General features: G+C 44.0%; 6 protein-coding genes and 5 long non-coding RNA genes across 17 annotated transcripts in view; 6 read left to right on the top strand and 5 right to left on the bottom strand.

Annotated features, from left to right (window-relative positions):
• LOC146759626 (obscurin-like) overlaps positions 1 to 987 on the top strand; it is a 2,580-nt gene extending 1,593 nt beyond the window's left edge. The window contains exons 2-3 of the mRNA XM_085510317.1: positions 1 to 11; positions 656 to 987. The exon at positions 1 to 11 is cut by the window's left edge and continues 256 nt beyond it. Of these exons, the coding sequence (XP_085366443.1) occupies positions 1 to 11; positions 656 to 918 (274 nt within the window). The 3' untranslated portion in view covers positions 919 to 987. The remainder of the gene's footprint in view (positions 12 to 655) is intronic.
• A 7,577-nt stretch (positions 988 to 8,564) lies between these two features.
• On the top strand, positions 8,565 to 15,934 carry LOC146759625 (kinesin-like protein KIF20B). 2 transcript variants are annotated; one of them, XM_085510316.1, is made up of 6 exons: positions 8,565 to 10,156; positions 10,597 to 10,735; positions 11,454 to 11,576; positions 11,975 to 12,136; positions 13,883 to 14,002; positions 15,507 to 15,934. In XM_085510316.1, the coding sequence occupies exons 1-5, from the start codon at positions 9,009 to 9,011 to the stop codon at positions 13,895 to 13,897; spliced, it is 1,587 nt and encodes a 528-aa protein (XP_085366442.1). In that variant the 5' UTR covers positions 8,565 to 9,008; the 3' UTR covers positions 13,898 to 14,002; positions 15,507 to 15,934. The 2 variants fall into 2 exon arrangements, 1 of the variants encoding a protein (XP_085366442.1); XR_014932326.1 differs by lacking the exons at positions 8,565 to 10,156; positions 10,597 to 10,735; positions 11,454 to 11,576; positions 11,975 to 12,136 and adding an exon at positions 13,143 to 13,248.
• Positions 15,935 to 22,937: 7,003 nt separating this feature from the next.
• LOC146759624 (pre-mRNA cleavage complex 2 protein Pcf11-like) lies at positions 22,938 to 40,288 on the top strand. Of its 6 annotated transcripts, none has more exons than XR_014932475.1 (16): positions 22,938 to 23,150; positions 26,336 to 26,461; positions 28,549 to 28,737; positions 29,154 to 29,339; positions 30,242 to 31,350; positions 31,622 to 31,811; positions 31,900 to 32,539; positions 33,033 to 34,408; positions 35,350 to 35,437; positions 36,113 to 36,235; positions 36,767 to 36,872; positions 37,170 to 37,353; positions 37,752 to 37,874; positions 38,373 to 38,465; positions 38,719 to 39,173; positions 39,872 to 39,975. XR_014932475.1 is itself a non-coding variant. In XM_085510756.1 (16 exons), exons 1-16 carry the CDS (start codon positions 22,962 to 22,964, stop codon positions 39,995 to 39,997), a joined length of 4,965 nt encoding a protein of 1,654 aa, XP_085366882.1. In that variant the 5' UTR covers positions 22,938 to 22,961; the 3' UTR covers positions 39,998 to 40,288. The 6 variants fall into 6 exon arrangements, 4 of the variants coding, with proteins under 4 accessions (XP_085366882.1, XP_085366883.1, XP_085366881.1 ...); XR_014932474.1 differs by having other exon boundaries at positions 39,788 to 39,900; XM_085510756.1 differs by having other exon boundaries at positions 36,770 to 36,872; positions 39,138 to 39,173; positions 39,788 to 40,288.
• Positions 40,289 to 42,477: 2,189 nt separating this feature from the next.
• Positions 42,478 to 45,180, bottom strand: LOC146759623 (uncharacterized). The gene is made up of 2 exons (XR_014932477.1): positions 44,033 to 45,180; positions 42,478 to 43,019 (listed from the first exon to the last, which is right to left on the bottom strand). It is a non-coding gene; the product is annotated as an uncharacterized LOC146759623 (long non-coding RNA).
• A 14,647-nt stretch (positions 45,181 to 59,827) lies between these two features.
• On the bottom strand, positions 59,828 to 66,110 carry LOC146759622 (uncharacterized). Its single transcript, XR_014932476.1, has 3 exons — positions 66,019 to 66,110; positions 65,307 to 65,416; positions 59,828 to 65,000 (listed from the first exon to the last, which is right to left on the bottom strand). It is a non-coding gene; the product is annotated as an uncharacterized LOC146759622 (long non-coding RNA).
• A 6,473-nt stretch (positions 66,111 to 72,583) lies between these two features.
• On the bottom strand, positions 72,584 to 75,777 carry LOC146759621 (uncharacterized). The gene is made up of 8 exons (XM_085510441.1): positions 75,741 to 75,777; positions 75,174 to 75,185; positions 74,817 to 75,011; positions 74,338 to 74,565; positions 74,186 to 74,257; positions 74,003 to 74,074; positions 73,830 to 73,898; positions 72,584 to 73,721 (listed from the first exon to the last, which is right to left on the bottom strand). Exons 1-8 carry the CDS (start codon positions 75,775 to 75,777, stop codon positions 73,150 to 73,152), a joined length of 1,257 nt encoding a protein of 418 aa, XP_085366567.1. The 3' UTR covers positions 72,584 to 73,149.
• Positions 75,778 to 82,983: 7,206 nt separating this feature from the next.
• Positions 82,984 to 87,778, bottom strand: LOC146759620 (uncharacterized). The gene is made up of 5 exons (XM_085510754.1): positions 85,879 to 87,778; positions 85,727 to 85,798; positions 85,544 to 85,615; positions 85,371 to 85,439; positions 82,984 to 85,262 (listed from the first exon to the last, which is right to left on the bottom strand). The coding sequence occupies exons 1-5, from the start codon at positions 86,462 to 86,464 to the stop codon at positions 84,691 to 84,693; spliced, it is 1,371 nt and encodes a 456-aa protein (XP_085366880.1). The 5' UTR covers positions 86,465 to 87,778; the 3' UTR covers positions 82,984 to 84,690.
• Positions 87,779 to 108,989: 21,211 nt separating this feature from the next.
• LOC146759619 (uncharacterized) lies at positions 108,990 to 111,509 on the top strand. The gene is made up of 3 exons (XR_014932499.1): positions 108,990 to 109,469; positions 110,365 to 110,634; positions 111,327 to 111,509. It is a non-coding gene; the product is annotated as an uncharacterized LOC146759619 (long non-coding RNA).
• Positions 111,510 to 118,190: 6,681 nt separating this feature from the next.
• LOC146759618 (uncharacterized) lies at positions 118,191 to 120,506 on the top strand. Its single transcript, XM_085510440.1, has 3 exons — positions 118,191 to 118,214; positions 119,641 to 119,908; positions 120,406 to 120,506. The coding sequence occupies exons 1-3, from the start codon at positions 118,191 to 118,193 to the stop codon at positions 120,504 to 120,506; spliced, it is 393 nt and encodes a 130-aa protein (XP_085366566.1).
• Positions 120,507 to 120,584: 78 nt separating this feature from the next.
• Positions 120,585 to 125,928, top strand: LOC146759617 (uncharacterized). Its single transcript, XR_014932497.1, has 5 exons — positions 120,585 to 120,790; positions 122,007 to 122,201; positions 123,026 to 123,175; positions 123,617 to 123,755; positions 124,485 to 125,928. It is a non-coding gene; the product is annotated as an uncharacterized LOC146759617 (long non-coding RNA).
• On the bottom strand, positions 124,959 to 126,704 carry LOC146759616 (uncharacterized). The gene is made up of 3 exons (XR_014932498.1): positions 126,570 to 126,704; positions 126,327 to 126,362; positions 124,959 to 125,045 (listed from the first exon to the last, which is right to left on the bottom strand). It is a non-coding gene; the product is annotated as an uncharacterized LOC146759616 (long non-coding RNA).
• Positions 126,705 to 138,529: the final 11,825 nt, after the last annotated feature.

Below are 138,529 nucleotides of genomic sequence, written 5' to 3'. Positions count from 1 at the left end.
CGGCATTCAGGGTAAGTACTGTGGAAAGTAAAGGAGTGCTGAAAGCACATTCAGTGTGGTCACTATGTCTTACACATATTCCCCCACGAGCCTTACTAGTTTCTACAATAGAAGTGTATTACTGCAATTTAGCGCAGTGATGTCTGGAAAATTCCCATTGCTTTTGATGTAAATGTATCTCATTTTGCCATGAAAATCACCAAACACGTCAAGAATGTCCTGGAAATGTTTCCTTTCTAAATTTCCCTAAAATGGAGAAATGGTTTGAACACCAGTAGGGGTAGGATGGTAACAAATTAGCTAATAGAAACATTTAATTTCTTGTCATAGGCAAAACCCTTTTTCTCACGCAGCATCCTAGAGTTGTCCTCTCTGTTAGGTTGTTCCCTCTGTAGCTCATTGAATCTTCATTCTGCTCCATGGACTGAGCTGCTCTAATTGTAGTTCTTCCAGAGCAAAGCCAAGAGATTCACGTCTCTTTTTTTAAATAGCTTTCTGGTAATTCTGAGTGGAGAATGTCTTAGAGAATACATCAGTAAGGAACACAGCCATGTTCTGCAAATCCTGAGTTAAAACACCAGTGCTGCTACTCATGTCAGTCACAAATGCCTTTTCTACATATAAACCTCATACTAACGTATCTCTTACCTTCCAGAGCTGAATAGTGGCATTACCAAACGGCTGAAAACCACTGAAATCCAGGAGGGAGAAGATTGTACTTTTGAATGCATTCTGTCCCATGAAAGCATTGATGAGTTCAACTGGACACTGAATGGAAGCAGAGTGGAAAATGGTGGGCGATTTAAAGCTTCTAACGTGAGTCGGAAATATACTCTCATTATCAAAAGTGTGACTCCTACTGACGCTGGGGAAGTCGTTTTTACTGCCCGTGGTCTAACCTCCAAAGCCTCTCTGTGAAAAGCAATGAGATGGGAGAGATTCTGGGGTCTGATTCCTTCAACTGTCTTCTGATAAGATTGTCGTGAGAGCTAACTCATAATATGGTTAAAGTGAATAGCAACCTTCTACTTGAACCTTGAAGCACTGAGAATTTCTCTTAAAAATAAGTAAAAGGAGGAACCATTTGACACAAATGTGAGAACTACCCAAAGCACTGGGGTAGTGTTGGAAATGGGCATCTCACTACAGCTTGTTCCATTAACAGTAAATCAGGAATGCTCTGTTGAGGGAACTGTGGGAGCAAATATCCTCTAAGTATAAGCTGAAGGGATGGCCTTCACATCATCTAGCTGTACAACAAATTCCTATCTAGAGCATGTGCATCTGAGAGCATCATCCGAGGCTCCCAGTGTGATGAGTGGAGAGAAGAAAGAGGCAGTTTTCAGACATGGTTCATCATCCTCAATTGGGTAGATTTAAGAGAGAATAAATGCTGCCTGGAATTCTATTGTCTGTACTTTGCAGATTACTGCTGGCTGTAGGATGGCGTCTGTTGCAAGTGCCTCTCTAACTTATCTCCAGCATGTAGATGCATGTATTTTGAGAGAGGCATCCTACCCTAAGTGTATGTTACTCAAAAAGCAATGTTTTCTTCCATGAAAACCTACTGAGGTTTCAAAACAGCTGGAGGATAAGACAGCAGCAGCAGGACAGGACATCAGCCTGAGCTGTGAGCTGTCGAAGCCTGATGTGAACATCAGGTGGTACAAGGATGGCAAAGCAATCAGAAAAAGCCAGAAGTACGACTTGCAGCAGGAGGGAAGTGGGGCCATTCTGATCATCCATGACTCTACTGCCAAGGACAGTGGGGAGTACCCCTGTGAGACAGAGGACTCCATAACAAAAGCCAGGGTCACTGTGCAAGGTGAGTTGAAAAGCACACTGGGGATGGCATGTAGAGAAGTCGAGGTAAATATCTGCAGCCTGTGGGTGATGTTTTTCTCTTCTGTTTCCTTGAGCAGGATCAATTCTTAGTTTTCAGAAAATATGATGGATTAAAATCTTTTCCTTAAAATAATCTGGAAACTGAATGATTCTCCAGTGTGATGTGGATCTGGGCAGCCTGGTCTGGTGGTTGGTGACCCCTTGGCAGGGGGTTTGAAACTAGATGATCTTTGAGGTCCTTTTCTACTCAGGCCACTCTATGATTCTGTGATCATTCTATGATTCTATGATCTTGGGTGTTAGTGAGCCACGAAAAGATGGCAATCTGAATTAGTCTATATTGAATATGTGTAATAAAAACTATATGCAGTTTATCAGATGAGATCCTACCAGCGCATGTATAATGGTATTGAACTTTCCAGATATCTACTGGAATTATCAAACCTATGTAAATGGGTGGACTCTGTGGTCTTCTTAGACTCTTTGCATCTCTATGTGATATTCTGAAATGAGGGCAAAGGAGATTCAGGACACCTCTGTATGCTTGGGACTTGTTGTGGTAACAAATCCCTTTGTCCTACACCCTCATCCTTTTTTTTTTCCTTCCAGAAAAACCTAATTACTTTATCAAGGAACTTTCAGATGTGAAAATTGAAGAAAGTGGAAGTGCACTTTTTACATGTCAGAGCGAGAAAGCCGCATCCTTCGTCATATGGAGGAAAGGCATTGCTGAGCTCAGGCCTGGCAGGAAATACAAGAGGGCACAGAAAGGACGAGACCTGCAGCTGTGCATAAAAAATCTGGAGAAAAGTGACAGTGACGTGTACACCTGTGACATTGGTGATGCCCAGTCCAGAGCCAAGCTGGTTGTACAAGGTATGTGTGAGAGCCATATGACTGCGCATCCTGTTTCTCCACTACCAAGCCATTATCCTGGTAGAATTTGTACATTTATGGCAGGTCTTTGGGGCTGCAGCTGTCTGACCTGAATAGCGGTTCACAAGCCATGCACAGAGCAAGCTGCACGGAAAGGGAAAGAACTACCGACTAGAGCAGTGCCATTGAGAACTTTATGTATCATTTAAAAACCAAAAATGCTGTGAGGCTGGTGACCCAGAAATCAGTGTGAACTTTCTATCTCTGACCTTTCTGAGTTACAAATAGTCCTCCGGAGTTCTAGGCAAAAATTCCCTTATGCTGCATTCTGGGTAGTTGTCATGGTTTAAACAAAAATCTACCTGTGTCCGTGACAGGGGGGCCACAGGCAAGCGAGGTGCTAGAAGGAGCTGAACCTCTGTCCCAACTACTTCAGAAGCAGCCCAAACCCCCTCGTACATGGCTAAGATCACCTTCTCAGTTGGAGTGTAGCGCTCCTCAGACCATTTATATGCTCGACTCAAAAGTCCCAGGGGTTGGCCTTGGGTTTCTCCTAAAGCTCTTTGCCACAAACTCCAAGTGGGACCTTTCTCTCCAGCAGCAGTGTAGAGGATGTTCTTTACATCCTGTCCCGTCCGTACTGACCCCAAGGCCACGGCACGGGCTATCTCTTGTTTTCTCTGCTCAAAAGCCTGCTGCTGCTCAGGACCCCATGAGAAATTATTCTTCTTCCGTGTTACCTGATAGAGGGGGCTCACTATGTGGCTGTAGTTTGGGACATGCATTCTCCAAAAGCCCACTACTCCCAGAAAAGATTGGGTCTCTGTCTTGTTGGTGGGAGGAGACATAGCAGTGATTTTTTCAATCACATCTGCTGGGATGTGTCGATGCCCATCTGGCCATTTTACACCTAAGAACTGGATTTCCTGGGCAGACCCCTTCACCTTGCTGCGCTTAATGGCAAAACCATCTTGCAAAAGAATTTGGATTATCTGTTTTCTTTTCTTGAAAATCTCTGCTGCTGTATGGCCCCACACGACAACATCATCAATATACTGCAAGTGTTCGGGAGCAGTAAAATTATTCATGCTTTATATGATGTTATGATGTGGAATACTGATAGCAAAATTACAAAATTATTAAACCATGACACCCTGGTATTTTTCTTTTTTTTTTCTTAAATATTTTCCTTTTTTTTTCCTTAAATATTTTCCTTTTTACTATTTAAATGTTATGGGCACATCTTATAGAAACACAAGGCTGTTTACAAAGAAGTGCATGCTGTGTTGCTGTATGATGAGCAAGATACATCTATTCTTCATCTAGCAGGAATAGTTGCTGAGCCTTAAGAACAGTTTCAGAAAGCTTTGGGAATTTGGGCATTTTCCTTGTTTCTGCAACACAAAATGAAAATTTACGCTGTATACAAAGAAAAGGGGAGTCCGAACTTGTACGTTAAATTTGAAGGAGATCAATCTGGGGTAATATTAAGAAAAAAAAAAAAAAAAAAAAAGGGGGGAGTGTGGTCATCAAATACTATAAAATAAATTAGCTGTTACTAGAATGCCACTTATCTTCCCCCCATACGAATCACTGTCGTGTTGTATGTGAATTTGTGAGGTGGGTTTTGAAGCTGAAATTAAAAACTTCTTGTATGGCTGTCTTCATAGTGGCTATCCAGACTATGTGTAGAAATAACAGCTATTATGTAGTCAGCTATTCACCAGTTTTAACTGATTATAAATTACGTTTCAGGGTGGAGAACATAGCATAGTGCCTGACACCTGTGTTGATCCTGAGGGCATTCTTGATTCTGTGCATTATGATGTCATGGATATTAAAGAGCAAGCTGAGGCAGCACATAGTTCCATTGTATCCCTGGAGGACCCGAAGGAAGATATTGGCTGGTTTGAAAAGCAGCTGGAGAAAACTAACTTTGAACTGATGGAGACCAAAGAAGAGCTGACAGAGAAAAACAGCAAACTACTTAAAACTGAAGAAGAGCTGATGCAGAAGAACAAAGGTGAGTTATGTGATGTGAAAGGTAGAAGACAGAAATAGTTCATTAATCTAAAAGAGAAATAACCAGTTTGAGTAGGAATTAGAGGAGATGTTCTACCTTTGGAACCATAGCCTGTAGATAAGTGATAGTTTGTTCCTTGTGTATATTCAGGTTCAGCAATTCCACGGTTTTTGGTTATTTCTTTTCTTTTTTCCCCCTCTCCTTTAAACTGCAACTAGCAGCTTTACGCTTTCGTAAGTATGGGGTTAAATGTCTATATCTTGATTTTTACTTTTATATTGTAATCTCTTCTTTATGTCTTGTTGATGCAATGTTTTCGTTCCAAGAAATATAGAAAACTTTTGAATCACTCCCAATAAGTGAAGATCACATGCAAATTAATGAATCTGTTCAAAAGCTACCTAAACATTAGAATATCTGGAAAAATTGATTACTTAATAAACTATCTATTGGCTACTTATGTAATACAACCTTTTCTGTGTGTTACAGACTTTGAAATGCAGATGATTAAATTGGATGAGTCTGTTGAGCAACTTAAAGAAGCAACTGAGGTAACTTTATCAAGAAGATGTTGTGTAAAATTGTTTTAATACCAACTTGTGGTAGCTTAAAATGCTATGAATGCTCAGGATATCTCCACGTTCTATGCAGTCCATAAAACTTTATCCTGACTAATGTACTGCGAGCTACTGAATATGTGAAGACTAGCTTGATTAAGTATGTGTGCATACCACTTCTGGTGGTTTTTGTTCATTTTTTGATGTTTGGTAGCCTGAAGTAGCTCTGAAAACATTTATAGTTAATTCTGTCACTCAGATCTCTAACCTTGTAAGCTTAGCAACTTGACCCTTCTTAGTCTTTGACTGTCTGCATCACTGCAACTTAGTATTTCCATGGTATTAAAGCTGACTGTGATGAGTAGTCATGTCCTCACCTATTACTTCTTCCAAGAACAAGGCTCCAACTCTATCTGTGAGATTGTGTGGCCTGAACACTTCTGAGGCTTTTCTTTTCATAAGCTACTAAAGATGAATAATCAGTCCTTGGCAGTGCCAGCATGGCTTAACAATCGTCATCTTGTAAGTAAGGAAGCTTCACTTGTGGTCAAGGACACAATCTAAAATATGCGTGACAGAGCTGACTAAGCTTTAAGGTTGGATTATATCTGTCACGATGAAAGTGATTTTAGCAGCTTAGCAGAAGCGTGATGTGATGAACTTGTATGAGAGCTGACCGTTTGCTCTTTGACCATGTTTGTAATTTTGTTGACTTCTTGGAAACAGGAAATTCTTTGATAAACTGGTAAACTCTTGATTGTGTGCAAGTCTTTTACTTTGTAACCTGCTAGGCTCTTGCTTTCCCTTGTATACTCTACCGAGTATTGCACTTGTCATTATCTGAAGGTGTACTTGTTCTGTCTGCTATTGAGATTTGTAACTGATGTCTATAGAGTCACCGGGTAAATATTTTAGCTGTATGGTTTTGTGTAAATATTTGCCTACAGAAGATTACTGAGACTTAAGTGCTCCTTTTGTTAAGCTTCAATGTAACTGATCTTATATCAATACAGGAAAAGACTACCTACCATTTAACTACCATTAAAGCAGAACCGGCAGAAGAGAACACTAATAAAGGAACTGAAAGCAGCCAATTTTCAGTGCTTTCAGTTAAAGCACTGAAACAAGAGAAAACTGAGTTGGAAGTGGGAAGAAAGCACAGTACTGACGAGGATAAGCCTACTGTGGAAGAGCCACCTCCAAAGAAAGGTACAGTTTCTTCCATCGTTGAACAGGGTGTCTTCCAAAACAATAAATTGCTTCCTATTCCGAATAGGAAGCAAAAGGCTGTGAAGCGCGTACCTTATGGTATAAGGAGAAAAGCCACTGTGTTAAACTGTAAATAGAAGTAACTGTTATGTAAATATCCCTTTTTCAGAAGGTCCTATGCTGTTCATTTTTGAATGCTTAAGAATAAAAGTTTTTTGCACTATTTTTTTCCTTTTTGCTGCTTTTTCCTCATCTGTTGATGCACTTGCAGATTTGGTAATAGTTTTAAAGCAGTTTCTTTAGGATTATTTCAACTGCTGTTGCTGATCTTCTGAGTAGCATCAGCTGTTCAAGTGCTTTTTTTTGTTTGTTTATTTTGTTTTTCCTAAAGCAACTATCAAAATTGTTGACGACCTGCTAATTGCTCGCTCATGGGCAATATTTGAGCAAAATGGTTTGGATAAGCTCTGATGCATTTAACTTCACTTCTGGGCACAGCTGAGCATCAGTGTTCCTAGAATTACGGAAGGCATATAAAATGTAGAAGGGAAAATCTAAAACTTAGCTGTATTCCCTTCCTTTCTTGTATTCCTCTTGCAAAATATGTGCAAGGGAGAAAGTCAAGGCCTTCTTTGGATGAGATGCTGTTCTTGGATGATTTGTCCCTGCTGCCTTTATTTGGCATAAATATTGAATCCTAATGTGACCACTGAATGGCATCACATATAAGCATCTTACCAGAGACTGAGGGAGGGATGTGGACTCCTCCATACTCCAAATAGTAGTGGGTTTGTTCTAATCATATGACCAAAGCTCTCATTTAAAAATTAATGACAGCAATGCTCCACATAGGAATTAAAATGGGTAGCTGATAGTCACAATGTCAGCATGAAGTTTTCTGTTTAGAAGTACTGAGTATTCAATCATGTTAAAATTTTCTTCTATTTGTGAGTATTAATAGCGTCCAATTTCAAAAACTGCTTAATATATATTCTTTAGCTATGTTAAATATACACAGTAGAACAATGAGCACAGGTATGTTGTGCTGGTTCTTTTGTAGAATTAGTTATATAAGTAGCACGAGCAAAAGTGTTTTAGGAGATGCTAGGTTATCTCAGCTTCAAGTTCAGGGTATTTACACCATTCTCTGAGCTTTTAGGTCTTGTTTCCTATGCTCTGTAATAATGCTTTTTCCCTACTTCCTGTGTAAGGAGCTTCTAGACTGAACATTACACATCTTCTCCCTAGTCTTATTTATGTTGCTTTAGTGCTTGCTTGTTGTTTTCAGCATAAAGTGTTTAGATTACTTATAAATCATATTCCCCTCACTAGTGTTGCTGGGAGCAGCAATCAAAACCAAAACCTGGTTTGGGGTGGAATATGCCACTGCTGTTTCTTCAGTATGACTTTTAAATCAGTTGAGGGCTGTATATAAAACTCGTTAGATGAGTTAAGAGGCTGTTTCCATGCAGTACATGTGAATCTGTATGTAATGCAGGCTGCACGTGGGCGCTATAAAATTCTGCATTTCTGTAGTTGTAGTAATAAAAGCACTGTACAAGAATCACCATGGAATATATTGTTGTGGTGACCCAATCCCTAGTAAGTCTTGACTTATATTTATTTTTTTTTAATACTTAAAGTATGCATATTATGGAATGGACGTAACTGGATTCTAAAGCAATGATGAAATACAGCAGAAGTCGCTTTTGATAGAAAGAAAATGCATGTGATTTTAGCTAATTGCTCACCAGTTAAAGAAAAAAACAGCCCCAAGCTAATGGAATATTTATGGAAACTTGAATCTGCAAATTTGTACAACTTTATGAGTGAACTTTATATGCAAAAGAGTAAGTGTGGACAGAAGTAGGAATCCTCATATTTTGTTTAGAGATCAACTGAATAAGAGAGACAGATATCAACACTTAAGTGATCAACTTGTCCAGGGTTTTATCTTTCTTTTGAAAGTAAGAGGACTGTGAGTTGGAATGAAATTTCTTAGAGAACTGTTTATCTACCATTTAGATGTAGATGGAGTGATTCCTGGCTGCCTTATAGGGATTGCTGAAGCACGGAAGATAGAAAGAATATAGCTGTGAATTATCTATCTCGTTTCCATGTTTCTTAAATCTAATTAGATTTTCTACTGGTGTGGAGTGGAAGGTTTGAGTAGTGCCATGGTAAAAGTGTTCTTCCAGAGTGAAAAACTTTTGCTGTTAATTCTGTATAGAAATCTGAGGCACCTGAATACGTGTTCAGAGGACTTTAATTCCTTCACTAGTATCAAATACTATGTGATGTGAGGGTATGGCTTGCATATTACGACAGTTTTTCACTTAGAAGTTGCTACTTGGTGTTGTGAACTGCTATGTAATAATGATTTTAATCAATCTGAGCTACATTCCTTTTCCCTTTTTGTTTGTTTGTTTGTTTGTTTTACCGTTGTTGTAAATGAGAGAAAGAAAAAGAACACTGTAGAGCAAAAGAAAATTGAACACATGAAACAAAAGTGCTCCACGTACCGAAAGGAAGTACTAGCACTGAGGGAAAGAACTGAAATCTTGGAACATCATTTAACTGTGCTTGAAGAACAATGCAGAAGAGAAAAAAATAGAAAAGAAGATTTCAGTAAGCAGGTAACAAGCCTGCGTATTCAGCTTTCTTTTTCTGAAGAAACAGCTGATGCCCTCCGTGAACAAATTCTGCAGGGTCAAGCTGACTATCGGGAAATTGCTTCTGAACTGGATGAACAGAAATCTATAAATATGACACTAGAAGACAAAAATGCCCAACTAACTAACAACATAGAAGTTGCCAAAGAATGTATAATTGATAAAGTGTCACAAGTAAAAAAAATGCGGACCAAATTAGATGAATTATACAAATGTCACTTAGAGTTTCGTGCCATCGGTACTGACTTTGTCAGTGTAAAGGATTCCTCAGACTGTGAAAAAGATGAGCCAGGGACATCTCAAATTAGTTCTGCATGCATTCAGTCACAGACTTCTTCCATCTCAGATCTTGTGCAGGACCTCTCCTTTAACTATAGTCTTGAAAGGATTTGGGAAGTATGCAGAAGTATTGTTGATGTTTCCTCACAAAAAAGTCAGCACATCAAAGCACTGCTTCAAGACAATGAAAACCTAAAGGCGGGACTGAATAATGCTGAATATCATAATCGTCAACTTGTAATGAAGCTATGTGAGATTACAACTCACACTAGTCAGGAAGATGATCTTGTGAATCAGTTACATGAGCAAATAGAAAAGAAAACTCAGGAGTTTGAAGAAAAGACTGCAGAAGATCAGAGAGTGATTGCACAATTTCAGGAGGAAGTTGCCAACTGTGAGGTAAAAATAAGAGAGCTTGAATATCTCCTGGAGGCTTCCAAGACAATGGAAGACAAAGTGTCAAAACTCAATGCATTACTTAAAGAAAAAGAATCTATTATTGTTAATCTAGAGACAGTTACAGCAACTCTGCAGGAGAAGTCTGCTAATGCAGATAAAAAGTTTGAAGAGTTAAGTAGCAATGAAGCAAATCTGATTCAAGAAGTTATGCAGCTGAAAAACAGCTTGGAGCAGATGAAACATTCTCTTCGGGAAAAGGAAAAGAGTGAAATGGAGAAAGTGCAACGTATAGAATCGTAAGTAACCACTGAGTTAACTTAGAGCCCTTTGAGAATGAACTAGAGTTAAAAATAGTTAATGGGAACATCCCTTCGACTTAATGCATCTGCATGCTTATCAATGGCCAAACTACTACTTTAGGATGCTTTGGTATGCTACTTGAGTTCCAAGGGAAAACAGGAGTGTGCAAGGAAATAAAGAATAATATGGGGATTGCTGGTGGGTTTGTTGTACATCCCTCAGAATAGCATCTGAATAATTTATTGCTTCAGCATCTGATTATGAGAAGCAAGCTGAAATTCAAAAGTAATTGTTTAAATCTTGTCACTGGTCTAGATAGATTTAAGAGTCTATTTACAAATAGAAACCAACAGGCAGGGCATGGATGAAGCTGTAATTGCTGTTTCCATGAGAAGTGTAACAGTAATGTTCTTTGTGTCTTTATTTTTAACATAAGGCTAGAAAATATTCTTTCTGAGAGTTCTGCCCTTGTACTGAATTTGAAAAAAGATTTGCAGGGGAAAGAAGAAGAGTATGCAGATCTAAAAGACAAACATTCTGATGCCGAGAAACAAATTCAGCAAGTACAAAGCGAGGTTTGTAGTCAACTGAGATATTTTTTTCTGTAAGATTATGCTTGGCTTTCTGCTGTTAAAACTTCTCAAACTTTAACTATGAAGCTGGAAATTTCACACTAGTGTGGCTAGCAGCAAATCTTAGGTAAAGTTGCCATTGAAGCTCTAGAGGGGACCAGAAGTTAAAACATGGTTTCACATAGATAATGAACAGAGGAAAGTAAAGTTGGTTGGTAGTCTGGAATAAGGTTTGTGAAGAGAATAGCTAATCTGCCTCTGGAGGGGACTTGTTATTATCTCTAAGTTACTGGTGACTTGCCATTGGTATCCGTGGTAACTCCAAAGCCTAAAACCTAAGTCTTGTGAAAAAACGCTGATAACTGGGAAGAAGAATGCTATTTACTTGAAGAGAAATAGACTAATTTCCAGAGGCTCTTTAATATAAGCATGTATTTTTTTTTCTTCAGTTTCAGCGTCAGTGATGCTCATAGTTAAAATTTCACTATTAAACAAGAAGATATCTTAAAACCCGTTTTGCAGGATCTTAGTCTGAAAGTTTATTGGGGTGGAAAATTGAAGCTTAAAAATGAATTCATGTCTTCCTTGGTAACCTTGCACTTGCTGTCGTTTTCCTACTCAGCACTTGTTTGTGAATTCCTCTTTATTTAACAAAGAAGTATTTGGCCAGGTTGTATTACAGAAGTCTTTTAATGAACCGTGAGCTGTGCTTACATTACAGGTGTCCACGATGCGTTCTGTGGAGGAATCCCTCAGGAACAGGATGGATGAACTTGAAAGGATTAATAACCAGCTTAAGGATGAGCTGGATTTTAAAGACTATACTATCCAACAACTTAAACAGGTATTTTTCTTGCTCTTAATTTTTATTAAATGAATGATGCAGGTTTTCCAAGCAACAGGAAAAAGGTCAAAAAAAAAAAAAAAATTGGAGCAAAATGAAAGTGGCCAACTGAAATTAACGGTAGACCATGAAAGATATTCAAATAATTAGTCACTACAGAGCACTGGCAGATTGCTTTAAATACAATAATCTGCATAGTAAATACATATGTAATACATGCATATAACCTGATCTTGTTGAGTGACATCACGATACGTTAATTGAAATGTCTTACCATAAACTCTTTTTATCAGCTTGAGTCCTTATTTATGCTATATGAAAAACTTATTAATTCTAGGCTGTCTTAAAAAATCTGCTTGCTTCTACTGTGTATGCTTTTCTTTCAACATGAAATATAGGAGCTGTTGGAAAAGGAACATAATCTTCAAAAGTGGCGTGAGGAGAGAGATCAGTTAGTAGAAGCTTTGGAAGAACAGCTCAAAACTTTGGCTTCTAATGCCATACAAAAAGAGACAGAAATAGCAGAACTGAGACAATCTGCCTTAAAGGATTCAAGCAAGGTCAGCTCTCCTTTCCTCCTACCTGATTAGCTACCCATAAATTCTGTATAACTCCTGTACCTGCTCTTTGTATTCTGGGTGTGCTTCTGTTCTTGAACACTGTCGTATTGACATCATGTGCAACTAACCAAAAAAAGCACCAGCTTTTATTTTTGTTCTTCAGAAACAGAATTTCTGTTAATTACTAAAATTTCATTTTTTTCAGTAGTTCAGATAAGCAGATGTCAGTTTGATGCTTATGATCCTACAATCATACTGGACATCTGTAGCTTTTTCTGATAATTCACAGCACTTCCGGATCCCAAGCTAGGCTCAATACTCAGACAGTAGTTCTGTCTCAGGTTTCTTACTTTCTTTGCTTTCTCTGAGGTAGTATCTACAATGGCATGAAAAGACAGAAGGGGACGTGGAGAGAGATTAAGGGAAGCATCAAAAAGCAGAGGGGGGATGATCTGTGGAAGTTGCATTTCTTATTCCAACATCCAGCTTTTAATCAGGATAGCCAATCTAAGCCGTAGCATAGAATTTCAGAAGCTAAACAGAAGACTAAATGAGTTGTGCTCTTTTGAGAATGTTTGGATTCACTTTCTCTGAGAAGAAAGATGTTCTCATAGCAAAACTTCCCCTACAACTGCCGACTTTCTCACAGTACCGAGGATTTGGGAACAAATGAAAGCTCGGGTTATTATATCTTAAGAGAGATGAAGGCTGAAGCACATAAGTAAAATAGAAGAATCAAAATATATTGTATTACAACTTCCCAGGCAATTCTGTGACTACTGCACTTGTAACAGTGACTGTACAAATCCGTGAAATGTTACTGTTCTTGAATAGTTAAGTGTTCTAGCCTGCAATTCTAAAACTGATGCTACTAAGTAATTGCAATCTGCTTGTGTGTTAATTCCTTTTGCCAATCCCACAACTCAGCAGTTTTTACTGTTTATTAGGATAATGCAACTGTGATAGAAGAGTTAAGAAAAGAACTGGCTGACAAAGATGACTTTATAAAGGAATTAAAACAACGCATTAACCACAGTAGCCCTCAGTGTTTGCCAGAAATACCTTTACTTGAAGAAAGACAAAGTAGAAGGAATGACTCTGTAAATGAAAAGGTATGATTATATTTAGAGAAAGTCAGTACTTAACATCTTGTTAACCCCTTTTTGTTCTTCTGTTTTCCTAGGAGATACTGGAGCTGGAATCATTTTTCTTAGCATATAGTCCTTTAACTACATATTCAGTGATGAGTACTTGTTGGTTCTTTTTGTCTTCCACTCAAACATGAGCTATCATCTTCTCAAAAATATTTTATTTACTAGAACACCATCTCTCTGTGTACATTATGGAACTTTTCCATGCAGTTTTCCATGTATTCGTATGTGGATGCTGAAGATTAGGCAGAGGTTTAGCCTTTGGTGTTCTAACATAGCAGCTGTGAGCGTGCAGAGTATGGGGGGAATGGATGACAAAACGACCAGCGTTACAGATTTTGTCCCTAAATAATGTCTCGCTTTCTCTCTTTTGGAGGCAGAATACTGCCTGAGACTGTTAGTGAGACCCAGTAGGGTGTATCTGAAGATCACACAATGAATAGATGTTACTACCTTCCCACACTTGTGCTGTGTTTCAGCTTACGTGTTCATGTGGCGCCTGAGCTTGAGGTTTTACACTGTAACTTTAGAAAACTTGAGATATTTTGGAGGTCTAATGCATGGCCTAATCTTTACTCCTTTTAAATATTTACAGCCTAGGAAACAATAAAGCAAAACTAAAACTGGAGAAAGTATTCCATTAAGATGCAAAGCTGAAGACAATTATTTGTCATGTCGATGTACTAGGAGCCTCACTTCATTAAATGAATCTGAGGTTAGTATGAAACTCAGATCTGAAAATGTTGTGATTGTATTGCTTTTGATAAGGAATGAGTAGGAAAAGATCTCATGTTCTCTAAACAATTCCCAAGTTTTAATTTATTTATCCCTTTCAAGGTGATCAGATCACCTGTTTTTATAGCCTTTGATAGGAATAAAAGCTGTTGAAACAATTGTGTGATGAATTTTTGTCAGGTGCTGTTGAAAACTCTCCTCATGTTAATGCTTATGAAGTGGCTCATGATTAGATAAGTTACTTGGAAAAAATTCATGGAGCCACTGAAACGGGCACAGCAAATTGAACTTATTTTCTTCCTCTGCAGGATTTCTGGACATTGTTTTGTTAGCAGATGATGTTAATCATTCCTATATAAGTTTTTAATTGCTAACTTTCATAAAATAGCAGTTACATATATTTTAAAAACAAAGTATTTATTAACCAACTTAATTCTTGGAAATACAGTGGGTGGTGATACTCCATTCAGATTCTTAGCAGAGCCTGATAAAGTGGCTCTGACTACTTTTTGTCTTTCTACAATCTTTGGTAACTTTTTGAGAGGAAGAAGACTCCCCTCAGGGGGTCGGAACAGTGTAAGTAGTAAAAGCTGCTAGTCTGTGTTTGGGACACTGGAGTTTGCTAGTTACTAGCAGCAGTAGAAGCAGCCATCTACCATTTTCTGATGTCCCCAGCAGCCTGTCTTCCATGTGTTCAACCAGCATCTGAACTCATTTTTGATATGCTAGCTGAATTCCTGCCATAGAGAAGGAGTCCAGGTGATCTCAGTTCTGACTTTGTTGTTCCTGTTGAGAAAAACAGGATTGGGTGGATTGTGGACAGTAAGTGCTGCTGGGGAAATGCATACTGACATTTTCCTGTCACTTAGCTGTGCATTTGCTGCCATTTGACCATGAGCAGGTACATGATAGCCTTCAGCTTAAGTACGGTGTCATTGCTTGAATGTCTGTATTCTCTCCAGGGAAAAGATAGCAATGGAGTTCTTTAATGACTTGTACTGGGCTTGCACCTTGCCAGCTGGACCTTACTTATGTAAATAACATCTCTAGTGTAGAAGAGGAAGGGCAAATTCCCTAAGATTAAGCTGGAAGTTAATCGAACACTTGAATCAAATGCTCCTGTTCCTGCCCAGTTCTGACGCAGCAGAGTTGAGATGAAGAAAATCGTGTCAGTTCTACCACCATTCTCTATTTAAAAAAAGTGTAGTTGTCTGTGCCCTTGAGAAAAAATGACTTGTAAAGTATCAGGCTCAGTTTAACATGGAGAACTTTTTTTGTGATCATAGATTGGAAATAACTTTAAATGTAACAAGTTCTAGGAAAGAGGGGTAAAACTCTGCTGTAACTGAAATAGACTCCTTCTGTTACAAGTGTTCTTACAGCAGGAAAATCGAATGCTTACATATCCTTTTCCAGATGCTTTATAGCTTTTTAATCTCATGGCTACCTTAACACTTGCACTTAAAATTCTTCTGTGCTATCAGGAGCATTTGGAAACTGTCCTCGACTCTTCTGGAGTGTCCGCAGAAAATGGCAAAACTAGTCGGTTCCCAAAACCGGAGCTGGAAATCCCACTGACACCTCTGCAACCTCATAAGACGGAGATAAAGCAGCACGGCAGCATGATACCTTTAGGAGTGAAAATGCCTAAGGCAAAAAAGAAAAGAAGTGATGACATGGATGAGGTATGACCTAGACCCAAAAACAAAATATCTGATGCCTTTTTACCATTCTCATTTAAGCATTAAAAAAATGCTATTTCTACCTCAGTAAAGCAGTTGAAGAATTTAATCAATGAACTGCTTTAATGAACAAAACTAACAGCCAAGCTCAGTGATAATGGTTTAAGAGAAGGGAATTTCTCTTAACTCCATTGTGTATTTTCTTTGAAACCTGTAGACATAAATCAGCTTTTTAGACATCATGAGATGTCTAATACTGATATCTTAATGTCCTGTTTTTATAATTGAATGCTTATTTATTATTTGATTTACAGTGGAATAGTTACCACTAGCAGATACTTCCCTACTATTAGCAAAAGTGTTTAAAGTGTTCACTTTTGTGACATCAATTGTTCTTTCCAAAAGAATCATGGCTGAAACTTGTCTTATTTTCCCAGGATTTTGTGAAAAGTGAGAACACGAAAAATACAAAATCTGTCATGGCTTTTAATTCACCCTCTGCAAGTGACGAGAAAATGGTTGTTTTTTGTTCTAGTTTTGACGCTAGCTTGGGACTTCCTGTAATTGTGTGGTCACACGAAAGAAGCAGTGTCTTATCCTTATGTGTATACCTGAATGGGAATCTTACATGCTTATGAGCTCTTCCTATTAAATTCCATAAGCTAACCAAAGGGCAAGTCAGTCTGTCCCCAGAGCGTGTAATGGCTGTACTGTGTAATGATTTGGAGGGAAGGATATTGCACACTGAATAGTTGGGAAGAGAAGCTTTAGTGTATTATCGTGTGCTTTTGTAAGTGAAGCCCTTGTATTAAACTAAGGTTCATATCATTAATATGCATGGCAGTTATTAAAAACAGATGTTCACATGTGATAGCAGTATCCTTGGCATGGTCAGAGTATGAGTAGTAGATTTTTCCCATCTGTTGTCTTCTGTTTTGTATGTTTGTTTATTTTATGTAATTAGAACAGCTTATGTAAGAAACAGCTCCACAGCTTGGGAGCTACTTTTAAAGAAACTACTGCCTTATTAAGAAACTTTAAGAAACGTATGCCTTGAAATAGCTGAGATTTTGACAACTCCCTGAAAGGTATAAAATTGTCTACATTACTTGCCGTTGTGGTATCATCAGCAGAATGAACAGAGGTGTCAGTAGTAAAGCTCAAAATGTCAACTTAAAATAACGTTGAACTAAAATGAAGTTTAAACAATGCTCTTGTTTCACATGTTCACATCTCTGTTGAACAGAAATCCGGAAAAGACTACTTCCTGAGAAAGCGAGTACATGCTTCAAGACTGACTAAAAAGAAGGATGAAACACTGCAAAAAGTTGGAGATTTTATTCAAAGCTCTCCTTCTATTATACACTCTAAAGGTTGGTGTAGAATAAGTTTTATTCCATGTTTTCTAGACATTGTAGAATGGCTTGTTTCTGCTGTAGGCTATTAATGTATGTGTTCTTAGAGAACTTGTCTGCCATGTTAAGTTGTCCTTTGATTTATGAAGTAAATGCATTTATTTGTCTCTTCAGAGATTCATTATTACATTTGTGAAAACCTACAAGTATACAGAGAAAGTTGGTTCTGTCTTGTGCTTCTGTCAGCACGAAAGTTAGGCCTGTTGTTTTACTCCTGCTGAAGTTTCTGACTTCCAGCGACTTCTGAGCCATGATTGTCTTTCATACTCCATTTTAATGCATGCTTTAAGCTGCCATACCTGAAGCTATAAACAGTTTCAGCTATAGAAGCAATAAAGAACCTCGATGAACAAATACAATTTCTGAGTATTTTCATTTAAATTTTATGTGTCATTTATAAACCAAGTTTGTTACGAAGCTTTTTTGCATTCATTGATTTAAAGACTCACAAAACCAGTAAGTTGATTGGTTTATGTATCAAAACAAATTTCTTCTAGCCAAGAAGCTGATGTCAGCAGTAAGTTCTCCTAAATCAAACGAACCTGAAAGTCTCGAAGAAGGAGAGACCAAGCCAAAACGATGCAAAAGGAAGCTGTATTCAACTGTCGTTTCTGGCCCTCTAGATATACCTGCTTCTTCGGTAAGCGATTATACTGTAGTCTTGGCTTAAAATAAACTACTAAGGAGTCCAAACAGACTGGAGGTTTCATCTATTTGCAGGGGGAGGTTGAAAGTACTGAGGTATTTCTTTATTCTACCAAGTCATTCTTGTTGGTCTTCCTGCTGTTCTGTTTTATTTTGTCCTCAAAGATCTCTGTGTTTGGCTGGCTTACAGTTTACTAAGTAGGTGATGTAGCAATCATGGAGATGTCTTCTAATTTGGAATCATAGATAATTTCAGTGTGTCGGAGTGGAATTATTCTACTACACGCTTTTCTAGAGCACAACTTAGACAGCTTTTTAGGTATGCTTAAACTATGATCTCCTGTCTAAGCCAACTTGCAAAGGATCTGATGTGCCAGTTTCATGACTCTGTCGGCAGCTATTGTGCTAAGAACATTCTTGCTCTGTTGGAACTGCATCTTTTAATTATATTACAGTCCTTTTTCTGTTCAGCATAGTGCTCATTTGCCCATACTGTAATATCCCTCTGAATTTTTTGATGATTTGACGAATGATAGGGGCAGAAACCAAAATGTTATTTTTTTTGTTAGAGGATGAAGAAGATGAGACAATTTCTTCTCTCACTGTAGTTCTGAGAACATGGAACTGAACCGAGAACTGAAATTCTGGGCAAGTCATAGCTACAGGGATTGAGGCTAAAAATGTTTTCTGAACGCTTCATGTTTCACAAAACAAGTATTATAATACTCTTTTGAAAACAAGTATTTCAAAATGAAAGCTGCCTTCAGGCTTTCCTCAGACGTGTGTGCTTTTTTAAGATAAACAGGATTTTGTACATTCTCCATATTTGTTCCTTGTGATTAAGCTGCATTAAAATGATCTCGGTATCCCATAGTTTTCTGAATAAAATATAATAAGCAAATTCCATTCTGAAATCCATTTAGGGGAAGAAATATGTTTGCGTGGGTCAAGAAGAGCTTGTCGGTCTTGTGCGAAAAGATGAGTAACTTTTGAAATGTTTTCTTCAGGAATCTGAGGAACAAAAGAAGGAAAGTGATCATCTGATCATCAAGCGACGGCTGAGATCCAGAACAGCTAAAAAACCTTGAAGAAGCGTGTTTGTTCCCCTTTCTCAGGACATACTTTTATCGTATTATTAAAACTGGTTGTTAATAAACAGTAACAGTTACTCCGTTGTGTTCTTAAATTTGTATATAGGTGTTTGTTGCAGAACGGCGGGAGAAAAGCAGACGACCACACCTGTCATTGACATATGATCAGCAAATCTCATTTATTCCTTGGCTGCGTGTACCTTTATAATACGGATAATTAGCTCATACATATTGCAAAAGTGGAGCTCATCATTGGTTCCCAATTACATACTATCCCCGAGTATCTTAACAGCTTGTTGTTATCAACTGAAAGCTACTCCCTTGCTGAGTTCCCAGAACCATGGCTAGTTTCTCACCATCCCAGGGCATCCTGTTGTTCTTGCTGTCCTTGCAGGTGTTATGGCTGCTTGCTTATCTGCACCGTGTTTACGGCCCTTCTCAGCTAACTAGCTGTAAAAAACACTCTCTACATTTCCCCCGTTTTCTTTTAGGCTGAAAAAGGGTTTGATTTAACCACCGATTAATCATATTTAACAAGCAGTTCAGTTCATTTGTTCAATCAGTTCTCATGTAGTTTTATCCTGCTTCGTAGCTGCTGTTCTGTGAACTTCTCATCTGGATCCATGACGGACGCTCCGTAGAACTTTTCTTACAATACTGCCTATAGAATAGCAACACTACTTAAATTAATAACATAACTATTATAACTCAATCAAGGCCTCGATTGACAATACTCTAAAAGTGAAAAAAGAGACAAGTCAAATACAACATAACAACATTACTGTTAAACCCACTAAAATTAACAAACATGTTTCTACTGCAACCTAAGTTTCTGTAACCTGAAAATAAATCCATGAGGGTCCCATTGTGTTAATCTGTAACTGATCAGGAAAAGTCTTCAATTTTCATATACTCTGATATATTGATTTTAATGACCACTAAAATTTGTGCAATAAATGCTTTTAAGATGCTCATAACCATGCTCTACCAACTGAGTTATCCGGGCTAATAATTGATTAATGATCGTGCAATTTTATGAAGTAGCATGTCAAATAGAACCAATTTTAGAGGACAAACGTACTAGAGTATCACTAGGGGCATTATTACTTATTGACCCTTGAGAAACAGCAAGCCATGTTGGTGGTGGATGTGACAGGTAGTGCCAGCAGGGCGTCCCCTGCTTCAAGGTGCACATTTCCTCTCTCACCCATCACAGATTCTCTCCTGCATTCAGGGTCTGAAGTATTTCTTCCAGTTGTACACCATATCCGCATGGCCAGTGCGTGATATAGAGCCCAAGTGGAACACCTGCTTGGAAAACAGAATAAACTATCAAATTTAGTTCTATTAGCGTGCACTTTTGTCTAAAACCATGCATGGTTATATTTCAAAAATCCCAATTAGTTGGATGTAAGAGAGGTATCTATTCTATGATACAGGGTCATCTCTTTGTCTGGGATTCCTTTCCAGGTTTTGTCTTTGCAAATTAAGAAAAGCTAATTAATAGGCTAATAACATCATAACCAAACAGTACTAAAACATTAAAAGAGCTATTCCTGTAGATTCTAGCATTGATTAGATCCTGTTTAATATACATCTGATCTATTACTAAAATAGAAGAAGCACACAACATCCTAGCTAATGCCTTAAACTCTAAATCTTGAGACTGCATTGGTAAAACAGAAAATCACACACTATGTCAAACTATTACTAATATTATCTATAACACAGCAAGTTACAAAGCAATATCACTAAGTAGGAAACACACAATTACAATTACTATGAAGGCTGGATGCTATTTTCTGCCTTCAGATGAGACCGAAGATATCATGCTGGAACCCACATAGGGCCAGTCCCTGTGGAAATACGAGCATATTCACGACCCCAAGTTGTCAGTGGTAGGGAACAGTCCCAAAGTCCTGTGGCCATATTCCAAACATTAACCATAGGCTGTTCCTTGAGCACTGGGGAAGCCTCAAAATGACGATCCACATAAGGCGGGAGAAAAGCAGACGACCACACCTGTCATTGACATATGATCAGCTATTCTCGTTTATTCCTTGGCTGCGTGTACCTTTATAATATGGATAATTAGCTCATACATATTGCAAATGTGGAGCTCTTCATTGGTTCCCAATTACATACCATCCCCGAGTATCTTTGCAGCTTGTTGTTATCATCCTGAAAGTTACTCCCTTGCCGAGTTCACAAAACCATGGTTAGTTTCTCACCATCCCAGGGCATCCTGTTGATCTCACTGTCCTTGCAGGTGGCATGGCTGCTTGATTAACTGCACCGTGTTTACGACACTTCTCAGCTAGCTGTAAAAAACACTTTCTACACAGGGCTCCTTTTCCAATTCTGTAATGCTTTTCTCTTTCAGGGCTGCTTTTCCTTGCTCTTTTCCCCTTGCAGGGCTCCTTTTCCCCTTGCAGGGCTCCTTTTCCCCTTGCAGGGCTCCTTTTCCAATTCTGTAATGCTTTTCTCTTTCAGGGCTGCTTTTCCTTGCTCTTTTCCCCTTGCAGGGCTCCTTTTCCCCTTTGGGGAAAACAGTATTTCCTCCTTTGGGAGGAAATTTTACTACTCGGAAAGGGTAGTCAGGCATTGGAATGCACTGCCCAGGGAGGTGGTGGAGTCACCGACCATGGGAGTGTTCAAGAAACACTTGGATGTGGTGTTGAGGAATATGATTTAGCCAGGAAGTATCGGTGATGGTTGGACTGGATGATCTTCCAGGTCTTTTCCAGCCTTGATAATTCTGTGATTCTGTGAACCACAGAGAAACACCGTCTGCTTCCTTAAGTGAATCTGGGCTGGAGAACAAAGGACTTGAGCTCATGTACAGTGAGGTGATCTACATGTAATTAAACTGATGTTCGAAAACCTACAGTACAGTGAGGTAATCTACATGTAATTAAACTGATGTTTGAAAACCTACGGTGTTTGACTCTGGTAGTATCTGCAACCTTAGATGTTTGGGAAAGTACTTAATTCTTGAATGGCTTCTTACCACGGTTTAGTGGGCAAATACTGGTGGTAGGTGGATGGACTGGATGATGCTTTAGGTCTTTTCCAACCTTGGTGATTCTATGATAGTATTTCTATCTACCTATCAGGCCTGGCTGCCCTGCCTGTCTCATAGAGGCATCAAGTTCAGTTTTGTTTCCTCATAAAGGAGCAGCATTTTGGAAGGGCTGTGGAGAAAACACTTCGCCACTGAGTTTATTTCCACAAGCTTTATTATTATCTTTGGGAGAATATCATGAGCAGGCTTTGTTACTACAAACTATGGAAAGCCGCGTTACCACAACAACGGCTGGCCAATAGCGAACCTGTTCTAGTAAAGATCTAGGTTTGATCTAGTAAATGTGTATGTTTGATCTAGTAAAGGTTTATGTTTGGTGGCCCTGCTAGGCAGGGGGTTGGAAATACATGATCCTTGAGGTCCCTTCCAACCCGGGTCATTCTGTGACTGATTCTGTGTGACTCTGTGGAGGGTGAGGAGGAAAGGCGGGATCGCAGCGGAGCACCAATCAGAACTGAGGGCTGAAGGGGAAGGCGAGAGGGATTGGCCCGGGGAGTTAGAGGAGGGGAGTGGGGAAAAACAACCAATCGTAAGTCTGAACGCAGAGGTGAGGGCGGGTTTTTGGCCATAGCAACCAATCATCTGTAGATTGAGACGGTCCAGCGAATCACATTCACGTTCTTCAGGTCGAGCCAATCGCATGCGGAGCGGTTGAGCGTCACCCAATGGGGACGCGCTGAGCGAACAAAAGGGGCATTCCAAGGTGCCGGCCCCTTTTTTCCCTCAGCCCAATTTCACATGACGCAATGGTTGGAGGAAGCGGTTCACGAGCCGTAGCTGCCGCCGCCATTTTGTGAGCATTGAGACTTGAGCTGGTGGTGGTCGGAAGCGCATTGGCGATCCAGACAGCATTAGCAGCGTCATTAAGCAGCGGAGCCGCAGCTCGGAGGATGCGGTAGAGGAGCCCAGCGGCAGCGGAGGGGGGGAAGCGTCGCTCGGCGGCGGAGGCGGCAGGGGAATCGCGGAGAGGGGGCCGTCGGTCGGTGGGTCGGGTCCTGGTGCGGGCCCCGGTTGGAGGAACATGTCGGCCCCGGAGAGCAGCGCTGGTAGCAGCGAGGCCCGGGAGGACACGTGCCGCGATTACCAGTCATTGTTGGAGGACCTGACGTTCAACAGCAAACCTCACATCAACATGCTGACCATCCTGGCCAAGGAGAACGTGCCCTTCGCCAAGGACATCGTCTCCCTGATCGAGGCGCAAATCGCCAAGGTTTTTATATTCAACCGCCTACTACTCCTACCTATACTGCTGGGGGGACTGGCCGGTGTCAGGAGAAAGGGCTGAGAGATGGAGGAGGCAGGGAGAGAAGGAGGGCCCGAGAGAGGGAGGCAGCAGGGCCGAGGCTGGGAGGGGGAGGGAAGGGGAGCAGGGCTCGGGGCCTCGAGTGAGGTGCTCCCAGGGTCAGAGATGGCAATGGGGGGAGCAGGGAGAGCTGAGGGAGGGGGGGTGGGGGCAGCAGGCTCGGGGGTCGTCGTTGGGAGCAAGCGGAGGACAGCGTGGCTCGGCAGGGAGCATGGCCCTTCCCTAAGCGGCCTTTTACCCCTCCCTTCCTGGCCAGGCTGAGGGCTGCCCCTTATTCCCACACCCCGTAGGGAACAGAGGACCCGAGGGCACCCGGACGGGTTGGGGTCCCTTGGGTTCGGTAACAGATGCAACACGGTGGCCCGGCCGTGACTGGGCAGAGCCTCGCCCTTGGAACTGAGTTTTCCCCTTTAAACTGGTGTCGAAACCGTTGAATTTAGCAATTTCTAACGTAGATAATGATTTTATAAGTCTCGTTAGCGAGAGCCTGACCTTGTGCAGGTTTGTTGTTTCCCCCCCCTCAATTTATATCCAGGTAGCGTGAAGGAATATAAATAAGGTTGAGTTTATAGCACAGAAATCGTCTGCTTTAGAAAGGCTAATTATAATGATTTATTTTAAAGTATTGTTTGTAGTTTGAAAGATAAGGTTATTTTCCCAGTGAGATATTAACTGGAGGAGTAAGGGTGGGGGACTGATCTTGCAGGGAAGTTTTGAGGTGAAAGGCGATCATCTGCTCTTAGCAGGGAAGTGTGTGTGTTGCTGGTCGGGTGATTCTTGTGTTTTCTGCTTAGAGAAAGCGATGTGGGCTTGGGGTAACCCATTTGGCTTGCAGGTGGCTGTTTGCCCTAAGTAAAGCGAGTGCTGTGTTATCTTCACGTGTCTTGGTTAGCGAGGTTGATTTGGTGAGGATGGGAAGAAGAAATTCTCCCCGACTGTGTAGAAAAGCCTGTAGGATCCTAACATGGTGTCTGAAAGGCACGTGATAGAAAAGGGAAAGAAGAGGCTCCCTCTGAGCCCAACCCAGGCAGTTGCTGACATCAGTCAGCCTCAGAACACAGATGGGGGTGGGGTGGGGGGTTACTGTACCTTTCTATTGCAGCTTTCTGTAAGAAAAGGGTTATTTCTTCAATCCACCGTGTGTTCTTGCCAGTCACCCCTTCCCCATTGTCTCCCTTGCTCCCTCTAATACCAGGCTCCCTCTAATATAGGCCTTTTTTTCCCCCCTTTGGCTTTAAATCGCTGTTTATAATGGTGAGAATTGTATTGTCTTAATGCTGGGGAGGGAAAGATCTCTTACATTATTTAATCTGTCTTTCTACCAATGCAGGATGGCTCTTTAGCGTTCCACAGACCTCTTCCAGTCTAGTTTTAAATGCTACCAGTGGCCAAGCTTTGCCATTCCTTGGGGAGGTGACATCATAATCGAATAGATCTCACCATTATATCTCCTAAAGGGCAGTGGTGGATGTATATAACATGTGATAAATATCAATGCTGTCAAATTTCTTCATTTCTGGGTGTTTTAGAGCCTGCCCTGAAGTGTGTTTTTAATTTTTTTTTCCTCCTTCTTTTGAAAGCTGTCTTTAATCTTGTATCAATGGTTAGTTTTGCCTTAGTTACTATTTGTGACTGTGGTTTATTCAAGGCAAGTTTTCTTAGTTGTTTTTTTGGGGGGAAAGTGCTCTCCTTTGCTTAAGCCACTTTTAAAAAGTGTTGCCTGGAGGCAGTTTTGTTTAGTGTAAAACTGGAGTGCTCTGCTTTACGACTGAATTAATGGCTCTGAGATGTGTGACTGCTATGATAAAAAAATATGTAAATAAAAAGTGTGAAATATGTATTTGTCTTTTTATTTACCATTGTATAGTGCAGAGTTTGTTTCTGAGACCCATTTTGTGTACAAAGTTGGTTTTTAAAGTCTTTTTTTTCTTTGCAAGTTTGTGACTTGGGGTTTGATTATGGTTTGATTTTCAGTTGTTTTTTTTTTTTTAAGTTTTTTTTAGGAAACTAATAAAAAAAAAAACAAAGCCATACATTTCCAACAATAGCTTTCATACGTTATTTGAAAGAAGAGTGGGAATTCTGTTGTGATGAGCTCAGCGTTAGCATTCTGTGTGTTCTGGTGGTATGCGGAGCCTCCCTGCTGTTGGTTTAGCTCTGTGTGGGTCTCTTTCTTTGCTTAGGGGGTACTGTCTAGATCACCTGAAAACAAGAGGTTCAAATCTGGGATTCCATTTGTGTGGTTATTGGAACGTGGGCTAGAGAACATAATAAACATTACCAAAAAATGAAGACTTAAATAACCCAACTCTTTTGAAGTCACGGTTCTTAGACTGTGCCACCTGAGTTGCTGATGTTGGAAGGAGGGCACTGCTAAACTAATGCTGTCACATTTTGAAGTAGGCTTCCTTAATTTCTGTGTGATTACTTCTAACTACTCCCAAACACATGAAGTGCCAACAGAGACTGGGACTGCTTGCTCCGTTCCCTTGGATTACAGTGATATAGTTGTGACCTTTTCTGCGTGTGGCTTGTGAAAGGACTGTGATGTTCAACGTATAATCTGCTACTACCGAAGTTCTCTAACTCGGGCTGTTCGCAGGAAGTCTGATTTGTGTTCCGTGAGATGGAGAAAAGCAGCATTCAGGAGGTCCAAGTGATAAACTATTTTTTAGAAGTTCCTTGAAGTGCTAGCGATGGCTTCCTGCTCATTTCAAGTTACTTTCTCCAGTGGGTTTTGAAAGGCTGCACTCAGTACACTAGCAGTAATACTGTCTTGTGGGCTTCTTTTTTCATTTTTTTTTTCCCCTTTTTTCACCCCAAAGCTTTGAGACAAACAGGATTAACCCAAGTTGTTCCTTTTCTCTGTGGTAGACCCACCGCATTATACTTTGAACTGAGTATTGATTTTCCAGATTTAAGTTTTTAAGTTTTTGTATAAACCAAAACCAAAATCCCAAGCAAATCCCTTGGTGTGGATAGTGGCAACCCAAAAGAGAGGTCTGTATTTCTGGGATTGGTAATCCCTTTATATATAGTTTAACGTATGTCTTTGTTGTAATAAACTTCTCAGTTTCTTCTTCTTACTCCAGGCTCCTGCGTCAGAGAAGCTTCCTGTTATGTACCTTATGGATTCCATTGTCAAGAAAGTTGGAAGAGAGTATCTTACTGCATTTACTAAAAACCTAGTTGCAACATTTATTTGTGTATTTGAAAAGGTATATATACACTTTCAGAAAAGTTCTGTATTTAAGCAAAGTTGTTCCTGGTAAAATAAATACATGCTCTCAGCTTTCGGTTTTCTTGGGTACCGAACCAGAAGAACTAATTGCTTTTTATGAATGGCAAATACTGTATCTATAATGTGGAAGGGCATTCTTGCTGTTGTCAAGCCTGTAAGTTAAGTTAGTAGAACAGTTAATTATGAATTGCTGATTTATTTTTTAAGGAAGTAGTTAGTCTTTGTGTCAGGAATATATTGAGAATCAGTTTCTTAGAGGTTTTCTGAGCTCTCTGAGTTAGATTTGTCTGATTCACTTAATTTTTGGTGTGAAAAATGGGTGCTTAAATTGCAACAAATACCACTAGCAGCTGATATTCTTCAAGTGGTCTGTGATTAAAAAACATGATGGGCGAGGGGGGGAGGTTGTGAGAGTATATTATTGCTTTGTTACGTTAAAGATACCCATTTTAATTTCATTCAGTGTTGAAAATTGCTGCCAAATGTATTCACTTTTTTTTTTTCCTAAGTCTTTAAACCCAGTGAAGTAATTGTGCTTATTCCTCAATGAGAATGGCAAATCCAAGTCCGGCTTTTGAAAGACTGGACTTGAATGGGTTTAAGTTGAATTAATGGTTAATTTCTGTGGTTTCCTGTATGCCCTAACATAACAAAGTGGCACTGCATCTGAATGAGATAAGTGGAGCTTTGGTGTATTTGTTATTGCATAGCAGCGAGGATCTGTGATCCCAGAATGTTTTATATCTGTTTTTCAGGTGTACAATGAGTGACTAAATAAGGGGTAGATTGTAATAGTGAGCTCAGAGATATTGAACTCCTTTGTATAGAGTAGATAGGCAGGCATTTACTTATTTTTCCAATATTGGTTTGTGTTCTTTCACATAGTTGCATTTAAACTTGCAGCTGAAGCTCTGGGTAATTCATTTGCTGAGTTTTGTAGTTAACTGTCCAATAAGCTAACTAGAACTATTAAATTGATATTAAATATGTAAAGTGTCAGTCACTTTAGATAACTCATGATATCGCAAGATGAAATTCTCACCCTGACATTGCTAGAGATTCTGTTTTATCAGTAAATGATCACTGAAGGTATCTTTAAACACTTAGCGATGTCAGAAACTGGCTCAGTCATGGCAGCAGTGAACTTGATACCCTCACACTGAAAGTTGTGTAGAGGCACCTCCCACCCATATTAGCTAAGTATGAGTTACTTTTATTGAAGTTCCTGCCCTCTTTTTCAAAGAACTTCTGAACTTTCTGGACAACGTGTCTTAATGTGACACCTAAAATAAAACTGTAGCCCGAAAAAGGTTGAAAAGCCAAAAAAAAAGGGTCAGTGTGTAATGGTTGAGCTAGCAGCAGCATGTGTTTTGTCAGCAGATGTTTTCCATTTGTTTAAATTAACTACTTGAGTTATGAGATTAATTGAATTTTTTCTTTAATGTGAGTTTTGAGCTTAATTGCTACATCTGATTGCAAAGAGAAAATGGGTTGTAGCACTATTAGTGCTTGATTTATGGGTCTGATTTTGCAGTTGAACTGAAATGTACTTGAGTTCGTTTTGACTCATACACCTTTTGTTGGATTTATTAGGGGGAAAAAAACCTTCAGTGATTAAACAGCTCAACAAAACACTTTCTCTGTTCAGAAAGTTTGTTGTTCTCTGATTTGGTTGTTGTTGCTGTGTGCCGCTCAGCACGAACATTTGAGTTACTGTATTGTTTCAGAGGCATTTTCTTTGGATATTTTTGTCGCTGTATTTTTTTTGACAGAAATTGGCCAAGTAAAATGAGAATTTTGGTAATGGAAAAGCTGAAAGAAAATTCTCAGAGAACGGTAATACACAATTAAACCTTCACATGTCCGCATTTGAACTTCTGTTACCGATTCTGTTGGTGTAGATGTATCAATCTACACCACTTACAAGTTCTTTGTAGCCAGTTCGTTGTGTTAAAATGATAACTTTGGTAAGAATATAAAGCATATGAGATCTTAAGTTCTACAGAAAAGTATAGGTTGTTTTATATTAACTTAACAAGCCATAGAATTGTTTTATTGTTTTAGGTGGATGCAAATACTAGGAAAAGTTTATTTAAATTACGCTCCACATGGGACGATATTTTTCCTTTGAAGAAACTGTATGCACTTGACGTCAGAGTCAACTCATTAGATCCTGCTTGGCCAATTAAACTTCTGCCCCTAAATGTGAATACTTCTAGCATCCATGTGAATCCTAAGTTTTTAAATAAATCGGTAAGTCTCTATACCTACTGTATGAACAGATGGCAGTACGTGTTGTTTTTGTTGTTTGTATGCTGCTTTTGACAAACGTAGTGTGATAAGAATAAAGCATCTGATCTCTGGAGACAGGCAAGAGGAATTTATGGACTCAGTATTTAAGGGGCTTATTGTAAGTATTTATAACTTGAATTCTAGATTTCCAAACATTTATGTTAAATGCCATATTCTGTCATGGTGGCACAGTTAATCCTATGACAGTAGGCAATTCCTAGAGGAGCAGAAATTGTTTTGTTTGTATTTTGCATAAAAAATGCAGTCATTAACTTGTGCAAGCTAAGTCCCAGTTTTGTATCACACTAGCAGTTAAGAGAGATGGAGCTAGCTGGATCCATTAAGATGTTGAATGTAACCTTATGTTCTATTTTTAGCCAGAGGAATCTACTGCATCTACCTCTGCTGTCACTTCTGGTGCCTCTACTCCTCCAGCTGTTCCAGAAATACAAAAGAATTTGACACAGGAGCAACTGATAAGGCAGCAATTGCTTGCGAAGCAAAAACAGTTGTTAGAACTTCAGCAAAAAATGCTGGAGTTGGAACAGACTAAAGCACAGTTGGTGAGTAGGATAGTTGGTGAATGGTCCATAGTTCGGTCTCACTTTGTTTGGTCGTACCTTAGCGTCTATACTGGTAACTGCAGTTAAGTTTAGACAAGAGGAGCTGTTTTAGGACTAGAGTAGTGCAAGTTGATCTGGTCCTCTAGACCAGTAATTGTTACATAAAAATCTTAAGGATTACATTCAGAACAGGTTAAAAAAGGTTTGTGGTCTTTTGTTCTCATCTTGAAAATTATGTCTGCCTGTGATGTGTCTTCCACCTCTTTTTGTGGCTCACCATAAACAAGGCTTTTTTTGAATACATTTGCGCTTAGAAAATTGAGTATTTCCATAAGGAACGGGGAATCCTGATTGTTGGAAATGTCAAGGCAGTTTCTGTCTTCATTACGTCAGGTTGGTTTGATGTCACAATCTGAGGGTGACATTGAGGGTGGTGGCTGTCACAATCTGAAGGTGGTGGCAGTTAAACCTGTTTTGTTTTTACATTCATAATTGAAAGTCATCTTGTGTTGAAAGTTGATGATACTAAAGTGAAATATCGTAGAAGTGTAGAAATGAAAATATATAAACATGCTTGGCCGTTTAGTTGTCTTGGAAATGAGGAATGTATAGAAAAACTAAAGCTGTATTGAGGTGTGCTTTTGTTGATTTTTTTGCTGCGTTGACCTTGTAGTATTGACTTTGTACTTGATCTTCGCCTTTTGTGTTGGTACTATGTTATTTTAATTGCTGCGATGAGGAATGAATGGGTCATTTTCAGTTAAATGGATTAGTCTGATAACTACTTCAAAACATTTCTATTTTCATCTTTCTTTTCAAAACAGAACACGATCATCTCTGTGCAGGTGTTGTATCACACAGATTAATGCTAGGTTTGTTTTTTTCTTGTCACCTTATTTCAGGCTGTTTCTCTTAGTGTTCAGCAAGGATCATCTTCTATACCTTCAGTTCCAGCGCCTTCCAAGCCACATGTGTCCCAGACACCTCACGTGGCCGTTAAGACGCCTACTCAGGCTTCGTTACAGTCTGAGAAGATCAAACCATCCTCAAGTCCTCCACTTCACGATGTCAAAATAGTAACTAGAGATCCTCGACTTAATAGAATGTCACAACATTCTTCTCATGCTAAAGATCAGTCCCATAGGAAAGAATTTCCACCAAGCGCATCTGGTCAGTCTGATACCAAGGCGAGCAAAACATCCCAGTCTGAAAAACAAAGCTCAACAAAGCCAGAGAAAATGAAAGCAGGTGAAAAACCACAAAAGAAAGAACCTGATCAGTTGGAAACAAAGTCTAAATCTCCATCTCCTTTGAAAAACAAGCTTCCCAATACTAAAGATACTAAAACCCAAGAATCTGAAAGCACAAAAGTATCTGAAATGAGTAAACGGGATCCAAGACTGAAAAAACATCTTCAAGAAAAGCCAGAGAGCAAAGGGGATGAGGTGAAAGAAAAGAGGAGAAATACAGAGAAAAAAGAAAAAGATGAGCATAAGACATCTGAGCATAGACCAGTAGGCAGCAGGAATAAAACAATTAATGGTGTTGTCCAGAAACAAGACGTGACTACAGAAGAATCAGAAAAACAGGGTGGAAAACAAGGGAGATCCAGTAATAGAAAACGGTCACGATCCCGTTCTCCTAAGTCACGGTCACCATCTACACATTCTCCAAAACGAAGAGAGAGGAGATCACCCAAAAGAATACTCAGGAGTTTATCTCCCACTTCCTCAACTCCTAAAATTGGAAAGATATGCCAGATTGGCGCTAAACAGTCTCATGCTGAAGAAGCCTCACAAGGGGCAAGAGATGAAAGAAATTCTAATAAGCGAAATGTTAAACAAGAGGTGCGAGATCCAAGGAGGGTGAAAAAAAGCCAAGAAGACAGGCCCCAAGAAACAGCAAGCCAGCATTCTACAAAAGGTTCTCCTGATCCAAAGGAGAATGCAGAGAATTGGCAGGGATCCAAAGCAGGCAAGAGGTGGAAACCCGGTTGGGAGGAAAATAAAAAGTAAGTTACCATATTTCGAACAAATTCTCTCTGAAGTAAGTGGAAATTCTGCTCTTGGCTGAAGTACAGTTAGGTTTGGGAGGAAACATTCAGACAGCCCATGCTGACAGAAGTTCTTGATTGAGATTCATAATTTGCTTGTAGTGAAAAATGGCAATTATGCATACTTTCTGAATCGATAGTGATGTTTTACCATGATCGGTTCTGATAGAGATGTAATACATCCTGAATAAATAACTAACTTGTGTTTTAAACGTGTTCCTATTCACAGCTCTCAGCAGACTGAAGAACACCAAGCAGTTGGTAAATCCCCTCACCAACAACACCGAGAAAACTGGCCTGCTGCTAAAGGAATTCTGTCACCCCGAGCACCGAAACAGCAACACCGGTTAAGTGTGGATGCCAATTTGCAAATTCCCAAAGAACTGACGTCTGCAAGCAAGAGAGAATTACTTAAAAAGGTAATACTGATTGATTGTCTTTGTAGAGGTGTCTTGGATATAGTTGTGCTTTGCTTTTCTTCTTAGAAATCCAAACTTTATGTTACAGGCCAATGACTGCTTAGCATCTGGTGAAATAACACAAGACGAGTTCCTTGTGGTAGCTCATCAGATTCAACAGCTGTTCCAGTACCAGGAAGGAAAGCACAGATGTAATGTGTGGGATAGCCCTACAGATGAAAAAAGCTCTTTGAAAAGGAAGCCTCTTCTGTCGGATGCGGAGTTAACATACTATGAGCATAAAACTAAACTGAAGAGGACACAAGTTCAGCATTCATTGTCAAGACTTGATCTCTTGGATCCTGATGATATTTTGGATTATCATGTACCTGATGCATTGCTCTCTGTGGACTGTGAGCAAGCGAAAGCAAAGTGTGGAGTGCAGTTTGAAAGAAAAGAACTCTTTGGAGAAAGATCAAGACGGCACTCTCCTGTAAGTGGCACCAGCAGACCCTTTGCTGATAACCTTTCACCTCTGGAGGGTCGACAAAGGCTTGAGGAACAAAATGCTACTAAAGGAGGAAGGGGTTCGAAAAACTTCGACCCTTATGACAACTGGGGAGAATCAGATGAATTCAGAGATGCTCTCAGACAGCAGGGAAAAGGTACAACAGAGTTCCAGAAGATCGATGGTGATGCAGTCTGTAGGTTTGATAACCGTGAAGAAAGACAGCTGCTTGGGAAATCTGGTATGTATTTTTGCCTTATTTTACAGATGTCAAATAATTTGCAATCTTTTTGCAAGTAGTTATTGTTGAGTTGTAGGAGATACATAGTCCAACGCCCCAGTGCTAAAGCAAGTACCTTAGAGTAGGAAAGTGTCTGGGCAGATTATGATTATCTCTGGAGAAGGAAAACCTTTCTGGGCAGTTCGTTCCAGTGCTCTTTAACCCTCAGAGTAAAGTGTTTTGTCTTTTTTCTTTATGTTTTTATGGAACTTTCTATGTTACAGTTTGGTTCCCATTGCACCTTATCTTGTCGCTGAGCACTGCTGAAAAGAGCCTGACCTCATCTATTATTCCCTTAACCTGCTGGCCGTGCTCTTTTTAACGCACTCTAGGTTTATCATTGGTCTCGTTGGCCACAAGGGCCTACTGTTGATACATGGTCAACCTTTTGTCCACCAGGACACCTTGGTCCTTCTCTGTACAGTGCCTTATCTTTTATTTTCTCCTCTTTCAGGTGTTCGAGATGAACCAAGATCACCATTCAATGAACGTTTCAAAAGAGCTAGATACGAAGATCCAGATAAAGAACCATTTCCTGACAGTCCAGGGTCAAGATTTGGAGGCATAGAAGCAAAGCCGAGAATAAGTGCACTAATGGAAGACAGACCTTTATTTGATGGCTCATCTAGACCATCTGCTGCAAGAGTTGGGGCAGATGGACAAGGAAGTCCTTTTATCGATAGCCCTACTGCTGGTTCAAGTTCTAGAATTGATGGACCGACTGGACAAGCTGCTCTGAGATTTGAGGGCCCTTTGGTGGGGGCAGGTGCTTCTCAGTTTGATGGGCCCCTGGCAGGAGCAGGGGGAGCTGGATCCCTAAGATTTGATGGGCCACCAGGGCAGCTGGCAGGGGCTCTCAGGTTTGAAGGACCTCACGGACAGGTTGGTGGGGGAGGTCCTTTGAGGCTTGAGGGACCTCTTGGACCATTGCGGTTTGAGGGGCCTGCAGGCCAGCCTGTTGGTGGTCCTAGATTCAAAGGACCTGGAGTTGGTCTCAGGTTTGAGGGACCCCGTGGTCAGCCTTCAGGTGGTCTCAGGTTTGAGGGACCTCATGGTCAACCTCTGGGGCCTCGAGGTCAGCCAGGAGGTGGTCTCAGGTTTGAGGGAGGACCACATGGTCAGCCCTTGGGGCCTCATGGTCAAGGTGGTCTCAGGTTTGAGGGTCCGCATTTACAGCCATTGGGGCCCCATGGTCAACCTGGAAGCGGCCTCAGATTTGAGGGGCCACATGGGCAGCCAGGTGTAGGGCCCAGGTTGATTGATGGACCAGTGCACCAGGGCGTTGGTGGACTTAGATTTGATGGTCCTATGGGACGGACCGGTCCAAGATTTGATGGCTGTCATGCTGGCTTTGATGGTCAACCTGGACAACTGTCTCTTTTGCAAAGATTTTATGGAATTCATGGACAGCCCGGCCCAAGATTTGAAAGGGCTCCTGGCCAGCCCGCACAGCCACGATTTGATGCAGCCATACCTCAAAGATTTGATGGCCCTCACCAGCCTGCCTCAAGATTTGACCTGCCCCTTGGCCTTCATGGTTCACGTTTTGAAAATATAGCTAGCCATCCTGCCTCACGATTAGAGATGTCGCCATATGGACAAAGTGGTCCGTTTGTTGACCATCCCGGACAGGGCTACAGCGGACCAGCTCATGGAATGCAGTTCCAAAGGCCTGAAATGTTTGACAGTTCACTAGGACCAAATTTCAGTGGGCCAGCTGGCCCAGGAGCACAGAATTTTGCATTGAGAGCATCCGGACATTACTTTGACGACAAACTTCAAGGTTCACAATACGGAAACTTCAATAATATGTCAATGGGAGGTCATCAGGTAAGAACTGATTCTAGTAAATAATTTACTTAGAGAAGAATTCTTGTGTAGAAAATTAGCAGTTTTTCCTCTAAAAGCATTTTTTTGCAGACTAAAAATACCCTTAAGTAGTATCTGGATGATACAAGGAAAAAGGGGCAGGCATTGCTATTTGTTAAGTCTTTGTTTTTAGAAATTAAAAGCCAGTTCTTTGCAACCATTTTATAGCTGAGGATATTGCACTGACATCAGTATCTTTTATTTGAAAATGAATTAAATAATAGGAAGAATGCGATGTTTTCTCTTACACAAAGCATGTTACCTACAAATCATGACAGATTATTGAAGCGAATATACGTAATTACTTTTTCTGAGAGGTTTAGAATTAAAATGAACCAAAATAATTGCAGTCTTTTTGGAGACAACCATAACTTGGGAGCAGTTGAGAAAGATGCAGGCTTTTAAGCTATGGCTTCTGAAGAATGATCATGGCACTGGCAGGCTTTATGGTGTCAGTTGTCCTTGCTGTTGCTTCTTGGAAGCACTCTCTTCTAAAGGAGAAAGTAATTGTAAATCAGTGAAAACAATGTCTGTTCTCCCAGTAGATTGGAGGTTGTAGGGGACATACTTCAAGCGTGCTGTAAAAATTTATTTTCTTTCTGAAGTTTCTTGCAGCTGGCTTGCTGAAAATCCATCTTTCAGGATGCATTTCATGTCATGGGTACTATCTCAGTTATTAGATAAAACCTCATTGTGATCTTGGTGAACGTTTACCAGTTTCTTTTGTTATTAACCCTTTTTTTTGGTGAAAAGGATTGCTTTGAAATACTTTAAGTGGAAAATGTGCTTGAAGGATGCGCAAGTAGAAGAAAAGTTTGTACTGAGAAGTGTGTAGAGGTTAATGATGGAATAATTAAAAACAAATTGCCTTGCCAAGATTGCTTAAATGCTTAATTTTACAGGTTTCGCACATGTCTGCTCAGACAGGACCTTATGGCCAAGGTCAACAGTATCTACCAAATCCTGGAAGCTTTGTTCAGAACCCTGCAGGTACTGTAATAGTTAACTTCCTTCTGTGTCCTTTGGACTGTTCTCTGTTCATGACCACAAAAATTAGTGCTGTACGGTGATGGTGCCGTGGGTCCTTGTACACTAAAGGGCATCCTTCTCTGTGAGATGGCAGTAGGTGGCGTTTCAGGAGTACTGTCATCTCTCCAGGGGTTTCTCTCAAGCAGTGAGTGCTTTAACTGCGTGGTTTTGGTATGTAGTTACACTTTAAAACAAAACAGAACCACTGAAACCAATTTTTGGATTGCTTTTCACATAGCAGAAGGGCACCTCAATTGGCCAGGCTGAATACACATTCCCACTATATTAATTGTTAGTAATAAAAGTCTTGTATCAAGTTGTAAATGATACAAGTAGATGGATTCTCATGAGATCTTTAAGCACAGAACAAGAAAATACTATGTTTTCCATGGGAATTTCAGTAGAAAACAGGTAGATGGCATTTCAAAACACATTAGGAAGGAAGTTGTAGGGGCAGAAATGAGGCAAAGGCTGCGTATGAGGCAAACTGAAGTGGATGAGTAGATTGAAGTTAAAAATGGAAGTAAAAAGGGGTAGAAGGAAAAGAGTGTTGTGAAATGCTGATGGAGGTGATTTTTTTTTTTATGCTAACCTTTGGTTTCCTTGAGTGTTGTGATCTTATTTCCCCTCTCCTAGGAGGAGCAGTTCCACATTCATATCCTGATAACCACGTTGGTCAGCTCGATGTCAACGAACTGTTTGCTAAACTGTTGTCGACAGGAATCCTCAAACTGTCAAAAACGGATTCCACTTCAGCACGTATGTAGCTTTCATTACATTCTGACTCACCAGTTTACGCGTAGCTAAAGTGTAAAGTGAAATGTAAGAACTATGTGAACTATTGCATTCTTTTTTCTTAAATGGATCTTTGAGGGAAACCATTTGGTGCGTGTGATAAAGTGAATTATTAACTTTCTAAATGTATCTTTTAAGCTATTTAGAGCCTCCGTTTCTTCTTTTTTTTTTTTTTTTTTTGGTGCCCCACCTCAATAACTTGTCAGTGATTCTAATCAGATTCCTGTCAGTCTCTGAAATATTTGTCTCTCTCTAAATACTGAATTTTAGTGCCAGAAGCTTAGATGAAGTAGAGTCATGTTAAATTGCCATTTGGAGTTGCATACTGTTTTTTGTACGCTTTTTAAAGCTATGAGACTGACTCAGCTCTTATGCACATTCAGGTTAATGTAGTCAGGTTATATTTATTAGTATTTGAATAAAAATAATATCCAGGTGCACCTTATTTTGTTCTGAAAATGAGCTGAAATTTTGATGAAATTCTTTCTTTTAAAGAAGCGAATGAAACATCGGTGCAGCCAGCTGCTGAAGAGGAGGATGATGACCAGGGTGATCACGATGTCCCAGACCTCACGAACTTTAAAGTTGAAGAACTCAGTCAGTGCGTATTGCAGCATGAGCTTACTCTGCACTAGGAATAATGGCATGGTGGTATCTAGGCGGTTAATCCAAGGCAATTGAGTAGGTGTGATATAACAATGCTAGTGTGTTCACTGTGAGTAGTTCATGCTTATTTGAATGCTTTTTAATGTACTTACATGAATGCTTTGACTGTCAAATGCTTTAACCTTATAGGACAATCATGCTTTTCTTCTACTCCTGAGGTCACTTGAAACAACGTACTGAGAAACTTCCAATTTCTTTCCAAAGAAATGTTAATTTCTTTTTGTTTTTCTAGGCGTTATGATAGTGTTATAAATCGACTATACACTGGAATTCAGTGCTGCTCGTGTGGAATGAGATTTCCTACTTCAAAGACAGACGTTTATGCAGACCATTTAGATTGGCACTATCGCCAGAACCGTTCGAAAAAAGACGTTCGCCGAAAAATTACACACAGAAGGTGGTACTACAGCGTAACGGTGAGCAATGCAGGACGTGGGCCTTGTTAATTAGGGCTGGGTTTTGTGTTTCACATACATTGAGTGGGATTGAGATTGAAGTTGTATTACCATTGGAGTTTGGTGATCAGTGATGTATGAAAACTACTTGATATATCAGACATACTTGCCAAAAGAAAAGGCTGTTATGTGGTGAACAATAAGCAGCTTGGAGTTATCCGTACTGCTTTGGTTGGACTAAGAATGAAATGGAAGTTGAAGTATAATGGCCTTTCACAGACTGTTTCAGTTTAACGAACTAAGGCTGATTATATCTGTTACTTCAGGGATTCCATTTTTCTTCTTCTTTTTTTTTTTTCCAAACGTATTTTTTAATGATTTCTGGCTGTTTATGATTGTGATTGAATTCTTGTCCTTAGGATTGGATTGAGTTTGAAGAAATAGCCGACCTAGAGGAGCGTGCAAAAAGCCAGTTCTTTGAAAAAGCTGCAAAAGAAAAGCAGTTTCAGAGTGTGCCTGCTGGACCAGCTGGAGCAGTTGAGGTGAGTTCCAGTTTTCCTGCTGTAACCCATATGGTCTGTAAGTAGATTCAAGTCTTGTGCCTTGTTCTCAGAGGTCGCTGTTTATTTTGCAGAGGATTGTGAAGGGTGTTAATGCTTTGTGCAGTTCTCACTCTAACTCAGAGTTGAGTTTTGGAAGATGCCATGAAATAAACTAAATCCCTGCACCAGATTGTCTTAATTGACAGTAAAACAGCATTAGATTGTTACAGAGTGTCTTGCTGAGACTTCCTTGTTAAAGGGACAAGACTTAACTTTTTCAATTGACAAATGTTGTTGCTCATTCTACCAACTGTACTCAAATAATTTCTATTAACATTTTCTTAAAGATATTTTGGAAGCGTGGAGGTAAAATGTAGTTTTCGTGTTATCTTAATGTATATATATATGTGACTGTTACAAGCCAAGTTCTTGATGTTGGTGTTCAGTAATGGCTTTAATAACACCATGTATCTATCATGTTACTTCAATAACTTTCAGAGGTGTGAAATCTGCCGGGAGCAGTTTGAGCAGTACTGGGATGAGGAAGAGGAAGAGTGGCATCTAAAGAATGCTATCAGAATGCATGAGAAGGTAATCCAATCTTGTTACGTGGCACTCATTTATATTAAAAAGCAAAACAAAAGCGTAAGAGAAGAATTACAGAAATAGACCACAGTGACCCATCTTTTCTGAAGGACTCCCCTGTTAGTTTTCCTGCTTCTAGTTGTATAAATATCTCAACCTTTGGACATGCTTGAAGTCCTGGGATCATTAGTACAGGCTCAATAGGCTTCCATTGTAATATGTTGCTAAAAGATAAATGAAGGTGATCTTCTCTACTTAGCATTGTTGAGTCTGCCTGGATTACTGGGTCCACTTCTGGGCCCCTCATTACAAGAGAGACCGTGCTGGAAAGAGCCCAGTGGTGGAGCCTGTTTCTCTTTGGAGGCCTTCAAAAGCCAAAGGATGTGGTGCTGGGCAGCTCGGCTCCAGATGTCCCTTCCACCCATTCTGTTCTGTGAATGTTCTGTGAGTGTAGGTGTTGGTTTTGGTCCAGTTATTTCCCTGTGCTAAACAAGGTTTTTATATGATGGCTTTTCCTAACTAAGCATACACCAGATATCTTCCCAGTCACATTTGACACCATACTTGTTCTACACATTGTTGTCCTGGAGGAATAGTGTGATTTGGATTTGTTCTGTTTATGACTGGTGCTTTTACTGTATCCCTAATGTATTTAAATGGTTAACAATTATTTTCCAGATTTACCATCCATCCTGCTATGAAGATTACCAAAACGTAAGAAAACCTTTACTTTCATATATATATATTTTTAAACTATTTTGCTTTCAGTTTGTTTGCTTGATCACTGTCTTTATATAGAGCAGGTCTGCAGAATCAGTTCCTCTTGCATGTGCCTAGGCAAAGAATCAGAGGGAATGCCTTGGGAATGGCAAGTTTGTAATGTATAGTTAGAGTTAGCTATGATGTATCCATGACAGCTTTCGTGTTATATAGGTGAGACTAAAGTGAAGCCATTATGATTTTATTGTTAACATGTGTAATCTTAAGAATTTTAAGAAACTGAAAAAATGAGTGTTAGTATATGTTAAATTTGTTATGACTTGGGAGCTAACAGTGGGGGGAATAGTTGGGAATATTTTACAGTAACATATTAAGCATTTCATCGCTGTGAGGATAATACCGTTTGATAGTAATTATGGAAAAGTAATGCTATGATATAGTAACTTTGTATTATTAGATAAAGTAGAAAGTAATAAGTGGAAGTTTGGATTTTGAGTGCTCTGCTTGCCCACATGTTTGCGCTTTGAAAGAGACAGAAAGGAAAAGAAGGTAAAAAAAAATGGTTGTTTGAACAATGTGTTAATGCTGTGTGAATGTTTGTTTTATAGACATCATCATCTGATTGCACACCCTCTCCCAGCAAGACCCCTGTAGAAAATCCCCTACATATTATGTTGAACATTGTTAAACAGGAAACGGATGAGTCCTGTGACTCACCTCAAGTGAAAGAAGAACCTGATGGCACCCCTGCTGCCTGTGCAGAAGAGAGCACACCTGCCTCTATAGATGTTAAAACAGAACCAGATGAGTCTGTTTAGAATGAGGTTTGATTTTTTTTTTTTACAGAAGAGCTCCTGTGTTAATTCTGGAAAGCAGATACTTTTTATAGGAAATAAAAGCATTCAAATTGAGGCAGGGCCTCAGTGACTGTTTGGTTAATAAATACATTTTTGTATTTAAATTTCTTATTGCCTGCACTGTTTCAGGTGTCATTGTGTGAAAATTCTGTAGATGCGTGAAAATTTAATGGAATGAAATTGTATATGTAAAAAATGTACAATTTTCACTTGTGGAAATGTAAATTATAAATAAAACCTATTTTTGCTATATACGGGGAGTGTAATGTTTATGCACACCATCAAACAAAGACAGCGTTTCTGTACTTTTTTCAGTTTAAATGGAAATAAAAAGACCTCAGTTTTAAACCTGTTGCTGAATCAGATTCAGAAAAGTGAAAGCAAGCAACTTCCTTCAGTTATTTCATAAGCGGGTGATCAAGGGAAGCAATGCTGGGACTTCTCAAGATAAAATCCTAGATTTCTTCTTAACCTTAACTTGAACAATCTTTTACATATCCAGATGTTAAAACAAGTAACCATAAGACCGTTTTGGGTAGAAATGCCAGAATTTAACAAAGCAACCAGAGTTGCTCAGTTGTGAACACAAGTGCCAACAGACCATTAACAAACCAGGATGCCTGGTAGCTGAGACATCTTCAATGATATATTTTCCCATTAGTCACACATAAGAGTTTAATACAGCTGGACAAGCTTTTCTTTACAGGGGAGGTATGAATCTAAGAATGCTCATTTGAAGTTTTTTTTAATTTTTTTTTTTTTTTTAATTTTTTCGTTGCTTATGACTGAATTTAGGTGATAAACCAGATATCCTGAGATGTTAATATTTCTTAAATGTAATAAATAAAATTGAAGCATATGTTTGTGTCAGTCTCTTTCCTTTCTGTAGTGGGTTTGTGTGGTTGGGTGTGTTTGTGGGATGGGCAGTAAGCTGCATAGGTATGTATGCATGGAAGTGTAAGTGTGCATAAGTCATAGGGTGTTTGTCTTGGGATAAAAATGCATTTTGCCAGGTGTGGATTTCAGGGGCAGGGGTGGATTTCATCTAAAAGTCAGAGGAAATGTCACTGTCTTAGGATAGATGGCTCTTGCAAGGTCGGGTACTCAGAAAATCCAAATTCATCCCAGTGCATGTTGTAAGTATCAGCTGTGAACTTTGACAACCAGACCTCAAGCAATAACCCACACCTTTATGTAAGGCTGCAGTGAGAGGTTTGATACAGGGAAAATCCGGTCTAAAAGCAGTGATGCATTGGCACAGGCTGCTGGGGAAGTGCTGTGGCACTGAGGGAAGTGGCCTTCATGATTCTGAGAGGAGCCACAGCAACCTCCCGCATCACTGTGGGGCAGGGCCCGTCCTCCTGAGCCGCCATGGCCGCCCGCCATTTTCCTCCCGCGAGGACTGCGCCCATAGCAACCCTGCTGCAGTGTGGGGGAAGGACTGGAAGAAGAGGAGAACGCGGCTCCAGCCCTATTCCGGCCAGTGAGACCGCTCCGCCCGCGGCCTTATCCCCACGTCCTCCCCTGACGGCCGGGCCGGGCTGTGCTGCTCCTTGTCCCGCTTCCCCCCATCGGCCGTGAGGGGGACGCCCGCGGGGTGGCTGTGCCCGCGCTTTCCGGCTCTCCTCAGTTGTTTTGCCCGTTAGTTAACTTCATATTTCGTATTGGGCCCACCTAAAATACCCCAGACTAATCGATATTTGCCAAACACGTGGAGAAAGGTGGCATAACCCCCACGGGCACTGCCGGGATGGGGTTATAACCCCACACAGGGCTCAGGACCTCGGTCTTTGCCCACTGTGTGGTTTTGTGCCTCATCCCCTTCAACTGCTGCCAAAAAGCACCACAATGGCTTATTTTTGTGTGTTATGGAGATGTAGGGAAAACCTAACACTGTCTCCTTCCCTCAGGCTGAGTAATTTCTTGGGTGAATTCTGGCTAAGTACCATTGTAACACTTACTCTCTTATCTACTTCTTTCTACAGGGCAACTAGGGAACAAGCATTTGATAACAAAGTGCACTGAAGTTATGGAAAATATCACTTGCTCTCAAAACCGGTTGTGTTTTGTAGGGAGTTTGTGTTAACAGCTGTTCATTAAACTCCAGTCCCAGCTGTGCTCGTGGTGCCTGAGCCATGGGGCTGCAGCTTGGCACCCACCTGCACACAGCTGTAGTTCATTGCCCCTTCTGGAAGAAAAAAGAGGGCAAAATTGTTCTGGATTAAAAAACAGTAAATATTACCTTGAACCCATTGCACTGGTACGTGGTGTTAAGCACATTTGTGCTCTGGCAAGCAGTCTGCTTGGCTAGATATGCTTCTGATGTCAGCCTGCATCACCGTGCTGAAGTCTGTAACCCTCACCTGGCATCGTGAGAAGTCTCTCCCTTGGGGGAAAATCAGGTCCTAGTGATGCTTTGTTTAAAAAACACAACACCAGAATGCTGCATGTACTTAAGTTCTATTTAAAAACATGGACCCCAGGAGGTCCCTTCCAACATGAGCTGTTCTGAGTTGCAGCTGGTGTTGGTTCATGCACTGTTTTGCTGCCTCTGGGCAGGGCAGTGGTACAGCCTGGCGCTGGGGGGAGTGGGAGTGAAGTGATGGTACACCAGGGTGTGATACAACACTCAGCTTTGCTTAATGAAACAGTTTAACCCCCTCTTTTCCTCTCTGTGGCAGTGCTGAATCTGGCCAAGCATTACTTTCATGCTACAGACTACATGGGAACAGGTATAAGTACTGGTAAACAACGTCAGCTGTTTTCATCATAATTTCTGCTTTTATGTACGCCAGGCACCTTTGAGCAGCAACTCATTGATATGCTTTAACATTTTTGATCTCACATTTATAACTATTTGAACTGTTGCCTCAATTTCTTCTCCACGGGCAGGAAAACTGAGGCTCTAATAACTTAAGACCAATATTTCTGTGTATGCTTGACTTGCAGAACAACAACCTGCCTCTTCAAGACTTCTTAGAGCCTGAAATTTAATCAAAGAGTGTTGGTGCGTTTTGGTTCCAGAATGATGACTACTCCAGAAGGTGATTATCAATTGTTTTGGCTTACTCATATGCTTAGCTATCTCAAGTTAGCCATCCCAGCCATTAAAACTACTTACATCACTTATTTTTATTGGCAAATATAGGCAAAAATGCCAAAATGTTGCAAGAGGATTTAGATATCCAGCTCCCATTGTTTACAGTTACAGTGTCAAACAGTAACTAGGCCTGAAGGAAAATACAGACTATTTGATCCCATGGCCTGGTGATGGTTTTGTTTTTTTTTTTGGACCACGCTGTGTCTACATTCAGAGTTTGATTCTGAGCCACTGAAGTCCACGAAAACACTATTGACTTTGGTGGGAGAAAAATACTAGGTTTCTAACAAAGTAACCTGTGCCAGAGCAGTGCTATGGGTATAGCAGCAGAACAGAGCAGGATGACTAACACATTGTATAAAGCATTGCTTTTATGTAGCAGCTTTAACTGATAGGTTCAGCTCAGTCAAGAGCATCTGCGTGACCTTATGTCCTATTAGCAAGGTTTGCCTACTTAGCGAAGGGCCCTTGGTGTGCCGTGTCCTTGGGTGGCAGTAAGGAGTGTGGCCATGCAGAGCCCCTGAGGAGCAATGGCTGAACACCTGAAGGCGTGATTGATGAAACAGTTTAGGAAGAGAGCCAGCATTGGGTTGGACTTGATCCAGCATCTGTATACATAGATGGAGTTTCTCTGCTGTCCTGTTCTTTATCTGTGGCTGGAGGGGACGTGGCTCTTTCAGGTTCTTGAATATGGGTTTGCTTCTGGGAAACACAAAGGGCTAAAGACTTGTGCTGATACAAGTTACACTCTCATAGGTTACACTATTGTCTGGTTCTTATAAACTGTCACCCTGATGCTTATTTGATTCATCACTTCTTTCATCTCTCTGAAATGTGACTGAGCTGGCTAATGCTTTTATTATCCCTCACTAGATGTCAGGAAGAAGCAAACTTACACCAGTGTACATGAGGCAGTGAAAGCTGGTGATGTAGAACAGCTTGCATTAATGATAAAACGTGGAGCCTCTATCGACGAGGTGGATTTAGTCCACAAGTTCACACCATTGCACTGTGCTGCACACTCTGGAAGCCTGGAGGTAAAATCATAAAATCATGGAATAACCTGGGTTGAAAAGGACCACAATGATCATCCAGTTTCAACCACCTGCAGGGTTGGCAACAACCATACCAGGCTGCCCAGAGTCACATCCAGCCTGGCCCTGAATGCCTGCAGGGATGGGGCATCCACAGCCTCCTTGGGCAACCTGTCACCACCCTCTGTGTGAAAAACTTCCCTCTAATCTCTAACCTAAACCTCCCCTGTCTCAGTTTAAATTCATCCCCCCTTGTCCTAAAAATATCTACCCTTGAAAACAGCCATTCCTCCCCTGTTTATGTTAGTGTTTGGACACAGCAAGGTTTTATGGGTTAACGTTTTCCTCTGGGGAGAGGCTGAACACAACATTGCTAGCTTTGATCAAGCCAGATCTATAATCTCTGCCTGCTCTTTTTTTCTGATTTAAGGTATTCACTAAGGAAAGATGTGCAGTTTGTTAGGACTACATTTTACCTTTCTGAAGCCCCAGACAGTTTATGTAATCAGTGTCCTCAGATTTTACAAAATCAGAGCTTTTCTAACACCAAACAAGGTGTGCCTTCTGGTCTCCCCTTCTAGCCTCATTACCTTCTTTTGTCCTTGTGTTTTCCCCTTCACTCAGAACACTTGGAAAATCCATAAGGATATGTTTAATATTCTGAAAGTGACTGAGCCAAGCGAGAAGTGACACAAAAATGTTTGTTCATTTCCCAGTGTTCTGTCCCATGCCTCATTCTCTACAGAAACAGTTCAAATACAGTTCATTTTCATAAGCAAGAACACTGACTGTTGATGCAGAAATGATTTGATTTCCAGAAGGACTGAGCTGCTGCATTCAGCACATTCACCTTCCTGTTACAGCCTCCTTGTGCAATGTTTATAGCGATCTTACTTTGAAACAGCAAGGCTGTAAATAACCGTATAAAAAATGAAGTCCCAAAGGAAAGAGAGCTGGAGACTAGCCTAAAAGAAGACAGTAAATAGTAATGATGTGTAACAAAAAGCTTTAACTAGTTTTGTAGTTTATTATTTTCTTAATTGTTCTTTAAGCTTTCCATGGAAAGCAATAACACCTGCTGAAAAAAAGTTGAATAAAGTTAAAATAATCTGTGATGGGTGAGAGGAGAGATGGGATTACATATACTCAAGAAAGCCTAATGAATGAACTGAGGCTTTACTTTTGATTCATGGCATCTTTCCTGCTGTTCATTTTAGCTGGACTTCAAATGAGCATCTTTGCACCATTTTTCCCCAGTGTTTTTACCTCATGCCACATGAACGCTCTCACAGTCTGCATTTTAAGTATGGAATTGTAAGATAAAGAAGGCACACTGCAAGTCATTGCAATTAGTAGGTTGGTTGTGCTTTTTGTGCCCTTGGATGAAGCCTTGAGACCTTGTCATTTCCTAACACTGTTTGAAATGTAACATCTACTGTTGATTTATAGTTAGCATTTGCCTCAGATGAGTTATAAGAATTGTTATGGAATAAGAGTTTATTAAATGAATAAGAGCTTGTTTTTGGTTGCGCAGTGCCTTCACTGGTTGCTCTGGCATGGAGCTGATGTGACACGTGTGACAGTCAGAGGCTGGACAGCAGCTCACCTTGCGGCAATCCGTGGGCAGGATGCTTGCGTGCAGGTATGTAGAGACATTCACTCTCCAGCAAAAGGAAGGCAGGCCTTTGGTTTGGACACTTCCTCATGAAGATCAGCTGAAAGTGCTCCTACTGGAGCTGGCTCTTTGTCTTTACAGCTGAAACCAAGTCACTGGTAAAATGACTGCACTCGTTTGTTCCCTCTGTGCTATCAGATTTATCAGAGGAACCCAGCTGACCATCTCAAGTCACCCTGTGAGACAGTGTTGCTCTTTCAGCCTGTGAGCTTTGCATTTCTTGTAGGCTTTGTTAATAAATGGAGCAAACCTAGAAGCTCGAGATGACCGCGGGTGCACTCCATCACACCTGGCTGCAGCCCATGGGCAGTCGTACACATTGCAAACCATACTGCGAAGTGGAGCGGTGAGAGCCTTCTACCTGCAATTCCCTAATGCAGAGCCAGAGTCTGGTATCCTTTTCCATACCAAACCCCTCACTAACTGAGGTTTGGGACTATAGATTAACCTCTGTTGGTACATTCTCATTGGTGACGCTGTGAATTTATTTGTAGTGTAAATTTGCATTTTTTTAATCGTAAGATGTTAAAAAAATCCAGTTGTGTATTATATAACGACTAACATGGAGGTAGATGTCTGAAAACACAACTTTTATGTGTGTTTTACTTCAATGAAGCCACGAACCTGTGAGAAATACGTCTTATGCCGCTTTCGTGGCTTGAATTTGGAGAAATATTTGATTTTGTTTAAATAAAGTAGCACAATGAACTGTTGATACTTATTTATGGAATGTCTCGTGTCTAAGCTTCATAAACAAACGAACCTGCAGCTTTTGTTTTAGAATGTAAACGCAGCAGAAAGGAATGACTGGAAGCCTGTTCATTATGCTGCTTTTCATGGTGGCTTGGGCTGTTTGCAGCTTCTTGTTAGATGGGGAGCATGCATAGGTGATGTGGATACTGATGGAAACCTTCCAGGTATGTCAGGAATAATCATTTGGTTTTTCAGCCCTTGTTGTGGATGTGATAACTCTAGCACATCATATATAAAACACACAAGCAGCATTGATAGGATGATAATGGTTTGGTAAGACAGAAGGGAACAACTTAAAAATAAAAAAGGAGATTAAATGGTAGGAATAAATTCTTTCTAAATTCAAGACTAAAAGGTAAAAGCAGAAGTGAAAGGGAAAAGCAAGAATGAAAGGGAAAAGCAAGACTGAAAGGGAAAAGCAGCAGTGAAAGAGAAGAGCAGCAGTGAAAGGGAAGAGCAGCAGCGAAAGGCAAAAGCAGCAGTGAAATGGAAAAGCAGCAGTGAAAGGGAAAAGCAAGACTGAAAGGGAAAAGCAGCAGTGAAAGAGAAGAGCAGCAGTGAAAGAGAAGAGCAGCAGTGAAAGGGAAAATCAGAGGTGAAAGGGAAAATCAGAGGTGAAAGAGAAAAGTAAGACTAAAAGGGAAAAGCAGCAGTAAAAGGGAAAAGTAAGACTAAAAGGGAAAAGCAGCAGTGAAAGGGAAAAGCAGCAGTGAAAGGGAAAATCATCAGTGAAAGGGAAAATCAGAGGTGAAAGGGAAGAGCAGCAGTGAAAGTAAAAAACAGCAGTGAAAGGGAAAATCAGAAATGAAAGGGAAAAGCAAAACCAAAAGGTAAAATCAGCAGTGAATGGGAAAAGCAGCAGTGAAAGGGAAAAGCAGCAGTGAAAGGGAAAAGCAGCAGGGAAAGGGAAAAGCAGCAGGGAAAGGGAAAAGCAGCAGGGAAAGGGAAAAGCAGCAGGGAAAGGGAAAAGCAAGACTGAAAGGGAAAAGCAAGACTGAAAGGGAAAAGCAAGACTGAAAGGGAAAAGCAAGACTGAAAGGGAAAACAAGACTAAAAGGGAAAAGCAAGACTAAAAGGTAAAAGCAAGACTAAAAGGGAAAAGCAGCAGTGAAAGGGAAAAGCAAGAGTAAAAGGGAAAAGCAGCAGTAAAAGGGAAAAGCAAGACTAAAAGGGAAAAGCAAGACTAAATGGGAAAAGCAAGACTAAATGGGAAAAGCAAGACTAAATGGGAAAAGCAAGACTAAAAGGGAAAAGCAGCAGTGAAAGGGAAAGGAAGACTAAAAGGGAAAAGCAGCAGTGAAAGGGAAAAGCAAGACTAAAAGGGAAAAGCAGCAGTAAAAGGGAAAAGCAAGACTAAAAGGGAAAAGCAAGACTAAAAGGGTAAAGCAAGACTAAATGGGAAAAGCAAGACTAAATGGGAAAAGCAAGACTAAATGGGAAAAGCAAGACTAAAAGGGAAAAGCAGCAGTGAAAGGGAAAGGAAGACTAAAAGGGAAAAGCAGCAGTGAAAGGGAAAAGCAAGATTAAAAGGGAAAAGCAGCAGTAAAAGGGAAAAGCAAGACTAAATGGGAAAATCAGCAGTGAAAGGGAAAATCAGCAGTGAAAGGGAAAATCAGCAGTGAAAGGGAAAATCAGCAGTGAAAGGGAAAAGCAAGATTAAAAGGGAAAAGCAAGAATAAAAGGGAAAAGCAAGACTAAATGGGAAAAGCAAGACTAAATGGGAAAAGCAAGATTACATGGGAAAAGCAAGACTGAAAGGGAAAAGCAAGACTGAAAGGGAAAAGCAAGACTAAATGGGAAAAACAAGACTAAATGGGAAAAGCAGCAGTGAAAGGGAAAATCAGCAGTGAAAGGGAAAATCAGCAGTGAAAGGGAAAATCAGCAGTGAAAGGGAAAATCAGCAGTTAAAGGGAAAAGCAAAACTGAAAAGGAAAAGCAAGACTGAAAGGGAAAAGCAGCAGTGAAAGGGAAAAGCAGCAGTGAAAGGGAAAAGCAAGACTGAAAAGGGAAAAGCAAGACTGAAAGGGAAAAGCAAGACTGAAAGGGAAAAGCAAGACTGAAAGGGAAAAGCAAGACTGAAAGGGAAAAGCAAGACTGAAAGGGAAAAGCAAGACTGAAAGGGAAAAGCCAGACTGAAAGGGAAAAGCAGCAGTGAAAGGGAAAAGCAGCAGTGAAAGGGAAAAGCCAGACTGAAAAGGGAAAAGCAAGACTGAAAGGGAAAAGCAAGACTGAAAGGGAAAAGCAAGACTGAAAGGGAAAAGCAAGACTGAAAGGGAAAAGCCAGACTGAAAGGGAAAAGCCAGACTGAAAGGGAAAAGCCAGACTGAAAGAAAAAAGCCAGACTGAAAGGGAAAAGCAGCAGTGAAAGGGAAAAGCAGCAGTGAAAGGGAAAAGCAAGACTGAAAAGGGAAAAGCAAGACTGAAAGGGAAAAGCAAGACTGAAAGGGAAAAGCAAGACTGAAAGGGAAAAGCAAGACTGAAAGGGAAAAGCCAGACTGAAAGAAAAAAGCCAGACTGAAAAGGAAAAGCAAGACTGAAAGGGAAAAGCAAGACTGAAAGGGAAAAGCAGCAGTGAAAGGGAAAAGCAAGACTGAAAAGGGAAAAGCAAGACTGAAAGGGAAAAGCAAGACTGAAAGGGTAAAGCAAGACTGAAAGGGTAAAGCAAGACTGAAAGGGAAAAGCAAGACTAAATGGGAAAAGCAAGACTAAATGGGAAAAGCAGCAGTGAAAGGGAAAAGCAAGACTGAAAAGGGAAAAGCAAGACTGAAAGGGAAAAGCAAGACTGAAAGGGTAAAGCAAGACTGAAAGGGAAAAGCAAGACTAAATGGGAAAAGCAAGACTAAAAGGGAAAAGCAGCAGTGAAAAGGGAAAATCAGCAGTGAAAGGGAAAAGCAGCAGTGGAAACCAAAAACAGCAGTGAAAGGCAAAAACAGCAGTGAAAGGGAAAAGCAAGACTGAAAGAAAAAAGCAAGACTGAAAGGGAAAAGCCAGACTGAAAGGGAAAAGCCACACTGAAAAGGAAAAGCAAGACTGAAAGGGAAAAGCAAGACTGAAAGGAAAAAGCAAGACTAAATGGGAAAAACAAGACTAAATGGGAAAAGCAGCAGTGAAAGGGAAAAGCAGCAGTGAAAGGGAAAATCAGTGAAAGGGAAAATCAGCAGTGAAAGGGAAAATCAGCAGTGAAAGGGAAAATCAGCAGTTAAAGGGAAAAGCAAAACTGAAAAGGAAAAGCAAGACTGAAAGGGAAAAGCAGCAGTGAAAGGGAAAAGCAGCAGTGAAAGGGAAAAGCAAGACTGAAAAGGGAAAAGCAAGACTGAAAGGGAAAAGCAAGACTGAAAGGGAAAAGCAAGACTGAAAGGGAAAAGCAAGACTGAAAGGGAAAAGCCAGACTGAAAGGGAAAAGCAGCAGTGAAAGGGAAAAGCAGCAGTGAAAGGGAAAAGCAGCAGTGAAAGGGAAAAGCAAGACTGAAAAGGGAAAAGCAAGACTGAAAGGGAAAAGCAAGACTGAAAGGGAAAAGCAAGACTGAAAGGGAAAAGCAAGACTGAAAGGGAAAAGCCAGACTGAAAGGGAAAAGCCAGACTGAAAGGGAAAAGCAGCAGTGAAAGGGAAAAGCAGCAGTGAAAGGGAAAAGCAAGACTGAAAAGGGAAAAGCAAGACTGAAATGGAAAAGCAAGACTGAAAGGGAAAAGCAAGACTGAAAGGGAAAAGCAAGACTGAAAGGGAAAAGCAAGACTGAAAGGGAAAAGCCAGACTGAAAGAAAAAAGCCAGACTGAAAGGGAAAAGCCAGACTGAAAGGGAAAAGCCAGACTGAAAGGGAAAAGCCAGACTGAAAGGGAAAAGCAGCAGTGAAAGGGAAAAGCAGCAGTGAAAGGGAAAAGCAAGACTGAAAAGGGAAAAGCAAGACTGAAAGGGAAAAGCAAGACTGAAAGGGAAAAGCAAGACTGAAAGGGAAAAGCCAGACTGAAAGAAAAAAGCCAGACTGAAAAGGGAAAAGCAAGACTGAAAGGAAAAAGCAAGACTGAAAAGGGAAAAGCAAGACAGAAAGGGAAAAGCAAGACTGAAAGGGTAAAGCAAGACTGAAAGGGTAAAGCAAGACTGAAAGGGAAAAGCAAGACTAAATGGGAAAAGCAAGACTAAATGGGAAAAGCAGCAGTGAAAGGGAAAAGCAAGACTGAAAAGGGAAAAGCAAGACTGAAAGGGAAAAGCAAGACTGAAAGGGTAAAGCAAGACTGAAAGGGAAAAGCAAGACTAAATGGGAAAAGCAAGACTAAAAGGGAAAAGCAGCAGTGAAAAGGGAAAATCAGCAGTGAAAGGGAAAAGCAGCAGTGGAAACCAAAAACAGCAGTGAAAGGCAAAAACAGCAGTGAAAGGGAAAAGCAAGACTGAAAGAAAAAAGCAAGACTGAAAGAAAAAAGCAAGACTGAAAGGGAAAAGCCAGACTGAAAGGGAAAAGCCAGACTGAAAAGGAAAAGCAAGACTGAAAGGGAAAAGCAAGACTGAAAGGAAAAAGCAAGACTAAATGGGAAAAACAAGACTAAATGGGAAAAACAAGACTAAATGGGAAAAGCAGCAGTGAAAGGGAAAAGCAGCAGTGAAAGGGAAAATCAGTGAAAGGGAAAATCAGCAGTGAAAGGGAAAATCAGCAGTGAAAGGGAAAATCAGCAGTGAAAGGGAAAATCAGCAGTTAAAGGGAAAAGCAAAACTGAAAGGGAAAAGCAAAACTGAAAGGGAAAAGCAAGACTGAAAGGGAAAAGCAGCAGTGAAAGGGAAAAGCAGCAGTGAAAGGGAAAAGCAAGACTGAAAAGGGAAAAGCAAGACTGAAAGGGAAAAGCAAGACTGAAAGGGAAAAGCAAGACTAAAAGGTAAAAGCAAGACTAAAAGGGAAAAGCAGCAGTGAAAGGGAAAAGCAAGAGTAAAAGGGAAAAGCAGCAGTAAAAGGGAAAAGCAAGACTAAAAGGGAAAAGCAAGACTAAATGGGAAAAGCAAGACTAAATGGGAAAAGCAAGACTAAAAGGGAAAAGCAGCAGTGAAAGGGAAAGGAAGACTAAAAGGGAAAAGCAGCAGTGAAAGGGAAAAGCAAGATTAAAAGGGAAAAGCAGCAGTAAAAGGGAAAAGCAAGACTAAATGGGAAAATCAGCAGTGAAAGGGAAAATCAGCAGTGAAAGGGAAAATCAGCAGTGAAAGGGAAAATCAGCAGTGAAAGGGAAAAGCAAGATTAAAAGGGAAAAGCAAGAATAAAAGGGAAAAGCCAGACTGAAAAGGGAAAAGCAAGACTGAAAGGGAAAAGCAAGACTGAAAGGGAAAAGCAAGACTGAAAGGGAAAAGCAAGACTAAATGGGAAAAACAAGACTAAATGGGAAAAGCAGCAGTGAAAGGGAAAATCAGCAGTGAAAGGGAAAATCAGCAGTGAAAGGGAAAATCAGCAGTTAAAGGGAAAAGCAAAACTGAAAAGGAAAAGCAAGACTGAAAGGGAAAAGCAGCAGTGAAAGGGAAAAGCAGCAGTGAAAGGGAAAAGCAAGACTGAAAAGGGAAAAGCAAGACTGAAAGGGAAAAGCAAGACTGAAAGGGAAAAGCAAGACTGAAAGGGAAAAGCAGCAGTGAAAGGGAAAAGCAGCAGTGAAAGGGAAAAGCCAGACTGAAAAGGGAAAAGCAAGACTGAAAGGGAAAAGCAAGACTGAAAGGGAAAAGCAAGACTGAAAGGGAAAAGCAAGACTGAAAGGGAAAAGCAAGACTGAAAGGGAAAAGCAAGACTGAAAGGGAAAAGCCAGACTGAAAGAAAAAAGCCAGACTGAAAGGGAAAAGCAGCAGTGAAAGGGAAAAGCAGCAGTGAAAGGGAAAAGCAAGACTGAAAAGGGAAAAGCAAGACTGAAAGGGAAAAGCAAGACTGAAAGGGAAAAGCAAGACTGAAAGGGAAAAGCCAGACTGAAAGAAAAAAGCCAGACTGAAAAGGAAAAGCAAGACTGAAAGTGAAAAGCAAGACTGAAAGGGAAAAGCAAGACTGAAAGGGAAAAGCAGCAGTGAAAGGGAAAAGCAAGACTGAAAAGGGAAAAGCAAGACTGAAAGGGAAAAGCAAGACTGAAAGGGTAAAGCAAGACTGAAAGGGTAAAGCAAGACTGAAAGGGAAAAGCAAGACTAAATGGGAAAAGCAGCAGTGAAAGGGAAAAGCAAGACTGAAAAGGGAAAAGCAAGACTGAAAGGGAAAAGCAAGACTGAAAGGGTAAAGCAAGACTGAAAGGGAAAAGCAAGACTAAATGGGAAAAGCAAGACTAAAAGGGAAAAGCAGCAGTGAAAAGGGAAAATCAGCAGTGAAAGGGAAAAGCAGCAGTGGAAACCAAAAACAGCAGTGAAAGGCAAAAACAGCAGTGAAAGGGAAAAGCAAGACTGAAAGAAAAAAGCAAGACTGAAAGGGAAAAGCCAGACTGAAAGGGAAAAGCCAGACTGAAAGGGAAAAGCAAGACTGAAAGGGAAAAGCAAGACTGAAAGGAAAAAGCAAGACTAAATGGGAAAAACAAGACTAAATGGGAAAAGCAGCAGTGAAAGGGAAAAGCAGCAGTGAAAGGGAAAATCAGTGAAAGGGAAAATCAGCAGTGAAAGGGAAAATCAGCAGTGAAAGGGAAAATCAGCAGTTAAAGGGAAAAGCAAAACTGAAAAGGAAAAGCAAGACTGAAAGGGAAAAGCAGCAGTGAAAGGGAAAAGCAGCAGTGAAAGGGAAAAGCAAGACTGAAAAGGGAAAAGCAAGACTGAAAGGGAAAAGCAAGACTGAAAGGGAAAAGCAAGACTGAAAGGGAAAAGCAAGACTGAAAGGGAAAAGCCAGACTGAAAGGGAAAAGCAGCAGTGAAAGGGAAAAGCAGCAGTGAAAGGGAAAAGCAGCAGTGAAAGGGAAAAGCAAGACTGAAAAGGGAAAAGCAAGACTGAAAGGGAAAAGCAAGACTGAAAGGGAAAAGCAAGACTGAAAGGGAAAAGCCAGACTGAAAGGGAAAAGCCAGACTGAAAGGGAAAAGCCAGACTGAAAGGGAAAAGCAGCAGTGAAAGGGAAAAGCAGCAGTGAAAGGGAAAAGCAAGACTGAAAAGGGAAAAGCAAGACTGAAATGGAAAAGCAAGACTGAAAGGGAAAAGCAAGACTGAAAGGGAAAAGCAAGACTGAAAGGGAAAAGCCAGACTGAAAGGGAAAAGCCAGACTGAAAGAAAAAAGCCAGACTGAAAGAAAAAAGCCAGACTGAAAGGGAAAAGCCAGACTGAAAGGGAAAAGCCAGACTGAAAGGGAAAAGCAGCAGTGAAAGGGAAAATCAGCAGTGAAAGGGAAAAGCAAGACTGAAAAGGGAAAAGCAAGACTGAAAGGGAAAAGCAAGACTGAAAGGGAAAAGCAAGACTGAAAGGGAAAAGCCAGACTGAAAGAAAAAAGCCAGACTGAAAAGGGAAAAGCAAGACTGAAAGGAAAAAGCAAGACTGAAAAGGGAAAAGCAAGACTGAAAAGGGAAAAGCAAGACTGAAAGGGTAAAGCAAGACTGAAAGGGTAAAGCAAGACTGAAAGGGTAAAGCAAGACTGAAAGGGTAAAGCAAGACTGAAAGGGAAAAGCAAGACTAAATGGGAAAAGCAAGACTAAATGGGAAAAGCAGCAGTGAAAGGGAAAAGCAAGACTGAAAAGGGAAAAGCAAGACTGAAAGGGAAAAGCAAGACTGAAAGGGTAAAGCAAGACTGAAAGGGAAAAGCAAGACTAAATGGGAAAAGCAAGACTAAAAGGGAAAAGCAGCAGTGAAAAGGGAAAATCAGCAGTGAAAGGGAAAAGCAGCAGTGGAAACCAAAAACAGCAGTGAAAGGCAAAAACAGCAGTGAAAGGGAAAAGCAAGACTGAAAGAAAAAAGCAAGACTGAAAGAAAAAAGCAAGACTGAAAGGGAAAAGCCAGACTGAAAGGGAAAAGCCAGACTGAAAAGGAAAAGCAAGACTGAAAGGGAAAAGCAAGACTGAAAGGAAAAAGCAAGACTAAATGGGAAAAACAAGACTAAATGGGAAAAGCAGCAGTGAAAGGGAAAAGCAGCAGTGAAAGGGAAAATCAGTGAAAGGGAAAATCAGCAGTGAAAGGGAAAATCAGCAGTGAAAGGGAAAATCAGCAGTGAAAGGGAAAATCAGCAGTTAAAGGGAAAAGCAAAACTGAAAGGGAAAAGCAAAACTGAAAGGGAAAAGCAAGACTGAAAGGGAAAAGCAGCAGTGAAAGGGAAAAGCAGCAGTGAAAGGGAAAAGCAAGACTGAAAAGGGAAAAGCAAGACTGAAAGGGAAAAGCAAGACTGAAAGGGAAAAGCAAGACTGAAAGGGAAAAGCAAGACTGAAAGGGAAAAGCCAGACTGAAAGGGAAAAGCCAGACTGAAAAGGAAAAGCAAGACTGAAAGGGAAAAGCAAGACTAAATGGGAAAAGCAAGAATAAATGAGAAAAGCAGCAGTGAAAGGGAAAAGCAGCAGTGAAAGGGAAAAGCAGCAGTGAAAGGGAAAATCAGCAGTGAAAGGGAAAATCAGCAGTGAAAGGGAAAATCAGCAGTGAAAGGGAAAATCAGCAGTGAAAGGGAAAAGCAAAACTGAAAGGGAAAAGCAAAACTGAAAGGGAAAAGCAAGACTGAAAGGGAAAAGCAAGACTGAAAGGGAAAAGCAAGACTGAAAGGGAAAAGCAAGACTGAAAGGGAAAAGCCAGACTGAAAGAAAAAAGCCAGACTGAAGGGGAAAAGCCAGACTGAAAGGGAAAAGCCAGACTGAAAGGGAAACGCAGCAGTGAAAGGGAAAAGCAGCAGTGAAAGGGAAAAGCAAGACTGAAAAGGGAAAAGCAAGACTGAAAGGGAAAAGCAAGACTGATAGGGTAAAGCAAGACTGAAAGGGAAAAGCAAGACTAAATGGGAAAAGCAAGACTAAAAGGGAAAAGCAGCAGTGAAAGGGAAAAGCAAGACTAAATGGGAAAAGCAAGACTAAATGGGAAAAGCATGACTAAATGGGAAAAGCAAGACTAAATGGGAAAAGCAAGACTAAATGGGAGAAGCAAGACTAAAAGGGAAAAGCAGCAGTGAAAGGGAAAAGCAAGACTAAAAGGGAAAAGCAGCAGTGAAAGGGAAAAGCAAGAATAAAAGGGAAAAGCATCAGTGAAAGGGAAAAGCAAGACTAAAAGGGAAAAACAGCAGTGAAAGGGAAAATCAAGACTAAAAGGGAAAATCAAGTCTAAAAGGGAAAAGCAAGACTAAAAGGGAAAAGCAGCAGTCAAAGGGAAAAGCAAGACTAAAAGGGAAAAGCAAGAATAAAAGGGAAAAGCAGCAGGGAAAGGGAAAAGCAAGACTATAAGGGGAAAGCAAGACTAAAAGGGGAAAAGCAAGACTAAATGGGAAAAGCAAGACTAAAAAGGAATAGCAGCAGTGAAAAGGAAAAGCAGCAGTGAAAAGGAAAAGCAGCAGTGAAAGGGAAGAGAAGCAGTGAAAGGGATGAGCAGCAGTGAAAGGGAAAAGCAAGACTAAAAGGGAAAAGCAAGACTAAATGGGAAAAGCAGTAGTGAAAGGGAAAATCAGCAGTGAAAGGGAAAATCAGCAGTGAAAGGGAAAAGCAAGACTGAAAGGGAAAAGCAAGACTGAAAGGGAAAAGCCTAACTGAAAGGGAAAAGCCAGACTGAAAGGGAAAAGCAGCAATGAAAGGGAAAAGCAAGATTAAAAGGGAAAAGCAGCAGGGAAAGGGAAAAGCAAGACTAAAAGGGAAAAGCAAGACTAAATTGGAAAAGCAAGAATAAGAGGGAAAAGCAAGACTAAATGGGAAAAACAAGATTACATGGGAAAAGCAAGATTACATGGGAAAAGCAAGATTACATGGGAAAAGCAAGACGTAAAGGGAAAAGCAAGACGTAAAGGGAAAAGCAAGACTGAAAGGGAAAAGCAAGACTGAAAGGGAAAAGCAGCAGTGAAAAAGAAAAGCAGCAGTGAAAAAGAAAAGCAGCAGTGAAAGGGAAAAGCCAGACTGAAAAGGTAAAAGCAAGACTGAAAGGGAAAAGCAAGACTGAAAGGGAAAAGCAGCAGTGAATGGGAAAATCAGCAGTGAAAGGGAAAATCAGCAGTGAAAGGGAAAATCAGCAGTGAAAGGGAAAATCAGCAGTGAAAGGGAAAAGCAAAACTGAAAGGGAAAAGCAAAACTGAAAGGGAAAAGCAAGACTGAAAGGGAAAAGCAAGACTGAAAGGGAAAAGCAAGACTGAAAGGGAAAAGCCAGACTGAAAGGGAAAAGCCAGACTGAAAGAAAAAAGCCAGACTGAAAGGGAAAAGCCAGACTGAAAGGGAAAAGCCAGACTGAAAGGGAAAAGCCAGACTGAAAGGGAAAAGCCAGACTGAAAGGGAAAAGCCAGACTGAAAGGGAAAAGCAGCAGTGAAAAAGAAAAGCAGCAGTGAAAGGGAAAAGCCAGACTGAAAAGGTAAAAGCAAGACTGAAAGGGAAAAGCAAGACTGAAAGGGAAAAGCAAGACTGAAAGGGAAAAGCAAGACTGAAAGGGAAAATCAAGACTGAAAGGGAAAAGCAAGACTGAAAGGGAAAAGCAAGACTGAAAGGGAAAAGCAAGACTAAAACGGTAAAGCAAGACTAAAAGGGAAAAGCAAGACTAAAACGGAAAAGTTGCACTGAAAGGGAAAAGCAAGACTAAATTGGAAAAGCAAGAATAAAAGGGAAAAGCAAGACTAAATGGGAAAAGCAAGACTAAATGGGAAAAGCAAGACTAAATGGGAAAAGCAAGACTAAATGGGAAAAGCAGCAGTGAAAGGGAAAAGCAAGAATAAAAGGGAAAAGCAGCAGTGAAAGGGAAAAGCAAGAATAAAAGGGAAAAGCATCAGTGAAAGGGAAAAGCAAGACTAAAAGGGAAAAGCAGCAGTCAAAGGGAAAAGCAAGACTAAAAGGGAAAAGCAAGAATAAATAGGGAAAAGCAAGACTATAAGGGGAAAGCAAGACTAAAAGGGGAAAAGCAAGACTAAATGGGAAAAGCAAGACTAAAAAGGAATAGCAGCAGTGAAAAGGAAAAGCAGCAGTGAAAGAGAAGAGAAGCAGTGAAAGGGATGAGCAGCAGTGAAAGGGAAAAGCAAGACTAAAAGGGAAAAGAAAGACTAAATGGGAAAAGCAGCAGTGAAAGGGAAAATCAAAACTGAAAGGGAAAAGCAAGACTGAAAGGGAAAAGCAAGACTGAAAGGGAAAAGCCAGACTGAAAGGGAAAAGCCAGACTGAAAGGGAAAAGCCAGACTGAAAGGGAAAAGCCAGACTGAAAGGGAAAAGCCAGACTGAAAGGGAAAAGCCAGACTGAAAGGGAAAAGCAGCAGTGAAAGGGAAAAGCAAGATTAAAAGGGAAAAGCAGCAGTAAAAGGGAAAAGCAAGACTAAAAGGGAAAAGCAAGACTAAATGGGAAAAGCAAGACTAAATGGGAAAAGCAAGATTACATGGGAAAAGCAAGACGTAAAGGGAAAAGCAAGACGTAAAGGGAAAAGCAGCAGTGAAAGGGAAAAGCAGCAGTGAAAGGGAAATGCAGCAGTGAAAGGGAAAAGCAAGACTGAAAGGGAAAAGCAAGACTGAAAGAAAAAAGCAAGACTAAATGGGAAAAGCAAGACTAAATGGGAAAAACAAGACTAAAAGGGAAAAGCAGCAGTGAAAGGGAAAAGCAAGACTAAATGGGAAAAGCAAGACTAAATGGGAAAAGCAAGACTAAATGGGAAAAGCAGCAGTGAAAGGGAAAAGCAAGAATAAAAGGGAAAAGCAGCAGTGAAAGGGAAAAGCAAGAATAAAAGGGAAAAGCATCAGTGAAAGGGAAAAGCAAGATTAAAAGGGAAAAGCAGCAGTAAAAGGGAAAAGCAAGACTAAAAGGGAAAAGCAAGACTAAATGGGAAAAGCAAGATTACATGGGAAAAGCAAGATTACATGGGAAAAGCAAGATTACATGGGAAAAGCAAGACGTAAAGGGAAAAGCAGCAGTGAAAGGGAAAAGCAGCAGTGAAAGGGAAAAGCAGCAGTGAAAGGGAAAAGCAGCAGGGGAAGGGAAAAGCAAGACTGAAAGGGAAAAGCAAGACTGAAAGGGAAAAGCAAGACTGAAAGAAAAAAGCAAGACTGAAAGAAAAAAGCAAGACTGAAAGAGAAAAGCAAGACTGAAAGGGAAAAGCAAGACTGAAAGGGAAAAGCAAGACTGAAAGGGAAAAGCAAGACTGAAAGGGAAAAGTAAGACTAAAAGGATAAAGCAAGACTAAATGGGAGAAGCAAGACTAAAAGGGAAAAGTAGCAGTGAAAGGGAAAAGCAAGACTAAAAGGGAAAAGCAGCAGTGAAAGGGAAAAGCAAGACTAAAAGGGAAAAGCAGCAGTGAAAGGGAAAAGCAAGAATAAAACGGAAAAGCATCAGTGAAAGGGAAAAGCAAGACTAAAAGGGAAAAACAGCAGTGAAAGGGAAAATCAAGACTAAAAGGGAAAATCAAGTCTAAAAGGAAAAAGCAAGACTAAAAGGGAAAAGCAAGACTAAAAGGGAAAAGCAGCAGTCAAAGGGAAAAGCAAGACTAAAGGGGAAAAGCAAGAATAAATAGGGAAAAGCAGCAGGGAAAGGGAAAAGCAAGACTAAATGGGAAAAGCAAGACTAAATGGGAAAAGCAAGACTAAATGGGAGAAGCAAGACTAAAAGGGAAAAGCAGCAGTGAAAGGGAAAAGCAAGACTAAAAGGGAAAAGCAGCAGTGAAAGGGAAAAGCAAGACTAAATGGGAAAAGCAAGACTAAATGGGAGAAGCAAGACTAAAAGGGAAAAGCAGCAGTGAAAGGGAAAAGCTAGACTAAAAGGGAAAAGCAGCAGTGAAAGGGAAAAGCAAGACTATAAGGGAAAAGCAAGACTAAAAGGGAAAAGCAGCAGTGAAAGGGAAAAGCAAGACTAAAAGGGAAAAGCAGCAGTGAAAGGGAAAAGCAGCAGTGAAAGGGAAAAGCAGCAGTGAAAGGGAAAAGCAGCAGTGAAAGGGAAAAGCAGCAGTGAAAGGGAAAAGCAGCAGTGAAAGGGAAAAGCAGCAGTGAAAGGGAAAAGCAGCAGTGAAAGGGAAAAGCAGCAGTGAAAGGGAAAATCAGCAGTGAAAGGGAAAATCAGCAGTGAAAGGGAAAATCAGCAGTGAAAGGGAAAATCAGCAGTGAAAGGGAAATTCAGCAGTGAAAGGGAAAATCAGCAGTGAAAGGGAAAAGCAGAAATGAAAGGGAAAATCAGCAGTGAAAGGGAAAATCAGCAGTGAAAGGGAAAATCAGCAGTGAAAGGGAAAATCAGCAGTGAAAGGGAAAATCAGCAGTGAAAGGGAAAAGCAGAAATGAAAGGGAAAATCAGCAGTGAAAGGGAAAATCAGCAGTGAAAGGGAAAAGCAGAAATGAAAGGGAAAATCAGCAGTGAAAGGGAAAAGCAGCAGTGAAATTGAAAAGCAGCAGTGAAAGTGAAAAGCAGCAGTGAAAGGGAAAAGCCGCAGTGAAAGGGAAAAGCAAGACTGAAAAGGGAAAAGCAAGACTAAAAGGGAAAAGGAGCAGTGAAAGGGAAAAGCAAGATTAAAAGGGAAAAGCAGCAGTAAAAGGGAAAAGCAAGACTAAAAGGGAAAAGCAAGACTAAATGGGAAAAGCAGCAGTGAAAGGGAAAAGCAGCAGTGAAAGGGAAAATCAGCAGTGAAAGGGAAAATCAGCAGTGAAAGGGAAAAGCAAGACTGAAAGGGAAAAGCAAGACTGAAAGGGAAAAGCAAGACTGAAAGGGAAAAGCAAGACTGAAAGAAAAAAGCCAGACTGAAAGGGAAAAGGCAGACTGAAAGGGAAAAGCAGCAGTGAAAGGCAAAAGCAGCAGTGAATGGGAAAAGCAGCAGTGAAAGGGAAAAGCAGCAGTGAAAGGGAAAAGCAGCAGTGAAAGGGAAAAGCAAGACTGAAAAGGGAAAAGCAAGACTGAAAGGGAAAAGCAAGACTAAAAGGGTAAAGCAAGACTAAATGGGAGAAGCAAGACTAAAAGGGAAAAGCAGCAGTGAAAGGGAAAAGCAAGACTAAAAGGGAAAAGCAGCAGTGAAAGGGAAAAGCAAGACTAAAAGGGAAAAACAGCAGTGAAAGGGAAAATCAAGACTAAAAGGGAAAATCAAGTCTAAAAGGGAAAAGCAAGACTAAAAGGGAAAAGCAGGAGTCAAAGGGAAAAGCATAACTAAAAGGGAAAAGCAAGAATAAATAGGGAAAAGCAGCAGGGAAAGAGAAAATCAAGGCTAAATGGGAAAAGCAAGACTAAATGGGAGAAGCAAGACTAAAAGGGAAAAGCAGCAGTGAAAGGGAAAAGCAAGACTAAAAGGGAAAAGCAGCAGTGAAAGGGAAAAGCAGCAGTGAAAACCAAAAACAGCAGTGAAAGGCAAAAACAGCAGTGAAAGGCAAAAACAGCAGTGAAAGGCAAAAACAGCAGTGAAAGGCAAAAACAGCAGTGAAAGGCAAAAACAGCAGTGAAAGGGAAAAGCAAGACTGAAAGAAAAAAGCAAGACTGAAAGAAAAAAGCAAGACTGAAAGAAAAAAGCAAGACTGAAAGGGAAAAGCCAGACTGAAAAGGAAAAGCCAGACTGAAAGGGAAAAGCAAGACTAAATGGGAAAATCAGCAGTGAAAGGGAAAAGCAAGACTGAAAGGGAAAAGCAAGACTGAAAGGGAAAAGCAAGACTGAAAGGGAAAAGCAAGACTGAAAGGGAAAAGCAAGACTGAAAGGGAAAAGCAAGACTGAAAGGGAAAAGCAAGACTGAAAGGGAAAAGCAAGACTGAAAGGGTAAAGCAAGACTAAAATGGAAAAGCAAGACTAAAAGGGAAAAGAGCAGTGAAAGGGAAAAGCAAGACTAAAAGGGAAAAGCAGCAGTGAAAGGGAAAAGCAAGAATAAAAGGGAAAAGAAAGACTAAAAGGGAAAAGAAAGTCTAAAAGGGAAAAACAGCAGTGAAAGGGAAAAGCAAGAATAAAAGGGAAAAGCAAGACTAAAAGGGAAAAGCAGCAGTGAAAGTGAAAAGCAAGAATAAAAGGGAAAAGCAAGAATAAATAGGGAAAAGCAGCAGGGAAAGGGAAAAGCAAGACTAAAAGGGAAAAGCAAGACTATAAGGGGAAAGCAAGACTAAAAGGGGAAAAGCAAGACTAAATGGGAAAAGCAAGTCTAAAAAGGAATAGCAGCAGTGAAAGTGAAAAGCAAGAATAAAAGGGAAAAGCAAGAATAAATAGGGAAAAGCAGCAGGGAAAGGGAAAAGCAAGACTAAAAGGGAAAAGCAAGACTATAAGGGGAAAGCAAGACTAAAAGGGGATAAGCAAGACTAAATGGGAAAAGCAAGATTACATGGGAAAAGCAAGACTGAAAGGGAAAAGCAAGACTAAAAGGGAAAAGCAGCAGTGAAAGGGAAAAGCAGCAGTGAAAACCAAAAACAGCAGTGAAAGGCAAAAGCAGCAGTGAAAGGGAAAAGCAAGACTGAAAGAAAAAAGCAAGACTGAAAGAAAAAAGCAAGACTGAAAGGGAAAAGCAAGACTGAAAGGGAAAAGCAAGACTGAAAGGGAAAAGCAAGACTGAAAGGGAAAAGCAAGACTGAAAGGGAAACGCCAGACTGAAAGGGAAAAGCAAGACTAAATGGGAAATCAAGATTAAAAGGGAAAAGAAAGAAAAAAAAGGGAAAAGCAGCAGTGAAAGGGAAAAGCAAGACAGAAAGGGAAAAGCAAGACTGAAAGGGAAAAGCAAGACTAAAAGGGAAAAGCAAGACTAAAAGGGAAAAGCAAGACTAAAAGGGAAAAGCATGACAGAAAGGGAAAAGCAAGACTGAAAGGGAAAAGCCAGACTGAAAGGGAAAAGCCAGACTGAAAGGGAAAAGCCAGACTGAAAGGGAAAAGGCAGACTGAAAGGGAAAAGGCAGACTGAAAGGGAAAAGCAGCAGTGAAAGGGAAAAGCAAGATTAAAAGGGAAAAGCAAGATTAAAAGGGAAAAGCAAGAATAAAAGGGAAAAGCAAGAATAAAAGGGAAAAGCAAGACTAAATGGGAAAAGCAGGACTAAAAGGAAAAAGCAGCAGTGAAAGGGAAAATCAGCAGTGAAAGGGAAAATCAAAACTGAAAGGGAAAAGCAAGACTGAAAGGGAAAAGCAAGACTGAAAGGGAAAAGCAAGACTGAAAGGGAAAAGCAAGACTGAAAGGGAAAAGCAAGACTGAAAGAAAAAAGCCAGACTGAAAGGGAAAAGCCAGACTGAAAGGGAAAAGCCAGACTGAAAGGGAAAAGCAGCAGTGAAAGGGAAAAGCAAGATTAAAAGGGAAAAGCAAGAATAAAAGTGAAAAGCAAGAATAAAAGGGAAAAGCAAGACTAAATGGGAAAAGCAAGACTAAATGGGAAAAGCAAGACTAAATGGGAAAAGCAAGATTACATGGGAATAGCAAGATTACATGGGAAAAGCAAGACGTAAAGGGAAAAGCAAGACTAAAAGGGAAAAGCAGCAGTGAAAGGGAAAATCAGCAGTGAAAACCAAAAACAGCAGTGAAAAGCAAAAACAGCAGTGAAAGGGAAAAGCAAGACTGAAAGAAAAAAGCAAGACTGAAAGAAAAAAGCAAGACTGAAAGAAAAAAGCAAGACTGAAAGGGAAAAGCAAGACTAAAAGGGAAAAGCCAGACTGAAAAGGAAAAGCAAGACTAAATGGGAAAAGCAAGACTAAATGGGAAATCAAGATTAAAAGGGAAAAGAAAGAAAAAAAAGGGAAAAGCAGCAGTGAAAGGGAAAAGCAAGACTGAAAGGGAAAAGCAAGACTAAAAGGGAAAAGCAAGACTAAAAGGGAAAAGTATGACAGAAAGGGAAAAGCAAGACTGAAAGGGAAAAGCCAGACTGAAAGGGAAAAGCCAGACTGAAATGGAAAAGCCAGACTGAAAGGGAAAAGCAAGACTAAAAGGGAAAAGCAAGACTAAAAGGGAAAAGCAAGACTAAAAGGGAAAAGCAAGACTAAAAGGGAAAAGCAAGACTAAAAGGGAAAAGCAAGACTAAATGGGAAAAGCAGCAGTGAAAGGGAAAAGCAAGACTGAAAGGGAAAAGCAAGACTGAAAGGGAAAAGCAAGACTGAAAGGGAAAAGCAAGACTGAAAGGGAAAAGCAAGACTGAAAGGGAAAAGCAAGACTGAAAGGGAAAAGCAAGACTGAAAGGGAAAAGCAAGACTAAAAGGGAAAAGCAATACTAAAATGGAAAAGCAAGACTAAAAGGGAAAAGCAGCAGTGAAAGGGAAAAGCAAGACTAAAAGGGAAAAGCAGCAGTAAAAGGGAAAAGCAAGACTAAAAGGGAAAAGCAAGACTAAATGGGAAAAGCAAGACTAAATGGGAGAAGCAAGACTAAATGGGAGAAGCAAGACTAAAAGGGAAAAGCAGCAGTGAAAGGGAAAATCAGCAGTGAAAGGGAAGAGCAGCAGTGAAAGGGATGAGCAGCAGTGAAAGGGAAGAGAAGCAGTGAAAGGGAAGAGAAGCAGTGAAAGGGAAAAGCAAGACTAAAATGTAAAAGCAGCAGTGAAAGGGAAAAGCAAGACTAACAGGGAAAAGCAGTAGTGAAAGGGAAAGCAAGACTAAAAGGGAAAATCAATAGTGAAAGGGAAAAGCAAGACTAAAAGGGAAAAGCAGCAGGGAAAGGGAAAAGTGGCAGGGAAAGGGAAAGGAGCACAGAAAAGCAGCACTGAAAGGGAAAAGGAACAAGAAAATGCAGCACTGAAAGGGAGAAGCAGAACTGATAAAGAAAAGGAGCCCTGAAACGGAAAAGGAGCCGTGAGAGGGAAAAGGAGAACTGATAAAGAAAAGCAGCCCTGAAAGGGAAAAGCAGCCCTGAAAATGAAAATAAGCAAAGAAATGCAGCCCTGAAAGGAAAAAGCAGTCCTGAAAGTTAGAAGGAGCCCCGAAAGGGAATGGAACAGCATAAAGTAACACTGACAGGGAAAAGGAGTACATAAAGGGCAAAGGCAGCACTGAAAGAGAAAAGGAGCCCTGAAAGGGAAAAGCATCAAAGCAAGGGAAAAGAAGCAGTGAAAGGTAAAAGGAACAAGCACAGGGAGCAGGCAGGTAGGCACAGCAAAGCAGCAAGCGAAGCCCAATCTCTCAGAGGGGGCCTGCTAACAGGAAGCCCAGCTATTGCCCTCCCAAAGAAACTCCACCATTTTGACAGCCAAAACAGAAACTACGGTTTCGGTTCTCATGACTCTTCCCTGCGCTCCCAAATAAATGGTTTTGTGACATCCTCTACCACACTGCAACTGCTCAGAATAATCAAAATTATATCATTCATGACATAAGAAACTCACTTTTGCCTGGTGGCAACGACAGTCCATTCCCATCATGTCCCTCCATGTAATGAACATTGCATTTGGCCTTCTAACAGCCTCCTGGATGAATCCACCAAAAGCAAGGAAGCACCCTGCCCTTACTCTGAAGAGAGAAAGAAAGCAAGGTTCATGGAAACAGGCACACAAGGCTCGCAACAAGACACGGTGCTCCAGATCATGACAGAGATAGGACTACCACAGTGCCAGAACATGATTTACCACTAAAGGAAACATCTGGGGGCACATTCACAACTTCAGCACAAGCTGTAATGGCTCAGCATATTTAGCTTTCTTATCGTTCAGCTGGAGAATGAGATACTCCGAAGTATCAGTCAGCAAGCACTCGGATGAGCCTGCCCTCTGGTTTTAACGATGACAGACATCATTACTGCCACCTCTGACACCTTACCAGGAGATGCTTCCATTTATTAGCCTGGTCTTGATTCCTTCCATCAGCAGCTGCTCCTAAACTGACCTCCATTCATACAGTGATACCACTGACTTCTAGCACGAGCTGACCTGCAAGACAGAGAAGAGAAAGCAGGATGGCAACAAACACTGACATTGCACGTTCAAATATTCTTGAACAGCCATAAAAGAGACAAAACAGGAGAGAAACGCATCCGCAGCAACACCCAGGTTCATAAAGAAATGCAACTCCAGCCTGGCCTCAGCAGCCCTTATATATTTCTTACACATTTGATTAAGCCAACTGCAATTTGAACCAGGAGAATTCACAGTCTCTTGCAAATGTCACCGTAAAGCAGAATAGGACACAGCAAAAAAAAAAAAAAAGAAAAAGAAAAAAAAAAAAGAAATATAAAGAAAAAAAGCAAGCCAAAAACCAGGGAATCAAAGTTTAAAAAACCACAGAAAACAAATAGATAAAAAACACATACTATCTGTAACAACAGAAAGACTAGCACAGTGTGAATATACTACAAAGGTAAGGAAAGAATGGCTCACCCACCACTGAGGATGGAAGTGCACAGAACAAACTCCACAGAGGAGAAACCATCAAAAAAAATTCCACCCAGGGGCAGTCAGCCTTCAAAAATGAGCTGTAAGAGAGGTGCAGCCAGGCTCCATCCCTTCCAGTCACTCAGCTGCATTGCCCTCACCTGCACTAACCAGGGCTGACCAGGTCCCTTCCCTAGGTGATAATCAGTGGCTCAGACTGTGATTCAACAGTTCTCATACAGCGTATATAAAGAAAAATAGCAAAGCATAGATGAAAAACACAACAACAAATAAACCATGAAGGATTCTAGAAAATAACACAGAATTAACAAAAAATAATAATAATAAAAGCAAAGAAAAAATAATAAATCAAACAAAAGAAAAAAACTAAGACAAGGAAAAACAGAAAAAAACTTATAAAAAAACCAAAAAACAAAAAACAAAAAAACAAAAAAAAAACACGACATAGAAAACACCAAATAGGAAAGAAAACCATAGAACTGCAAAGGAAAAAAAATAACACAGCAAAGCAAAGCACAGATGATAAAAAACAACAAGGAAAACACACCTCCCTGACATGACATCTTGCCTCCTGAGCAGGTCACAGTGTCCCTCACTCAGATGTAGAGAAGGGAGGAAGATGAGACCCCATGTGTTCCTTGCTGCGCACTCCCATCTAAAAGGTCCATATGCTCCTTGGGAAGCACAATGCCACCTGGGGAAAAGAGAAAGCAAGAACAGGACATGCAGGCGGCTTTCACCCAGCAGAAGGCCAGATCCTTCCATCTGTTATCCGCTCCTCTTTTTAGTCCTAACAGGGCCCCGAGGATACAGAAATAGCAGTGCTTAGCAGAAGGACTCGGAGAAGGACCGGTAGAAACTGTCAGGAGGACAACTGGCATCGCATGGACACAAACAGGCTGTTGGTGCAAGGAAGGAAACAGCACCTGAACATTTCACCAAACAGGTTCCCTCCTCTCTGTCTTCCTGCAAAGATACAAGGATAAAAACCTCATTTTCTCTGAGCAACAATTGGAAACAAGACCAGAAAATTATTAATTCAAAGGCACTTTTAGGAGATGTATAACAGAGTCCTTCCCAGTTACACGAGCTTACGCTGTGGCCTTTGGAGAAACAAGCTGCCTTTGTGGTCCTGAGGGTTCCTTTTTGTCATCTGTTGGGCACAAAAAGAGAGCTTTTCTTGTACAAATCTATGCCCTGTGTACCTTTCTCCATCCCAAAACCTAGAGTTGCGGTGCAGACACTGGATGCTGACCAGAGCAGTAAAAGAACAGAAGAGGGGAAAAGCAGATACAGGTAAGACACCTAAAAGAAAGGAAAAGAGCAGAAGAGAAGGAAGGATACGGTTAAGAACAAAGGACAGAAGATGGAAAGTGCTATAGAGGATTGGACTGAACATGAGCAGATCAGAGCTACACCAAGGTGTGGCTTCTCCCTGTGTCCCTGTCCACCACTGGCAACATCCCCCAATGACAGGGATGATGCTGCTCCAGCAGCTGATGGGGTTGTGGTCTGGGGTTACATTCTATGCAGAGCCTCCACAACCTGCTACAGACCCACAGTTCCCTGCCACTTCTTTTTTTTCCAGGTGTCTGCACACAAGGAACAGGTGTTCCCCATGCCCTGCATGCTGGTAATTAGTGTGGGCAATTACTGTGTGGGAACTGGGGGAGGGAAATTCAGGGGTGGGATAGTGAGGAGGAATTGGAGGGGGCTGGGAAATTGTTTGGGTGGGATTGTAGAGTTCAGATATGACTGTTAGGATGGGGGATATTTGGTTGGAAATGCTGTCATTTCTATTACTCATTGCTTTGTATAAGTTATCAAATGCTTTATGTTCCCTCTGCTACATCTCTGCTTGCAGTCATTTGTGCAGTGACAAAGGTCCTCAGCTCTACATGCCCACCTCCAAGGTAGGATGGAGCACCACAGATGGCAGTGTTCCACAGCTGCCACCAGCAGCCCCAGCTCGTCCCTCCACACCTGAGGTGTGAGTGGCTGTGAGAGGAATGTCTCTGTGGAAGTGCAGCTCATTCCTCCCCTCTGATGGGGGCAGAAGGCATCTGCATTTCCCTCATGGCTCTTATTTCCTGTGTTACTGTGGGAAATGAGCTGAGCCACTGTGCCTCCCTACTATGGCAAGCTCTGCAGCTCTGCCACTGTCTTTATACTCAGCTGTTCCTGTGTGTAATGCTCCACACTTGGACCCTGCAGAGCCCAGAGGCCTCCTTGGCTGCTGTTACTCACCTGGACATTGAGGGTGCTGTGTCTCCAGTCTTGGAACTGCAGTCAACAAACACAAATGTGAAAGAAATAAGAAAGGATTCTTTCATTTCACAGGCTTTCATCTCCATTGAAAGATGTTCTGCTGTGCAGCACAGCTGGGAGCATTTCATATGTGCAAAAAAGGGGGATAGGCCCTGGCTGTGCCGGGCCCCCTTCCGGCCCAGGCCCCAAAGCAGCCCCGACTGTGCTGGGTTCCCCTCTCACCTGGGCCCTGCAGTGGCCTCAGCTGTGTCTGGTCCCCCTCTGCTCTGGGCCCTGAGCTGGCCCCAGCTGTGCCTGGTCCTCCTCCATCCTGGGCCCCAAGGCCCTGCCTCTGCCTGCTCCCCCTCTGCTCTGGGCCCTGAGCTGGCCCTAACTGTGCCAGGCCCCCCTCTGGCACAGGCCCTGCCTCAAGCCCCGCCCCCTGTGGGCAGCAGTGCTAGTGCCTGTTGGTTTTGCTCTCTTCCCTCTTCTTTCCCTGTTCTCTTCACAAATGCTTTCAGATCCCCCAGGATGACGTGCACTGACACTGCTGCCTTCTTCCTGCACAAACTTTCTGGGCAGCTCAGCTTTTTCTACAGAGCAGCGTGCCTTTGGAAGTGCTTGGAGGATGTAAACTAACAGCAAGAGAACACTGAGCTCTTCTGGGTCTTTCTAGACATGGCAAAGAGACAGGAGAGAGTGCTCAGCCTCGAGTGGTTGCTTGTATGCAGAAATCACAGTTGTCAACATCTGTGCTGTTTTGCTGTAGGCAGTAGTGTGTGACAAGAAGCCTACAATTATCAATTTAGTGAACGTAATTAATTGTAACAGTTCCCCTTCCTTCTTCCCTTGACACTTGGGTTATGGAGTTCTCCTATGCTATGTGCCGGTGTAATACCTCTGAGCCACAGCACTGTTGCGTTTAGCAAAGCTCATGGCAACAGGCTTTGGCCAACCTCAGAGCTACGTAGATGATGAGAAGATATCTGATGATATGAGAGAAAATGAACAAGCTCCAAGGTAAGTGTTGTTTTTTCCTTCTAGTCAGCACGCCATCGCTAAATCTTCCATGCTATGACTTTTATCTTGATAGTGATGATCCCTTAACCTCACACCTTTAGCACAGCACTTCCTGTGGAGATTCCCACCAGTGACAAAGTATTAGTGCCGCTTTTCTGCCTGTTTCTTTTTTGTCTGTATTTTCCAGAATGTGGGTATTTCTTTCATTGCCCACAAACACTGCCCAGTGCAGGAGGAGGCAGGGACAAGAGTCAGGAGCAAGGGCAGAATAGTTTCTCTGTTAGTGAATGGAATGCCAATGTTTTCTGCATACGGACTTGCCATAGTGCTTCTTACAAGGCCTAACAGTGGGATGAAATGTGCCCTGAAGCAGGTGTGCTTGCAGGAAGGCAAAAGAGAAATGCAAATAATGCTAAGGGGGGCCACTAAGATGATCAGAGGGCTGGAGCACCTTTCCTATGAGAACAGATTGAGGGAACTGGGCTTGTTGTGCTTGGAAAAGGGAAGGCTCCAGGGAAACCTCACTGTGGCCTTCTAGTATTTGAAAGGAGTGTATAAACAGGCAGGGGAATGGCTGTTTACAAGGGTGGATAGTGATAGGACAAGGGGAATGGTTTTAAAGTGATACGGGGATGTTTAGGTTGGATATTAGGTTGATGTTTTTCACACAGAGGGTGGTGACACACTGGAACAGGTTGCCCAGGGAGGTTGTGGATGCTCCATCCCTGGAGGCATTTCAGGCCAGGCTGGATGTGGCTCTGGGCAGCCTGGTCTGCTGGTTGGAGACCCTGCACACTGTGGTCCTTTTCAACCAAGGCTATTCTATGAGTCTATGGCTGTTTTTAACACCAAAATGCAACTTGGCTTGTAATTGTTTCTAAAATGATCTGGTTTGTCCTGTTTGGAATGTGATATTTCTACAGCAGAAGGATGCAGAAGTGAAAAGGCTCGAAACGCTACTGAAGGAAATTGCCGAATGTCAGGACAACCTCGAAGAAGCAAATGAATCCATAAGAAAACCATCGAGATGAATTACTTCCTATGGCCAGACCGCGGGGGGGGGGGCAACGAGGCGGCCGCCACCCACCCCCCATCTCCGTCCCCTTCATCCAACACGAAGGGGGTGATGACGGCGGGGGGCTGAGCCCCTTCTCACACCAACTGGCTTTCGGGTCCCACCCCCAGCGTTTCCCACATGGTGTCGAACATGCGGTGTTGCCTGGAAGCGTCCCAATGGGGGGGGAGGGTCACAATTGAGCCGCTACGGGTAAAGGAAGGGGGGGCAAAGAGGAGTTGGAGACACCCCCCATCGCCCGGGGCCTTAGGAGCTGAATAGGGCATTGACCGGGAGGAGTGTGTGGGGGGGAAAGCGGGAGGGGCGCAGGGTGAGCCTTAATTCTGCTCCCCCCGACTCCAACCGCACCGATCAGCCCTGAGCCCCCCCCCCCCCACCTGCAGCAGCAGCGCCAGGATGTGGAGGCGATGAGGGGGGGTCGCGTCGTCGGGCTCCAAACGGAGGCAAAGCCATAACCCCCCTCCGGGGCTCCCCATCGTTCCAAAGCCCTCCCGTAACCCCCCCAGGCTCCGGGCGGCCAAACGCCGCAGGTAGCGGCTGCACGCTTTGGGCCGGGGCGGGCCGGGCGCCCGAGCCAATACTCTCAGGTATCCCCGCAGCCCCCCTTCGTTTTGGGTGGGGGGGGGGGGGGCGCCCACGGGGGTACACGAGCAGCAGCAGCAGCAGCTCCACCTGTAGGGGGGGGACACACAGCCCTCCGTGGAGACACAGCTGACACGTCCCCACCCCTCTGAGGACACCCCCCCCACCCTCCCCGGGATCGCCTTCCTCCGGCTCTGTAGGCCGTAGGAACCAAAGCGAGGGCGGAACGCCAGTGAAGCGGATCACGTTTCCCAGGGGACTCATTTCCGCAGAGCACGCGTTCCCTCCGGGGGAGCGGGTTACGGCACGGACCCATTGCGGATAATGGGGGGAAGGGGGAGTGGAGACCGGAGAGGCCTGACCTGGTGGCGTGGGGCGGAGGGGGGGGAACGGCAGAGGGAGCGGAAGAGGTTTGTGGGCTGAGGGCCGGCAACAGCCACCCCCAAGGCCCCAGCATGGTTTAAGGGGGTATTTTGGGGCTAAGGGGTGGATTTGGCGTCCATAGGGTGGGTTTTGGGGGTATTTGGGGGCTGAGGGGTGGATTTGGGATCCATAGGGTGGGTTTGGGGGGTATCTGGGGGTTATGGGGTGGCCTTTGGGGGTTTTAAGGTGGGCTTGGGGGGGTGTTTGGGGGCTCTGGGGTGGGATTAGGGTGCAGTGGGGTGGGTTTGGGGTCTATAGGGTGGGTTGGGGGAGGTATTTGGAGTCAGTGGGGGCACTCTAAGACCCCAGTTTAATGGGGGGGGCGGGGGGGTCTCTTTGGAACCAAATTGGGTTGAAGGGGAAGGGGCGTGGGGCTTCAAGCACAGCCCCGATGGGTGGCAGGAGACTGAAAGGACAGAGCGGGAGGGGTCTGCCTGAGTGGCTGATGGCTTTGGGGCCGCATCCCGCCAGCCTGAGCCAGGAGCCTGGGCTGTAATGCAGCCTTCCCCACAGACAGCTGATGGGCTGTCCCATGGCTCTCTGGAGACGTGGAGAGGGACCAGCCCTGTGAACTGGGGGGCTCCTGGCCTCCCCATCCCTCTCTCGGGCAGCCACAAACAATAATAGGTAATAGCATCATAACCGAGCATTACTAATACATTCAATGATTATTGCCGCAGATTCCAGCACCATTGGTAACATCAGACCCCATTGGATTCACATCCAATCTATTAACATAGTAGAAGCACACGATAACCTGGATAATGCCTAATAACTCTGGTTCCTGAGACAGTAGTTGGCAAACCTGAAGGCAAAAGGTCAGCGCGCTAGGACAAACAGCCAGACAGCAGTATGGTTAAATATGGCTGTGTCCATCGACTGCCCGAAAAGCCATGCTTTTATAGCAGACAGACGAGGGCGTTTAAAAACCACAGACACCAATTGGAGGAAAGCTACCGCAATAACGACCCCCCCTTCAAAAACTCCCCCTTGAAAGCCGTGAGCTACTCATTCTTTTCCTAGAGGTGTCCTTGGTTCTCATGCTGTTTCTCCCTCCACAGCTGCTGCTCTGTGAAGCCCTTCTCTTGATGCATGGCTGCTGCTCTGTAAAATTCTTCTGGTATTACAACGGCCCCCCAGATTCCCACCCCACCAGTAGCAGAGTACAGCCATTTCATTGCCCACCCCAAAAAGGTCCCACTGCCAATTCCCACGAATTCCACCCCAAACTCCCGCCCCCCAACCACTCCCCCACCCCAAAAATTCCCCACCCCCAATTCCCACCCACCAGCCACCCCCAATTCCCACCCTAATATTGGCCACCCCAAGAATTCCCACCCCTTCCCCCCCCAACCATTTCCCACCCCCCACCCAGCATTTCCCAGCCCGGAGCTTTGACAGTGCAACGCTTTGTCGGTCCATCAGCTTCAGAGCCCCGCAGTGCCCCAGTCCAAGATGCCGTTTGCGGACAGCCCAGTTTGGGAGGGGTAGGGCTGGGGCCGGTGCTGGTGCCCCTGGAACACTGCCGCTGCTCTCTGGGTGTGGTGGGGGCCAGCCAGGAGCCCAGGGCTACAGGGAAGCGCCTTGGTCGGTTACGGCCACGTCTCCTGCTCCACCAAGTGGGCCGGTTTCCTGGTCCGCTCCCGCTGGAGCCGCTGTTGGGGTGTGATGGGCACCGAGTCCTCCTGCTGGCCGCCGTGCTGACACAGGCAGCTCCGCCTGGTGCCGGTGGTTGTGGCCTGGAACATGCTGGCAGCGCGGTGGCTTCCTGGTTGTGGCGGGGACACTGGCTGCCAGTGTGCTGCTTGTGCCCGCTGCTCTGGCCTCTTGTGGTGGTGCAGGTGTGTGCTGGGCACTTGGCCGGCTGGCTGCTGTCCCTGTGCTGCTTGTCTGCCATTTGGCAGGAGATGCAGCCGGGTGGCAGTCAAAGGCGGCTGAGCACCACCCGGGGCTGCCTCCGCCGTGCCTCCTCCATCAGGTGTGCAGTGCTGGGCGACGGAGGTGCGGGGGCAGCCAGGGGGGTGGGCAGTGCCAGGCGGGTGAGAAGCACTCGGGGCTGCCTTCGCCGTGCCTCCTCCATGAGCTGTCCAGTTTGCATCAGAGGAGGCACGGGGTGCTTGGCTGGCTGGCTGCTGTCTCCGTGCTGCTTGTCCTTGTCTGCCAGCCGGCAGGAGATGCACCCGGGTGGCAGTGCCAGGCGTCTGAGATGCACCCGGGGCTGCCTCCGCCGCGCCTCTTCCATCAGATGTGCGGTGTGGGGCGACGGAGGTGCGGGGGCAGCCAGGGGGGTCGGCTCAGGCAGCTCAGGCAATGCTGGCTGCCGCCAGAGCGGGTTTGCGAGGAGCCCTGATTCAGGATCGGGCTCTTTGCTGAGCTCCCTGCTGACCCCCAGGGAGTCAGGGTGCTCTGTGTTGTTCTTATTCTCTTTGGTCCCCTCTCTTGTGACTGCAGGCAGGCCCTGGTTGTGCTGGGGGACCTCCAGAGCACTCGTCGCTTCTGAAAAAGCAAGAGCATCCCCCAGAGCAAAAGGATGATGGCAGCCTTCCCACACCTGCTGGGTGCAGACAGCCACCCGTCAATCACCTCTGTAAGCCACAAACTCACCAAGAATCCAGGTGAGGAAACTGTCCATTTCCATGTCGTCCTCACATCTGTTGCTGTTGGGTGTCTCTTCTGGAAAAGGATGGAAGAAAATCCCCAGTGGGGCAGTGCCAGCTTTCCCACTCGGCCACTCAGTGCAGACACCCCCCCAGCAGCTCTGCTGCCCCCAGACTCACCCTGGCTGATCCACGTCAGCAGCTGGTCAAAGTCTGCGCTGTCGTCTTGAATGGCCGTCTCAGATGTGACTTCTGGGGAAGGAAGAAAATCCATTGCCCAGTGGGGCAATGCTGGCATCTCTCCCACAGCTGGGAGCACTGGGTGCCACCAAGCCTGGCCAGCTCTGCTGCCAACAAACTCACCGTGGTCGATCCATGCCAGCAGATGATCCATGTCTGCTGTGTCCTGCGGGGTGCCTGTGCTTGTTGTCCCTGCTGGAAAAGCCAGAAGATCCCCAGTGGGGCCATGCCAGCAGCTTTCCCACAGCCAGCCGCTGTGCAGCCTTTGAACTCACCGCCTGATTGCGGCGTGGCAGCGCTGCAGGTGAGCAGAGCCATGTCAGGATGGGGGCAGCCATGGGTGGGCGCTGGGTGCCCCTGGTCCTCCATGAGCAGCACGGCGTCTTGCGAGGGCTCCATGGGCGGCTCCCAGCTGGCGGGCAGGGTGCAGGGCACGGGGAGCACGTGCTGCTGCAGTGCCGGTACCTGCAAAAGAAGTGGCGGGAGCCGGGGCAGCCGGGGGCCTGCGGCAGGCAGGTGCCTGCGGGCTGCGGGGGCTCTGCATGGGGCACGGCCCCAGGCCACAGCCCCATGGGCTGCTGGGGCAGCAGCGTCCCTGCCAGCAGGGGATGTCCCCAGCAGTGAGCAGGGGCAGCGGGGGGAGCCATCGGTGGGTGCAGCCCCCCAGGCAGCAGCTGCAGCAGCGGTGAGTGCAGCCCCGCAGTTGGGGGCAGCCCCCCAGGTGGGAGCTGCTGTGCTGCCTGTCCCCAGACACCTGGTACCCCAGGCCAGACAGAGGCCTGAGGCACCAGGTGGGTGGCACTGGGGACAGGGAGGGGTTGGGGTGGTACCGGCATCGGTCCGCGGATGGTGGGCTGCATCCAGGCGGGGTCCGGTGGCGGCACAGTGGCTTGAAATAAAGTGGCTTCAGGCGTCACAGGCACCGTCAGCGCTCCTCGAGGGATTCTCTCTGTGGGGAAAGGCCAGAAGGGGCACTGGGCTGAGATCTGGGCTGCTGGGCTGCTGGGCTGAGATGTGGCTCACAAGGGTGGCATGTGGGGCTTCAGCTGGGATCTGGGGCTTCAGCTGGGGCCAGCTGAAGCACGGGAGCAGGGGGAGCCTGCTGCCTTACCTGCCATGACAGCTGGAGAGTGGCAGTTAGGGGAGCCCCTCCCCCAACGGGGCTTCTGTGGCCGTTGGGCTCAGCCCCTTTCCCCCAGGCTTGCCATGGTTCCATTTGTCAGACCCAAACATCCTTCCCGTCCCATCTCTAACCTGAGAGCGTGGGCCTTTTCTCCTGGCTTCCAACGTATCTTGGGGCAGAACACACAGCACTGTCTTTGCTGCTCTTCCCTCTTGGCTGCTTCCCTTTCCTCATCCACCATCCAACCTTCAGCTCTTCTCCCTGACTCTTCTCCCTGACTCCTCTTCAGCTCTTCTGCTCTTTTTCTTTCCTTGGATTCTCACTCCTCTCTTGCACGTCTACTCCTCTTCTGCTTTTCTTTCTTACCCGCATCCTCTCCCGTTCTTCTCATCTGCTCTTCCCACTTCACTGCATCCTCTTTGCACCTCTCATTCTCTACTGTTCTTCTCTTCCGACCACTCTCTGCTCTTCTGCTCCAGGCTGCTTTTCCTTCTCTGCTCTTCTGCCCTCTCTTCCTCCCTTCTGCTCTTTTTCTCTTCTGCACTTCTCACTGACCGCTGTCCTCTCTTCCCGTCTTCCGTCCTTCTGTCATACAGCCATTCACTCTTCTCCTCTTCAGCTCCTCTCCACTTGTGCCTTTCTGCCTTACCTCTGTCTGCTCATCTCCCTTTCTGCTCTTCTCCTTGTCTGCACGTCTTCCTTACCTACACCCTCTCCTTTTTGTTCTGCTCTTCTCCTCTTCTGCTCATCTCCTCTTACCGTTGTTTTGCTGCCTTGCCTGCCTCCGCTCCTTTCCTGTGTTGCCCCTTTTGTCCGCTGCTCTTCTTTCTTACCTGCATCCTTTCTCATTCCTCTCTTCTGCTCTTCTTTAGTTCTGTCTTAGCTGTATCCGCTCTTCCCATCTGCTGCTCTTCTCCTGCTGTGCTCTGTGTCCAGTGCCTGCACCGCAGCTCTATGTCCGAATTACTTTTGGGCTGGAGAAAGATACTCATATATTTGTGTGTGATTTTATATGATTGAACGGGAAAAGGAGCTAGTTAAATTCATCTGTATTGAAGGTCATATTCTCAACATGACCAGTACTTCTCTAAGAACCAAAATGATGGAAAATATGAGCTAAGCTTTTAGTGTTTGCTGAAAGTGCTTCTGGAGTGAGACAGTCAAGTCTGCAGCTCACAAAAGGTTGTCATAGCTCTTGGCACACTGTACCTCATCCTAAATCCAGCTTGCTATCTACTGCGATTGAAACTTTTGAAGTGTAATGGAGATTGCTGCAGGATGGGGAATAAAAATCTGCTGGTCTTGCTGCTGCCAGTATATATGTACAGACTTTAGACTGCTGGGATATAGTGATTGCTGTCCTGTTTATCTGACTTGTAAAGTTTTACATCCTAAATATATTTTGCTGATCATTTCATTCACGTTAGTGAACAGTGTAAATTAACATTCTGTGCACTAGAAAATTATGTTATGTGGGGTAAGTTTTCTCCATTCAGAAAGAGATGATAATTTTCACGTTGCTGCAACATTTAAGTTTTGGCATAGAGGTTAAGGGCTCTGTAGAGCGAAAATCTCAAGCAGATACCATACCTGGTGTTCTCAAGTGACTGTACATTTTTATTTTGTAAGTTTGGTCATGACCCTAATACAGAGTTCACTACTGGAAATGAAGACATACATGTCTCATGACAGGAAAAATCAAACAAATAAACAACAACAAAATAACCCCACAGCAACAAGAACAAAACCATTAAGCTTACAAGATTCTTTTTAATGGAAATGAAGTAACAGGTTGGAGAAATCTGTTTGTTCGTCCTGTATCAGGAACAGCAGGGGGCAGATAGAAGTAGTTCCTACTTCCAGCAGCTCAACTGCAGCAGGAAAAGCTGGGAATGCAGAAGGAGTGAGAAGATCCAAACAACAGCACAGCATTTTAATATGAGTTTTTCCTGGTGAGTGTTGAGCGTTTCTGAACATTGTTCTTAATGTGATATTAAGTTAAAAGATCATAAAATCACAGAACAGTTTGGGTTGGAAGGAACCTTAGAGATCATCTTATTTCAACGCACCCTGCTGTGGACAAGGACACACCCCACTAGACCAGGTTGCTCAAAGCACTATCCAGCCTGGCCTTGAACATTTCCAGAGAGGGTGCGTCCACAACTTCTGTGAATTCCCATAGGACCCTTATTAATAATCTTTGATTGTGTGTGAGTGTGTGCAGGGATGGGTGGTAAATGCGTGTGCACGCATGTGCATGGAGTGCAAGGATGGGGTTGCACACATTCATATGAGCGGAGGGGTGTGCAAAGGGGTGGCGTTGCACGTGCATCAGTGTGTAAGCAAGGAAGAGGTGGCACACGTGTGTGTCGGTGGTACGTGTGTGTGTGTGTGTGTGCAGGCAGGGAGTGCAGGAATGGTGGTGCATGTATGCATGCAGCTGGGGAGCGCGAGGATGAGTTTTTGAGTTAGAATAGTTCTAACCTGGTCTGGGGCTGTGACTACCAATTGCCTTCCAAAGGTCAATTTTCTGCTCTCTTCTACCCGAAGGGCGGTTGCTGCTACGGCTTGGATGTACTCTGGCCACCCTCGTGATACTGGATCTATCAATTTAGATAGGTATGCCACTGGTTGATGCTTATGTCCCCATTCCTGGGTTAGCACTCCCAGGGCTGCCCCTCGATCTACAGTAACAAAAAGCTGGAAGGGCTTCAAGGCAGGAAGAGCTAGGACTGGGGCTGTAATTTGTCCTTGTTTTAATTCTTTTCTTAGTTCCTTCTCTTCAGTAGTCCACTGAAGCATGTTGGGTTCTTCATCTAATAACTTAAGGTATCAGCCCTTGATATTCTGAGCATATGCCTCTATCCAGAGTCTGCAATATCCTTCTACTCCCAGGAATTTTCTCAGTTCCCTCTTTGTTCTGGGCATGGGTAGCTCGATAACTCCCTGAATCCTCCCTGGGGTTATTTTATACATTCCCTCAGAGACCAGGTGTCCCAAAGACTTGACTTCTCTTTCCACGGACTGTGGCTTATTCTTTGATACTCTCAGTCCTTGTATCCCCAGGAAGTTTAGCAGTTCATTTGTGGCTCTTTTTACTCCCACCTTCTCTGACCCTGACAACACGAGGTCACCTACATCTTGTAGGAGTAATGCTCCCTCTGGTGGCCGAAAATGTTCTAATATTTGTTCCAAGGTTTGCCCGAACCAATTGGGTGACTCTGTGAACCCCTGGGCTAGAACTGTCCACCAATACTGTTGTTTCCGCCCATGCTCAGGATCTTCCCACTCAAAGGCAAATATGTCTCTGCTTTCAGATCCAATGGACAAGACCAAAAGGGCATCCTTTAAATCTATAACACTGAACCGCCTGTTCCCATTTGGGATTTTGTTCATCAAGGTATATGGGTTTGGAGCCACTATATTTTGTACTATGTCATTAATTTTTCTCAAATCTTGCACTAATCAGTAGGAACCATCGTTTTTTTTTAACTGGCAAAATGGGGGTATTGAAAGGTGACAGCCATGTTCCAGCAACCCATCCCTTAGTAATCACTGTATTACAGGTTTAAGACCAATACATCCCTCAAATGGATGTGGATATTGTCTCTGTCTTATGACTTCATATTTTGCTTGCTTTTTTATTTTCAAAGGGGTTATTTTTAATCCCCCTCTATTTCCTTCTTTGACCCAAACCACAGGGTCTATCCCTCTCTCATCTGCCTCAGTTAATACATTTATTGATACAGTAATTCCATCTTGATACGTTGTTGTTTGTATTCCTGGTTTCATCATGAGATGTCTCCCCAGAAAGTTAGTCCCTGCATCAGGTACATAGAATAATTGTCCTGTGATTGCTTTAAACCCCAGGTTCAACTCGATACTTTCATCCCATTTCCCTCTACCCCATTTATCTTTAAGGTCTCATTTCTTAATTTGAGTCCTGACTCCTTATGGGCCAGCGATGAACAAGCTGGCCCTGTGAAAACACAACTTTTTCCCCTTCAGGTCCCACTTTTATATTTACCAGGGGCTCCTGGTGGGACCACAGTTTTGAAAGCCCCGGACCCCCCTATTCTGAATTCAAAGCAGCTGGTAACTTTTCCTCTCTCTTCCGTTCTGGGCAGTTTTTCTTTATGTGTCCTGGCTGACCACACCAGAAGCATTTCCCTACACTTGGCTGCAACTGGGGCCTCACTGGATATCCTTGGGATCTTCCTTCTCCCTGCCTCCCTCCAGGGCACAACCTTCCTCCAATTTTCTTTTCCCTATTACCCATTCTTTGTTTCACCACCTGTTCTGCCATGGAAACCATTAACTTTGCCTTTTGTTTTTCCTTCTCATCTCCCCTTCTAACGTACATGCTCTGAGCCTCTCGTAAAATCTCCTCCAGAGACCTCTTACTCCATCCTTCTGTCTTCTGAAGCCTCTTTTGCACATCTGGCTACGCCTTGGTTACAGAGTTAACTTTTAGAAGCCCTTGGGCTACAGGATCCTCAGGATTCATTCCCGAGTATTTTCTCATTTTATCTCTAAGCCTTTCCAGAAAATCACTGGGGGGTTCTTCCCTATCCTGCTGAATCCCAAATGCCTAGGTAAGATTCGGGGACTTGGGTACTGCCTCCCTAATCCCAGCCATTATTATGTCTCACCGATATTTTGCCGATGTTGTGCATTATTACTATCCCAGCTGGGGTCTTCCACTGGCTATTTTTGCTCTGCTGGTACCACTCCAGGACGCCCAGGAGGGTTATTCTTTTCCCACTCTTGTGTAGCTGCTCGCCTAATCATGCCTCTTTCTTCTCCAGTAAACAACATATCCATAATAGACATCATTTCCATCCACGAGTACAAATTTGGCCCCAGAAATTGATCTAATTGTTCTGCTACTCTTATAGGATCTTCAGTCGAGGATTTCAATTCCTTTATAAAATGTCTGACTTCTGCAAATGGCGCCAGGAAGGAAGTACAGGCAGGAGGCCCAGCACCCTGCAACCTCCAGGTGGGGGAGAGCAGCCAAGGATTCCTTTAGGATCTGCAGGCTCATTGTGTGGAGCATTGCATCAAGAAACATCTGTGTATAGAGATGATGGCAGAGGTACAGAGCTGAGCATCATAGAGAGGCAGAGAGGCTCAGCTCGTTTCCCACCATAAGACAGGAACTAGGAGCCACAAAGAAAGTGTGGGCGCATTCTGCTTTCCTCTTCTATCCCACACCATCTGCCCCGTCAGAGGGGAGGAACAGCCACGCTTCCACTGAGACGTTCCTCTCACAGCCAGGCACGCCTCAGGTTGGAGCATTGCCGGCTGCTGGATGGGAAAAGCAGCTGCAGAAGTGCGTGTACACAGGAGTGTGCGGAGAAGTGGGGTAGCAAAAGTGTGTGAGTGCAAGTGTGAGTGTGTGCAGGATGGGTGGGAAATGTGTGTGCATGCACGTGCATGGAGTGCAAGGATGGGGTTGTGCACATTGGTATGAGCAGAGGGGTGTGCAAAGGGGTGGGGTTGTACATGTGTGAAGATGCAAAAGCGTTCCTGGATGGTATTTGCACGTGGATGTGCAGAGCGTCTGCAAGCATGTGGATGCACGTGCATAAGCAGTGTGTGAAGGGATGTTCTTTCACGTGTATGTGTGCAAGGATGGGGCTGAATGTCAGGGTGTGCGCTGCACATTCATGTGTGCAAAAAGGTGTTTGCAGGTGTGCTGTGTTTCTTGCACACTTGTGTGTATGCACATGGCTGTGACCAATGCTGTGCACGTCTTCATGCACAAATGAGCGTGCACGGAGCTGTGGACAGTGCTGGGGTTGCACACGTGGGTGTGCACAGGTGTGTCCATGCACTGCAGAGATTTGTGCACGCATGTGGGAGGGTGTGCAAGGACGAGGTGGTACGTGTGTGTGTGTGTGTGTGTGTGCAGGGATGGGGTGGTACGTGTGTGTGTGTGTGTGTGTGTGTGTGCAAGGACGAGGTGGTCCGTGTGCGTGTGTGTGTGTGTGTGTGCAGGGATGGGGCGGTACGCGCGTGTGTGTGTGTGCGTGTGTGCAGGGATGGGGTGGTACGTGTGTGTGTGTGTGTGTGTGTGTGTGTGCAGGGATGGGGTGGTACGTGTGTGTGTGTGTGTGTGTGTGTGCAGGGATGGGGTGGTGGCCATTTGCACGAGCACAGAGGTGTGCAAAGCGGTGGGCGATTGCTCCGTTGAAGCAAGAAGCAAGCGTGACAGTGCTCCAGTTGTAAGGAAGTGCATTGCTGGAACAGGGCAGAGCTGAGCCTGCAACTGCAGCCTCCTTTGCACAGCCCAGCTCTCAGAGGGTGAGACAGTTGTGCTTCCTGAGCAGCTCAGGGACGTTGTGGACAGAAGCAGCCGAGTCCAAAGTTCCTGGTGTGAAGTGCTCCGAACATCGGGCTCTCTGGGCGAGCTCCCGGCTGACAGCACTGCTCCCCTCTGCCCTCGCCCGGGCCTGCTGGGAGCTGCAGGGCCTGCTGGGAGCTGCAGGCCCCGCAGGAACTACCACTCCCAGGATGCTGTGCGGCAGCACCGGGCGCCGCCATGACAGTGGTGTGTGCAGTGCTGTGCAGGGCTGGGCCTGTGGGCTCAGGGCACCGGGTGCTCCTTCCCTGAGCCTGCCAGGAGGTAAGGCACCGTGAGGGTGGTTTGGGGGAGACCAAAAGACGTAGAGAGGACGTAGGTGGGACATGGAGGTGAGATAGATGGGGCATGAACTGGATCTAGAGAGAGGGGTGAGAAGGCAAGGTGGATATCCGACAGGTGGGGACAGGGGCCTGTACAGGTCAAGGGCCAAGTCCAGCTCTGCAAGCACAGCAACATGTCGGGGACGCCGGGCTGCGGCTGGGGATGGAGCAGAGCAAGATGGAGAAAGGGGGGAACATTCAGGGAGCGAAGAAATCTCCAAGTGGGGCTTTCTCCATAGCTCAGCCTGCAGCGCAGCCACACGACCTAGGCAGGCCTCAGACTGGGATCCTGCTGCTGGGTGCTGCAGGGTGCAGCCTGGCTCAGTCCTCTCTGCACCTGGGGACTGATGGCTGTGTCTGGGATGGCAGTGAGCCTCCTCCACTCCAGGCTGAGCCACTCAGCTCTCCCATGCCATCAATTTATAAGCAATACGCCAATGAGTCAACGATATTCCAATCAGAAAATTTTATTAATTGTAACGGGTAAAACAAAAAGGCAATTCAGCGCTGGACGACAGGGGGATTATCGTTCCTCCAACTGCCACGCGCTCCTGTTCCTTGCAACTTCTTCTGTATTGTCAGGTCCCGTGTGTGCTGGTATCCGACTGATCGGCCTTGGTCGTTAGGCTAGTGTGTCGTTAGTTGATTGGTCCTTCCTTGAGAATTGCTGAGACTTGCAAAATCTACCTGTAAATTCGCGCGCTTTACAAACATTGTTGCCACATCCTGGTCTTAATGAGCAAACACTTTATCACATCCCAGAATTCCCGTCCATCCCCCTTTCTCATCCCTCCATTCCCACGCAGAACTGACTGAGGAGGGGAGGGATGGGTCCAATGGTGGTGGCAGATCTGGGACACTGCCCTTTCTGCTGCCCACTTTGCCCTGAAGGTGGGCCTGGGGGCCTGGTGGGCTTTGTAACTGAACTAGCGGCTGCAAGCAGAGGTGTAGCAAAGTGAATGCAAGGAATTTAATAAATGAACATACCAAACAGTAAAGAAATGACAATATTCCCAACCATTTCCCACCCTAACAATCCTTTCTGATCCCACCCCCTCAAACTCCCACCCCCAATCAACTTCTCGCCCCCCCCGCTCCCTCCCACCAATAGGTCCCTCCCTGTGCAAAAAAACCTCCCAGCCCCCTGTTGTAATCCAAGAAGAATGGCAGCAGCCATGGATCAAGAGAAGGACTTGACAGAGCAGCAGCTGTGGAGCAGGATAAAGAGCAAACCGTGTTGGTGGTGGATGCGACAGGCAGTGCCAGCAGGGCGTCCCCTGCTTCAAAGTACACCTTTCCTCTCTCACCCACCACACATTCTCTCCTGCATTCAGGGTCTGAAGGATTTCTTCCAGTTGTACTCCATATCCGCATGGCCAGTGCGTGATACAGAGCCCAAGTGGAACACCTGCTTGGAAAATGAAATCAACTCTCCCATTCAGTTCTATGAGCGTGCGCCTTCCTCTCAAGTGATGCGTGGTCATATTTGAAAAATCCAAATTAGTTGGATATAAGAGAGGTAATAGCATCATAACCGAGCATTACTAATGCATTCAATGATTATTGCCGCAGATTCCAGCACCATTGGTAACATCAGACCCCATTGGATTCACATCCAATCTATTAACATAGTAGAAGCACACGATAACCTGGATAATGCCTAATAACTCTGGTTCCTGAGACAGTAGTTGGCAAACCTGAAGGCAAAAGGTCAGCGCACTAGGACAAACAGACAGACAGCAGTATGGTTAAATATGGCTGCGTCCATCGACTGCCCGAAAAGCCATGCTTTTATAGCAGACAGACGAGGGCGTTTAAAAACCACAGACACCAATTGGAGGAAAGCTACCGCAATAACGACCCCCCCTTCAAAAACTCCCCCTTGAAAGCCGTGAGCTACTCATTCTTTTCCTAGAGGTGTCCTTGGTTCTCATGCTGTTTCTCCCTCCACAGCTGCTGCTCTGTGAAGCCCTTCTCTTGATGCATGGCTGCTGCTCTGTAAAATTCTTCTGGTATTACAACGGCCCCCCAGATTCCCACCCCACCAGTAGCAGAGTACAGCCATTTCATTGCCCACCCCAAAAAGGTCCCACCGCCAATTCCCACGAATTCCACCCCAAACTCCCGCCCCCCAACCACTCCCCCACCCCAAAAATTCCCCACCCCCAATTCCCACCCACCAGCCACCCCCAATTCCCACCCTAATATTGGCCACCCCAAGAATTCCCACCCCTTCCACCCCAACCATTTCCCACCCCCCACCCAGCATTTCCCAGCCCGGAGCTTTGACAGTGCAACGCTTTGTCGGTCCATCAGCTTCAGAGCCCCGCAGTGCCCCAGTCCAAGATGCCGTTTGTGGACAGCCCAGTTTGGGAGGGGTAGGGCTGGGGCCGGTGCTGGTGCCCATGGAACACTGCCGCTGCTCTCTGGGTGTGGTGGGGGCCGGCCAGGAGCCCAGGGCTACAGGGAAGCGCCTTGGTCGGTTACGGCCACGTCTCCTGCTCCACCAAGTGGGCCGGTTTCCTGGTCCGCTCCCGCTGGAGCCGCTGTTGGGGTGTGATGGGCACCGAGTCCTCCTGCTGGACGCCGTGCTGACACAGGCAGCTCTGCCTGGCGCCGGTGTTTGTGGCCTGGAACATGCTGGCAGCGCGGTGGCTTCCTGGTTGTGGCGGGGACACTGGCTGCCAGTGTGCTGCTTGTGCCCGCTGCTCTGGCCTCTTGTGGTGGTGCAGGTGGGTGCTGGGCACTTGGCTGGCTGGCTGCTGTCCCTGTGCTGCTTGTCTGCCATTTGGCAGGAGATGCAGCCGGGTGGCAGTCAAAGGCGGCTGAGCACCACCCGGGGCTGCCTCCGCCATGCCTCCTCCATCAGGTGTGCAGTGCTGGGCGACGGAGGTGCGGGGGCAGCCAGGGGGGTGGGCAGTGCCAGGCGGGTGAGAAGCACTCGGGGCTGCCTTCGCCGTGCCTCCTCCATGAGCTGTCCAGTTTGCATCAGAGGAGGCACGGGGTGCTTGGCCGGCTGGCTGCTGTCTCCGTGCTGCTTGTCCTTGTCTGCCAGCCAGCAGGAGATGCACCCGGGTGGCAGTGCCAGGCGTCTGAGATGCACCCAAGGCTGCCTCCGCCGCGCCTCTTCCATCAGATGTGCGGTGCGGGGCGACGGAGGTGCGGGGGCAGCCAGGGGGGTCGGCTCAGGCAGCTCAGGCAATGCTGGCTGCCGCCAGAGCGGGTTTGCGAGGAGCCCTGATTCAGGATCGGGCTCTTTGCTGAGCTCCCTGCTGACCCCCAGGGAGTCAGGGTGCTCTGTGTTGTTCTTATTCTCTTTGGTCCCCTCTCTTGTGACTGCAGGCAGGCCCTGGTTGTGCTGGGGGACCTCCAGAGCACTCGTCGCTTCTGAAAAAGCAAGAGCATCCCCCAGAGCAGAAGGATGATGGCAGCCTTCCCACACCTGCTGGGTGCAGACAGCCACCCGTCAATCACCTCTGTAAGCCACAAACTCACCAAGAATCCAGGTGAGGAAACTGTCCATTTCCACGTCGTCCTCACATCTGTTGCTGTTGGGTGTCTCTTCTGGAAAAGGATGGAAGAAAATCCCCAGTGGGGCAGTGCCAGCTTTCCCACTCGGCCACTCAGTGCAGACACCCCCCCAGCAGCTCTACTGCCCCCAGACTCACCCTGGCTGATCCACGTCAGCAGCTGGTCAAAGTCTGCGCTGTCGTCTTGAATGGCCGTCTCAGATGTGACTTCTGGGGAAGGAAGAAAATCCATTGCCCAGTGGGGCAATGCTGGCAGCTCTCCCACAGCTGGGAGCACTGGGTGTCACCAAGCCTGGCCAGCTCTGCTGCCAACAAACTCACCGTGGTCGATCCATGCCAGCAGATGATCCATGTCTGCTGTGTCCTGCGGGGTGCCTGCGCTTGTTGTCCCTGCTGGAAAAGCCAGAAGATCCCCAGTGGGGCCATGCCAGCAGCTTTCCCACAGCCAGCCGCTGTGCAGCCTTTGAACTCACGGCCTGATTGCGGCGTGGCAGCGCTGCAGGTGAGCAGAGCCGTGTCAGGATGGGGGCAGCCATGGGTGGGCGCTGGGTGCCCCTGGTCCTCCATGAGCAGCACGGCGTCTTGCAAGGGCTCCATGGGCGGCTCCCAGCTGGCGGGCAGGGTGCAGGGCACGGGGAGCACGTGCTGCTGCAGTGCCGGTACCTGCAAAAGAATTGGCGGGGGGCCGGGGCGGCCGGGGTCCTGCGGCAGGCAGGTGCCTGCGGGCTGCGGGGGCTCTGCATGGGGCACGGCCCCAGGCCACAGCCCCATGGGCTGCTGGGGCAGCAGCGTCCCTGCCAGCAGGGGATGTCCCCAGCAGTGAGCAGGGGCAGCGGGGGGAGCCATTGGTGGGTGCAGCCCCCCAGGCAGCAGCTGCAGCAGCGGTGAGTGCAGCCCCGCAGTTGGGGGCAGCCCCCCAGGTGGGAGCTGCTGTGCTGCCTGTCCCCAGACACCTGGTACCCCAGGCCAGACAGAGGCCTGAGGCACCAGGTGGGTGGCACTGGGGACAGGGAGGGGTTGGGGTGGTACCGGCATCGGTCCGCGGATGGTGGGCTGCATCCAGGCGGGGTCCGGTGGCGGCACAGTGGCTTGAAATAAAGTGGCTTCAGGCGTCACAGGCACCGTCAGCGCTCCTCGAGGGATTCTCTCTGTGGGGAAAGGCCAGAAGGGGCACTGGGCTGAGATCTGGGCTGCTGGGCTGCTGGGCTGAGATGTGGCTCACAAGGGTGGCATGTGGGGCTTCAGCTGGGATCTGGGGCTTCAGCTGGGGCCAGCTGAAGCACGGGAGCAGGGGGAGCCTGCTGCCTTACCTGCCATGACAGCTGGAGAGTGGCAGTTAGGGGAGCCCCTCCCCCAACGGGGCTTCTGTGGCCGTTGGGCTCAGCCCCTTTCCCCCAGGCTTGCCATGGTTCCATTTGTCAGACCCAAACATCCTTCCCGTCCCATCTCTAACCTGAGAGCGTGGGCCTTTTCTCCTGGCTTCCAACGTATCTTGGGGCAGAACACACAGCACTGTCTTTGCTGCTCTTCCCTCTTGGCTGCTTCCCTTTCCTCATCCACCATCCAACCTTCAGCTCTTCTCCCTGACTCTTCTCCCTGACTCCTCTTCAGCTCTTCTGCTCTTTTTCTTTCCTTGGATTCTCACTCCTCTCTTGCACGTCTACTCCTCTTCTGCTTTTCTTTCTTACCCGCATCCTCTCCCGTTCTTCTCATCTGCTCTTCCCACTTCACTGCATCCTCTTTGCACCTCTCATTCTCTACTGTTCTTCTCTTCCGACCACTCTCTGCTCTTCTGCTCCAGGCTGCTTTTCCTTCTCTGCTCTTCTGCCCTCTCTTCCTCCCTTCTGCTCTTTTTCTCTTCTGCACTTCTCACTGACCGCTGTCCTCTCTTCCCGTCTTCCGTCCTTCTGCCATACAGCCATTCACTCTTCTCCTCTTCAGCTCCTCTCCACTTGTGCCTTTCTGCCTTACCTCTGTCTGCTCATCTCCCTTTCTGCTCTTCTCCTTGTCTGCACGTCTTCCTTACCTTCACCCTCTCCTTTTTCTTCTGCTCTTCTCCTCTTCCCGTTGTTTTTCTGCCTTGCCTGTCTCTGGTCCTTTCCTGTGTTGCCCTTTTTGTCTGCTGCTCTTCTTTCTTACCTGCATCCTTTCTCATTCCTCTCTTCTGCTTTTCTGCTCTTCTTTCGTTCTGTCTTACCTGTATCCACTCTTCCCATTCCCTGCTCTTCTCCTGTTCTGGTCAGCGTCCAATGCCTGCACCGCAGCTCTATGTCGGAATTAGTTTTGGGGTGGAGAAAGGTACTCGGGGCATAGATTTGTAGGAGAGAAGCTCTCACACTGTGCCCAAAAGGTGATCAAATGGAGCCCTTGGGAACCAGGACCACCAAGGTTGCTTGTTTCTCCAAAGGCCACAGTGAAAGCTTGTGTTAACTTTGCAGGACTCCATTGTGCGTCTCTGGGAACTGTCTTTGAATGGGGGATTTTTTGGAGTTGCTGCCGGTCGTTGCTTGGAGGAACTGATGCTTTTATCCTCGTGTCTTTGCAGGAAAGCAGAGCAGAGGAAGCGTCTGTGGTGAGACGCTCAGGAGAAATTCCCTTCCTTGCAGCAGCAGCCTGTTTGTGTCCACGTGATGGGCCGTGAAGAGAAGCCTGCTGTTCTGTGAGTCTGCCTGCCACACAGGAATAATGGCTCTGGCCTCTTGGGCAAGTCTCTGAGGAGAGATGTTTAGACAGGTCTGTAGACAGATATTCGTCATCTAGATAAGCAGTGCTGTAGCACCAGGGAAGTGAGAAATCTCATGTACAGCCAGTCTTCTCCACCAGCCTTACGGTGCCTTTCTGCAATACCTCTCAATGCCTGTAGAAATTGGGGAGAGGTGAGGTGCAATTCCTGTGCATCCTGTGCCCACGCAGCAGGTGTCACCTACGGAGAGCTGGGAGCTCTCTGCTGTGTCCTGGATTTGTTTTCCTTCCTTGTTGGAGCTTCTGTGATGCTTTTGTAGGTGCTCTGTGAATTTGAGGTAACTGTGAACTCTGCTGAGACCACAGATGTGGTGTGGACTCTCCCTTTTGTCTTTCAATTGTGTACAGGGGCATTGCTAAAAATGAAAGAGCAGACGTCTTCCGAGGTCGGGGAAAGGAAGGTGCTTGTGAAGCAAAGGCAGGTAGACGTGTGCTTTGCTTAGCAAAGGATTTCTACTTTGTATTTCTGCTTCTGGGAATATTTGAACTGGTTGAACGATGTCTGACTTAAAGTGAGGGTGCAGCGTAGCTTTAGCCTTTATGGGCGTGTTTGCCAGAGCACAAAGCATCAACAAGCAAGGGGTAGCACCAGCTTGAAACAGGGGAAGCGGTTAGCTCCCACAAAGCCCCCAAATGGAGTCCCAAGGGGATGAGATAAAGCTGACGTTGGCAGCATTAAAGGTAGTTTTCCAGGATCCGTGTGTTCCAGGGCTCAGGACCAGGTCTGTCACTGGGGTTGCTTTCACAGGACACCCCTAGCCCTCCTCAGGACCCACGGCGAGCCTGTTGGTGACAAATGTGCCACTGAGTGACGGCATCAGGGTGGGAATGCGTGGAACATATCTCCGTGGGCAGAGCCAAGCAGCGTGGGGTCAGGGGTGAGATGCTGGAGAGCAGGAAATGAATGAGGTTAGAATGTGCCACCTGGGTACTGCCTGAACCTCCTCCCTCATGGCAAGTGCTGTCCAAAGCTCTCCAGTGCCCCCTGGTGCTCTTTGCCATTCCCCAATAAGCTCCCACTGCCTCCTTGTATTGTCTAGACTGTCCTTGTGCAAACTCAGTGCCACCTCAGTGCTGTCTGCGGCTTTCAATAGCCTCCCATTGCTCCCCAGTGAACCTCCCAGTGTCAGCAGTACTGCCCAGTGTCCCCAGATCAACACACCCTTTGCTCAGTGCATGACCATCTCTCCTAGCCAGGAGGAAAACAAGGCAGCAAAGTTGTTGACAGCTGCGATGGTGATGGAGATCTTCAGACTGGAGGAGCTCTTGTCTTGCTGCAGCCACCCCAGCATCCCTTGCCAGCTCTGCTGTGCCCAAACTCATCATCATTGATGCATGCCAGCAGATCATCAATGTCTGCCATGTCCTCCGGGCTGCCTGCGCTTGTTGTCACTGCTGGAAAAGCAGTCTGGAAAAAGCAATCTGGAAAAGTAAGTTCTTTTTACTTGAAAACTTCTCAGTTCCTTCTGATCTTGATATACAAAGTAGTTCCAAGTCCCAGTAGCTTTAGTGTTTTCTTTTGCAGAAGGACACACTGCCACAGCCGGCTGAACTTTTCAGAGGCTAAATTTAGTTTGCATGATATGTTAAATGAAATGTCTGAGTTGAAAGAAGTGAAAAGTAATTCCCCATTGAGAGTTTTAGGGTGTGAGGATGGTAGGTGTGGGTAGGATTGGAGGCATGGCATTGTTTTCAGCAGGATTGCCCACCATTTTGCTTGTACTCTTATGCAGAAAAATACAACATAAGAATTCTTCAGTTTGGGAATATATGAAGCAAGCCTTTAGACAGCTTCTGAATTGATTCCCATAGATTGTGTACAACTAGTTTGTTTTGGCTGTGTATGTTTTGTTGCAGTAAGGGTTTGAGACACATAAGAGCTTTGTAAAAATGGGCTTTATGTTTCTGGTAGAGCATTTCTAAATAGGAGCGAGGTTAGAGGTTTATAAGATCATCAAGTTGAAAGCTGAACTAGCTTTGTGAATATATGTGAATATATTACAGCTACCACTGAACTCTGAAGTTTATGGACTCCTGACTCTTCTTATGGACTGGATCTCAGACGAGCACCTTAGCATACTCAAAAGGCAAGAAGAAAGACAGGACGGTGTGTAGCCTTAGTCCAGTGGAAGAACCTGCATCCAGGATAAGTGTTTGAAGGTAAAGGGACTTGGAATTGCTCTGGTTCATACGTTTTCAGATTAATGTATAGATTGACTGATTTTATTTTGAGAGTAGAACAAGACAGCCTGTTTTGCAAAGACTTTGGATATAGTAATGAACGCAGATCAACAGATACCAAGTCGGTATTAATCCCAGCAGACAGGTGCAATGGCTAATTTGTCATTTATAAAACAGAGCCATTGTTTTGAAGAAGTGTCAAGTTCAGTGTCAACTTGAGAGTTTTAGCCTGTCTTTTATTATTGCTGCTGGTGATTTATCTTGTATTTTATGTGTAGTACTGTATCTTTGTTTTTCCTACAGAGATGCACACTCCTAATTTAAAATGTTTTAATGTCTATGTCAGATATTGAAATTTCAGTTAATGACTTATAAAAGATGATACAATGCTATACTGAAAGCCCTCCCTTCCATCTCTCTGGGGGTACCAAGGCTTGGAAATCAGTGCGGTGTTCGGGAGTTTTACTGCTTTCCTTCATTCTGTGAAGGGTTTGTAGGCCCTGGTGTTGGCCTCAACACAATGTATCTCTGCGTTGCATGGAAACCTGTGTAAAACATCAAACCTGTCTAATTCAACCTGTCTAAAACAAGCCAAGAAGACTCCGTTGGAACTGGTTGATGCAGAACAAAGGCATCCCCAAAGGACAAGTTGCACTGTTTGATGAACATTATTGGATGAGAGCTAAGCTAAGATTTAAAAAGTTCTGGGGCTGTCTCTGAGCATCAAATACAGAGGAAGCCTGCATGATTCCCTGAGAATGGATACCTCCTACTTTGGTGTAGGGTTAAGGGAACACCAGCAGTAACTCATCACAAAATGTCACATGGCTCAGACAAAAAAGCCATCAAGAGGGCTTAATTAATAGCACCAAATGGTCACAAGATGGTCTTAGGGCAGGGAAGTAATCTATCTATGTGATATTGGTTGGTGCTATTAGTTCTTAACAGCTTGACTCTAGAGGGACTGTTCTTCTTTGGTCACCTAGTTTTAAAAGAATAGATGGCTCCTGTCTATTACAGTTTTTAATGAGTTATTTGTTCACTGACGCCATAAATGTGCCTGGCATAGCAATTGGCCTTGGTATATTCAGTGAATGAAAGCAACAGTTGTTGCTCTAAGAAATGCAATACTAAGCTAGGTCTGCCTGTAGCTGACAGCCATCAGCTTGCTCCTCAGGCAGGTTCTGTCTGGATGGAATGAAGGGCATGAAATACTGATGTGCTCATCAAACGCTGCTTGTTAGCTTACAGACAAGGTGTTGAATAGGTTTGTTCATGTACTGCAAACACGTTACTTGGCTGCCTTCATTTTAGCTTCAGAAGAACATGTGCAGAATACAGAATTGATTAAAAGAAATAAGAACTGTCTGCATAGAACTTACTCTTTCCTTACACAGGAGAATCAAGCACACGTTTGTATGTGAGTACCTCCAGAGGTGAAACTCGATCACCCAAATGTAATGAGCAGAGACATTACAATCAGCTCTAACTGTATCTTAATGCTGTGCTGAATAAGCCTGAGTCAGGATGTAAACCACTTTCTCTTTTTTTCTTCAGATGAAGCCGTTAATGTCAACAAGCCCAAAATGACTCCAGAGATATCAGTCAGTCCTTCTGAAGACCTGGAGCTGGTGTGTGAGGTGTCAGCTGCAAGCGGAGCTGTCGTATGGAAGAAAGATCAAACAGAGGTGAAGCAGGACCAGAGGACAACCATCATCTCCCAGGGGACGCACCGCAAGCTCATGGTCAAAAATGTGAACCTGAAAGACCAAGGGAGCTACAGCTGTGAAACAAAAGATGACAAAGCAACATTCCAAGTGAAATTCAGAGGTGAGAAAATGCTTGGAATCCCAGAGATAAAGGAACGCTTCATTTGGTGTGTCTTGCATTTGGAGGATCAACTTACAGCCTCTCTGGTGCAAAACACTTTGGCTATAGGACTTTCTTTGTCATCTAGTGTCATAGCAACACTTTTCTACATGTGCTTTTCCATCCAGGAATGAATTACTGCAACAAACCATAGGCAAGGAGGGTAACTTGTGCAGCTCTTGTAGTCATCTGGTGTCTTCAGGGTTACAGTGCAAGAGCACACCAGGCATGCAAGGAGTGAGAAAAGGGGAGGTGTTTGAAGAGATCTGGTTACAGAATTTGAATGACACAATTAGGTGGAAAATGCCACTAATCAGACTCATAAATGGCCTGGGTTGCAAAGGCCCACAGTGCTCATCCAGTTCCAACCCCCTCCTATGTGCAGGGTTGCCAACCAGCAGCCCAGGCTGCCCAGAACCACATCCAGCCTGGCCTTGAATGCCTGCAGGGATGGAGCATCCATAGTCTCCTTGGGCAACCTGTTCTAGAGGGCCGTTCCCTTCTGATTTACTGGAAATGTAGAGAGACATGAGAAGAAAAAAATATAAGGGAAGAGGTTCAGCAGTGCATGCAGGTGTTCTAAATCTCATGTCCAAATCTGCTATCAGACTGTGAAATGTTTGGCTTTGTGATATGATATGAAATGAAATGATATGATATGATATGATATGATATGATATGATATGATATGATATGAACTGATATGATATGAACTGATATGCCTATAATTTCCCAAGGCAAAATAGAGGGGAAAGTATTTTCCTGTCTTAATGAGGCATCATGATGCTCCCTGTGAAGGGCAAGTATAGTGAAAACGGGGAACTGGAGTTAGCTCTGCAGCAGACTACAGCAAAACGGTGTGACTGTTGTGATGTCCCTGCAGAGAAAGAAGACGTGTTTACAAACAAGGACAAGGTACAAAAGGAGGTGAAGGCTGTACTGACTCAAAATGCCATGCTGAGCTGCGAGGTGGCCCAGGAGAAGACTCACCTTCAATATTGATGTAACTGGTAGGAAACGCATTTTGGTTGATATTCTTTGATTATTCCATATTTCCATAGTCTGGCTGTGGAAATGTCTGTGTGAATGTGTCCTCTTGATTCTGCCATGAAACTGTTTTGGGGAGGATGAAAAGAAATGCTTACAAACGTGCAGCTAAAATGATTATTTGTTTTTAACAGTGTTTCATCCAGCTCTTCCCCTACGACTACTTTTATAATGAGCTGTCCATAGATGTCCAACTGTGATTTGTACAATGTGCAACACTGCTCTACCAGCTGATATTTCAACAGTAGTAGTTACAGATCTCTACAGTGGCTGCACTGAGGTTTGGTTGTTGGTGTCCTAAGAACTTTTAGTCAGAGGCATTGCACTTGCCTTTGGCTTGTTGAATCCCATGTTGACGACCATTCGTTCCATGTTTTGTAAATGTAATGACCAGTCATGAATCCATTGATACCTTTCTAATTGTACGTTTCTCATTAGTCTCAGAGTTTAGCATGGAGGCAGATCTCTCACTCCAGCTGCAGTAGAGATTGCTCTGGTGTCAGTATATTTTGCACAAGATCCGGTAAATTTTAACTTAGACTCCAGATAGCCATGGGCACATCAGCTGCATTCTGAGTGACCATTAGTGAGCTGGCTGATGACGAGGGTTTGTCTTCTGTTTTATTTGTAGCTGCACTCTGCTGGTTTTTGCTCATAAGTCAGCTTGTTCTGTGTTAACTTTACAGTTCTTGTCTTGTATTCTGAGCTGATCAGGACAGGGAATCTGTTTTCTCCTCTTCTTTCTTATGGCAGTGAACACATTGGAGCTTAATCCTGGTCAAGGTTTGGCATTTGATCAGCTATGTGGAGGAGCAACTGTACTGGGAGTCTACTGCCTTTCTGCTCACACAGACCTGGTGTCCTTGCAGGGCATAGCTTGCGTTCTGTTCCCTTGTAAAGGTTGCAGTCTTTGCTCTCTCCACCTTGGGGCATTCTGCTCCTTCAGTCCCTGGTGTGCAATATATCTCTGCTCCTGTAGTAGACAGTTTTGCTGCTGCCTGTGGTGTAGACTCTAAACCATCAGCTCTTACTGTTCCCACACCACGTGGATGTGATTCTGGGGCCTTTGGATCTGTTCCGTGAGTTGTGTAGCTCATGCTTTTGGCTCAGGAAACTGGCAGTTTCAGCAAAGAGTGGATTACAGAAAGGGTAGATTTGGGAGGTATCTGTCAGAGAAAATGAAATATGAACAATGACAGAAAGACTATGGCAACAGCTGGAATCTACCAAGTTAATCCTCAGCAGCCAAAGCCAACCCATGTCTTATTGCAGAGGTGTACGGAGAAAACCCAGAAATGTAGTGCTTTTACACTTGAATTTTGCTAGCTGAGGGCTATTATTAGCTGTTTGCCTCAGAAACCAAAGGTTTTCTGTTCTCTTTCAGACCGGATGAGCTCATGGCTGCACAGGGTAATGTAATACCTCCTCCTCTGCCATACGTGGAGAGTGCTTGCCTAGCTACCGTTGCTGTATTTTCTCATGTGTACCACTGTAACATGACATGCAAGTCCAGCCCTCACTGCAAAATGATGTGGTGTGAAAGTCAGGAGGGATTATGAGTACTCTTGGAGTGGTTGGCTCTTTCACTACTGTCATGGTTTTGTAATTTTGTAATTTTGCTATCAGTATTCCACATCATAACATCATGTAAAGTATGGATACTTCTATTGAATGTGCAGTCCACAGAAGAAGACTACATATCCCAGAGAACAACAGGGTTAATGATAAGTCACGGGACCAGGACTCTATATAATCTCGTTCCCAGGCTGGAGTGCCCTCCTTCTTCTCTCGAACTTCTCGGAGAGTGGGAAGCGTTCCAGCCGTGTCGCCTAGAGTTCACAGTAGGCCTCTCGGTTTTCGGGGACTCTCTCTCTCTGTTTCGTTCGATTTGTTAGCCTCAATTATATTATATTGTGTATATATATCGGTATCATATTTAGTAAAATAAGTTTTTCCTCCTTAGATTGTTGCTGTTTTATCCCACTCCTTTTTTTCCCCTCCTTTCCGGGCCCCGGGGGGGGCCCACGGGGTGGCTTCCCCTGTCACGGGCATAGGTAAATCTAAGTAACCCGTGACAGATTTTTTGGTGGAGAATGCGGGCATAGAGCTTTTTAGCTTTTAGAACGACTCTCTCTTTACTCTTAAAGAGCTTCGTTAGGGGAGTGTTATCTTTTCGTAGCTGCTCACTGAGAACGTGACCTTGAAATACCAGACAAATTGTCAACATTAAGGGCTGCTGCACATTCTCAGCATTGCTATCTAACTTTTGTGTAGAAAACAAAGGGATTTCTTTCTCCCTTAGAGCAAAGCTAGCTAGCTCTGACTTTTACAGAGCCTGCCAGCTATGAATCCACTCTTCATCCCAGTTGCTCTGTTTAAGGGATTGAAAGCAATTATGATCTTCTTAAAGTATTGGTCAACTATTAACACCATAATTTGGTGTTGTGGAATTGTGCAGGTATATAGCCTAATAAGGTGGATACTGATGGAGACACCTGCCTGGTACTTTTACGAGATGTGGTATGGTCAGAATTTTGGCACCTACACCCCAGATGGAATTGTGAATCTTACAAGTACTTGCATCCCAGATGGAACAGGCAATTTTACAAACAGCACCATGTTTAATTCATTGTACAGGCTAAAAAAACCCTTTTTATTTAGGTTGTACTCTCAGGTTTCCACACGCCTTTCAATAACTGAGATAGGGTTCATACTTGCATCCATGTTATCACTATTAATGAATGCATATATGTTCCTATGCATTCGTTCTATGCGGAAGTCTCCTCCAGAACCAGAGAATGATGACTGGCAGGGAATATGGAAAGGCTTAGGAAAAGTCTTAGAAGCATGGGGACCCGCAGTGTCATGGGATTTCACTCTTGAACACCTAAGGGACCCTAAGAAATTAAGTGAGTATTTGGGTCAGAGATCTAAGGAGGTAAACCTTATGTGGGGTTTGGCTTATGCATACCGTGCTTTGTATCATACTATTCTGGAGAGAGAGAGTTTCCGATCTGAGATTCAAGCCCAAGTTAATTCTGATCAGTCACAGGAGGCATCAGTAGCAATATCAATTGCCCCTGTGGAAGGCAAGAAATGGAAACGGGTGTCCATGCGTCTAGAACGAAAAGAAGGAGAAGCACAGGGGGGGGCTGCAGAAGACCCAGGTGCCGGGCATGGAGCAGTACCAAAAAAAGCAAAGGCAAAAACCAAGAGGCATGAAGAAGAGACTGATGATGAGGAGGAAATCACCTATTGTTGACCTCTGAAGCTGACTGAAATCCAAGGCTCAAGAAAGGAGTTCACACGGCGTCAAGATGAAGGTATCCTTGCTTGGTTGCTTCGCTGCTGGGACAACGGGGCCAACAGCTTGTCTCTAGATGGTAATGAAGCTCGCCAACTAGGAAGCATTGCCCAAGATGCAGGTATCGACAGAGGGATTAGCAGATGTTCGGATGGAGCTGCCACTCTCTGGTTGCGGCTGTTAGAAGCCGTGAGAGAAAGGTACCCCTATAAGGATGCTTTGAAGCCTAAATTTGATAGTTGGAATACCGTCCAAAAAGGTATTCAGCGCTTGAGGGAATTGGCCATGGCGAAAATGTTGTACAGCCCTGATCCAAGCGAACTTGACCCTGAGAGAGTGAGGGCCGATCCTGACATGTGGCAGAAAATCACAAGTACAGCAGCAGAGAGAATTGCACAGTCATTGGTATCAGGATCTAAAGGATTCGTGGACAGATGGCCCCGAGTTGTTGAGCTGATTATAATGCTTCAAACCACCGATCAGCAGCTCCCCCAACTGCATGCCGCAGTTTCTGCCATCTCACGGCTAGAAAACCGAGTAGATGAAATGTGCAAGAAATTGTTTCCATCAACTAATCGTAATGATCCCGTAATAGTATCAGAAACAACTGATGAAGGTCAATCCTCATACGGGCCACCAGGTCTAATGAAGGATCTGATCAAAGTATTCCAGTCCTACTCCTCACCTGCATCATCAAAAGTCTCAGCTGTTAAACGCACACGCTTCCCAGCTCGAGCAAAGAACAACAGTACGATTGCACCGCGTGTTTCCATGTGGCGCTACCTACGTGACCGTGGAGAAGACATGAGGAAGTGGCATGATCAGCCTACTTCTGCACTACGAGCACGGGTGAAAGAACTACTAGACATACCAACCACCAGTGGAGTTGCTCCAGTCATCACAGGTAACCAATAGAGGGGCCCTGCCCTCAGTCAGGGGAGGGAAAGGGATAATAGAGTTTATTGGACTGTGTGGATTCGATGGCCTGGCACATCAGAACCACAGAAATATAAGGCACTGGTGGATACCGGTGCACAGTGCACCCTAATGCCCTCCAGTCATGAAGGGACAGAATCAATCCATATTTCTGGAGTGACTGGGGGCTCTCAAGAATTGACTGTGCTGGAGGCTGAAATAAGCCTCACTGGCAAAGACTGGCAAAAACATCCTATTGTGACTGGCCCAGGGGCTCCATGTATACTGGGTATTGATTACCTCAGAAGGGGGCATTTCAAGGATCCTAAGGGGTATCGATGGGCCTTTGGGATAGCTGCTGTAGATATGGACAACATTAAGCAGCTGTCTGTTTTGCCTGGCCTGTCAGAGGACCCGTCTGTTGTGGGGCTGCTACGAGTAAAAGAGCAGCAGGTACCGATTGCTACAAAGACAGTGCACAGACGGCAGTATCGCACCAACAGGGATTCCTTGCTCCCCATTCATGATTTGATTCGCCAGTTGGAGAATCAGGGAGTGATCAGTAAAACTCACTCACCTTTTAACAGTCCCATATGGCCAGTGCGTAAAGCCAGTGGAGAATGGAGGCTGACAGTAGACTACCGTGGCCTGAATGAGGTCACACCCCCATTGAGCGCTGCTGTGCCGGACGTGTTGGAACTCCAGTACGAGCTGGAGTCAAAAGCAGCCAAATGGTATGCCACCATTGACATTGCCAATGCCTTCTTTTCTATTCCTTTGGCTGCAGAATGTAAGCCACAGTTTGCCTTCACCTGGAGGGGCATTCAGTATACTTGGAACCGTTTGCCCCAGGGGTGGAAACACAGCCCAACCATTTGCCATGGGCTGGTCCAAACTGTACTGGAACAGGGTGGTGCTCCTGAACACCTGCAGTACATTGATGACATTGTTGTGTGGGGTGATACAGCAGAAGAAGTTTTCACAAAAGGAGAGCAGATCATCCAAATTCTTCTACAAGCCGGCTTTGCTATTAAGCGAAGCAAAGTAAAAGGACCTGCCCAGGAAATTCAGTTCTTAGGTATAAAGTGGCAGGATGGATGTCATCACATCCCAACAGTGATCGACAAAATCACTGCCATGTCTCCACCAACTAGCAAGAAAGAGAAAGTCCTGGGTGCAGTGGGCTTTTGGAGGATGCACATTCCAAACTACAGCCTCATTGTAAGCCCCCTTTATCAGGTGACGCGGAAGAAGAATGATTTTGCATGGGGCCCTGAGCAGCAGCAGGCTTTTGAACAGATTAAACAAGAGATAGCCCGAGCTGTAGCTCTGGGGCCAGTACGGACTGGACAGGATGTAAAGAACATCCTCTATACTGCTGCTGGAGAGAAAGGTCCCACTTGGAGTTTGTGGCAAAGAGCCTCAGGAGAGACCCGAGGCCGACCCCTGGGATTCTGGAGTCGATCATATAAGGGGTCTGAAGAGCGCTACACTCCAACTGAGAAGGAGATCTTAGCCGCGTATGAGGGGGTTCGGGCTGCTTCCGAAGTAGTTGGGACTGAAACACAGCTCCTTTTGGCACCTCGACTGCCAGTGCTGAACTGGATGTTCAAAGGACAGGTTCCCTCCACTCATCATGCTACCGATGTCACCTGGAGCAAGTGGATTACGCTGATTACACAGCGAGCACGAATGGGAAACCTCAATCGTCCAGGAATCCTAGAGGTAATCATGGACTGGCCTGAAGATAAAAGGTTTGGAACATCACCAGCAGAAGAGGTATCACGTGCTAAAGAGGCCCCACCATACAACGAATTACCAGAAAATGAAAAGAAATATGCCCTATTCACAGACGGCTCATGTCGCATTGTAGGGAAGCATTGCAAATGGAAAGCTGCTGTGTGGAGCCCCACACGACAGGTTGCAGAGGCCACCGAAGGTAAGGGAGAATCAAGTCAGTTTGCAGAGGTAAAAGCTGTCCAGCTGGCCTTAGATGTTGCTGAACGGGAGAGGTGGCCAATGCTGTATCTTTATACTGACTCATGGATGGTGGCAAATGCCTTATGGGGGTGGTTACAGAGGTGGGAACAAAACAACTGGCAACGGAAGGGTAAATCTGTTTGGGCCGCTGAATTATGGAAGGACATTGCTTCCCGAACAAAGAATATGGTTGTAAAGGTGCGTCATGTGGATGCACATGTGCCCAAAAGTCGGGCTACTGAAGAACAACAAAACAACCATCAGGTAGATAAAGCTGCCAAAATTGAGGTGGCTCAAATTGACTTGGACTGGCAGAATAAGGGTGAATTATTTCTAGCTCGATGGGCTCATGAGACCTCAGGTCATCAAGGAAGAGACGCAACATATAAGTGGGCCAGAGACCGAGGGGTGGACTTAACCATGGACGCTATTGCGCAGATTATTCATGATTGTGAAACATGTGCCATAATTAAACAAGCCAAAAGGATGAAACCTCTCTGGGAGGAAGGGCGGTGGCAAAAGTATAAATATGGGGAGGCATGGCAGGTTGATTATATCACCTTGCCACGATCTCGCAGTGGTAAGTGTTATGTACTCACCATGGTAGAGGCAACCACTGGGTGGCTTGAAACATACGCAGTACCCCATGCAACTGCTCGAAACACCATATTAGGTCTTGAGAAACAAGTCCTATGGCGACATGGCACCGCAGAAAGAATTGAATCTGATAATGGGACACATTTTAAAAATTCCCTTATAAATACTTGGGCCAAAGATCATGGCATTGAGTGGATTTATCATATTCCCTACCATGCACCAGCTTCTGGTAAAATTGAACGATATAATGGGTTGTTGAAAACTATGTTGAAAGCAATGGGTGGTGGAACATTTAAGCACTGGGAGAAGAATCTGGCAGAAGCCACTTGGTTGGTGAATACTAGAGGATCTGTCAATCGTGATGGTCCTAGTCAATCTAGCCCCCTACACACTGTAGAAGGAGATAAGGTCCCTGTTATACATGTAAAGAACATGTTGGGAAAAGCTGTTTGGGTCCTTCCTGCTTCTGGAAAGGGCAAACCTATCCGTGGAACTGTCTTTGCCCAGGGACCTGGGTGCACTTGGTGGGTAATGCAGAGAGATGGGGATGTTCAATGTGTGCCACAAGGGAATTTAATGCTGGGGGAGTGCAGTCAATAATTTTATGTATTTATATATATATGTTTGCATGTGTAGTGTATTTTAGTTATTATAGTTGTACATTTAGTTATGTTACATGTAATTCTACTGTTTAGCTATCATAATTTTACATACGTGTATATATATGTATATATATATTTACCATGATGTAATAATGTAGAATAAGGGGTGGAATGTCATGGTTTTGTAATTTTGTAATTTTGCTATCAGTATTCCACATCATAACATCATGTAAAGTATGGATACTTCTATTGAATGTGCAGTCCACAGAAGAAGACTACATATCCCAGAGAACAACAGGGTTAATGATAAGTCACGGGACCAGGACTCTATACAATCTCGTTTCCAGGCTGGAGTGCCCTCCTTCTTCTCTCGAACTTCTCGGAGAGTGGGAAGCGTTCCAGCCGTGTCGCCTAGAGTTCACAGTAGGCCTCTCGGTTTTCGGGGACTCTCTCTCTCTGTTTCGTTCGATTTGTTAGCCTCAATTATATTATATTGTGTATATATATCGGTATCATATTTAGTAAAATAAGTTTTTCCTCCTTAGATTGTTGCTGTTTTATCCCACTCCTTTTTTTCCCCTCCTTTCCGGGCCCCGGGGGGGGGCCCACGGGGTGGCTTCCCCTGTCACGGGCATAGGTAAATCTAAGTAACCCGTGACAACTACAGAAATCCTCATCTTACTAGCTTCTCCCAAAGTGCAATGGCTTCCTGAGTCTTAATTTCTCCTTTTACCACTGCACTCAGAAAGCTTTTCAGGGTTCCTCTACCCCAGGGTTCCACTGGTAGCACAGAACAATCCCATTTTAAGGACATGTTGAATGTTAGGTGCTGAGTGTTGAGCATTACGGGATGCAGATTAGACCTTCTTGCTTAAAAGAAACAAGTGCTGCACACCTTGGAAACCTATAGAAAACTAGAGTAAAAAGGGCTGATTCTGCCATCTAATTATCTCAGTATTTGTGGTGCATGCTGAAATCCTTATTTGAAGTGGGCCAAAGCTCCATTGCATTTGTGAGAAGTTTTGCATCACCTGGTTGGTCTAGGCCATGTTTGTTGTCTTGCTAATAAGCAAGCCTTCTGATCTTCATCAAATCATTGCGGTTGGAAAAGACCACAAAGATCCCCACATCCAGCCTCAGCCCATCCCACCATGCACACTGCCCACGTCCCTCAGTGCCACATCTCCATGGTTATTGAACACTCCCAGGGATGGTGACCCCACCACCTCCCTGCAAAGCTGTGCCACCACATCACCACTCCTCTTCAGAAGAAGTTTTTCTTAACATCCAACTTGAACCTTCTCTGAAAATCATCAGTCAAAACAGGGGCTGTTGAAGATGGGCGGAGAGAATGATGCTTCTGCAGTCAATACAAGCAGGGAGATCAAATGTAGAGTGTATCAACTGCATTCTTGCATTGGCTTGCTGCCCTGCTCCCTCACCTTCAGTGGACTGCAGTGCTGGTGGTAGAGCTGTGGTGTGAATCCTGGGATTGCACGTACTGCAACGGTCAGCAGCACAGGAACTTGAGCTGAACTTACCCTCCTGGGCAGCTGCTGCCACTCAGAATTCAGACAGCATGCAGAGGAGAAAGTCATGAAGGAAGGGAAAGGGATGGCAGCAGAAGGCTTCACAGAGTGACAGCAGGGAGGAAGGAGATAGGGGACAGGTCCTGGAAGGGTTTGCCATGACTGCTGGGGAGCAGGAGCCTTCCCGGTCACCTGAGCTGGGTATGCCTGAATATGCTTGCATGAATGATCTGAATGAGTGGTCTTCCATGTCTCCACTGCAAATAAAAAACAATGTCAATCCCCCTCACACCTGCTAGTCCTGCATTCATGCTTGGAGCCTCTGTCTTGGTATCAACATCAGGACTGTGGGATCTTTCCTGGGACCCAAACAAGCATAGGAAGCTTATTGAAAATTGCTCTGCTGTTAGAAGCTGGCTAGCACTAGAGAAGTCCATGATGTAAGTGCGTCAGAAATATTCTGCACTTCTACAGCCTTTTGTAGGGCAAACCATGGAATAGAAATGGAAGCCCATTTATTTAGGGTTTATCTGTTCTCCCACTCCTCAAATAGGAACTAGCATGAACGCTGTCAGCAACCAGTTGTTGGTAAAAGGAGAACCAGATAAAACAGTCATTAAAGTAATCAATAAAAGATACAATGTATCAATCGATCCCACTTAGCAAAGTGATTAACTGAATCACCTTAACTGAAGTGTGTATGCCTAACTAATTACACTTGATATCTTTCTGATGCTAACTCCATTTGTTGACACAAAGGGTAAGGTGGGCTTTAAACACTTTCTTCTATATGTGTTAGGTATTAAGAGGAGATGACCTCAGCCAGTTCTCTGAAGAATCAGAGGTTGCTGAGAGTACAAAACCATGCTTTATGCATAAAACCGAGCTACAAAATCTAATGTAGGCCAAATATTCACCATATTAAGGGCTATATCATTACCAAAGGGTAGAGTCAAAAGATGGTTTTCTGCTCTTAAATTTCTATGGTTTCCTGATTTTGAGGTCTTCATAATTGAGCTGTACTTGGCTGATATCCAGTGTAGAGTGCAGCAATATCAAAAAGACAGACAGATGAAGATCTGTCATTGTCTTCATTAGAAGAAATCTGAAAATTAGGAGTCTGAGCTGATAGTAAAGACTACCCAGAGGGATGGGATGACCATAGGGACTGTGCTGAGGATGCATTATAATGTGTGATAAACACTGTGAAGCGGAGTTGCTCCAGGAAATGGTCCAATACAACATAGAAGCAACTTTTAATGTCTTCTAGTCACAAGCTGTTCATATCTAATGTATATTTTACCCAATGTTTTCCAGTTCCAGAAGCAGAGGATGCCTTTATCAACAAGCAGAAGGTGCAGAAGGAGGTGAAGGCTGCACCAACAGAAAATGCCACGCTGAGCTGCGAGGTGACCCAGGAGAAGCCAGAGGTGAAGTGGTACAAGGAGGGGAAACTGATCACCTCGAGCAAGAAGTTCAAGGTGGAGTCAGAGGGCAAACAGCGTCGGCTGGTGGTGAGCCAGGTGGAGAAGAAAGATGCAGGGGAGTACAGCTGCGAGGCTGCTGGCCAGAAACTCACCTTCAAGATTGATGTCACAGGTGAGAGAAATTGTTTCGACTGTATTGAACACCCCAACAAAGAAGGAGGGGAAAGTTAAGTGGTTTGACACATTCAACCCCAGCATTCAGTGATGTAGACGGTGCTTAAATTCTGTTTAATTTGTGTACATTCCTGTTTGCCTTCTGAAGCTATTAACACAGAGGACTTGGGTAGCTTCAGCTTAAGACTGGCTGGAAATAATTGGGGAATTTCCCTGGGCATCTCAAGTAGATGCAATGATAGCAAAATGAGAAGTCAATAATTTCAGGGGAAATTAAAGAATATGAAAGATATCTTCAGGGCACAAGCACACCCCTGCAAATGCTTCTTCCTAAATAGTCTCAGAGACAGCATTTGGTCACAATGCTAGAAGGCGGCACTGGTGGTTTCTATTAAATTAAAGAAACCTGGAACTAAAAAGGTTTTCCCGTATTTTCTTTTGTTTTCTTCTCTATAGCAGGTACAAAAGAAATGCTTAAAAATAGAAAGGCTTCAAGCTGGTGCTTTTCTTTCCAGAAATGGAGGAAGACAGGCGTTTTATTTATTAGGAGAGTCTGATAAGAAAGTGGAACAAGGCTTTTTACCAGGGTCTATAGCAACATAAGAAGGGGCAATGGTTTCAAAAGTGAAGAGGGTAGACTCAGTTTGGACATGAGAAAAGTTCTTTATGATGAGGGTGGTGATACACTGGAACAGATTGTCCAGTGAAGGTTGTGGGTGACTCATCATTGGAGTGTCCAAGGCCAGGCTGGATGGGGACCCTGGGCAGCCTCATTTAGTGAATGATGTCCCTGATCACGGCAAGAGGTTGGACTGGATGATCTTTAAAGCTTCCTTCTATACCCAAACCGTTCTATGATTCCATAGGGGAAACCATTTTATTACTGCCTCTGAAAACTCAGGAGATATTAGAACTTTTTTCAGAAATAAGTAGGTGAGAAAAATACATTTCCTCACTATGACTTAATCACAAACAGAATTTAACCTTGACCCCTCACCTGGCTTTTGCTGGCAAAGCAACTTACAGCTGTCAGCTTGTTTGGACAATTTAATGCCTGTCCCCTTGTATGAAACAGACTTTTCAATGACTGCGTATGCTGGTGTGCTGCTGGACAGTGGGGAAAGGGGTGTTTTTTAATTTTTGAAGATTTTGGAACATGATACTGGTGGAAATGAAAACAAGTTTAGGGCTATCTAAGCTGTTTTGGTCTGGCAGGGAAGAAGTTCTTCACTGGCAATTGATATAGTTCAGATGTTGGCATTCAGTTCATAGCACTGTCAGGAAATGTGAGTGGGAAAGCTGTCCTCAACGGTACAGTCCAAAGACTAATTTGGGCATTTGGGGAAGGCTGTGTAGAAAAGATTCATGTCTTAAATGTGCCCGTTTGCCTTAAATTCCAGAAGCAGAAGATGCTTTTATCAACAAGGAGAAGGTGCAGAAGGAGATGAAGGCTGCACCAACAGAAAATGCCACGCTGAGCTGCGAGGTGGTGCAGGAGAAGACGGAGGTGAAGTGGTACAAGGAGGGGAAACTGATCACCTCGAGCAAGAAGTTCAAGGCTGAGTCAGAGGGCAAACAGCGTCGGCTGGTGGTGAGCCAGGTGGAGAAGAAAGATGCAGGGGAGTACAGCTGCGAGGCTGCTGGCCAGAAACTCACTTTCAAGATTCATGTCACAGGTAAGACAGGTGTTGTCTGAAATACAGCAGAGAACAGTAAAGTAAAATCTAGTTTCCATTATACAGTGATCCAGTTGCAGTAGTCTGTGCTGAAGTCTTTCCCCTATACTTGATTGCCTAGGTTTGTAGCAAGTATTTGGATTTAGTATGGCACAAAGACCTGTTTCAGTCTGTCTGTAGAATAATAATTACTGATATATGTACAGTGGAAGCAATATTCAAGATATTATTCAAATCTCTCCTGTGCCTGAGATCCCAAACTGTAATTCTTGTTCACCGAAACATTTGACTAAGATAAGTATGTGCATTGAGGCTGGAGTGCATGTTCTACGTGCAGCCTTTCGTGGCAGGAGAAGCAGGAACTTCTCCTAGTAGTACACTGCCTTTTTACTATGCCTTTATGTTGGAGGCTGCATCTGGATAGGTGAGTCTGCTACTCACAGTAAGAGACCTGGTAGAGCTGACTATTCCCAGAGCTCAAAGTAAGATAGATATCTGCAAATCACACACAAAGAACAAAGGACTGCGTTGGTGAGCATATTTCCTTTGTGCCTTTGACAGTCACAGTTGTGGCAATGGTAGAGGCCATGAGGAGTCTGTTCAGGAAGCCAGGAGTACTGTTCTGGGTCATGAAAAGGCAGCCAGTGGTTTGACTATCACATGTTTATGTGTTTTGATGTTTCACAGTGGGTCTTAAGTAAAAGGAACTCAGGTTTTGGTTGCCTGCAGGACAGATGTTCTTTTGGGTTCAATATGTTTGCAAAGTGACTTGCAACCATGGGACTGGTGTTCAAGGACCCTCTTGATTCATTCAGTTCCTCGGTTCTTTCTTGCCTAGATTTGACACTTTGTTTCAACAGAAGAGCTGATATTCTCTAGTGAAGGCTATTAGTTTGGGCACAAGTGGTAACCTAAACCTGTTCCAACCTGTACATACAAACCTGCAAGATGGTCTCATTTCAGTCCTTCTGTTTTTCTTTTCTTCCCTCAGAGCCAAAACCTGTGTTTATAAACCAGGAGCAGGTGCAGAAAGAGGTGAGTGCTGCCCTGGCAGCAAGTGCCTCCCTCAGCTGTGAAGTAGCACAGGATACAACCGAAGTAAAATGGTACAAGGATGGAAGACTGCTTGCCTCCTCTAGAAAGTTCAGAATGGAATCTGTGGGCAAAACACGGCGTCTGGTTGTGGAGCAGCTGGAGAAGAAAGATGCTGGAGAATACATCTGCGAGGCTGCTGGCCAGAAGATGACCTTCGAGCTCGAAACAACTGGTGAGCATTCAGAAATTCTCAGCCAGGATTTTGTAGCCTTGTTGTGAACTGGGTTTTAGGGTGAAATCTGAGTTTTCTTTGCACCTGACAGTGTGAGAATTTGCTCTGGCCCTTTGTGTACCTCCCCAGTGCTCAGCTGTTCCTTCCCTTACTTGGGGATAACATCATTTATTCAAGGTGATGTCCAAACGGGCTTGTTAACAGTCCTCTGCAGTGCTTTAAGCTGTCATAGGTCAGCCAGAATTTCTGCATGTTCTATAGCCATTCCTACATGTTGAAAACACTGCACTGTGCTTAAGCTTCAGCATATGTTCCAGTAAGCACAGTTCCATTAATTCTAGGGAATTGGGTGAATTAAGCATAGATCTGAAGGCTGCCTTTGCCCAGTGCAGAGATGGAAGGACTAATGTAGATTTGACTTGATATTTTCCCTTCTAGGATGGGAAGGAGCTCCGTCAAAGTAAAAAAGTGGGCATTACTTCCCAGGGAAATAAGAGAAGTCTCATTATTCACAGGTGGTGAACTCTCATTTTCTCTCTCAGTCTGCAACCAGGTTGGGTTGCTGTTTCAGTACAGGCTGTTTTATGCAGGAACTCTGCTCCTGAGGTTAATCCAAGTTGTATCCAGGCCGTTCAGAAGGAAAGGGAAATAGCAGCACAGAAATATGGTCTGATTCTGACACAAATAAGTGCAGACCTGGACAGTTAAAAAGGATTGTGTGATGTTCAAGGGATTTTGAAGCAAAGATGTCCCCTTGGTAAGATTTGTGGCTGACATTCCCCATACACTGTGGGCACACAAGCTAAGGAGAGGCTAGTGATGAGCATGCAGAGAAGCCAATGATTCAGACAGGTTTGTAGTGACACGACATTGTAGAGTTCTGTCTATTTCTCCTTGGCATAGTTTGGAAAATAAAGATGAGTTGATTGGTGGTAACCAATATGGCTTCCTCAAGGTCAAGCCATGCCTGACAAACTTGGTGGCCTTTCATGATGGAGTAACAGCATCAGTGGATAATGGGAGAGCAACTGACATCATCTACTTGGACTTGTGCAGAGCATTTGATCCCATCCTGCATGACATCCTGGTCACCAAACTGGAGAAAAATGGTTTTGATGGATGGACCAGTTGCAGGATAGGGAACTGTCTGGATGGTCACACTCAGAGAGCTGCAGTCAATAGCTCAGTGTCCAGGTGGAGGGTGGTGTTGGGACCAGTGTTATTTAACATTTTTGTAGGCAACATGGACAGTGGAATCAAATGCAGCCTCAGCATGTTTGCAGATGACACCAAGCTGAGCGGTGCTGTTGATGTGCTAGAGGGAAGGGATGCTACCCAGAGGGACCTGGACAGGCTGGAGAGGTGGGCCCTTGGCAGCCTCATGAACTTGAGTGTGGCCAAGTCCAAGGCCCTGCACCTGGGTCAGGGCAATCCCAAGCACAGGCACAGGCTTAGAGGAGAATGATTTGAGAGAAGCCTTGACCCTGAGGAGAAGAGTTGGTCTGGAGGGAGGTGTCCCTGCCTATAGCAGAGGGACTGGAACTAAATGACCTTAAAGATTCAGTCCGTTCTATTGTTTTTCTACCCTTAATTTTACTTAAAATGTTTCAGAATAAATGAGATTCTGGTTTCCATGAAAACTGTTTGCAGGGAGCTCCACTGTAGCTAGTAAGTCTATCTTTTAGTTCAAGGGCAATAATGCACTGACTGTGTTGAAGAGAGGAATGACTCAGGAATGGATGATGGTTTAGAATAAAACATAATCCTACTTATTTTCTATGCAAATATGTGTAAGGAAAAGATGCTGCACTCAGTTCTGGAAATACCCTGACAAATATATCTCTACTGTTTCACAGCTGGAGATATCAAGATTGTTAAAGCACTGGAAGATGTGGAAGTGAATGAATATGGGAGTGCATCTTTTGTCTGAGATTTCACACGATGAGGTTCAGAGCCAGTGGTACAAAGATGACAACAAGCTGAAGGCTGATGACAACATCAGAATGCGGCAAGATGGTAGGGTGTAAGAGGGAGATCTTTCTCCTGAGTGGAGGGTGGGTTGGAGATCAAGCATATAAGACATGTGAAATGAAGTGAAGAAGGTTCAAAAGGGAGTTCCCCTTTTGTTTTGGGACTGAGGTTAGGGTGGAACAAGTGACATGGTGGGATGCTTAGTGTGGGAAGTGTGATGCTATCCCACCATCCCACACTGCCAGGAGCAGGTAGGAAATGAGTGCAGTTATTTCCAAAGTGGGGGTGACCAGGGCAGTCAGTTCACCTCTCCAAAGAGGTTTTGTCTGACAGTGAGTGTGATCCTTCTGTATCAGGTACTTTGAAGGTGACGGCGGCCACATTTGGTCAGTCCTTGTAGAAGCCATGTTTAGATTACACTTTGGTGGGGATGTGGACGTGGGGGAATGGGTGGTTTCATTGACATGAGAGAACAGGCAGTGATGCTGTGAAACCAGATGGATGATGCTCAGCCTGGCCATGTGCCTCAGAGCTCTTTGCTCAAGGAAGCAAAGTGTAGTTGTGGGTTTGCTCTCAAGAGCACAGTTTGGTAGGGATGAGTTGGTGGTTGGACTAGATGACCTTAGTGGTCTTTTCCAGCCTTAGTGACTCTGTGGTTCTCTGCTTCAGGAAAGACCTACTCGCTGACTTACACACGTGTCCAAGTCAAGGATGCCGCAGAAATAAAATCTGTTGCAGAAAAGGCAGAATCTCGTGAATCTTGTGCCCATCTTACAGTTAAAGGTAATTATAATTCTGATGACGATTTTGATTAAATTATCTTATGTTATAAACAAGCTAACATCCTTTGCTTTAATGTCAATGAAGTTAAACACCACCAGGACCTTTCACAGAAAAAAAAACTCCTACCTACCTACCTTTGTGCCCACAAAATCTCCAGCTTGTCTTTTGGGATTTACTTTTGCTAAGTAAAACAGATTATTTTCTTAGGAGGTTGATTTTCTACCTTTAGTCTTCAGATTTGTGTTTGAATGTTGAGGGATAAAAACATAGCTTGACTTTTTCTTCATTTTCTCTGTATGTTTGAAAAGAGCACAGGGTTTTTTTTTTTTAATATATACAATGTTAGGTATATATATGATGTTAAGTGTGATAAAGAAAAGGGAGACATTTGAGTTAGCACACTACTCAAGAGTTCAGTCCCCACCTTTGCCACTGTTACAATTATAAGGGCAAGAAAATCCTGGAAAATGAATTTCTCCTAAGTAGAGTCATTACATTTGAGCTACAGAGACCTTTACTAGGAGAAAACTTGTTGTTCAGAGCTAAGTTGCTGTATTTATCCAAAGTAATTATCAATGTCCGTGTTTCATTGAACCTCTTTTCCATTTCGTAATGCGAGGATTTTGATAGCGGTATGGGAAGGTCATGGTTTGATTTGGATGTTGGACTGGGAATCAGAAGATCTGGGCTCTCTTCAGGTTGTCAGTCTTATTGTCTGACTTCTTAACAACATTCCTTTCTTTCTATTATTTTTAATGACGTTTTAAGGCATTTTGAGCTGATAGGTGTAGTGTTCTTTTGCAGTAATGCTGACGTGAGTAAGTAGGGTGATAATGTAAGGGTTTTTTACATTCCTTCTAAATCTCTGCTTTCTCTTGTTCCATCCTTCTTAAAGAGCAATCCGTTAATCTAGTAAAGGAGCTGTGTGATGAGGATGTGACTGAGCCTGAAGAAGCCAAATTTGAATGCGAGATATCCATTCCTTCTGTGAAACCTCCCAAGTGGTATCTACGTGGGGAAGTCTTACAGGCTGGCAGAAACTTGATTATGCAGCAAGAAGGCACCATCCACCAGCTGACCATACCGAAAACCACCACTGATATGACAGGCACCATTCAGTTCTCAATTGGCAAATCAAAATCCACAGCCAATCTGCTTGTCAGAGGTAACATATCCAGGCTTGGTTTACATCATGAAGATGAAGAATTAATTAACGTACAGCCTTCCTTCACTGGGGTCTTTGAAATATTGTGTGTGTGTCTGGAGGGTCTGCTCCATTTCCAGTTCAAAGTCGTTGGACAGTAAATGAGACAGCTGCATCTCAGTAAAAGATCTGTTTGAATAGCTGTGATGTGCTTACTATTCAGATCTACAGAGCTGAGGTTTTGTCCTTGGCTATAGCAAAGAAGTCAAATCAGGTGAAATTAATTGTATTTCAGAACTAGACAAGTTGAAGTTTGGTAGCACATAAGTTTGATGCCATTTGTCATTGATTTCATCTGAAAGAAACATCCAGGCTTTTTATCTGCTGTTGTCCCCAGCGTAAGATTATCCATTCACATCCTAAAGCACTTGTTATATTTTCAACTCACACTTATTTGAGTAAAAGCCTCAACTGGGAGCAATTTAATAAGCACAGAACAAGAGCTGGACCTTGCATTTGGTAGATAATATACAGTATTACTTTATAGAAATGTAGTCAATGGCATTCCCTATAGACAATCGTTTGTTTTATCTTTAGAGTGGTTCAAAGAACCAATGTGAATATGAAATGAAATGGAATGGAATACACGCAAGAGACTTTCCTCTTCTTCCAATTGTCCTCATCCTTTCTTTTCTTCCACCCCTGCTTTGCAGATTACCATATACAAATCACCAGGAATTTGGAGGACAAGACAGGTTTGGAACATCATTCTGTCATCCTGTCCTGTGACTTCAGGCCTTCTCCAAAAATTGTGAAATGGTTCAAAGGCCACACACCCATCGAGCCCTCTGAGAAGTACAAGATCAAGAGGGATAAGCATTCAGCAGGGCTCAAGATTCTGAAGCTGAAGCCCGATGATGCTGGTGTGTACAAGTGCAAGGCAGGAATTGCAGAGACTGAGGCCACGCTGACAGCTGAAGGTATGAGCAGGGAGGGTGGCCTCTTCCATATCCTATTTCACCTCAGATTTCTCTTCTTGGGGTTGATTTCTGCCGTTCTCTCCTGCTAACTTTATAAATGTATAATCTTCACTGTGAAGAATACACAAAGATCATCTAGTCCAACCATTCTACCACATCCCAGTATGATTTATAGTAACAGTGGTAACAGTTCACCTTGTTTCCCCACAGCCCGCAATGTAGAAGTAACGAAGCACCTGCAGGATGTGGAAATTGAAGAAGAGAGCTCTGCTGTCTTCTCCTGCGAGCTGTCCCATGATGACAAGGACGTGGAATGGTTCCTGAATGGCAACCTCCTTTACACCAACAATTACAATGACATCAAGAACGTTGGCAATTGCTGCACACTGACAATGAAGCAGGTTACGCCTGGGGATGCTGGCACAGTGACAGTGAAGTCAGACAAGGTGTCAGAAAGCGCGCGCCTGAAGGTGATAGGTGGGTCTGATTATACCCCTCCTGGATGTAAGAGATGCTAAGGAGCTCCAGTTCATTCTATTGTGCAGCAGTCCTGCTTCTAAAGCTGACCTCTCTGGGGTGACAAGTCATCAGAGGCTTTCTTCCAGTGGAAGGTTCCATTGCAGCAGATATCAAGGAAGGAGGATGGATTTGGTGTCCTGCCAAAGCATTCCATTGCTTTTTATCATCATTTTACTTAACACAAGGAGAGTTACAAGAGCAATTTCTATTACTGCTTCAGTAACATGCAGTGTCAATGCTGTTGTCTCCAAGGATCTATGACTGCAGGGAGAGATCATTCAATGTGTTTTTTGCCTCTGGAATGACTAATGACCAGGCTGTGAGCAACCCAATCTAGCTGTGAATGTCCCTTTTTATTGCAGGGGAGCTGGGCTAGATGGCCTTTAAGGGTCTCTTCCAATTCTAAGGATACTGTATTACTGCAATTTAGGGCAGTGATGTCTGGAAAATTCCCATTGCTTTTGATGTAAATGTATCTCATTTTGCCATGAAAATCACCAAACACATCAAGAATGTCCTGGAAATGTTTCCTTTCTGAACATCCCTAAAATGGAGAAATGGTTTGAACACCAGTAGGGGTAGGATGGTAACAAATTAGCTAATAGAAACATTTAATTTCCTGTCATAGGCAAACCCCTTTTTCTCACGCAGCATCCTAGAGTTGTCCTCTCTGTTTGGTTTTTCCCTCTGTACCTCATTGAATCTTCATTGTGCTCCATGGACTGAGCTGCTCTCCTTGTAGTTCTTCCAGAGCAAACCAAGAGATTCATGTCTCTATTTTTTTATAGCTTTCTGGTAATTCTGAGTGGAGAATGTCTTAGAGAATACATCAGTAAGGAATGCAGCCATGTTCTGCAAATCCTGAGTTACCAGTACTGCTACTCACGTCAGTCACAAATGCCTTTTCTCCATATAAACCTCATACTAACCTATCTCTTATCTTCCAGAGCTGAATATTGGCATTACCAAACAGCTGTAAAGCACTGAAATCCAGGAGGGAGAAGACTGTACTTTTGAATGCATTCTGTCCCATGAAAGCACTGATGAGTTCAAGTGGACACTGAATGGAAGCAGAGTGGAAAGGGGTGGGCGATTTAAAGCTTCTAACGTGGGTTGGAAATATACTCTCATTATCAAAAGTTTGACTCCTACTGACGCTGGGGAAGTCGTTTTTTACTGCCCGTGGTCTAACCTCCAAAGCCTCTCTGTCTGTGAAAGGTAATGAGATGGGAGAGATTCTGGGGTCTGATTCCTTCAACTGTCTTCTGATAAGATTGTCGTGAGAGCTAACTCATAATATGGTTAAAGTGAATAGCAACCTTCTACTTGAACCTCGAAGCACTGAGAATTTCTCTTAAAAATAAGTAAAAGGAGGCAACATTTTACACAAATGTGAGAACTACCCAAAGCACTGGGGTAGTGTTGGAAATGGGCATCTCACTACACCTTGTTCCGTTAACAGTAAATCAGGAATGATCTGTTGAGGGAACTGTGGGGGCAAATATCCTCTAAGTATAAGCTGAAGGGATGGCCTTCACATCATCTAGCTGTACAAAAAATTCCTATCAAGAACATGTGCATCTGAGAGCATCATCCGAGGCTCCCAGTGTGATGAGTGGAGAGAAGAGGCAGTTTTCAATCATCCTCAATGGGGAAGATTTAAGAGAGAATAAATGCTGCCTAGAATTCTATTGTCTGTACTTTGCAGATTACTGCTGGCTGTAGGATGGCCTCTGTTGCAAGTGCCTCTCTAACTTATCTCCAGCATGTAGATGCATGTATTTTGAGAGAGGCATCCTACCATAAGTGAATGTTACTCAAAAAGCAATGTTTTCTTTCAGAAAAACCTACTGAGGTAACAAAACAGCTGGAGGATAAGACATCAGCCTGAGCAGTGAGCTGTCGACAACAGATGTGAACATCAGGTGGTACAAGGATGGCAAAGCAATCAGAAAAAGCCATAAGTACGACTTGCAGCAGGAGGGAAGTGGGGCCATTCTGATCATCCATGACTCTACTGCCAAGGACAGTGGGGAGTACCCCTGTGAGACAGAGGACTCCATAACAAAAGCCAGGGTCACTGTGCAAGGTGAGTTGAAAAGCACACTGGGGATGGCATGTAGAGAAGTCGAGGTAAATATCTGCAGCCTGTGGGTGATGTTTTTCTCTTCTGTTTCCTTGAGCAGGATCAATTCTTAGTTTTCAGAAAATATGATGGATTAAAATCTTTTCCTTAAAATAATCTGGAAACTGAATGATTCCCCAGTGTGATGTGGATCTGGGCAGCCTGGTCTGGTGGTTGGTGACCCCTTGGAGGGGGTTTGAAACTAGATGATCTTTGAGGTCCTTTTCTACTCAGGCCACTCTATGATTCTGTGATCATTCTATGATTCTATGATCTTGGGTGTTAGTGAGCCAAGAAAAGATGGCAATCTGAATTAGTCTATATTGAATATGTGTAATCCAAACTATATGCAGTTTATCAGATGAGATCCTACCAGCGCATGTATAATGGTATTGAACTTTCCAGATATCTACTGGAATTATCAAACCTATGTAAATGGGTGGACTCTGTGGTCTTCTTAGACTCTTTGCATCTCTATGTGATATTCTGAAATGAGGGCAAAGGAGATTCAGGACACCTCTGTATGCTTGGGACTTGTTGGGGTAACAAATCCCTTTGTCCTACACCCTCATCCTTTTTTTTTTCCTTCCAGAAAAACCTAATTACTTTATCAAGGAACTTTCAGATGTGAAAATTGAAGAAGGTGGAAGTGCACTTTTTACATGTCAGAGCGAGAAAGCCGCATCCTTCGTCATATGGAGGAAAGGCATTGCTGAGCTCAGGCCTGGCAGGAAATACAAGAGGGCACAGAAAGGACGAGACCTGCAGCTGTGCATAAAAAATCTGGAGAAAAGTGACAGTGACGTGTACACCTGTGACATTGGTGATGCCCAGTCCAGAGCCAAGCTGGTTGTACAAGGTATGTGTGAGAGCCATATGACTGCGCATCCTGTTTCTCCACTACCAAGACATTATCCTGGTAGAATTTGTACATTTATGGCAGGTCTTTGGGGCTGCAGCTGTCTGGCCTGAATAGCGGTTCACAAGCCATGCACAGAGCAAGCTGCACGGAAAGGGAAAGAACTACTGACTAGAGCAGTGCCATTGAGAACTTTATGTATCATTTAAAAACCAAAAATGCTGATGTACGGTGAGGCTGGTGACCCAGAAATCAGTGTGAACTTTCTATCTCTGATAGTGTCCACCAAGGCTTTATATTTCTGTGGTTGAGATGTGCCAGGCCACTTAATCCACACAGTCCAGTATACTCTATTGTCCCTTTCCCCCCCCTGGCTGGGGGCAGGGCCCCTCTATTGTTTACCTCGGTGGCTTGCAGCAACTGGAACTCTCCCCTTCTTGGAAGAGTTCACCTTGGTAGTTGTTTCACCTTGTAATTCTTCCACTCATGCCTGAAGTGCAGAAGTGGATGAATTACACCACCTCTTCATGTCCTCCCCATGACTACAGAGGAAAAGCAACAAGGCAAGACGTGTAGTCTCATCGTTGATTCGAGGTGACTTATCATCGTCATTTGCTTGAATACGAGGACGTCTCTTTTTAATGGTTGAGATTTTCGATGATACAGGTCGAGAGGAACTCATGTTGTTTAGCTTTCTCAATAGGCGATCGTGGAAATCCTGGTTTCCATCATCTTGTACCACCGTGGATTCATCTACATCAGGCACATTAGCCAATTTGTCAATAATATCATTTTGTGTTCCCTCCATTTTGTTTAATCTTTCCACAATTTTGACAATGGCTGAAGTATACAGATTAACTTCTGTAGCGCTTATAAATAATTCAAGTTCCTGAAGTCTGCCAATTAGTTCATTCACAAAGGGTTTCCTGTCCCCTTTGCCATATACTAATGCAAGTGCACTGGCATGCTTTTCTGGAGCTGCTTTTGTAAAGTCACGCCACATTTGTCGTGGAACGCGGACTGCTTCAGGATCATGTAATTGGTTTGGATCGTTACGATTGAACTTGGGGCTGTATAGCATTTCCACCAGAGCACTTTCTATCAAAGATTGGATACCTTTCTCTATATCAGTCCATTTCTTTCTCTCAGGCTCCAAGTCCCGTTTAAAGGGGAATCTATCTCTTACCGCTATCAACATCCGCTTCCAGAAGGTGTAGGACCGATTTTGGCATGTGCCAATACCTCTGTCCACACGCGAGTCCCTGGAAATGCTACCCAGTTGGCGAGCTTCACTGCCATCAAGCCATGCACTGTTGGCACCATTGTCCCAGCAGCAAAGTAACCAAGTGACCATATTTTCTTTTGGCTAACATGTGAAATCCTTTCTTAGATCTCGAATTTCACTCAGTTTAAAAGATCGATCAATAATGATCGTTATACTTTGCTCACCTTTTGCTCTATCAAGCGTCCCAGGTGTTGATGGTGGCAACTGTGTTGATGAGGCTGCCCCATCTAGAAGTTTGGACTCGAGAAATTCTCGTAAAGAAAATCTAGCTTTTGGCTCCTCTTCAGACTCTGACCCCGACCCTTGTGTTATTTCCTCCAGGTAACCCTCCTTCTTTTTCCTCTCTCCTAACTTCCTCTGCTCCTCTAAATTCTTCTGCTCCTCTAACATCTTCTTATTCCCCTCAGACATCCTCTGCTCCTCCAACTTCATCTGCTCCTGAAACTTCTTCTGCTCCTCTAACATCTTCTTATACTGCTCTAACATCCTCTGCTCCTCTAACTTCTTCTGGTCCTCTGACTCCCCCTGCTCTCCTGAGTCCCCTTGCTCTCCTGAGTCCTGCTCTCCTAACTCCCTCCGCTCTTCTAACTCCTTCTGCATTTTCTCTAACTGAGTTGAAAATTGTTTTATTTTTCGCCCTCTTACAGGGGCAACCAACATTGTATCTGGTGCCCCTGGTAGTTGGTCAAGGTGTGGTACATACGGTTCAGACTTGGGGATGTTCCCCTTGGACTGGAGGGTGCATTGCTTGGATCGGAGGAGATCGCGCTCGAACTCCAGGGTGTCGAACTCAGCCCTGAGGGCGTTGTACTTGGACTGAATTGTGTCGAACCCGGACTCGAGCGCGTTGTGTTTGAACTGGAGAGTGTTGCGCTTTTTTTGTTTTGTCTTTCGCCCTCTAACAGGGGCAACCAACATTGTATCTGGTGTCCCCGATGGTTGGTCCAATCGGACTACATGTGCCCCCGGTGGCTGGTCAAATTGGACTACATGCGCCCCCAATGGCTGGCCAAATTGGACTACATGTGACCCTGGTAGTTGGTTAAATACATTCAGCTCACCCCGGAGGGCACATAGCTGGTCTCGGAGAGCGTTCCGCTCGAACTGGACAGCACCGAACTCAGTCTGGAGGCTGTCGTAGTTGGACTGAAGAGTGTTGTACCCGAACCGGAGGACGTTATGCTCGGACTGGAGAGTGTCGAGTTTGGATTGGATACTCTCTTGGCCCTGAGACTCTCTCTCTCAACCTCAAAATCTTCCCTCTCAGGAATGGTATTGAATAAGGCCCGATAAGCATTAGCTAGGCCCCAAGTCATTTGTGCCTCCTTAGATCTGCCTGAGCCACAACATTCCTGTCTCAAATATGCAGTCAAACTCTCAGGATTCTTTAAGTGTTCAGGAGTAAAGCTCCATGACACTAAAGATGTCTGTCCTCTAAAAGTCTCTCCAAAGTTTCTCCACACTCCCTGCCACTCAGTATTCTCTGACTCTAAGGAAGACTTCCTCCTGATGTTATAAATCCAGATACTGAGTGAGATCACTACAATAACCAACAGCAAATTGAGGGAGATTAATACGATTGACACTGTGGTCCACTGGGACAACTGGTCAGTCGAAGACTGCTTAAAAGATGCAAAGAAAAAAGGAAAAGCACGCTCAAAAACCACCATTTCCGTACTATTGGTTGCATTAGTTGCATTAGTTGCTCCCTCTGGAGCTGCATGCAAATACCAAATAAGCGTTGCTAACCATGCTTTCAATCTATTATACATTCCTATAACTTCATAGGAAAAATAGGCTAGCTTAAACATGGTCCAATATGTTTGGAGCATCGTAAAAGAGGAATTAATGAAATGCAGTACCTTATAAAGCACACTTAGTAGAGGGAACTTTTTTTTTTTTTTTTTTTTTTTTTCAATAGAGAGGGAAAAAAAGTAAAAAAAAAACAAAAAACCAAAGCTCAGCAGTGTTTATAAAATAAACCGGAGTATTGGCAGTCCGCCTGGACTTTCAAGGTCAAGCTCACAGGTGCAGAATCGCAAACCTAAGATAGCTCCTTAACAGGAAAAAAAACTTGTAGCTCTGTTAAAAGCTAAAAGAGCAACAGAAGAAAACACAGAAAAACAGCAACTCAATTTGCCCGCATTCTCCACCAAAATCTGTCACGGTTTGAACTAAAAATCCACCTGCGTCCGTGACAGGGGCCGTGGGCCCCGCAGGGGCCCCAGGCCGAAATGAAAAAGTTAATTAGGAAAAGAAAACAGCAGCAACGATCTAAGGAGGCACACTTATTTACTAAATGCTATATCGAAATACCGGATAACACAATATAATACAATATAATTGAAAATTGAAAATTGAGCTAACAAATCAAGCAAAATAGGAGAGAGAATGAGTCCCGTAACCGAGAGGCCTACTGTGAATCTAGGCGAACGGCTGAAGGCTCCCACACACTCCCCTGAACGCCAGAACTCGAAAGACGTCAGTCTGTTCTGCGACCGAGTTAATATAGAGTCCAGGTCCCGTGACCCATCGTGTTGTTCCCTGGGAGATGTAGTCTTCTTCTGTAAGTTGCAGATTAAGTAAAATTATTCATGCTTTATATGATGTTATGATGTGGAATACTGATAGCAAAATTACAAAATTATTAAACCATGACACCCTGGTATTTTTCTTTTTTTTTTCTTAAATATTTTCCTTTTTTTTTTCTTAAATATTTTCCTTTTTACTATTTAAATGTTATGGGCACATCTTATAGAAACACAAGGCTGTTTACAAAGAAGTGCATGCTGTGTTGCTGTATGATGAGCAAGATACATCTATTCTTCATCTAGCAGGAATAGTTGCTGAGCCTTAAGAACAGTTTCAGAAAGCTTTGGGAATTAGGGCGTTTTCCTTGTTTCTGCAACACAAAATGAAAATTTACGCTGTATACAAAGAAAAGGGGAGTCCGAACTTGTACGTTAAATTTGAAGGAGATCAATCTGGGGTAATATTTAAAAAAAAAAAAAAAAAAAAGAGGGAGTGTGGTCATCAAATACTATAAAATATATTAGCTGTTACTAGAATGCCACTTATCTTCCCCCCATACGAATCACTGTCATGTTGTATGTGAATTTGTGAGGTGGGTTTTGAAGCTGAAATTAAAAACTTCTTGTATGGCTGTCTTCATAGTGGCTATCCAGACTATCTGTAGAAATAACAGCTATTATGTAGTCAGCTATTCACCAGTTTTAACTGATTATAAATTACGTTTCAGGGTGGAGAACATAGCATAGTGCCTGACACCTGTGTTGATCCTGAGGGCATTCTTGATTCTGTGCATTATGATGTCATGGATATTAAAGAGCAAGCTGAGGCAGCACATAGTTCGATTGTATCCCTGGGGGACCCGAAGGAAGATACTGGCTGGTTTGAAAAGCAGCTGGAGAAAACTAACTTTGAACTGATGGAGACCAAAGAAGAGCTACCAGAGAAAAACACCAAACTACTTAAAACTGAAGAAGAGCTGATGCAGAAGAACAAAGGTGAGTTATGCGATGTGAAAGGTAGAAGACAGAAATAGTTCATTAATCTAAAAGAGAAATAACCAGTTTGAGTAGGAATTAGAGGAGATGTTCTACCTTTGGAACCATAGCCTGTAGATAAGTGATAGTTTGTTCCTTGTGTATATATTCAGGTTCAGCAATTCCACGGGTTTTGGTTATTTCTTTTCTTTTTTCCCCCCTCTCCTTTAAACTGCAACTAGCAGCTTTACGCTTTCGTAAGTATGGGGTTAAATGTCTATATCTTGATTTTTACTTTTATATTGTAATCTCTACTCTTCTTTATGTCTTGTTGATGCAATGTTTTCGTTCCAAGAAATATAGAAAACTTTTGAATCATTCCCAATAAGTGAAGACCACATGCAAATTAATTAATCTGTTCAAAAGCTACCTAAACATTAGAATATCTGGAAAAATTGATTACTTAATAAACTATCTATTGGCTACTTATGTAATACAACCTTTTCTGTGTGTTACAGACTTTGAAATGCAGATGATTAAATTGGATGAGTCTGTTGAGCAACTTAAAGAAGCAACTGAAGTAACTTTATCAAGAAGATGTTGTGTAAAATTGTTTTAATACCAACTTGTGGTAGCTTAAAATGCTATTCCAGTAGGCTCCATTAATAGATTTCTTACCGAGCTTAGCTTAACTGAATTTGCCTTTAATGCATTGTGTAATTCAGCTACTTAACACTACATTAGAAACTGATGACTGAATTTTTTTTATTTTTTATTTCCAAGAAAATGAATGCACAAAATGAAAGGATTCGAGAGCTAATGGACATCGTGGTGCAGAAAGATGACATTATTACAGAGCTACAAGACTTAAAATCTCATTTAGAAGAAAAAGTAAAAGATTATGTGAGTTTTACACATCTCCGTATCCTTATACAAAAAAAGGAAAACACTAATTCTATGCTTGTAATCAACACATTTTTGGAAAACTGATTTTCTGTATGTAGCTGGTACTCGCTTGAAATTGTAAACAATTCAAATTTATCTGAAGGTAGTTGTTGTTAACACAAACAACAAAAATATCAGTGTGTTCCACTAACTCCTGCCTCACACTCCTACATCAAAGGAAGAGCAACAGTAAAAGTATGTTGAGTAGAGTTGGAAGTACGAGTATGAATGGTCAGGATATCTCCACATTCTATGCAGTCCATAAAACTTTATCCTGACTAATGTACTGCGAGCTACTGAATATGTGAAGACTAGCTTGATTAAGTATGTGTGCATACCACTTCTGGTGGTTTTTGTTCATTTTTTGATGTTTGGTAGCCTGAAGTAGCTCTGAAAACATTTATAGTTAATTCTGTCACTCAGATCTCTAACCTTGTAAGCTTAGCAACTTGACCCTTCTTAGTCTTTGACTGTCTGCATCACTGCAACTTAGTATTTCCATGGTACTAAAGCTGACTGTGATGAGTAGTCATGTCCTCACCTATTACTTCTTCCAAGAACAAGGCTCCAACTCTATCTGTGAGATTGTGTGGCCTGAACACTTCTGAGGCTTTTCTTTTCATAAGCTACTAAAGATGAATAATCAGTCCTTGGCAGTGCCAGCATGGCTTAACAATCGTCATCTTGTAAGTAAGGAAGCTTCACTTGTGGTCAAGGACATCTAAAATATGCGTGACAGAGCTGACTAAGCTTTAAGGTTGGATTATATCTGTCACGATGAAAGTGATTTTAGCAGCTTAGCAGAAGTGTGATGTGATGAACTTGTATGAGAGCTGACCATTTGCTCTTTGACCATGTTTGTAATTTTGTTGACTTCTTGGAAACAGGAAATTCTTTGATAAACTGGTAAACTCTTGATTGTGTGCAAGTCTTTTACTTTGTAACCTGCTAGGCTCTTGCTTTCCCTTGTATACTCTACCAAGTATTGCACTTGTCATTATCTGAAGGTGTACTTGTTCTGTCTGCTATTGAGATTTGTAACTGATGTCTATAGAGTCACCGGGTAAATATTTTAGCTGTATGGTTTTGTGTAAATATTTGCCTACAGAAGATTACTGAGACTTAAGTGCTCCTTTTGTTAAGCTTCAATGTAACTGATCTTATATCAATACAGGAAAAGACTACCTACCATTTAACTACCATTAAGCAGAACCGGCAGAAGAGAACACTAATAAAGGAACTGAAAGCAGCCAATTTTCAGTGCTTTCAGTTAAAGCACTGAAACAAGAGAAAACTGAGTTGGAAGTGGGAAGAAAGCACAGTACTGACGAGGATAAGCCTACTGTGGAAGAGCCACCTCCAAAGAAAGGTACAGTTTCTTCCATCCTTGAACAGGGTGTCTTCCAAAACAATAAATTGCTTCCTATTCCGGATAGGAAGCAAAAGGCTGTGAAGCGCGTACCTTATGGTATAAGGAGAAAAGCCACTGTGTTAAACTGTAAATAGAAGTAACTGTTATGTAAATATCCCTTTTACAGAAGGTCCTATGTTGTTCATTTTGAATGCTTAAGAATAAAAGGTTTTTGCATTATTTTTTTCCTTTTTGCTGCTTTTTCCTCATCTGTTGATGCACTTGCAGATTTGGTAATAGTTTTAAAGCAGTTTCTTTAGGATTGTTTCAACTGCTGTTGCTGATCTTCTGAGTAGCATCAGCTGCTCAAGTGCTTTTTTTTGTTTGTTTGTTTTGTTTTTCCTGAAGCAACTATCAAAATTGTTGACGACCTGCCAATTGCTCGCTCATGGGCAATATTTGAGCAAAATGGTTTGGATAAGCTCTGATGCATTTAACTTCACTTCTGGGCACAGCTGAGCATCAGTGTTCCTAGAATTACGGAAGGCATATACAATGTAGAAGGGAAAATCTAAAACTTAGCTGTAGTCCCTTCCTTTCTTGTATTCCTCTTGCAAAATATGTGCAAGGGAGAAAGTCAAGGCCTTCTTTGGATGAGATGCTGTTCTTGGATGATTTGTCCCTGCTGCCTTTATTTGGCATAAATATTGAATCCTAATGTGACCACTGAATGGCATCACGCATATGCATCTTACCAGAGACTGAGGGAGGGATGTGGACTCCTCCATACTCCAAATAGTAGTGGGTTTGTTCTAATCATATGACCAAAGCTCTCATTTAAGAATTGCAGACAAGAAGGTTGAAGAGTTAAGTAGCAAAGAAGCAAATCTGATTCAAGAAGTTATGCAGCTGAAAAACAGCTTGGAGCAGATGAAACGCTCTCTTCGGGAAAAGGAAAAGAGTGAAATGGAGAAAGTGTAACGTATAGAATCGTAAGTAACCACTGAGTTAACTTAGAGCCCTTTGAGAATGAACTAGAGTTAAAAATAGTTAATGGGAACATCCCTTCGACTTAATGCATCTGCATGCTTATCAATGGCCAAACTACTACTTTAGGATGCTTTGGTATGCTACTTGAGTTCCAAGGGAAAACAGGAGTGTGCAAGGAAATAAAGAATAATATGGGGATATCTGGTGGTTTTGTTGTACATCCCTCAGAATAGCATCTGAATAATTTATTGCTTCAGCATCTGATTATGAGAAGCAAGCTGAAATTCAAAAGTAATTGTTTAAATCTTGTCACTGGTCTGGATAGATTTGAGAGTCTATTGACAAATAGAAACCAACAGGCAGGGCATGGATTAAGCTGTAATTGCTGTTTCCATGAGATGTGTAACAGTAATGTTCTTTGTGTCTTTATTTTTTAACATAAGGCTAGAAAATATTCTTTCTGAGAGTTCTGCCCTTGTACTGAATTTGAAAAAAGATTTGCAGAGGAAAGAAGAAGAGTATGCAGATCTAAAAGACAAACATTCTGATGCCGAGAAACAAATTCAGCAAGTACAAAGCGAGGTTTGTAGTCAACTGAGATATTTTTTTCTGTAAGATTATGCTTGGCTTTCAGCTGTTAAAACTTCTCAAACTTTAACTATGAAGCTGGAAATTTCACACTAGTGTGGCTAGCAGCAAATCTTAGGTAAAGTTGCCATTGAAGCTCTAGAGGGGACCAGAAGTTAAAACATGGTTTCACATAGATAATGAACAGAGGAAAGTAAAGTTGGTTAGTAGTCTGGAATAAGGTTTGTGAAGAGAATAGCTAATCTGCCTCTGGAGGGGACTTGTTATTATCTCTACGTTACTGGTGACTTGCCATTGGTATCCGTGGTAACTCCAAAGCCTAAAACCTAAGTCTTGTGAAAAAACGCTGATAACTGGGAAGAAGAATGCTATTTACTTGAAGAGAAATAGACTAATTTCCAGAGGCTCTTTAATATAAGCATGTATATTTTTTTTCTTCAATTTCAGCTTCAGTGATGTTAATAGTTAAAATTTAATTATTAGACAAGAAGATATATTAAAACCCATTTTGCAGGATCTTAGTCTGAAAGTTTACTGGGTGTGCTTGGGGTGGAAAATTGAAGCTTAAAAATGAATTCATGTCTTCCTTGGTAACCTTGCACTTGCTGTCGTTTTCCTACTCAGCACTTGTTTGTGAATTCCTCTTTATTTAACAAAGAAGTATCTGGCCAGGTTGGATTACAGAAGTCTTTTAATTAACCGTGAGCTGTGCTTACATTACAGGTGTCCACGATGCGTTCTGTGGAAACAAAAAAACACGACATAGAAAACACCAAATAGGAAAGAAAACCATAGAACTGCAAAGGAAAAAAAATAACACAGCAAAGCAAAGCACAGATGACAAAAAACAACAAGGAAAACACACCTCCCTGACATGACATCTTGCCTCCTGAGCAGGTCACAGTGTCCCTCACTCAGATGTAGAGCAGGGAGGAAGATGATATCCCATGTGTTCCTTGCTGCGCACTCCCATCTAAAAGGTCCATATGCTCCTTGGGAAGCACAATGCCACCTGGGGAAAAGAGAAAGCAGGAACAGGACATGCAGGCGGCTATCACCCAGCAGAAGGCCAGATCCTTCCATCTGTTATCCGCTCCTCTTTTTAGTCCTAACAGGGCCCCGAGGATACAGAAATAGCAGTGCTCAGCAGAAGGACTTGGAGAAGGACCGGTAGAAACTGTCGGGAGGACAACTGGCATCGTGTGGACACAAACAGGCTGTTGGTGCAAGGAAGGAAACAGCACCTGAGCATTTCACCAGACAGGTTCCCTCTTCTCGGTCTTCCTGCAAAGATACAAGGATAAAAACCTCATTTCCTCTGAGCAACAATTGGAAACAAGACCAGAAAATTATTCATTCAAAGGCACTTTTAGGAGATGTATAACAGAGTCCTTCCCAGTTACACGAGCTTACACTGTGGCCTTTGGAGAAACAAGCTGCCTTTGTGGTCCTGAGGGTTCCTTTTTGTCATCTGTTGGGCACAGCAAGAGAGCTTTTCTTGTACAAATCTATGCCCTGTGTACCTTTCTCCATCCCAAAACCTAGAGTTGCGGTGCAGACACTGGATGCTGACCAGAGCAGTAAAAGAACAGAAGAGGGGAAAAGCAGATACAGGTAAGACACCTAAAAGAAAGGAAAAGTGCAGAAGAGAAGGAAGGATACGGTTAAGAACAAAGGACAGAAGATGGAAAGTGCTATAGAGGATTGGACTGGACATGAGCAGATCAGAGCTACACCAAGGTGTGGCTTCTCCCTGTGTCCCTGTCCACCACTGGCAACATCCCCCAATGACAGGGATGCTGCTGCTCCAGCAGCTGATGGGGTTGTGGTCTGGGGTTACGTTCTATGCAGAGCCTCCACAACCTGCTACAGACCCCCAGTTCCCTGCCACTTCTTTTTTTTCCAGGTGTCTGCACACAAGGAACAGGTGTTCCCCATGCCCTGCATGCTGGTAATTAGTGTGGGCAATTACTGTGTGGGAATTGGGGGAGGGAAATTCAGGGGTGGGATAGTGAGGAGGAATTGGAGGGGGCTGGGAAATTGTTTGGGTGGGATTGTAGAGATCAGATATGACTGCTAGGATGGGGGATATTTGGTTGGAAATACTGTCATTTCTATTACTCATTGCTTTGTATAAGTTATTAAATGCTTTATGTTCCCTCTGCTACATCTCTGCTTGCAGTCATTTGTGCAGTGACAAAGGTCCTCAGCTCTACATGCCCACCTCCAGGGTAGGATGGAGCACCACAGATGGCAGTGTTCCACAGCTGCCACCAGCAGCCCCAGCTCGTCCCTCCACACCTGAGGTGTGAGTGGCTGTGAGAGGAATGTCTCTGTGGAAGTGCAGCTCATTCCTCCCCTCTGATGGGAGCAGAAGGCATCTGCATTTCCCTCATGGCTCTTATTTCCTGTGTTACTGTGGGAAATGAGCTGAGCCACTGTGCCTCTCTACTATGGCAAGCTCTGCAGCTCTGCCACTGTCTTTATACTCAGCTGTTCCTGTGTGTAATGCTCCACACTTGGACCCTGCAGAGCCCAAAGGCCTCCTTGGCTGCTGTTACTCACCTGGACATTGAGGGTGCTGTGTCTCCAGTCTTGGAACTGCAGTCAACAAACACAAATGTGAAAGAAATAAGAAAGGATTCTTTCATTTCACAGGCTTTCATCTCCATTGAAAGATGTTCTGCTGTGCAGCACAGCTGGGAGCATTTCATATGTGCAAAAAAGGGGGATAGGCCCTGGCTGTGCCCGGCCCCCTTCCGGCCCAGGCCCCAAAGCAGCCCCGACTGTGCTGGGTTCCCCTCTCACCTGGGCCCTGCAGTGGCCTCAGCTGTGCCTGGTCCCCCTCTGCTCTGGGCCCTGAGCTGGCCCCAGCTGTGCCTGGTCCTCCTCCATCCTGGGCCCCAAGGCCCTGCCTCTGCCTGCTCCCCCTCTGCTCTGGGCCCTGAGCTGGCCCTAACTGTGCCAGGCCCCCCTCTGGCACAGGCCCTGCCTCAAGCCCCGCCCCCTGTGGGCAGCAGTGCTAGTGCCTGTTGGTTTTGCTCTCTTCCCTCTTCTTTCCCTGTTCTCTTCACAAATGCTTTCAGATCCCCCAGGATGACGGGCACTGACACTGCTGCCTTCTTCCTGCACAAACTTTCTGGGCAGCTCAGCTTTTTCTACAGAGCAGCGTGCCTTTGGAAGTGCTTGGAGGATGTAAACTAACAGCAAGAGAACACTGAGCTCTTCTGGGTCTTTCTAGACATGGCAAAGGGACAGGAGAGAGTGCTCAGCCTCGAGTGGTTGCTTGTATGCAGAAATCACAGTTGTCAACATCTGTGCTGTTTTGCTGTAGGCAGTAGTGTGTGACAAGAAGCCTACAATTATCAATTTAGTGAACGTAATTAATTGTAACAGTTCCCCTTTCTTCTTCACTTGACACTTGGGTTATGGAGTTCTCCTATGCTATGTGCCGGTGTAATACCTCTGAGCCACAGCACTGTTGCGTTTAGCAAAGCTCATGGCAACAGGCTTTGGACAACCTCAGAGCTACGTAGATGATGAGAAGATATCCGATGATAGGAGAGAAAATGAACAAGCTCCAAGGTAAGTGTTGTTTTTTCCTTCTAGTCAGCACGCCATCGCTAAATCTTCCATGCTGTGACTTTTATCTTGATAGTGATGATCCCTTAACCTCACACCTTTAGCACAGCACTTTCTGTGGAGATTCCCACCAGTGACAAAGTATTAGTGCCGCTTTTCTGCCTGTTTCTTTTTTGTCTGTATTTTCCAGAATGTGGGTATTTCTTTCATTGCCCACAAACACTGCCCAGTGCAGGAGGAGGCAGGGACAAGAGTCAGGAGCAAGGGCAGAATAGTTTCTCTGTTAGTGAATGGAATGCCAATGTTTTCTGCATATGGACTTGCCATAGTGCTTCTTACAAGGCCTAACAGTGGGATGAAATGTGCCCTGAAGCAGGTGTGCTTGCAGGAAGGCAAAAGAGAATTGCAGATAATGCTAAGGGGGGTCACTAAGATGATCAGAGGGCTGGAGCACCTTTCCTATGAGAACAGGTTGAGGGAACTTGGCTTGTTGTGCTTGGAAAAGAAAAGGCTCCAGGGAGACCTCACTGTGGCCTTCTAGTATTTGAAAGGAGCGTATAAACAGGCAGGGGAATGCCTGTTTACGAGGGTGGATAGTGATAGAACAAGGGGGAATGCTTTAAAAGTGATATGGGGACGTTTAGGTTGGATATTAGGTTGATGTTTTTCACACAGAGGGTGGTAACGCACTGGAACAGGTTGCCCAGGGAGGTTGTGGATGCTCCATCCCTGGAGGCATTCCAGGCCAGGCTGGATGTGGCTCTGGGCAGCCTGGTCTGCTGGTTGGAGACCCTGCACACTGTGGTGTTTTCAACCCAGGCTATTCTATGAGTCTATGGCTGTACAATTGTATCAGACCTCAGGGAAGTCACGTGGAAGAGACAAGCCTTTGAAATTAAGCTTGATTCGCTTTGCCCCTCATACACCTGATCACTGCATCCCTTACTTGGCAAATGGTCTTTCTGTGGGGTGTAGATGAGGAAAGGGGAGGAGGAAAATAAAGCAGCTGCTTTGTCTTAGAGCTCTTGTTTCGTTGGGGTCTGGCCATATTTTCTGAAACTAAAAGATGATGTGTGAAAGAAGGACAGGGAAAGGCACAAGGAGGTTTTGGTTTTGGTGCTGACTCCAGCTCGCTGCTTGCTGCTGGGAAAGGCACACTTAGCTCCAAGGAAGGATGCATGCGTGGAAATCCAGTGGCCAGGGGCAAGGGGTACCCAGCAATAGAGGGCAACAAGAGCTGGGGTGATTTGCTTTTAAACTGCAGCCAGTGAAGTCCTGTCCCATTGGATCTGACATATGTCTCCCCATTCCCTTCCAGTTGGTGCAGAGATGGCATGAGAGGGACGCAATGGGGATGGACCGTCCTTACTGCCACGCAAAAGTGAGTTTCTCTTCTGGCTGTAAAACAGGGCCTTTCTTTAGTGGGGGCTGGACACAGGCTAACAGGACAATACTGTTACTGACATCAGTGAAATCAACACACCATCTCTTGTTTTAGGGACGGAATGGTGCTGGGCAAAGGGGGAAACAGAAAGCCCACGCAGGTAAGAACCTCTTGTGAGCTGTGGTGTGGGTACTTGCCTCTAAATAGAGCTGCATGAAGGGGTGCGTGTGTGATGGAAGAGTGAAGTCCACTGCAGATCTGTGCTGACTGCAGAAATGGCACCATGCTCTAGCAACAAAAAGGCAAATGGTAGGAACTACACTTGAAGAGTGGAAGTTGGTGGTTGGCTGCGCTCAAATCTTCCTCCCAGGAGATGCTCTTCAAGTGTTTCTTGTTCCTTTCTGCCAGAAGCTGACACAAGCAGAGAAGAGAAGGTTGCGGGGTGACCTCACTGCAGCCTTTCAATACCTGAAGGGAACTTACTCCCAGGAGGGGAGTAAACTCTTCGAAAGGGCTGACAATAGCAGGACTAGGGGAAATGGTTTTAAGTTAAAAGAGGGAAGATTTAGGTTGGATGTTAGGGGGAAGTTGTTTACTAGGAGAGTGGTTAGGTCCTGGAACAGGCTGCCCAGGGAGGTTGTGGATGCCCCGTCCTTGGAGGTGTTCAAGGCCAGGTTGGACAGGGCCCTTGGCAACCTGATCTAGTAAATGTGTATGTTTGGTGGCCCTGCTAGGCAGGGGGGTTGGAACTACATGATCCTTGAAATCCCTTCCAACCCGGGTCATTCTGTGATTCTGTGACAGCAAAGTTGGAGGACAACTGGCAGAGCAATTGCTTTACCAGCTTTTCTGAAGTGTATTTTGACCTTAACAAAGTGTATGGGAAACTGTTGATCACAGCCTTCTGATTGACCACCTGAGGCAAGCAATGAGTCAGCTGCAGGAGCACAGGTGAAGGTAATTCAGCTGTTCTACTGGAAGGGGTGGAGCTTGGCTCCAACTCTCCCAGATCTCATGTAAGGGCTGACCAGCACTAAGGAAGGATTTCTTTCTCTGGTGATTTTTTTTTTTTTTTTTGGACTTTACTGTGGACCTTCAGTGTTGGTGAGCATTCTCCCTTTATCCTTCTATCATATTAATCATTTGTATGAAGTATCTGTATACCCTATGTTTACATTTACATTACATTACCTATTGGCTGTTGGAGTGTTCAGTTGTATATCTGTATGCAAAGGGTCAAAACTAAAACAATGCATGTTTTATGTCTGCTCTTAGCAGCTTGGAAGGAACCAGGCTAGACCTTGTGGTAGGGCATTCTGTGCTGGGAAGTCAGCAGCACTGTGCGCATACAGCTGTTTATGCCAGGTGAGGCTGTGTGCACACGGTGTGTGGGGGCAAACGCTGCATTGGGAACATATTAGCATGAAGCACAGAAATACATGCTCAGAGGTACTATGGGGCATGCTGGGTTTAATTGTTTCAAGACGTGAAATTAGAAGGCTGAACAGACATCATGTGCTTCTGGTTTGGAGAGGGGATTTTAATAAATGTATTTGAAGTTCTACAGAAACTTGGTTTTACAGCAGGCAGTGTCACATTAGTCCAGTTTTTTTCCTATCTTCCTGAGGATAATTTCACCAGATTAAATTGCTGGTACACCTCGATCCTCTGAGTTTTAAGAGCTTATGCTGTAGTTAAAAGTTGCTTTCAGGAGTCCAAAGTGGGTCACCAGCACACGTACTGGCACTGTGAAAGCACACAACAAGACACAGCTGTTTGCTCTAAAACATTTATGATTACACAAAAAAGATAAAGCAGTTGTAACTACTCACTGCCAATGTAGGAATGAAGTGATGAAGCAAGCTTCCCAAATATGTGGGCACTGCAAGCTGGAATAATCCACTGGTCTTCTAATGCAATTCCTTCTAGATTTGGTTTTCCAAGTCCTGGGTGAAGGCAATAAACAATTAACAGTAACTGCTGGTAAATTCTTGTTTGAAGACTGCATTAGAAGAGTTTGCCATATAAATACCAGACTGCTGCACATTGGTCCCTACTGCATGAACAGGCAGGAATGGGAATCAGCAGAGCACACAGTCCGGCACATGGGAAAAAACCAGTAAGAACCAAACAAGGTAACACTTGATTTGGATTTGTTGAGATAGCTTCTATTTCTTTTCTTCAACAGGGTGCTAGTCTGAAATTGTTCTGTGACCAGAAGGAATACATTGGGCAAAGAAACTTCTGATTAGCTTGGAAACCATCAGGAAGAACAAAAATGTTCCTGAACTGACTGATCCTCTCTACAAACATTTCCATCATGTGGACATTCAGGTGCAGATGGATTGATCTAAGAGTAGAGTAGAGGGTGTTATATGACAATATACAAGCTTTTGGCTGTGGTTAGACCCAGAATATGGCTAAGCACCATGCCATACTGTACAGAACACCCCTTTGGCCAGCGTAAACCAGCTGTCCTAATTCTGTTCTTTCCCAACTCCTTGGATCCTTTCCTGAGAACAGCTTTGTCTGTGCACAACATGCTTAGCAGGAGCTATAAACATTGGTGTGTTATCAGCATTGCTTTTCTCCTAGAACCAACACATTGCATCATCCCTGACAAGCTGAAGAAAGCAGGTCTGTCCCAGCTGGAAATGAGCCACATTTACATTGCTTGGGCATTTTGTTGTGTTTGTTTATTTATTTTGTAGTTGTTGTTGTTGGGTTTCTTTTGGGTTGTGCTAACGATGAGATTTGGTAGTATCAGAATGTATCTGGTGAAGGGGGAAACAGTATTTGTTGAGAACTTCTCTTAGTTGTAGAACTGTATCTGCTTGGATGACACTGACCTCCCTGAGCACCGACTTTCTTCCAGAAGTATTTTCTTGTCTCAGAGGAAAATGAGCGATGTTGTTAACTTTCTCCTACCCGATTCCTTCCTGGCTGTTGGCATGCACCAGCTGTTCCAAGTATCAGTGTGTACGTTAGGTATAACTTGTTTTTCACTTTGCTTGTAGGTCTTTCAGGTTGCAGCCTATGAAGAAGAGGCACGTATAGCACTTGCAGTGCTGGATGCAGTTGAAGGCAAAACTGATGATGCTTTCCTAGCATTTGAAGCTATGAAGAATGTGGTTCACACTGGAATCTTGCCGAGGTTGGTTCCTAGCTTGCATTACCCCAAATGCTTTTTGTTACTTGCATTCCAGCTGATTCTCATTAATCTAAATACTGTTGCCTAGCTTTGGCAAAGAAAGGCAGATGAGTTTGTGAATGATGGTGTGTTGGCAGAAGCACAAGAAGAGCACAAACCCTGTCTTCAAAGAAAGCACTGCCTAATGAAGATCATTGATGAATGCTCCTCAGATCTGTCAGTAGCTGACAAAGTCATTCTTATTCAACAGCTTGTTTGGAGAGATGCGGTGGTGTTGCTTACAGCTACACTGTGGCACTGTTTCATGCCAAAGCCCAAATCCAGCTATGTGGGAAACACAGTAATGGCCCTCTCTTACTGAATGTGCTGCAAGTTTCAAAGCCAGCCGTAATACTGCACAAGAGAAATGTGGATCTGTCTTTGCTAAAAAGGCAGGAAGGTCAATGGGACTGAATAATCTGTTTGGTGAGAAACAATCATGCTGCCTCCTAATGCACTGCCTGCCGGAATCCAAGCAAAACTAATACCAGAGCTTCTCTTCAGCGATTCTCCTTTAAACTTGAGCAAGTAGATGCTCCAAAGACCACTCAGAATTACTCAAAAATGACTTTTTCTTTAGCTGTTCTGTATGCCTAGTCCAAAATGAAGCAAGTGATGAAAACTGTTGATCCTGTCAGAATCCTAACTCACAATGTCAACCTAGTCTGCTAGTATCTGTTGTTCAGGTGCGTAATTACATGCGTTTCAAATATCTAATACCTATAGTATTTGTTATGCACCTTTCTGTTACATTTCAGAGACTGAGAGCAGTGTTCTGGTTGTCTCAGGAGCATGCAACTAAAGGATGACTTCTTGAACAGTAAAAGTTTCAGTAACAGCTACCATGGTAATAGACTGAGGTTAGTTGGTAAGAAGCACAGACTTCCCCCAAGTAATTTGAAACCAGTCCTCTTCAGTTGCTGGTTAATGTTTTCTGGGATGTCAAACCCTCACAGTTACTCAGTGATTCAGTAGTACACATTGCTGCAGACAGCTCAGCTCAGAAATAAGGGCACTGTGGGGTTACAGTTGCTGTTGTTCTGAAGTAATTTAGTCTTCACGTTTGGCTCAATTTCTGTCCAAAGCTGAGATGACGACTGTGCCATCAGACGATCCTCCATCTGATGGTGCTATAATTGCTGATGAACCAGCACCTATCCTAGAGCAGAGAGCTCTTGCTGGCTTTCTCAAGCCACCTTCGATGTTCTTCTGTTATAAGAATAAGCCCGGATACGTACCTGAAGAGGGTGATGGTAAGGAGAGACCAAGTTGATTTTTGTGTTGCCTTTTTTGTGGGGAAAGGACATTTGGAACCAACAGATGCTGATACAGTTTGGACTGATGGGCAGCGATAGTGCTGCCTCCTTCCTTTTGGATGAGGATTGTGCGTCTCCCTTCCCAAATCTGTCTTGTGGCTCTCTTAATAAAATTACCAACACGCTATTTTTTCTGGAAACACAAAACGTACGCCAGACCTCTAGGCTGAAAAGCTGTCAATAGTGTAATAAGGCACCTGTACACAAATAGGAATGGGAAGCTTGCTTGCTGACGCATAAAGCTCTTAACACTTATGCAGAAGTTTTTTGTATGCTTGCTGGGCTTGTAAGTCTGGAGGGCGTAACAGACTTAGACTTCTCTGTGTTTGGAACATCACTGAGTAAAAAAGAAGCCTTTACAAAAGCTTTGGTCACAAAATTCATAGGATTATTCTCACACCTCTGAGACGTGACTATTTTCACTCTGTGAGGAATAAAACACGCAGCAGAAGAAACTCTCTCTGGCTCCTCTCACTGCACCTCAGGTCTTTTCAAACACTGGAAGGGAGACACAGATCTTACATTTCTCAGGGAGAGAAAGGAGTCACAGCTGTTTCCAAACCTGGAACCAGCTTCAGCTACTAAAACTCCAACCGTGTTTGAATTAATTGATTTCAGAGAGAGATTTCAGAGGCAAACAGTACATCATTTTATGGAGTGATACTACTTCAAAGGTATAGCAGTCAACAACCTTTTTTTTTTTTTTTTTTTTTTTTTTTTAGTGCCAAATTGGCATTAAGTGAAAATTGAACAGGTTTTGGAGCTATTTCAACATTTTCCCCTTGATTTTTGCAGCTCCATGGAAGAGAAGAAGCTCTGATGGAGCAAGAAGCCTCTCTGGATAATCTAAAAGAGGTGCAGTAATGTAAGGACGCTTATTGCGTTACTTGCCCTTTCTCTTGGTGGTCATTATCTGAAGCCATGCTGTGTTTACCAGGTTTAATGCTTCTTTCTTTAATGTACTTGAAACACGGAAATGGAAGTTTATCGGATCCTTTTAACACTAAAATGCAACTTGGCTTGTAATTGTTTCTAAAATGATCTGGTTCATCCTGTTTGGAATGTGATATTTCAACAGCAGAAGGATGCAGAAGTGAAAAGGCTTGAAATGCTGCTGAAGGAAATTGCCGAATGTCAGGACAACCTTGAGGAAGCAAATGAATCCATAAGAAATCCGTCGAGAGGAATTATTTCCTATGATCAGTAACTCTCCAAGTCTGAGTTAACACTGCTGGTTGTCTGAACGGGATGTCAGCAAAGCTGATGACTTGGTTTTTCTGTGACAGGAAGGGTGTGAATGCAGACAATTACTTTCCCCCTCTCTGTTTCTGAGTTCTTGAGGCATTTTTGCAGCATGGTCTCTACTGTTCTGTCACTTGTTTACAAGAAGAGAAAGGGTAAAGCAGTTGTTGGTTTGATCACTCTGCTGCTCAGGAACTCCGTCAAAGGATTTTGGAGTGTTGTTTACCAAAAAAATCGAGTTTTCTGTACACAGATATTTGAGTATTTTTCTTTTATTTCAGGTAAATGACGGGATTCTAGGGAAGAAGTACTCAAATCAATAGATGAGGACAGCAGAAGCTTGTTTCATCTACCTTGAAGGTAAGGTGTTTTCTTATCTGGACAAGATTCCTTTGTAGGTCAGTAGAAAAACAGAATTCCTTGTTCTGTTTTGTTGTAGTGTAAATATCAGTTTATAGTGGCAGAGATGCGTAAGGATACTGGTGAAGTGGCACAACAGATGACACCTTTCATGCAGGAGGAAGTGAGGGCAGCATCAGGAAGGGATCAAGTAAGAGTTGGGCAAGGTGGGAAATTCACTCAAAAGCCATTCAGCAATGGAACATTCTCTGCATACCTGTTGAAATAAGGAAACTTTTCTAATTTCATTTGTTTCATGAGTTAATTAGTTGGAGAAAGAATAGATTCTATGAGGGGGAAGTGGGCAGAGAAAATAAAGCTTGCTGCTAGGACCATCTTTTGAATTTTATGGGGTGTCTGTATCTACTTATTTGTTTGACATATCATGCATCATTCAGTGGATAATGAGCAGAACTGATGTGCTCTGGCACATGCCCATCTGCTCAGGTTTTGGCTTGGAAGATCATTAATTTGAAAGCTGAAATATGTGACTATATTACAACTACCACCAAATTCTGAAGTTGATGGGCTCCTGACTGCTCTTAAGGATTGGATCTCAGATGAGCACCTGAGCAAACTCCAAAGAGGAGAAGAAAGCAAGGACGGTCAGAAGCCTCAGTCTACTGGAAGAACCCACATCCAGGAGAAGGTAGAGGGACTGGAATTTGCTCTGCTTCATGTGTTTTCAGATTCACGTATGTATTGATTGATTTTGAGAATGGGAAAAGTCAGCCTGTTTAGTGTAGACTTTGGATAGAGCAATGAAAGCTAAACAACAGTTACTAATGCAGTACTAATCCCAGCAGTCAAATGCAATGGCTGATTTGCCACTTGTAAAATAGAGCCATCATTTTGAAGGGAAAGTGTCATGTCCAGTCTCAGCTTGCAAGATTCAGCCTTTTATTACCTGTATGTGTAACACTGTATTTTATGTGTAACACTGTACATAACTGATTTTATTTATTTATTTATTTATTTTTCTACAGAGATGCTCACACCCAATTGAAAATACTTTAATGTCTCTGTTGGATCTTGAAGTTTCAGTGAATGACTTATGACAGATCATACTATGTGATACTGAAAGCCTTTCCTTCCATCTCTCCAGGGACACCAAGGCATGGAAATCAATGTGGTGTTCAGGAGTTCTACTTGTACTGCTTTCCTTCATTCTCTGAAGGGTTTGTAGGCATTGCTGTTGTTCTTGGTGGTTGAGCTCACACGATGAATCTCCGCTTTACATGCAAACCTGTGTAAAGCTTAAAAATCTTAAAAAGCTTAAAAAGCAGGTGATCTTTTCTTCTATGCCCGTGGTGTCAGGAAAAGGTACAGGGAGGATCCAAAAAACCCAACTCTTAAATAGATGGCTTAAGAGCTGGTGCAGACACAAGAATTTCGGCTTTTTTGACCATGGGGCAATCTACACTGCACCTGGCATGATGACTGCTGATGTAAGCAGCCTGTCCCTGAGGGGTAAGAGGGTATTAGCTGAAGAATTAGCGGGACTCATTGATAGGTCTTTAAACTAGGAATGAAGGGGGAAGGGGGCAAAATAAGGGCTACTGGGGTTGAACGGTGCATTCAAGGGATTGTACCAAACTCCATGGGCAATGATTGCAGAGTGCAAAAGGAGGGAGTAGGGCAGGGAGATGCTGGGGATGCCGCTGTTCTAGCGGATCCTGGATCACTTATGAAGGTGGTGAGACGGACAGCCCGGCTGAAGTGCCTTTATACTAATGCACGGAGCCTGAGTAACAAGCAGGAGGAACTGGAAACTGTGATGCACTCTGAAAATTATGACAATGTTGCTATCACAGAAACATGGTGGGATGACTCCCACAATTGGGATACTGCCATCGACGGCTATAGAATCTTTAGGAGAGATAGGCGAGGTAGGAAGGGTGGAGGAGTTGCTCTTTATGTCAGAGATTGGATAAACTGCGAGGAGCTCCCCATGAGAAACAGTCAAGAACAGGTTGAGAGCCTGTGGGTTAGGATTAGAGACGGGACTAATAAAGGTCAGCTGGTATTAGGGGTATACTACAGGCCACCTGATCAAGGGGAGGCTGCTGATGAGGCTTTCTTGCTCCAGATGCGTGAGGCGTCTGGCTCACAGGCTCTTGTCCTGGTGGGGGACTTGAACCATCCGGACATCTTTTGGGAAAACCACACGGCGAGCTGCAAGAGCTCCAGAAGGCTCTTGGAATCCATTGATGATAGCTTTCTGGTTCAGGTATTGGACAGACTGACCAGAGGTCAAGTGTTGCTGGACCTGCTGCTCACCAATGCTGAGGAGATCATCAAAGGCGTCAAGGTTGGAGGATGCCTGGGCTCCAGCGATCATGCCCTGGTTGAGTTTGTGATCTCAAGCGATGTGGGCCTGGCAAAAAGCAGGACCAGGATGCTCAACTTTAGAAGAGCTGACTTCAAGCTACTCAATGGAATGCTGGCCAAGATCCCCTGGCGTTCTGCCCTCAAAGATAAGGACGTTGAGGAGAGCTGGCTACTGTTCAAGGATGCCCTCCTGGCAGCACAAGAGGTCTCCATTCCCCTGATTAAGAAAGTGGGCAGGAGAGGTAGAAAACCGGCATGGCTCAGCAAGGACCTGCTGAGAGAACTGAGGGTGAAGAAAGGGGTGTACAAGCTCTGGAAACAAGGCTGTGTCACCCGGGAAGAATACAGGGATGCCGTCCGAACTTGCAGATGTGAGATCAGGAAAGCCAAGGCGCAGGCAGAACTGAACTTGGCGAGGGATGTGAAAAACAATAAGAAAACCTTCTACAGGTACATTGGCCAGAAGAGACAGGCCAAAACAGGTGTACCTACTCTGGTAAATTTAAAAGGAGAAATGGCTTCAACAGATGAAGAGAAAGCTGAGGTGCTGAATGAGTTCTTCACCTCGGTCTTCACTGGTGGCCAGGATTCTAGTCTTTTTCACGTCCCTAAGTCTTGCACCCCCATACCTCTATGTGGGGACCAAGGAGGTAAATCCCTCCCCACTGTAAGGGTAGAGCAAGTCCGAGAGTGCCTCCTTAGACTGAATGAGTATAAGTCTATGGGGCCAGATGGCGTGCATCCCAGGGTCCTGAAGGAGCTGGCTGAGGTGGTTGCTGAGCTGCTCTCCATCATATTTGAGAAGTCGTGGCTGTCAGGTGAGGTCCCGGATGATTGGAGGAAGGGTCACGTCACTCCCATTTACAAGAAGGGGAGCAGGGAGGACCCAGGTAACTACAGGCCGGTGAGTCTCACCTCTGTGCCTGGGAAGATTATGGAACAGATCCTCCTGGACAACATGCTTGATCGCATAAAGAACGAGCATGTGACCCGAGACAGCCAGCATGGCTTCACCAGGGGAAGGTCATGCTTAACTAATCTTGTGGCCTTCTATGATGGAGTGACGGCGTTGGTGGATGAAGGGAAGGCGACCGATGTCATTTACCTGGACCTGAGTAAGGCCTTTGACATGGTCCCCCATCACATCCTCATCTCCAAATTGGAGGGAGGTGGATTTGATGGGTGGACAACTAGATGGATAAGCAATTGGTTGAAAGGCCGCAGACAGAGGGTGGTGGTCAATGGCTCTATGTCCAGGTGGAGGCCGGTAACGAGCAGCGTCCCTCAAGGGTCTGTCTTGGGACCGGTGCTCTTTAACATCTTT

This window comes from Coturnix japonica, chromosome 10 (genome assembly GCF_054131305.1).
Source record: "Coturnix japonica strain WE chromosome 10, WE-NBRP24, whole genome shotgun sequence".
NCBI classification, from domain to species: Eukaryota; Metazoa; Chordata; class Aves; order Galliformes; family Phasianidae; genus Coturnix; species Coturnix japonica.
Note: the sequence above shows the minus strand (reverse complement) of the source record. Positions and strands in the feature narration are given on the sequence as shown.

What these genes read in the sequence shown, in the direction of transcription:
- LOC146759625 (XM_085510316.1), top strand. Translation starts at nt 9,009, where the DNA reads ATGAAACAAAAGTGCTCCACGTACCGAAAGGAAGTACTAGCACTGAGG. An exon ending in AAAGTGCAACGTATAGAATC is followed by an intron (nt 10,157 to 10,596) that starts GTAAGTAACCAC and finishes TTTTAACATAAG; the next exon opens with GCTAGAAAATATTCTTTCTG. An exon ending in TTCAGCAAGTACAAAGCGAG is followed by an intron (nt 10,736 to 11,453) that starts GTTTGTAGTCAA and finishes CTTACATTACAG; the next exon opens with GTGTCCACGATGCGTTCTGT.
- LOC146759624 (XM_085510755.1), top strand. Translation starts at nt 22,962, where the DNA reads ATGTCGGCCCCGGAGAGCAGCGCTGGTAGCAGCGAGGCCCGGGAGGAC. An exon ending in AACGGATTCCACTTCAGCAC is followed by an intron (nt 36,236 to 36,766) that starts GTATGTAGCTTT and finishes TTTCTTTTAAAG; the next exon opens with AAGCGAATGAAACATCGGTG. An exon ending in CTATCAGAATGCATGAGAAG is followed by an intron (nt 38,466 to 39,137) that starts GTAATCCAATCT and finishes ATTATTTTCCAG; the next exon opens with ATTTACCATCCATCCTGCTA.
- LOC146759621 (XM_085510441.1), bottom strand. Translation starts at nt 75,777, where the DNA reads ATGACAGAAGGACGGAAGACGGGAAGAGAGGACAGCG. An exon ending in GCTGGCATGGATCGACCACG is followed by an intron (nt 74,075 to 74,185) that starts GTGAGTTTGTTG and finishes TTCCTTCCCCAG; the next exon opens with AAGTCACATCTGAGACGGCC. An exon ending in GCTGACGTGGATCAGCCAGG is followed by an intron (nt 73,899 to 74,002) that starts GTGAGTCTGGGG and finishes ATCCTTTTCCAG; the next exon opens with AAGAGACACCCAACAGCAAC.
- LOC146759620 (XM_085510754.1), bottom strand. Translation starts at nt 86,464, where the DNA reads ATGCAGCCCACCATCCGCGGACCGATGCCGGTACCACCCCAACCCCTC. An exon ending in GCTGACGTGGATCAGCCAGG is followed by an intron (nt 85,440 to 85,543) that starts GTGAGTCTGGGG and finishes ATCCTTTTCCAG; the next exon opens with AAGAGACACCCAACAGCAAC. An exon ending in TTTCCTCACCTGGATTCTTG is followed by an intron (nt 85,263 to 85,370) that starts GTGAGTTTGTGG and finishes TTGCTTTTTCAG; the next exon opens with AAGCGACGAGTGCTCTGGAG.
- LOC146759618 (XM_085510440.1), top strand. Translation starts at nt 118,191, where the DNA reads ATGGTCCAATATGTTTGGAGCATC. An exon ending in TCCAATATGTTTGGAGCATC is followed by an intron (nt 118,215 to 119,640) that starts GTAAAAGAGGAA and finishes ATTACGTTTCAG; the next exon opens with GGTGGAGAACATAGCATAGT. An exon ending in GCTGATGCAGAAGAACAAAG is followed by an intron (nt 119,909 to 120,405) that starts GTGAGTTATGCG and finishes TGTGTGTTACAG; the next exon opens with ACTTTGAAATGCAGATGATT.